Here is a 144,179-nt window from a genome sequence, read left to right on the forward strand (position 1 = left end):
CCTGCTAGAAATGAGACTCGGTATCTTCCCTAGTGCGCACGACACGTATTGCATATATAAATCATTTCATCCTGACTTCCAACATGAATAAGCTTATCCAAAGAACCTCTTTGATCTACTCCAGTCCATTTGGTTAAAGTTTTATCACAACGTGGCTACATGTCCGAGACAACAATTAATGCGAATCTCCTTTCCTGGCGATAATGGCTCTACCCGTGATGTGCGGTGTGATCCTATAGCGGTAATTGGAAAGGTCTGATTGCCCTGGTCACGAAACAGACCGACAATTCACTGCGATGTTCAAATCCCCTTGCCATTCTGACCACGATGGTAATCGTCTCCAAAGGCTATCATTTAGACACAACGGTTAATGGTAGGAAAATAGCACTACAGTGAATCCAGTGTCCTGAGGAGAAAGGTCGAGCTGCAGCTCATTTAACATAAAAATTAGTATTCACTCACAGGAACCAATTCGCTGACAATATTAAGGTCGACCTTGCTTTGCCGTTAGGTCCATATCGGCATGCTCGTCACGGCGACAATCATTTTAAGCCTGGACTGTATCATGAAGATCTTAATTGAAGCTGCTCTGAACAAGGAGGGAACTACAGAGATTCCGTGATCTACTGCTCTTCCCTTGTTGACACTGAGGTCCAGCTAGGATTAGCTGTCCTGTGAAAAAAAACCACTCATCCCTTTTCAGTTTTATCTTTGTAAATGTTTGTGTTGCATTGAAGACCTTGATGCATTTGAACATTTTTTTGTATTGGCAGACGAATGCCACTAAAGGAATGAAAAGTTTCATGAAAAAAAATAATGTTACGTGTGATTTAATGGATTTCTTTCAATATCGATTCCTTGGAAATGTTTCACTGGCGTCGTGGAACGGTGCACAAGGATCAGGTTTCATGACGCGATTTTAGTGCTAAGGCAGGGGCGGTCGGGTAGCCTTGTGGTTAAAGCGTTCGCTCGTCACGCCGAAGACCCGGGTTCGATTCCCGACATGGGTACAATGTGTGAAGCCCATTTCTGGTGTCCCCCGCCGTGATATTGCTGGAATATTTCTAAAAGCGGCGTAAAATCAAACTCACTCACTCACTCACTAGTGCTAAGACTGTACCGTAGATAATGGCGTTGAAATTGTGAAGAAGATGGATGAGTGAATCGGTTTGACACACAAGAGTATTTCATATGTATACTGAGACGACTTGTGGGCTTAAAATGACGGTTTTGTGTTGCAATGTTGCTTCGTGAGGCTGCACCACCATATTGGCGAGTGAGTAAGTTTGGTTTCACACCGTCTCGAACAGTGACTCAGACGTCTCTTGACGTTTCAGCTCAGTAAGAGAGGAAAGTCCAAAGGGACACAGGTCAATGCTGATAGTAAGTAAATATTGTTTTACGCCGATATTTATTGGTATTCCGGCAATATCCCGGCTGAGGACACCACAAATGGGTTTCACACTGTACCCCTGTGGGGAAACCGTACCCGAGCCTTGAGCGCGAAAGGTGAACGCTCAACCACGAGGCTAACCCACCGTCCCAATGGTGATCGACCATGGATCAGAAGCGGCAACCAACAATCAGCTTAGCCTAGCATGGCCTTAGATCACCGGGTTTAACAGAGGCTCAGATGTCATACTGTTACGCTCCTTGGTGTCTCCTTGGTAACTTGGTTTATGACCAATTGCTTCATACCAGGGCACATAAAGTTCACTCGTCTCGTCCATAGAATCGGGCCTGTATCACACCAAATCAAAGATGCTTTATTCTGAACGCAGACACTCTCCAGATCTCGTGATTGATAAGTGTTTTATACCGTTTTTAAGCAATATTTCAGCCAAATCACGGCGGTTCTCAAAATGAATAATGTGGGCGTTCTTTTCCAAACGCACGGTACACAAGGCATGGATCAGGGAATATATAATTAAACGTTGATCGATGATCATTATTAAAAAGAAAGTCAATTTGAAATTTAAAAATGTTTATTATATGTCGTTTTAACAAGATGCAATGTACCTCGTTTGGCCCACACACTTGATAGTTGACTGATAATGATATCAAACACACGCATGCGCAATGCTATTAGCTCACCTGAATACGGCGTGTGCAGTTTGGAAGATCATAAAAATATTTTCTTGGTAGAAAATTCATTTGATTGTCTCAAAAACAAAAACACCACCAGTGTCATTATGAGACTGTCCATTCGAAACAGCGTGACTAGAACTGTTTGATATTATTTTAATCAGGTGAGTTACAGCGGGTCTCAAAGAATTGACTTTCAAGGATATTGCACTTTTTGGCATATAATTGGAAATAATTTAATGAAAACGGTAATGAAATTTACAAATCTTTTGTACATAGTAAAACATATTAAATAAACTATATTAAATGCATAAATTACAAACCATAATGTTTAAACAACGACAAGATACTCGCTACCTACTGTAGATCATATGTTCAATTAATTTAACCAAACTTTGTATCACAGCCGATTGCTGAAAGGTCTTCTCGAGTTGCATAGCAGTGCTAACTAATGACAATAAACAAATAAATAACAACAAAGCAGTAACGTTGGCGAGTTCATGCATAGTTGTGTAGAGATGGAAGGCACTTATATGGAGGTTCATTTTCAGGCAGTCCGGTCTTTCCTCGCCAAATGGCAAGCGTCCAACAGCACTAGCGATAAATAGCTATATCGGTATAGATGATGGAGATAACGCTATATTCAGAAGGGTAATTATGTTGGTAAGCATATGTCAAAAATGGTTCATATCCAGGCGAACCATACGAGAGATGTTTCCCAAGAACATGCGTGCCAGTTTATGAATTCGAACATTATTTCTGATTGTATCTGAACATTTGTCGGAACCCAAATGACCCATTAATATCGATCGAAACATTAGATTTACAAGAAACACGTATGTCTATTACGGGTTCGCCTACCTCCAAGGAATTTAACCTGGTCAGTTATAATGTTAGGACGTTGAACCTTCGAGGTCTTTGGTACGATTCTACACAACATTTGCAGAGGGGAAGGAAACAGAACACACAGTGACGCATATTTGACCGCTGGGAACGGAAGACTTTGTCACGAGCGCCATGAATCAACCTTGAACTGTTAACCGCAGTTGCAAGTTTTTATCATAGTTGCTTAAGTTTGCATAGTCCAAAACGCCAATCATAACATTTCAAGGTAATTTACTTTTACGTTATTCGTTTTATCATTTCCCACGAAACCAATATTTACATTTGAACTTTTTTAAATCCATAATATCAATGGTTTCGTGCCAACAGGTTCTGAAAAACATCATAACCAATTATCTAAATGTATATCAAACCCATTTCCATTGGTGCCAAAACGGTATCCACAATCAAATCAGCAGAATTCTCAACAGCAACACAAGTGTGTTCACAAAGATCCCTGCTTTTGAGGACAAGTTAGTTTGTGTTATGTTCTTGCATAAATATTGCAGGTATGATTTTGTTTTATATCAGCAACAAATAATACAATAAGCCCCCACAGTTCAAGGTTGTCGATCGGCGGCTATAACTTGTCAATGTTATTTAGTAGGTAACACGTATTTCGGGACAAATCAGAAAAAACGACAGCAATGTTGTATGTCATTTAAGCAATAAACTAGTAAATGAATGAAGCAAATGTCGATGTGCTACATATTAGGCAGCTATGAAAAAATAATGCAAAATGTACACGATAAGAGAAATATAAAGAATGTAAACTGCTGAATAAATTAGTAAAAAACAAAGATATTGCATCTATAACAGCCTTAGATGTTTAACATTCAAAGGGAATTTAGTAAGTATATATAACATACTCTATAGAAAACAATGGGATCAATATTCGGGCAGAGATACAATGGGTGATTGAAACAGGAAATGAAATGAAGTTATTTCAAGGCCAATAAAAAAAACATTGCACGTGCATGTTCAGGAGAAAATCACATCAAAATTTGGAATTAAATGAAAATAATTACAATGAAAAAATGGAAATTCAACCACTCTTACCATAAAAGCGTCTCAATACTCGTTATCAGCATTTCCAAATTCATATCAAAACGAAAAAGTGTTTACAATGATACTTGTTGTTGACAATATAGTTGACGATTTTACAAATCAACAATTTTGTATACACAAACGTTTATAGTTTCAAAACATGAATGGCAGCAGTGAAGAGTGATAATCTTGTACATATCACAAACCAAGTTCTTGAAAATCGATCTAGATAACATGTATACATGCTGATGCTTTGTTCAGCACAATCTTGTACTTACATTCTAATGAACATACTGAATGACATCAGACACAGATATTTACTGTCTACGGCAATAACAGGGTAGAATGACTAGTTTCCAAGTAAACGGAATTTTGGAAATCCACAATGTTATGAGACTCTGTTATGAGAATGGTGACTGATTGAAACACGCATAATCGTGTATGAACACAAATCACTATCTAACTATTGGGCCACAACTACCGAGGCTAATTGATCTAGTCTCCATTATCCGAGATCTTGCAAAAATATGTTAAATTTATATAGTAATACTCAGTGCTTGTATATGTATGTACACAGCACCAAGTTCAGCTTAGCTGAAAAGTGAAAACTCTGAACACAAACCAACGACCATGTCCCATTGCAAGAAAACACTAAAAGTCGAGTCCAAAATCTTCAATCACATTTTCTGACCACTCTAAACTTCTTATGCCATCAGACCGAACCGCGAGTACACAAGTTCATCCGAACCAGGGTTCGAACTCCTGTAGGTGGGAATGAACGGACGCTGCAAGTCTATGATATTACAAAGCATTGTAATTAGCAGATGTTACAAAAATAGTGTACAGAAGATTTAGTGTGTAACAGTTACAATGTGTGAAGATTCTGGCCCGACCAAGGACTAACCAAACACTATAGGCAATAGCAGTCATTACAGTGTTTCGGAATGGTACTGTCACGGAAGAGATCTGACGTCTCAAATATCGCATGGTTAGTAGTATTCGTCAATTATTGTGTTCATAACACTCTCTGGTATCTACAAGGGCAATGTGCTGTCATTCATGATTTGTATATTCAATAAAAAACTCAACATAGTTAACAAAACGAAAAACGCAAATCTTTAAGAAAGTTAATAATAAAGCTGCAATATATGACAAAACTAGTTTTGTAACGTATGTACGAAAATATAAACTCAATCTATAGCACAAGTAGTGCATTGCTACTAAACGGAAATAAATAGCAAATAAGATATATGTTCAAACAAAGCGAACCACGCCCAATGAAATCTACATTTGTATAAACTAGCCATAGACCACAACATACCAATTCATTTGGCGTCAGAGTCTGGGTGACGATTGAATGAGGACTAACTAATTTTCTTCATGTAAAACACATAGCTACTAGAAATGAATCAATGCTACGTTAAACGGAAGAACAAAAAGCGAATTCAAACGTCTACACATGCTTAGTAATTTATATTGCCTCAGATGTATCTATGTCACAGTATTGCTGAAATATGTGACTTAATATGTTAGCTGTCTCAGTCACTCGATGTTTTGTATACTTATATAAACAAACCAAAAAAACAAATATGAATACCTTTACCAATTACCAATTTGAGGGTATATTTATATTCTCTTTACACAAGTCATGGTTGGTCAAGATGTTCAACGCATTGCATATTGCCGTGCAGAGTTACGCCCCTTAGCTCCCTGGGGATACGAATCTTACATTCGCTTTGATTCTATGCTAGGATACTTATCGCTTGTGCGATGTATTTTGTGCCACCAAAGTTGTAAACGTCCAGGACGTGACTCATCTTGGGTTCATGTAAAACTGAAACGCCTTTCTTATACTGAAATGATGTTCAAAGCAGCTTGAACTCCAATCACTCATTAATTTTACAAAACATCCGACGGACAAGTATTGATTTGTTGTGGTCATAAATATATTAAATATACTGCTACATACAAGTCAGTATAGGATAGTTCCATACTAAGTGAGCAGAAGTTGGTGAGGTAACAACTATCACAACCCTCTCATCGGCAAAAGCCGGGCTCATTTGGATATCGACACAACCAGAATTTAACCCGTTACTTCCCGTAACAGCCAATCAGAGCAATTCTTTGTAACCATAGCAACCAACAACAATAGATCACATACGGGGATATCACAATCTGAAAATACGAACGAAACATATTTTTTCGAGCAAATTAATGATATGCATCTATAAAACTGTATATCATTTTGTATATATGATAGCAATGCTACTGAGAGGTTCTTACAAAAAAAACCACGAAAATTTGTTTATTACTGAATACTCCACACTCCCTTTTTAATGAAGGATTACTCCTTTTCGTAACAACTTTGATTAAGGTAAATACTATTACAAAATATTCGTTTCTTTAGAAAACCAAGTTAACAACATTACATTCGTTAGTACGTCATTCATCACGTAAAGTCTGCACTGAATATAGTTAAGAATACTTTAGATTTAATAAAATAAAATGATATTTTCTTATTCTATCACATATACAGTACGTATGTGAACCGAATCACAATAAAATGTCCTTAATGAAATTCAGACTAACATATCGACCCGACTACATTATTAAGTCTGTCGCGAGTACAAACGCATTGAAAATCACGAATGAGAGCACATTTCCCTAAACTACATGGCTTCAGCCGAAACTATGGTCAGAGGACTACAGCCGATCTTACATGGTCACCTAGCGCTAAAAATGCGCTAAAGCCAGTCTGAAAGCCTTCCATGGACTACATCGTCCAACAATCATCGGTCGTCCATCGTCCATCGGAGGCGCCATGACCTGGTCATGTTGGCCATCTAATACGCGCACGGGCAGCAGACCATCGTGTCTTGGCACTGTTGAGTACACAAGGTGCTAATGCAATATATCCGTCGGTTTTGGCGCTTACACATCTTCCCCTTCCATATCATGGCCATTTCCGGTAGTATTACGAATCTGTATAGACTTTTTGCTTCTGTACATGTCCCAAAGTCCAGAAACGATTTCCGCTACAACAATATCACTCGAGTTTTTGCCTATGAGGCGAAGTGTAAAAACACCGTCATGTCGAAGGTATTCGATAGTGAATCTGTTAGCTAGCTTTTTATCAGGACCTGTTCCTAATCGGTCCATGATTTTTAAAAACTTTTTCACATACTGCATCCGTGACGTTGGAAACACCATATGCCACAGCCAAGAGACAAAACTGTAACAAGTAAGTATTGATACAAACACCAACCAAAACCACATGAAGATGTAGATTTTCTCATTAAATAAGTTGATAGGCAGCACACATTGGACGGAGTGACGATGGATATTCTGCATCTGTCTAATGTCAAAGTCACACATTGTCACTCGTGGAAATCGGTGCGATGCCGTCCACTCATCACCAACGATGAGGTCCTGAAGAACCTGGAATCCATAAATATTATATTCTGTGGACAAGAATTCATTCAGCATGAACAACTGACCAATTGCGTTGGATATGTACATCACCTTCATGAACAGGTACACAGCTACCAGATAGTTCCCGTACCGCTTACCACAAAGAAGAGACAGCTTAGCCGACAGGATGTGTCTCAGTTGTACACAACACGTATGCCTACTCTCCCTCTGGTTGTCCAAACACCTGTCAATATGCCTCACCACGTATTTTATAGTCCTTATTCTGATCTCCGGACTCTCATACTGGGCGTCACTGGCCAGACCTACAATCCTGTCAACGTTGATGCCAGACTGACCATTGAGGAGTCTCCATATAATACATGGGATGTAGAACATGAGTGCTTGGATGAGGAGCACAACTGGTACCCACTGGTAGTAGGTGAGCTCTTTTTCTGTTCGCTTGTGATGCTCAACTGGGATGACTTCATTCATGGGGATGTAATATGTATTGGAGATCCAGCAGATGTTGTTCGCGTAGTCGACATGTGCCCCTGTGAACTGGGCCGGACACCAGCACCTGATTGGGTCGCCTACGTACTGTCGAGCACTGACGACCACTGTGAAGATTATGAGTATTCCTGTTGTATATAGATGGTTCACGCGGTCAATCAGATCGTCATCATTGCGAACTTTTACGTTGGCAACTCGTCCTACAGACCCAATAATACTGTCCATCCTGTAACAAAGATGAGAATACGTTAAAATATTGTGTCATTTATATAGTAATAGCCATCACAGTATTTGCATCAAACACATCATAAATGCATACTGCATATTAAGACCACACATAGCTTAAGTCAGTTACATTTATTTAGAACAAATATGAAGACTTACGATGACACATATCTGTATATGTGTCACATCGTATTACACGCATTTACATATTTATACACTGTACTCGACATGGTATGTAAGCGCGTGCGTATCGTCTTGTAGGATGGGTACACGGTACGTGTTTTCGTAGTTTGACGTCAAATGGACATACTCTGGCATGCGTCCAGTCAGGAGAATGAAACTTGACATAACTCAACTCGACGTCGTTTGTGATTGTATCGAATCCAAAATTATCAGCACCGTCATTCCACTCGTTGCCTTTGACAACGTGTGTTCGGGTCAACAATAAGGTACCAAACATCTGGAATTCATTCTCGGTAGGAAATATTGACAGTGTTTTCCCGTGTGGTAAATAATCTTGGGGTTATATACGGGGAGGCAAAACAGTTTCGCGGGCAGGTGTTTAGTCTATGATTTAGTTTCATATATACAGGTCACTAAATAGGTCAGATATCTATTTTAACCTTTGGCGTATGCTTGCGGTTATGAGATATTTCCATACATTCTTTTCCAGACCATGGTGTTGTTACGGTTTCTGAGTTCCTATAACGTTCGGACCACATGATTTGTTTAAGGAAGCTTAAAACATCTTTTTTATTGACGAATTCACCTTTGAAGATTGTTCAATCAAAAATAAATGCAGCAAAACATGTATTAAGGACGCGAGATACTCGTAGCGGCAAATCCACTTTGGAATAACATGACAAACACAACGCAATCAAGACAAAGGTAATTGCATTAAAGAGTCCCACGGTTCATATATAACTTATTTTACCAAACATTTCCATATTTCTGAAGATTTTAAAGCAATGAGTAATGTCGTTCGGTAACAATCGGACAAAACAAACCGAGTTTCTCTACAGTTACTACGTGAGTTTCAGAGAAACACTGATCGATTGTGACAGTTATTGGATAGAGCATTCGCTCCAAACCGACAATCACAGGCGAGAATCATTGACTAACTCAGTTGTTTGGAGCGCTCTGAGCTAAAATAATAACGAACTAAGACAAGTCAGATAGGGTTATCTAGCAAACAGGTGCTCCACGTAGCAGAGACCTATGCAGAGTCCTCGGGGTGTTCAAATACCATCTTCTGAGGTCCCGTGCGAGGAGAAAGATCATGCCTTATGCCCTTTGCTATTGTAAATGTATAGGGTGTTTGGAGCTTCACGTGGCAGGTACAAATAGCATTATTGCTTTCATATGGTAACTGACATTAGGTTGGGTGATAAAGAGAACCACTACATAAAATACTTCTTTAAGGACGAAACGTGTGAAAATCGTAACAGAGGGATGATAAGGGAATGAGAAGAATGATATATGAATATCGAACAAGTAATAATTCGAATGAAACACGTTCGGGGGAAGTTATCGAGAACCTGAACACTTCACATGTTGTAGAACCCACACCAGGTAAACAAAAGCCAATTGAAACGACTCTGATAATTTCAAAATTGTGGTGTGTTTATGTATAAAACACGAGACCGTATCTTACTCTAAAGACAAATCTCGATAAGGCGCTTATACCTTCGAGGTGTTTTTACCGGAGGCGAAACTTTAGAACACGCGTGAAAACTATTTCCCAAGCTGGAGAACATCCTCATGGAGTCGGTCGACGGTAGCTGAAGGCTTTCTATTGCGAGGTATGAAGTAACGAGGAGGATCCCCATGCATGTCCAGACCAAGAGGTTTAGCGAGGAGATGACTCATCGCCACGGGAGTGGAGCATGGCGCAATCCGCGATAACAAACGGAATATTACTAATACGTTTCCTATAATACACGTGAGGGGCCTGGTCAATGGATAACGTAGGTGTAATGAATGGAGCAACTGGGATAGGGTGTGTGGCATCATCGTTGGTACACCATACAAGGAAGGTATGATGAGTGATTAATACGCATAAACTATGCAAGCTAAGTAACAACAGTTGGGCGTGTTCTACGAATTTAGGAAACATTTTCCGAGCGTATGAACTGAGGTTAAATATTGAGTAAACAAATCATATCATTGTTAACGATTCACTAACATGCTATGATTTAAATGAATTACTATCAACAATAAACAAGAAACAAAATCCTTTTATGATAAATAAATAATATACCATGCATCTAGTAGATTAAGTCAAAACAATACAGAATACCATGAACGTTAAAACAGAAACAACAAATACAAAAGTAGGAACGAGAAAAAGAAGGAACAGCAAACGATGTGTGTGTTGACACTTACCCTTTACAAAGAAAAGCTGATGCGAAACTTTGTATTCCCAAAATCATGATTCAATTTAAAGCATCCTATACACAACAAAAGTTCTCATCCAGAAACTATCGGTTAAAGTTACCTCGTGCCGCAATCCGTTTCTTAATATTTCAAAATCCACCAAGTTTACATACAGCCCCATAGCTAGGCTCTCACACAAGGCAATATGGACGCGGGGAGATGCTAGAGTGCGAAACTGCGGAATGTAAAAAACGGATCCGAAACTGTGGCTTCATGCTGAGTAATATGTTCCGTATTAATTGTAGTGCTTTCTTTATATTCACCCACGTGTGGAAAGTGAAATATTGAGACTGATCTGACTCACGGTTTGAAGGACTGAACGCGAGATAAGGGAAGGGATTTATGCTCATCGCTCGCTGATAAAGAAGCCACTCAAATGCCACATAGTTATTTCAATACACGCTGATTCGGTGTATGTATGAGTAGAGCTTTTTCTGCCTTTTTCGATCAGTAAAGAAAGGCGCGCAAAAGATCATGATTGATAAAGCTTGTTATCACATTGTTCGCGATTCAATGGCGTTAACTCAACAGCACAGTCACGCATTAAAACGTCAATATTTTGAAATCAGCATAAAGGATTGCTCACGGCTGTGACTGTGCCAGGAGCTCAGAGGGAGGCGTTCGCTAACATTTCATGTACATCACCCAACGTTTCTGCAACCATCGATGCAGTGCATGGAAACGTCAACATAAGGTTCGCGTTATTTCCATACGTGGATGCCACAACATCTCATTACAACCACGGATTCCTCAAACACAACAGGGGATTTTGTATCCATTATATCCAACGCTTTCTTGCAGGGGCCACAATGGTAACAAGGCACTGAGCACTAAGGATTTCAGTTCAACAGTGCTTAAATGTAACGACACACGGACAGATGGTTATCGTGAAGTCACGTGATGAAGTGAAGCATGCAGACAGAGATGGGGGAATGGGGGAGGGGGTATAGGGGAAGAGACAGAGTATCAGGATAGGTCAGTACCAGGATAGGTCAGTACCAGGATAGGTCAGCATGCCAGACTAATGGATGTGTCATAGGAGAGGTGGGCTTGGAGTTTGCAGGCAAATGCATGTCTGTGTATGCATGCATGCAATGTTTAAAACGTGCTGGTATGTCAAATAACTGTTGTCAGTTTACATCCCTGTTCCTTTGATAGATTATTTACAGGCCTCTGTCATATACCTGGAATATTTTTGCGGCGTCAAACAATATCCACTCAATCATTTGGGTATACTGTAGTAATATCGGGTGTTCTATAAAGTACGTCTTGAGTGGTACATCTCTGGTCATGAGAATATAGAACTTTGTTGCTTCGTTTTAACGTTAAACAAACATAATTCCTGTCCTATTCAACACAGAATCAGGGGCGGTGGGAGAGCCAAGTGACTAAAGCGTTCGCTCGTCACGCCGAAGACCCGTGTTCGATTCCCCACAATGTTTGAAGCCCATTTTCACCGTTCCTCTGCCGTGATATTGCTGGAATATTGCTAAAACAGGCGTAAAACCATACTCACTTAACACTGGATAAACGTTTTCTCTTTTTTGTTCAATACAGTTATAATCTGCCTGAATTTGAAATTTCGTACTTGAGTTTTAAGAATATTTTTTACAAGATGTTTTTATGTATATCTATCCAAACGGAACTTGCAAGGTGAGACATTATTACCACATCACAAACTAATCTTACCGCATATTTGCTATCATTCGTCAGTGATCTATTTACGAATACCGATATCTCCTTTCAAGCAGTCTTTTACGAAACGTCACAATATCTCATCTCATGTGAAACCGACTCTTCCAAAACGCGTATATTTAAAGACAACATCCTTTGCCTGGTCCAAAGAAAACTAAGATTGTTCTCTTGGGACACCACAAAACAACCAAGAACATTAGGCACTAAACAAGGACCGCCATTTAATGTCCTAATTACGTCCTATCTGAACGTTGCACGTGCAACGACTGCAATAAAGCAATGCAAATAAATTACAAAACACGAATCGAGGGGACAGGACAGTTGAATATATTCCCAAGGAATTGATTTTATGACAAAGGACTGTTGTGCATCGCTTGCATCCTTGGGGTTACCGTGTTAGAAACACCGAATAGAAGTATTAATAATGTAGTGCAATGAGCATTCACTTGCTGAATGGTATTTGGCGCATTAAAAACGCACTTATTATTACAAACTAAGAGTTTATATAATTGGGGTGTTAAGGTGACCTTATATTTCTATTGTATTGCCTTTTGTTTGTATACTGGTGCCGTATTGTCTGCCGGTCGTACTATGACTTTGTGATCGAAACTGTGCCGTAAAAATAGGATATTGGTCGAGAGAACAAAAGATGTATCGAGACGATGGAGAGACATGCCAATTATAAATTAAACGGCATATCAATCATTTATTCTCGTCATCAAAATGGATTTAAGTGAAAAACATTATGAAAATGCGAAAAAGTAATCCCCACCCAGAAATATTCTCATATTTATTGATGCGAACGTGATGATATTTGGAATGGCATATTGATATTGACACAAACCTGGCATGTTATTAAAAAAAAGAATTATGTCGGTGAACCTGACATTATCGTAATTAAGGTAAGCCAGGACAATAGTGTTATCAATTACTTACACGTTTTTTTTTGTTGGAATAGACGTATTCCACAATTATACCAATGATGAGCCTGGTCACTGGCGATTGACACCTTTCCAATCATATCAATTTCAAAGCCCTTGGTTATTGATAATGCAATGACATTAATAATACAACTATAATAGTAGTATGGCATTATTCACGCGTCATTTAACTGACCTAACAACGACAATACCACAGTCTTAATGAGTATCGATGGGTTCTCTTGATTAACCAGGGCCACGGAGACCCAATGGTCTTAGGCGGAGCAACTCGCTGACAGGAGTTGCGTCCCTTTGCCATGTCAAGACCCCTGGTTTCGAAGATTCGTCTCGATGGCGACCCCTTGACTGTTATACCCATGGGTTTCACTGAAGTGTCCTTTGCCTACGACCTGTGACACCATGGACTTTCCGCCCAATGTAAGCTGACACGACCTAACACCGATTTAGTTTAGTGGATAGTGTCTGCCCCGAGAGGCGAAGGTCGGTGTTTAGATCCCCTGGCCACGTCATACAAAAGGACGTTTACATCTGGTACTTAATGTCACCCTGTCTGTCTCTTGTCATTAAGGAGATAAAACAAGGACTGAGTGGGGTATCAAAGATAAACTGCAGTATGGTATCTCATCTGGCTGACACTGTCAAACCGGCATAAGTCCGGACAGAAGAAGAAGCCACACAAACGCACTCACACACGCACCCGGCACGTCAATATATATGCAATAGTCTTGAAGGCGCGACGTTAACTCATTTCGCATCAACTGCCCGCACGCTTTAAAAACTGTTCAAATTATACCCCTCACTCACTTTCAAACACTAACAAATCAACCCTCAGTGACGTGAGGTGAAGGTGAAGTGAAATGGGGTTTCACGTCGCGTCCAAGATTATTGCACTTATATAGCGACGTGCATGTACGTGTGCGTGTTTGTGTAGCTGCTTGTACTAGTCCGGACTGATGCCGATTTATAGTTGCTAGCTCAGTGAGATAGCATGCCGCAGTTTAACATGAATACCCCACTCAGACACAGTATACTGACTCCGAGCCGACCAGTCCTTGTTTTAACCCCTTAATGCCGAGCGCCAGACAGGATAACAACAAGTACCATCTTTTAACGTCTTTTGGTATGACGCGGTCGGGGATCGAACCCCGGACCTTCCGCTCTCCGGGGGGACGGTCTACTACTAGACCACGGAGGCGGTCCCCTCAGTGACGCATCCACTCAGTTATAATACAACAGTGACACTGAGTAGGGTCAACTGGCGGATTAACTGCAGTCAATAAAGCTCACGGATCGGCCTCAAGGTAAAGGAGATGTAAACATGCCGTCATACAACAGAGCAAGCACAGAAAGGATTGCAACAAGTTGTTAATTTGACATCAATGACGGGGCAATGATCATAATCGTAAACTCAGGCCGATAACGTCATGTGCAGAGGACAATCAGATTTCTGCTTCAATAATCTTGTTCGTAATTAGGGTCAATTATTCATCCTGTTTTTGAACGAATCGACGTGATTATTTGCTTGTGCTTGACTTCTCTACAACGCTATGCGTAATGCAGGTAATAAATAACAAAGCCATTTGTCAAATTGTCAGCGTATCAATCTATATCCTATTAAGCACTTGAATGTACACTTGCTATGGTGCTATTTACATATGAAAAGCAAGATAATTAACATATAAGACGTCATTGGGGAACGAAACGAACACCAACGTTTGTTATTGCATGAAGAGTGTATTTCAGACTATTGGAATGGCATGGAGGTAACCTGACGCCCTTGATGTTTATAATACGGAAATGTATAAAAACGCAAAGACTAAAAAGGTGTCATTGTCGCATACATTAGTATTGGAAAATGATTACTAAGTTTAATAATATCGATATGGTGGGATCTCGTGTAAAAATGTATACTGGAATACGAAACCTAATTAGGGTTACCAATATACGAGTATACTAAAAAATCATTTTGTGATTTAAAATTATGAACAGTCATATCATGAGAAAGTGAAATGTGACGTGATTGTGACGTGAACAGGTAGTCATAGATGTATCCATAAATGTACATCTTGTGCCAGTTATTATGTAATACAAAACTTCCGAAGCAATACATCTACAATCTATACACAGTGTTGCGAGCTCAGACAGGTCAAATGACAAGTTGTAGAAAAAAAGCGGAGATATTACCTATGGATGGAGACTTGCAAGCCATGGAGAAAGACCCAGGGTATGCGAACATGCGATTATGGCGGCAAACACATATACTTCCAGCACCTACACAGATGACGTTGAACAAAACTCCACTGAAGATACTTTTTTCCAAACGGTTAAGTACTTCTTAGCTGCTACCATCGTTACCCCCGACCCCTCGGGCCCATTACGCACCCCCCTCCACCCTCGGACTTTGGGGTGTGTGGAGTGTGTGTACTGGCTCATTCGTACATTTGCATATGGGAAACAATAAGCCCGATGCCACTATACTTCGGATATCGGACAGCCGCCTGCTTCGCCAGATACCTAACGGCGGTCGCCTAGCAACCAGAATTGGGGATCCAGATTTAGCAAAGAGTTCATTCCAGGCAGATGTTTTTTTCGGGGTAGGAAGACTTACACTGTATATCCCAGCGCGCTGCATGTCGGTCTTAGTAAGCGCTATACGGTGCATGCTGGTGCCGAAACGCAACGTCTCTTGGGTGAGACATTTTTTCCCATTCCATGACGTCATTCGTAAACAACACTACGTAGGAAGTTAGACCATATCACTGACACACCCAACACCGGGGAAACACTGGAACCGTTGTCCCAGTAAATAAACACAAACACTTGGCTTATATTTCAGATAATCTCAACATGTGATAAAATCGCTCTTCAACGTGTTGACCACATCGCCCAGGCCACGCTGATAACGACGGTCGACGCCACCTTATAAGGTGAAAACCACGCAAGCGAAAAGAGTGATAAGGACAGATGCCGAGATGAATGAGATCCATATCCACAAGGAAATCTGTGGAGGCGGCAAAGCACTTTAATTACTGACCAATATCTAGGGTCGCATTAGAAACAGAAAATGAAAATGTATCACGCGATCATATAGGAAATGACTCAACACCCACCCTCTCACTCTCACTTCAAAATTCACAAGACGTATGTTCGAAAACGACGAAAGTGATTGATACAATTGACCTGACTGTTATATGATTAATTCATGACTCAGTTAAACGATTTCAGCCTTTGGAGAAAAGGGAATATGTGGATAGGGATCTGCACCTCCTGTGCAATATTGCAGCTATACATATATATCATTCACCTTGTGAACCCACTATAATCGAACCAGATAATAATAAATAACGAGAGACCATACTACCAACCGAGCTACCCCATGCCATGGTAACTTACAAAGCGATTAAATATCATTCTATCAATTTCGATGTATTCATTTTCGCAGTAAATATTAAATTTTGAATTTCATTTAAATTAAATATGGTATCATTATATTGCATACAAATAATAAAAATATCCATATTTGAGGCGAGGAAAATAATTCTTTTCACTCTTTTTGGAACTTCCGATGGATTGGTTTGGTAAGAGCTGGTGGGTGCGTGCACACATCACATACTGGCACCGGTTCGTTTTCCCACTTATGCCAACAATTTGGAATATGCTTCCCGGCATATGCTGTATAGTTCCTGACAGACCCATTGCTGAAACTGACATAATTCTGCATTTCTTCAGACCCCTGGGCAACCCGTGCCTAATACGATCTTCTCCTCGCCAACCCCCCCCCCCCCCCCCCCCCCCACACACACACACACCCCACACCCCTCAACACACACACACACACACACACACCACCACCTCAGCCTCGACCCTTCATACACACACTCCAAAATACACCATACATTACGACCTGTCACAAGGCCAGCTGAATCTATTCTTCAAGTCTCAGCATGATTGAGCATCTTCCTCAAGGAACACATCAGAGACCTTTGCCAAGCGATGCATTAAGTCCAGTCAGAAAACAGTTTAACCCCAGTTACAAATGTCTATCTGTCCTGATCCCCAACACGCGACCCTCTCTACAACCAGGCACCCCTACATGTTCACGCCCAACACAATAGCACACCGGAGCCATCATACAATGGGATGTAATGTCCACGTCAAAAGGTTAGGTAAATACACAACGCTGGTAACTTATTCAGCTTACGAAGACCCGTCTACCTAACGCTGAACATATGCCATCTTCACGATCTCAAGCCCAGTGGTTGTTGTGATTACTGGATTCTGTTTCCCTAGAAACTAGTTAAAACGGCATCTAGGGCCTCTGGTGCACATCTGCGTATGCGATGGTAGCACCTGTCTTGTGGCTATTAATGTGTTTATGTGATAAAATTTTGGTAAAAACAGCAGTTACGTCAACAGTGAATTTATTTAGTTTATATATCTTTCACTGAAAATGTTTCGGCGAAGGGTGTTGTCAGTGCAAGACCAGTAAACATGGTTAAATTGTTTTGTGAAAGCAGCAATCAGTTAAAGATCATGATGAGAAAATGGTTTGGGGAGATACAATCTTACCGTTTACGAGTTAGTAATTAGCTTTCGGTGCCACGTGGTGACTGTGTCAGAAAGGTAAGAGATATTCAAAAGACGTTGATATTTGTATGATGAGTACATACAGTCACTGTGAAAACACCGTTTTTCAATAAGTGTTAGCGATACCACAAGGTTCCAAGGTGTACGTGGACGGATATGTCTACATCACAATCATACAATTTGCTGATAAAATGTTTCGACCAGAGAATGGTAATAGGATACAACTGCTCAAATAATTATTCAACCACGAAGTTGGAAATTATAGAATCTGATTTGTTAGTCAGGTTTCAAATCTCAATAGCATGCCTCTGATTCAGGGAAGCACACACCATGAAACCTCTTTTACACGAGGTCCAAGGAATCATTTAGATGTTCGAGACAAGCAGAGTCCTGATATTAACGATAGTGCCGAAAGAGTTTCTGCTAGTCCTGCACCATGACCGAGGAATATATTTATTTTATGAAAAAAATATATCTAGAAACGCATACAAAAGTAAGTCTAGCCCGCTCAAGCTAGCTCTGTTCCACATCAGCATAGGGAATTTTTATTTTATTTTTAGAGTCAAGAGGGATATTGTGTAAAATAAGAATTAAGAGACTAAATGTTAGTCTAAGTTTCTGCGGGAACATAACGTTACATCGCCTTGAACGATATGTCGAGTTAGTGGTCTTGTTCGCGTTGACGAGGATCAGTTGTTTTCACCAGAAAGTACTATTTTCACCAACCCAGGCTGTAGAGGCTGCAAATAACTGGTATATTGCTGATCATTCTTTACCACTTCGACTCAGGAATAACTTTTCAAACACCTGGTGCTATCAGTATCTTGACAGTGTTATCCCAAATCTTCAAGAATGGGTTTATTAGTCTGTGTTACACAGTAGTACTAAGTCAACTTTGACAAATATGACGTCGTTGATCTAATTCTTACAAGAGCATTCTCCTCACGGGGCCTAGTGACATAGTTTAGTTATGCATCTTTTCCGGGAGGCATCCCCCCCCCCCCCCGTGAGTTGACGCTCAACGGATTGCGGAAATCCGATCACCTCCTCCCAATAGGTAATAACCGTTAATTGAACACCTGTCAAAAGCCAGCCGTTTATCTGACCACTCCACCTGGTGGAAGAATCCGGTCTATTACCGCTACCACCAATACGATAATGGCATTATCTGTTAAAGAAAGTAGATTATTCCCAATTGGGGCGGGTTTTAGACAGGTAACAGCCCGCATTGTGAATAGCAAAAGATGATGACCGAAGCAGATGACTGCACGAAGTTGATGAGGGTTCCCGTTACTGTGTATCAATTTGGATGATCTGAACGACAAAGCAGCAAGTTCAACCTTCCTGTTCCACAAAGCCGACGAACACGTGCACACATCATGAATTGTCTGCTCTTACAGCAGAAACGTTGCCTCTTATCAGATGATACTCAAAGTAATGTGACGTCTTAATGTACTGAAATGTCAGGATAATGAATACTCAGATTATACGATACGGTTCTGGAGATATGATACCGGACATATGATACCCAGGGAGGTGTGCGGAACAAGGCCAATGGTATGATCCTTGATCAAGGGATTTAAAGGTTTGTTCGTGCACATATAATCGGTCACCACATTGTTTTGGCTGAGTTCGCAGAACAAATACGTTATCCGTGACAATTACATTGACAAATGAACCATCACGAATCCAAAACTCATTTAAATATGTTCGGGACAAAGATCTGTACAGGTCAGCAAACACTGGCATGTCAATCGATTAAATGCCACCCTCTTTTCGCCTTACAAGAGCATATTTTACATTGATTTACCGTTAGCGATTTTCTGCATTGCGCCCTTCACTGCAGCTTGATTATCGAACCCTAGAATTATCCAGATTTCTGTTTTCTCCCATTACTGTATCAATATCAATAACCATGACAGTCCATTTAAAAAACAAACACACATTGACAATAGACTGAGGTTCATGCGTCGTGTCACTAATTCAAAATGACACCTAATCGCGTTTGTATACTACATGAAATTGCTCAGTAACAAAAATCGGACGTGGAGCTATTACGATGTATTACCAGTGATCCCAAAAATATCACTATACCAATGGGAGATTAAATCTAGGTCCAAGGCAATACAAAACAGACACACCGGTACAAGCTTTCCACGGGCGGCCAATTTCCCATTAGACAGAATTATCAGGTTATTGTTGAAACTCGTCGTTGTGACAGAGTAACAATCCACCTTCAACATCTGCGGCATCCGTTATCTGGCTGCTGCGGTTGAGAAGAAATCTATCAAAATTAGCGGGAAACAATATCCTCCCATGGCGCGCCAGATCGTGACTGTTGGAGCTACGTCCCAAGAGACTATATTGTGTTACGTATTTCTGGTTTATCAATCTCTACTCGCTCTTGTAATATTGTGGTCCACGGTAGGCCAGTGCTATGTAAGGATAACGTATAAGCAGGAGTGCGAGGAGAAGCTGAGAGCTGTGCAGAATGTTAACAGTGTTCCCGGACTTGCATCTGTAAAGCAGGCATATAACCTGTATATCTAAATACATCAATACCCGATAACCTGAGCAGGGTGTTAGTTTCTGAGAAACGGCATGCGCACATGTGTTTTGCTGGAGAATTATTGCATTAACAAAACACTGTATCTAATGAAATGGACTAATAGTGTAGAACATGTGTGTGTGTACACATGTATACATTACTTTGTTCAATACAGGGTTAAGATGGGTGCGTTACCAGAGTATCACACTTAAAAGCTATGTGCTATCAATTAAGTGGTGAGGTGAGGTGAAATGGGGTTTAACGCCGCGTCCGAGATTATTACACTTATATATCGACGTGCATGTACGTGTGTGTGTTTGTGTGGCTGCTTGTACTAGTCCGGACTGATGCCGATTTATTGTGCTAGCTCACTGAGATAGCATGCCGCAGTTTAACATGAATATCCCACTCAGACACAGTATACTGTCTCCGAGCCGACAAGTCCTTGTTTTAGCCCCTTAATACCGAACGCCAGACAGGGTAACAACAAGTACCATATTTTACTATCAATTAAGAAAGACGCTGAACAAGTAAAAACAGTTGTAATGTATCTATGGCGTTCGTTATAATACTGGAACGGTTGAAATCAGCTCATACTAAAGTGATGATTTGACAGTTTGTTATGTCAGTTTAGTCTCTCGTACAAATGAAATATATTTCAAAGTTTCGACCGCCTCCGTGGCCTAGTGGTAGAGCATCCGCCGGAGAGCGGAAGGTGGGGAGATGAAGCTTGTTGTTACCCTGTCTGGCACTCGGCATTAAGGTGCTAAAACAAGGACTGGACGGCTCGGAGTCAGTATATTGTGTCTGAATGGGGAAACTGCAGCATGCTATCTCAATGGGCTAGCATTATGCAATCGGCATTAGTCCGGACTAGTACAGGCAACCAAACGCACACGTTCATGCACGTCGCTATATGAGTGCAACAATTTTGAACGCGACGTTAAACCTCATTTCACCTCAATTCACCTCAAAGTTGCAATGTTTTTATGACTGCTTTCTACGCAAAATGTCGCTTGAATGAAGGTAAAAGATTTAATTGAATAAACATGGGATACGTCATACTTGTAAGTGTGATGTTGTACTGGGAGTTATCTGTAACCTTATATCACTGGTGGAATGAAAAATGTTCATATATTTCAATTGTTAAAAACGTCACTATAACGTCATTCGACTAAAATACTAGTATGACGTCACAACGCAAATGAGACTTGTTGCCAGGATGCTGTTTGGTCGGGCAATTGCTGAAGGTTCAACGGTTTGTTATTTTTCATGACTGAAGCTGAATAAAAGATGAATATTTGGTTAAACTGGAAAGACAAATTGTTCATCCCATGCCCCAATAAGACTTATATATTTCCAGTTGACAGGATGAACTAAATATTCTCTTCATCCTAAATTTCAAACTAAGAAACATTATTCTACCGCGCATTGCGAGAGAATCAAACACCTGAAGCCGTTGTGAAAGACTAGTGTATGAGTGAGTGAGTTGGGTTTAACGCCGCTTTTAACAGTATCCCAGTTATATACCGGCGTGTCAGCTTAATGTGGGAGGAAAGCCCGGAGATGCAGACGTTGATCTCTTGTGTTAAACCACGGAGTTGGTTGGTGTGTTGCCTTACACCGCACTCAGCAATATTCCATCTGTAGACGGCAGTCATTAAATAATCGAGTCTGCACCATATAATCCAGTGATTGATATCATGAGCATCGATCCACGCAATTGGGATCGATGACATGCTTCAAGCATGTCAACGATCCTGACCACCCGATCCCGTTAGTCGCCTCTTACGACAAGCATAGTCGCCTTTTTACGGCACGCATGGGTTGCTGAAGACCTATTCTTCCCCGAATCTTCACTGGTGGAAACCGAGGAGGGTTTGGGTATGGTGCTGACAAACCAAGAAACATAACCTCCTGAGGTGAATAAAGAGGGAAAAGAAAAAAACAAGAAACATAATCGTGGCAAAGCGGGATTCGAACCTACATTCATAGGTTTCTGGCGTGTCAAAGGAACGTAACTACTCTAACCCGTGCCCCCGACTAATGTATGAAACACTGGTAAATTGGTGCTGAAGTAACATTTAGCTGCAGCGGGATCAAATGTTTCTTAGATCAACATGGACTAAAGTCACTGGTATTTTCTATAGGTACTAATGTTATAAAATGACGTCTGCGTGGAATTTCATAACGTTATACAGATCTCTGATTGTCAAAGAGCTCGGTACAAATAATCAGAATGAAATCAATACTGACTTCTCTTCAGGATGATTAAATCACATTAGTTCACCGAAATAACCAAAGTGTTTCGTGACGAAGTCGTATTAATCCTATTGTGTTGCAGATAGATTAGGTTCAGGAACCCGTAGTTTGGCGATTATGCGACACTCGGTGCTGATGAAACAAGACCGATGGGTTATTTTACTTAAGGGCAATAATAAGTTACAAGGCAAAAACACGCATTTAAGAAGACCAGAGAACTGTAGTGCGAATCTGTCTTTTGATACATACATTTATCGTCGGATATTTTGACCTTTTTCATCTTGATATTTGAACATTTGGGTGAGATTCTCTGTTTAACTCAGAAATCACACAACACCACATTTGCATAACCTTTGTCGTGTGATTTATAGAGCGGATTAAAAATACTCCATGTAGCTGTTGGTTTTAAAAACAAATGTTTGTATATATTGTCACAGCTGCGCAGGGCGGTGGAGGTCGCCGAGTCGTCCGGGTTTGATACCCCAGTCGGGTACAATGTGTGAAGCCCATTTTAGTGTCCCCCGCCTTAATATTGTGGGAATATTGAAGCGGCTTAACATCATACTCATTCACTCACTCACTTGGTGCCCCCGCCGTGATATGTCTGGGATAATGCTAAAATCGGCGTAAACTTACACACTCACCGCGTAATGTACGATGTATTGACCACAAATCGTTTCAGGAAGATATACAAGCGGGTTATATCTCACTTCATCAAACACGACAACCATTCACCCGGTCATCAGCATAACTCACTCTGATGCATTTATTACCAACATGCTACGTTCGCACAGACTCGAGATAACTAGCCTGTCAGCTAAATAGCCTCAAAGCAGCATCGCGCGCATAGTTCTACTTCCGCTTCTGCATCGTATGGTGCGAGAAAGTAATTTCCTGCCATAAGATAGATGCCTTTATGCTCCTGTTTCAGAACACACTGGAACTCGATCTTGTTGAGAGAGTATTGTACATATCGCATGATGCGTTCATGGTTCAGGACGCAAATGGCATGTGGAGAATTTGGATTAAGCAGCGCGGATTGTTGTTCCTAACAAACGAGGGATGGTACCATTTCCCTTAGGCATTGAGATCAGTTTGGAAACGACAGTGAGATTATGTCTGCCTTGATCGAAAAAACACCATTAACTCAGCAACACACCTCGAATTTGAATTAATTCATCAACGGTAGTTGATAGCCCGTTGCTAAAAGCAAGAGGTGTCGATATGTGTTCAGAATCCCGCTGTCTTGTTGTGTGAATGTGACTTATTTAGTGTTGACTTAATCTTTCATATCATATCATATCATATCATATCATATCATATCATATTCCTTATATCTCATATATCATATTTTATCATATTACTCATATAATTTTTCTTTGTATCGGAATTCGTTACCGACTGAATATCACAACATATTTTTAAGGTGAAACATGCGCTTGGATTTTATGTATACACCTAGAAAAAGGTAAAGCACGATATTTTCTATACTTTCATATATCATGTATGTTTAGAAAATAACTTCGTATCACATTGATATAATTTTGACAACTGTCCAAGATACCACGATACCTCCTGGGTAGTTGGTACAAGAACGCTATATATTCCTGCAGGTAGTCGCAAATACGTAGTAATATCATAAGATGCACAGAAGCATGCGCAGATGAAGCAACTGAAAGGTAACCAGGAAACCATTGCCAAGAAGCGGTAACAAAATATGTCATTAGTAATCGATTTCTGTTTCTGTATTTCAATGATTATGTCACATTGTCAAAACATGGTTTCTCATAATTATAGGGGCGGTCGGGTAGCCTGGTGGTTAAAGCGTTCGCTCTTCACGCCGAAAACCCGGGTTCGATTCCCGACATGGGTACATTGTGTGAAGCCTATTTCTGGTGTCCCCCGCCGTGATGTAGCTGGAATATTGCTAAAAACGGCGTAAAACCATACTCACTCACTCATAATTATAAAAAAAAATATATTATTAATTTATTTATAAAAAACATTTCCCACACTTTAACACGTACGATGCACGCCATAAGGGTCAGAAGGCAATTGTAGCTATGAATCAATGCAACTACAAGACACATGTTTATTAAACAATCACAGAAACTTCCTCGGGGTAATCTGGCTATCACTAACAGTCTTACCCTTCAAGGTTATCCGAACTTATAAATTAGGGCGAGTCAATGTATGTCGGCATTGAGTATTTTATATGACTTTGATATACGAGACGCAATGAAAGCAATCTTATGAGTTTCAAGATTCTAGTACCAGCAACGCCTTTCAAGATATGTGCAATGAAATGTGTACTTGTGCAGCTAACGACTCATAACCTTCTGAGTAGTTATATCGGCACTTATTAGAAACCCTTTTCTGTGAATCTGAGAGCAATGGCTCTCTGATGCAGACATTAAAATAGATTGTTTAATGATGCTACATGTATGATGACACTTGCAGAATATTGTGAATGGATATATTTACAGGGATTACCGAGACTTGCAATTTGATAGCTTTACCTGCATTGTCAAATAGTCCAATAGGATTTAATCAAGTAGCTAGAAGTGATTTAACTAGGGAAGTTAAATCCCTGGAGATTCCACAGTAGTTCTTTTAAACTCCTCCGAAGCAGAGGGGGTGATCGGTAAATAAATCATATCTCGAAGCCTTCTATCCGCGTTTCCATATCCAATTACGAGATATATACGTGCATAAAACGCTATTCATTTCTGGGAAATTGTATTTGCACTAACTAGCTTCTACGTAACAGCAGTTAAAAACTTGCAGCTTGTAATTTGCTCTGCACTTAATGAAACGGGTTTCTTCGGCTCCACAATTTAAAGTAGCTATACCAGAAACCATTAATTTGGACGGGAAGGTCTGCGCTGGTCTTCTGTGTGGCTACGGTATTCATTATCTGTACAGTATGAACGATGGGTTACTTAACTTTCAATGAGATCTGGCAGGTTAGAAACGGAACGGATTTAACATGGAAGAATGACGTTAGGTGACAGGCATTGTAATGCAACCTTATTATAGACGTCATACGAGGGTCTTTCTTGATGGACAGTTAGTAATTATTTATGAAGGCACAACCAGGAAGGCATGTTGAATGGTTTCGCGAATATATTTGCTGCGTAGATGTCAAGCATACAACAGCAATGGAATGCCGACCCTTTCAATATAATATGCCGTATTCGTTTCAACTTTATTCTTGAATTCTATAACACTGGATATCTATTATTGTTGGACTGTCACATCATCGGGAAATGTATTGCTTTTACTTGTTGCTACTGTCACTGGACAGGTTTTAGTCTTACCATTAAAACTGACTGCTGAATAGTGCTCGGAATGTTTAGGGGAGCATTCTGCTCGTACCCACTCCAGGGCCTGCAAATTTATTCATGTTGTTCGAACACCAAACTGAATCTATTAACCCATATGTTGCAGTGTAAAACAAGTTTATCACTTAATGCAAAATCATGTTATACAAATAGACTGTCTCATATTCACAAATGACACTAGTTTAGACTAAGTTTGAAAATAGGCTCCAGACAGTCGAGCTCTGTATCCTTTAGTGTAAGTCATCTGATTGTGTATTTCGGAGTTAGATGAATTATAGATTGCCGTGTGGAGGTCGCCAACCAATATGTCCTCTATATCTCCTGTGAAGGATCACGAATTGAGGTGAGGTGAGATGAAATGGGGTTTATTGTCGCGTCAAAGATTGTTGCACATGTATGTCGACGTGCCTGCGCGTGTGTCTGTGTACGTGTGTATGTCGCGTAGTCTGTTGGTATGACGCGACCGGGGATCGAACCTTCCGTTCTCCAAACTGATGCTCTGCCCCTAAACCACGGAGGCGGTCGTTTACGAAATGAAGAATGACCATTTCGAGAATCAGTGAAAAGTAAGATCGTTGTGTCTGTTCTGTTCAAACTACACGCTTCTGCAATAACAAGACACGCACAATTATCCTGCGAGTCATATACACTTAACGTATGCTGAGTGTAAATGCTATTACTATTTGGCTGAAATTAAAGATACCGAATGAGTAGTTCTACATATTGACTTTTTTCCGAATAATTAACTCTGTATTTTGGAAACTTTTGAACTCGTTTACAACGAATATTGTTGATCAAAGTAGAGGCCATTTGCGATGTTTCAACGCCTCGCGTCACTTCATAAGCGAATCAACATGCTCCCTCAAGAGATTCCAGCTCATTAATTTCTAGCCTATCTATGAGGCACGCAAGCATGGCCAATGGGAGTTGACCTTGGGTCAGATTTACCGAAAATCTGATGAGGTTGCAGTACATGGGATAGATTGCCCAGTTGCCCAAACCACAGTACCATGTTCTGATCCAAATCACCAATCTCTAGGGGGAGTATTGAGAGATCAGATTTTGTGGTCATGAGATTGGAGGAACAGTATTTTCCTATAAGTTGATTACTTGACAGAGCTTATAGTTGGTAAAGAGACAACGTGAGAGGGATCGGATCGAGTAATGACCTCGTTACCACAACTAATTGATAGACTCACATTGAAGTGGACACCAAATGCTAAGCCTTGCCGTTTCCCAAAGACATTGTACCAACTTACTGCTTGGAGTGGACTTGCAAGTGTGCCTCAGCATTGATCGTTTACAGGGAAATAGTCGTGGAATAAAAAGACAGGTTTTAGCGGATATAATCAGTTAAGTAAACATTGTACTTCCAGGTACGTGCCTTTATCTGTGTTTACTGAATGGCTTCAAATAGAAATGTTATGAATATAAGGACTTAAGTCGTTGTGTTTACATCAGAAGGTAACAGTTTCTTTGTCTCGTAAGAACTTGAAGTCTCGTCTTGAACGAGAGTTTGTGCCTGAAACGCAATGAATGGTAATGTAACTCCATTTAGACATATGGCCGTAAAGTAAAACAATCAGATAATTGTTTGCAATTACTTAAGGGGTGAGCAGAAAACAAACACAGGACTATTCTTTTTACCTGATTGAGTGTCTGTATACAGCACAAGATCGGAAAAAAAACTTGATAAAACCTACAGTGAATTCAGAATTGATAACTGAAGAATATTTATTAAAAAAATATAGATGAGTATGTACATCCTTGAGGATAAAAACCGGAAATACAACGAACACCCAAACGAGGCTCTAGTCTAGCACCTAATCACCTTAACGCAGAAACTCGGGAAATAACGTCAAATCACGCGTGATTTACTCTCGAGGGCATATTAGACTTATCAGACATGTGGCCACATGGTTCCGAGGTTAATGAAGGCTAAAGCCGGAATGAAGGTCTTCTAGCCAGACTGAATCTTTTCTAGTTTACTTCCAACTCTTTACGAGTTAGTAGTTAATTAAGCAGAAACGCAGTCACAACGAGACAAGGTAAAAGTTCAGAAACAGTGTTTGTGTGGTGTTGTCCACAGCAGGAGTTCATTTCAATGATGTTTTTGTAATAATTCATAGTTTAAGTACTAAACTGATAAAGAACTCAAGAAAAAGTGAGTAATTACATCAAAAAGTGTGACTTGCATATGACATAGTTGAAATTATACAATGGGTTCTGTTAAGCAGACCTTTCTTACGATTATGAAGGAGGATTTGTCGTGTGTATTTACACACTTTAAAAATGTCGTTGTAATCTGGTCTATTAAACGTATAGTGTTTTTATTGTATATGACCATGAAACCACTTTTAATTTTCCATTCAAAATGAGGTGGTGAGGTGAGGTGAAATGGGGTTTAACGTCGCGTCCAAGATTATTGCAAATATATAGCGACGTGCATGCACGTGTATGTGTGCGTGTGGCTGCTTGTACTAGTCTGGACTGATGCCGATTTATAATGCTAGCTCACTGAGATACCATACACATGAATACCCCATTCAGACACAGTATACTGACACCGAGCCGACCAGTCCTTGTTTTAGCCCCTTAATGCCGAGCGCCAGACAGGGTAACAACAAGTACCATCTTTTAACGTCTTTTGGTATGACGCGGTTGGGGATCGAACCCCGTGCGGACGCTCTACCATTAGACCACGGAGGCGGTCCCATTCAAAATGACTTGGGAGTAGTGTGTTCACATATGTATGAATACAATACTTATTGTTTGATCTGTATCTAATACTGCACAATTGGCGAGGCAATTCGCTGAGCCGAGTTGCGATCCTTAAACGTGTCAGAAAACTGTCATCCAGATTCGCCTTGATTTTGTTTATGGTTTAAACAACACACTACCCGTGCTCGTTGGTTTGTCTAAAGCGGTCTAACACTCCAACGTCAGGCTCACGATACCGTTATAAGCACCGTTAAACCAAACTCACTCACACTGCACAGTTAACGTTTCTTGGTGCAGCATTGAAGGAATCAACACTCGAACAACACGTCAGTATACAGCTGATATATGCAATCAAAATACAGTTTCTTCACAGTTCCCTTCAGAATAACTGTTGCAGTTTCATTGAAGCCATTTTGTTACACAAATGTTCTCTATATTGGTATCTGCAAGAAGACGCCGAAAGAATCGACTCATATTAAGTTATCCAGCTCAGAACAGCTGGGGCATGTTCTTTTTGTTTGAATATCTAATTCCCACTGTACATGTGGCGGCATCAACGAAGAGTGAGTGGGTATAGTTTTACGCCGCTTTTAGCAATATTCACGCAATTCCTCAGGGAACACCAGAAATGGGCTTTACACATTGTCGGGAATCGAACCCGGGTCTTCGGCGTCACGAGAGAACGCTTAAACCACTAGGCTACCCGACTGACCCGCATCAACGAAGAAGGTGATTGCTCATGTATCAACAGCCACACTAAATAACACCCGTACTCGTGGGTTTTACCGAAGTGGTAAGCCTCAGAGACCTGCACCACGTCGGGCTTTCCTCCCTTATTAAGCTTCCACGCCGTGATATAACTGGAATACTGTTCAAAGCGACATTGAACCCAGTTCACTCACTCATTACAATCAACATATAATCAGTTTTTGTCCCCGTGTTTCCATTTCCCTTACATCATTTGTGAGCACTGCACGATCTTATTACTACCACGATCAACTTGACGAAATGTCAGCACGGTCGGGGGTAGTTATTGTGCTGTTGCTTTATCATCAAACAATATCAAAGGAAGTGTTTTACTGTAATGGTTTTAGAACCAGTTCCAGTAAGAACATCTGTGTTTGCATGGGATTGATAACACTAGTTAAAACGACCGTTGGCGCCCCTATACAGCAATACAGTACCAATGATGCTTGAGATGTCTTTGAAAACGCCTCTATATAATGACAGCAAATCAATACGCGCAAGATCTAACGAGGCGAGACGAACTTGTCACGGGCCCTATGTTAAGATGTGAAGATGAGTTACGTCACACACACAGACACAGGGGGCAATTGAAATGACTTTTGTGTCAGGAAACATGGAGATTATTGCTTTTTCTGATGTGTAAAGAAACCAACTATTTAACTTTTATGTTCCACAAATGACGTCCAGGTGCAGAACGGAACTCTTTTCCGAATAGGATGGCAATGAATGAAAAGAAGGACGACATTTATATTTAGGAGAAGTGACATTAAAGGGTTTCGTTTGATCACGTTTGAATAATGAACATGTGTACACTACTGCAAATACAGTGTATTGATTATAATAGGGAAAGACGGAAGAGTAACAAAAGAGCGAGTTACTGCCTCGGGATATTGTGTTGGTCTGGAGAGTGATATTGTACTGTAGCCACTCTAAGGCTCATCTCAAACTTCATCGTGGTTACAAATCTACCCGGTGTTAACAGCAGTTATAAGTATAAGGTATAAGTTTACACTACAAGGCCTATTAATTATGTTCCTTTTGTCTTAAACGTTAGTTGACTGAAGTTATAGAACATTATGTACGCATCTAAAGAAATGATTATGGTATTAATGTATCCATTAGAAATATGTGCGGATACCTTAAAAGATGTCTTTTATTGAATAGTGATACGTACATGGTTTGTTATGTACTAGTATTCCTGTTAAATGTATTGATACGAAGTGTATGAGTAATGAACGGAGTACGGTGTGTATCCATCATTTGACTAATGGGTCCATGGAAGAACAGTTTTATGACAAAACCTATAAGAAATCTCGATTACTCGATCACTAGCAAGTGTTTATGAATAACTATCAAATAGTGATGATACCAGGTGTTGACAAAAATGTGAGCATAACCTGCCCCTTCGGTAGCACCCGAACAAACACATGCTAAGCCAAGGCAAATTTTCACCCGAACAAACACGGGAACGGGAAGTCAAAATGAAGAAGTATTGCGTTTTGGTCACTGATGTGCCAGTTGTGTAAATGTCCACCACATGTCTACCATAAAACATTTTGAAAGTTTTACTGGGGACCTGATTGTTGTAACTCTTCAAAAGTCGTATGACGCTCTTTGAATTATTCGTAGAAAGAGCATTTTGAATTGTTACTGTAGACACCAAAGGCCTGAGCTGTTAATATTGTTCCATATAAAGAGAAAGTTGAAGTCATCCCTCTTGTCACAAGATAGACACAATTATTTTGGATAACAACTTCTTTAATACTGTAAAGCAACGGTATAAGGATCTATACCGAAACGTCGCCTTTTACAGTATTAAAGAAGTTGTTATCCATAAAAATTGTGTCTATCTTGTCATCCGTCAACTTCTAAGTAATGCCTATCAAACAATTTATCCCTCTTGTCAGACGGTCTTGTGGAAGTCATGTCATTTATACAATGTCATTCGAACAATGAAACATGACTGTCATTGAATATGAGCTTCGTTATCCGTATCGATCGTTGAAAGTGTATGAGTCCAGCGATGATGTGCGTTATAATCTATACTATGTAGTTTTTACAATATGATCTTAAATGTTACCTCTATCTACTACCACTGCCCCTGCAGTGTCATGGATAGCGCAGTGGTTGTCCCTTTTGTCCATGTCAGACGTTTTAAAAGAGTACTTGCCGTTATCCGGCCTAGCGCTTAGCATTAAGAGGATAAAACAAGGACAGGTCGGCTCGGAGTTAGCAACATGTCTGAGTTTGGTATACATGTTTAACTGCGACGTGGTATCTCAGGGGGCTTGCACTATCAACCTACTATTATAGATCAGGACCAGTACAAGCAGCCACACATACCACACGCACATGCACGTCGCTATGTAAGTAAAATATTCTCAAACGCGACGTTAACCTCCGTTTTCACCTCTACCTACAATGACTTACCTGTACTGTGAAGTACTTAAATCGTTGTTAATGGAACCATTCATTCTCTTATAACGAACCACAGAAACATAGAAAGGTACCAACTTGTAACAGCGAATCCAAATTGACTTATTGAGTTTTAATTGATTACCATTTATGAAAGGTATTCTGAAGAAACATGTTTTATTTATCATCATATTTATAGGGATGGGTTATTTCTAGTCATCAGTGTAACGTTCACGTTTGAAATGATATCATGTTACAAATCCCAGATTTAGGTCTTTAAATTATTTATATATGAAACCACATTGGCGTCAGTTCTTTTCAAATTCCACGGAAAAAACTAAACATTAATGTCAGTTTCGGAGGTTATCTAAAATATTTATACAGCCTCTAGAAACACGGAGCCACTTGACATATATAAAAAAGAATTTCATCACATTCGTATTTTGAAAACGTCAGAGATATTTAAATGGGTTGCCAATGAAATGTCAATTATAGCGGTTGAATGTAAAATTACAATAACAATATCGTTACTTTTGAACTTAAGAGATTTTGTAGTTAAATCAATTCTAATGCTATTAAAATGGTTTAATTTGGAAATTCGTGAAATGTAGTTTTTGTAAAACTTACCAGTTATACGTCATCCATCATTCGCGTCTTCAGCGTTATTCTACTTCTTCACTTTAACCAAAGGGATAAAACACATTGTTTATCCATTTGTTCTTTCATAGCAATTGCTTGTTCACATGCATTTAAGAAACTTTAATATGTATACACATGCGCTTGATTAGCCTGTGTCTTCAAGTGGGATCACCTCATCTCTAGGCTACCACATTGTATTCTAGTATATAAGAGTCTGCGTTTCCTCTCAGAAGATCAAACGGGATGTTTGTAAACTTTTATATCATCTTTGGACTTAAGTCCCAAAGGACACACAGATTTCATTCTGAAGTAATTTCCTTCGGCTTTTTAAAGTTCTTTTTTCTTCGCCAAATGAAACCTGTAACCTATCAAAGTCCATCCATACTCTTGTAATCTGTCTGATAATAGTTTTGTTTACATGCAATTCGCATTAACTCCAAGGTTGGATAATTTCTTCATTTATAACCTAGTGCTCCTCCCAAGAGCCTGTTTACACGGTGAGGCCAGGACCCTGTACTCTCGACCACCCCCCACCCCCTCCCGGCCGATGCACTTGAGTCAAACAGGCAGGCACGCGAGTTTGTAGTTGTTCAACGTCTGAAAATTTACAGGAATGTAACTTGAGGCGCACGAACATCGAGGCGCGAGGCATTTGGGCCATTTCACAGAGGATGTTATGATCTAAATATAGCAGGGGGTATTGACGTCATCAACAACTAAACCAAGGGGGTCTGGGGTTTCTATCCTGTAAACTTGGTCTGGCGCCTACCATCAGAAACAATGAAAAAAAGTGTACGTTTTCCTCAGAATATATGATCTCTTTTTCTTTTCAACAACAATGATCAGACTTATCAAAAGGAAGTTGACTCTTACAGGTTAACTCGTGATAATGGAATTTCAATATGGTATGTAAGTATGAAAAAATAAACAATACGGCGTTCTAAAAGGGATACATCTTGTATCTTGTATTAGGTAGCTCGCTTCTCGCATTGTCATCGCACGTGTCATGCTGAGTCGAACAGGTATAAATCAATACCTACCACCAAATCTGAGAAGTCCAGACCATTTTGAATTCTTTTCCGTAATACTTGGAACCAGCTCCAAAAGAAGTCAAAATTGGCACAAACTCCAACTTAAGATAATACACGAAGTCCATCCCATATTCCACGTAAAGGAGACACTACGGGCGTCCGTAGACAAGACACCAATGGACACTGACAATGGCCGTTCGATCGCTGTCACGTTAACGCAGGCTGGACACGGCCAGAGTTCTAGAATCGCCACTGAAAAATCAAAGCTCGGAAGGTTTCGTCGATTTACCGCCTCAGCTGCGCGGAGTGATACGGCAAGGCGCAGGTCTTCGACTCTTGGCCTGAGAGGGGGAGCGGGGAGGAGGAATATGGAAGGGAGGGAGTTGTGGCGATGGAGGGAATGTGGGCAGCGTTGGAAGAGAGGAGGGGACTGACTAAATCCAAGTCTCGATCGATCGATTTGACAGTCGCATCACGATCTCTGCCCATCACAATTTACTCTCGCGAAACGAACACAAGATCTTTATCAGCTATTAGCTCAATTTGATCTGGTTTGCAGAGCGTTGTGTTTGAAAACAGTTTCTGTTTGACAACGGTATTGGCACAAAAGTCTTTGTAAACTCCATCACATAAATCCTCAGTTCAACATCCACTTTGTGATGGAAGCATACAATATTTGAGCACACGTTGGACATATGGTCATGGAGCGCTGTCATCAATTGCCTTTGAAATGGCAATATAGATTACAATTAAATGACTATACAAGATAAGAATCTCCATCGCCTCAAGGCTTACTTATAGATAAGCTGATATCTTTTTGAGAATACTTTCCTCACTAAATAAGTTTAAAGATTCTGACGCAATGATCTGAACAGTATGGAACAATTTAGACAAACAATTCTGGAAATTCTTCATGAATAAAAGCATGGTTAAAGCTCGGAAATTAGTGTTCCGGGACAACGTCGTCCTATACAAAATCCGTTCTTTTCCATAGAACTTCTTGTAGCATTCAGGAAGTGTGTGTTTTTGGGAGGACGGCATTACGATCTTCAAATGATATTCTCAACATTAACGTACTGAGTATTAGTAAATGCAGAGAACTAAAGTCATGACACATTCACGAGAGGATTTTTCAACAGAAGTTTTACTTTGATACGTTATGGTTAGTTATACGAAAAGACTTTCCGTGTAACTATAAAACTTAATATGTATACGAAGGATCATAAAATACACGGTTAAGAGTGAGTGAGTGAGTGTGGTTTTACGCCGCTTTTAGCAATATTCCAGTCATATCACTGCGGGGGATATGAGAAATGGGCTTCACCCATTGTACCCATGTGGGGAATAGAACCCGGATCTTCAGCGTGACGAGCGAACGCTTCAACAACTAGGCTACCTCCTCGCCCCACACGGTTAAGAAGTGAATGAGTTGATATTAATTACTCAAAGCCGCATCAGCAGTTTTGCAGCTGTCTGTGTCGAGACAGTGAGAAGAGTAACAAAGGTGAGTAAAAATGAAATATTATTATTTCTTGAACTTTTAATACAGTAGTAATTAAATAGTTTAAAAGATTATATTTGTTACCTTAGAATAATTTTGAATAGATGCAACAATTATTTTCTCACATATATGCAGAAAGATAATTCATAAGGATAATTAATTTAATTGGTCACAACATGCCTCGCAAAATGTCTGAGAACATATCAACATTTAATAACAATAGAGTATGCCAACACTGGGGACCCCCTGTTGTACACGTACGATGTAAGAGACCCACACATTTCTGGCAAACACGTTACACAAGAGATGAAAGCTTAATTCATATGGCACATGCTAACATGGGGATCTTTCACTAAAACTGCCCATGAGAGTTTTATTACTTCGAGTAATTATAACGAATGCAGGATAAAGAACGTGGCTAGTTTCAGGTACCCGACGATTTTTAAACATGTCCGTTGTAAAGGCTTATGCTGTGTATATGGAGGGTTAAATAATTACTTTAAAGGACGTCATCTCCTCGTGCACTTTCAGAAGCATAGGGTAGATGGTAGCCTGAGAACCGCTGTTTATAAGAGATTTTTTTAATTGTTTATTTTTTTAAAAAATCTAGTCTGTTCGTTATCTCTAATTCGCATGTCACAAGAAACTAAAGTTGTCCCAACTTTTCCATTTGATTTCATTCATATTCAAAAAGACGAATGTCCATCCATGGAGGAGGATGTTCCTTAATTAGAGGCTGTTACCACTTTAATCGTGTTTCAGTTATATCACGGCGTGTCAGCTTTATGTGGGAGGAAAGGGAAGCAGATCAGAGACGTTTACCACTTTGGTCCACTCAATAAAATCTAATATTAAACATCAACGCCAGAGAATAACCAGTCTCGATTATCCTACGAAACAGCTTTCATTAGGGGTAAAAGGCAGACTACCTGTGAAACTTATATGAATGGATTGCTGAACACAGTAATGACACACAGGTAGGGTGGTGACAGACAAATTCATTTTAAAATTAATTAAAAAAATTCAATCACACATTTCTCGGATTCTGAAACACAGTTAAGGGAGGTAATTCTGCCCTGCCCACCAAACCAAGAACCATGCTCAGATTGGAACCTACTACCAGCAAATCCTGGCAGCTACTGAACACAACTCTTAGACCACGGGTCAGAAACGTGCTCCATTGTGTTCCACCTCCCATCATAGAAGTTGCGGAGCACTGTGAATTTGGATTTTAGTGATGAATAGAACCCGCCACAAAGGACAACCAATCATTCATTGCTTAAAGATATCCAAATTATCTAACTGCAGCGTTTCAGATTGCCAGTGTCCCCATTCAGAGCATTGTGAATCTCCATTTCTGAGCCATTTGGGCCCAATAGCCCTATATCTCTGAGACATGGCACATCCTTTTCATAAGGAACCTTTCACGTGGGTATTCAAAGTTTGCAATAAATCTGAATTAGTTTACAATATCGGGTTTCTGGTCGCATGTGTCTCATCAGATCATAACAACCTGATTATCAGCTTGTCCAAAGAGAAAGGAACAATCAGTTTGAAATGCCAAACAAATACAAATGACAAAAGATTCCCAGTTGATATGTCTCTAATATTATATACCTAAGTGGGAATTTAATCTAATGCTAGCAAAACGACAAAAAGGTATACATTTTTAGAATCTGACAGTGAAATTTTGTTTCTCATGTGAGCCTCAAACTTCATTACGAAATAGTGAACACAAATTCATCTTAACATTAAGAGAAACACAAAACATTCTTTTTTAATAATCAGTTTCTTGACACCTTATATTCCTTCACCTTCTCAAGACACGACACATAAACATAACAGTACAGATCGATGTTAGTTACCTAAACTACGATACGTCCCTAACATATGAAAAGCGCAATAATCAAATCATATATATCCTCATGAGATATAATCCATTGTAAGACCAAAGTTACATTGTAATCTGTTGTCATAGCAACCAGATGTAACACGAGCTGCTTCCTTTAGACCAATTAACGTTTATGAAACAACGCCGTCCTAACCGACAATAATGCTCTGTTTTTTTAATTTATATGTATAAGGACTATATTCTGTTCTTACGCAACGAGAGAAAGCTCATAAAAAAACACCACAGTATGAAGGCAAAAACAAGTCAATGTGATCATGCTTTGTATCATCAGTCCTGGAGACAATACATGATAATCAATCTCTGGCAGATCCAATTTACGTAAAATAAAAAATTGAACAAGTGGTTGAAGCCTAAACATTTAAACTCAATTTTAAGCTTTTAAATATCATAGATTCACTATTTGGCAAGCATGTTTATTACAACAAAGTGAAAGATGGATGTTTTATGAACATTTGGTTCGATGAAGTTTGTCTGCATTATGATTATACTTCTAAACATGAAGCATGGTCGAGGAGTCTTTGTGCGAACGCTCTTAAATGCCATTAAATTTTAAAATAATTTACTTCAAAGAGTAAACAGAGTGAGTTATGATCAGCTTAACTCCCCTTAGATTAAGGTGGTGTGGTAGGAAGAGGGAGGATGTTGTCATTAAGTGGGGAATGTGCCATCATTAACAGCCTCATCTTCTGTCGCTCTCTGAAATTGATTTTTGTTAAAAAATGTTTCAGACTTGCAACAAATCGATATTCTTTGACCTCCATTTATCAAAACGTGCGATGGTGATACATTTGCAAGTCAGATTGAAAATTTGGAAATAAGAACGTGGCTTGTGCTTGGCGTATGAATTCAAATTCTTATACGATGATATTATTGTTTAACATTTAGTGCCAGGGAAATGATTTAGTTTGTAAAGAGCCCTCGTGGGCTTTGAAATCCTTTTGAATCAAGCTTTTGAAGGAGTATTTCATTTAGCATTCATACGAACGTTCGTAAGAAGGACTGGGTAAAATTGATCCAAAATTATATTATTGGAATGAGGTTGGAAGATAACATTTGCTTCCTGTTGAACATTTTGTTCCTTTTTCCAAAATTATGATTCCTCATAACTGTTAGACAACAGTATGTATGATATTGGAAAATCGATAATTATCAACATTAAAGGCGACATCCAGTCACAAGAGCTTAACACAAAAGACGGGACACCAGCAAATTTATGTATCCATGCTCAAGGATTTGACCTCACGGCGAATCACGTCTCAGTCAAGGGAGGTAATTCCTTTTAAGAATCGTCCAGTACATTTAAATTCTGTCAGATCAATGTGGGGGACAAGACAAGTTTCAGATATATAGTTGAGATATATTGTAAAGTTGTATAAACTGAATACGTATGTCGAAACATATACGTACATCGGTATAACATTAGCTTGAACCTATGTACAAATAATTTCAGAAGACCGACAAAAACTGTCGGGAGGACCGACAGAAGTCTGACGGAGGACTCTAGCAAATGTTGTCCGTTTCAGGGAATCAAGGTACAATCTATATCCGACTTCGCAGAGTATTCGCACCGAAGCGACAAGGTTCACCACAACACTCATTTCTAAATCTATCACAGGTTTATTAATATGCATTTAAATCCATAGCAGTGCGTCGAAAACGGCCGTACAACTAAAGACAAACGCCAGATACTTGCAAATATCTTCCAGCTTTTGACAGCTGATCATACTTGGTTTGCATTGCAATCAATCAAAATGGCCCTTGACCTGTCTCCCCGCCAGTTAGTATAATCAAGATGTTGTCTTTGTCGTCACAGGGTCATAAATCATAACGAGAGACAACATACATTATCCTCGAGTCAAACAGGGATGCTAACATGATGCTAATATCACAGTCTGTCAACAGCATATCTGCAAATTAAAACCTGCAGAAGATTAAATGAAATCTACTTTGGCAGTTTACAACCAGAACTGAGTGAGTGAGTTTGGTTTAAGGCCGCTTTCAACAGTATTCGAGTCACACCAATGCGTGTCAGCTTATTGTAGGAGGAAATCCCGTGAAGTGATTAGATCTTAAACGTTTACCACTTTGTTGAAACCCACGAGCACGGGTATGATGCTTACAAACATCATAATCAGGATTCGAACCGCCGATCCTAAGTTTCTGGTACGTCCAAGGGATACAACTCTGCACAGCGACTTGCGTTGCTTTATACGACTGGTCTCTCTGAGAAAATACATACTGCAGAGCTGTTTCTAGAATATTTACACTTTCAATTATTCATCACTTACAGGTGTAGGCAATCTGCTCGTTCCATCATTATACTTGGCAAAATGGACGAAATGTTGCCTTTCAAACATGTTTGGATCAAGAGGAGCCATCATAAAATAGAACTCATTGGCGGTTAGGTAATGACATTTTGATACTATTATATTTTATGTTTTCTCAATGCAGTGTTCAACTACAGACTATCTTCAGGCTGTGTAGAACGCATAACATAAAATATTTCCCCATATATTTTTTCTGTCAGAATGAGGCTAAATATACGTTACAATTCAGAAACGTGTTATATTCATCATCTTAGATTAAAAGTAGATTCTATTTCAACTTATGACGTAAAAAGCAAATTATGCAGCTTGTTTCTTCTGATGAAAGAATTCGCGAACTAAGTTACGATAAAAATAATGTCGAAGTCTTTTCCTTGACGTCCGTGACTACTTGAGAGGAAATAAGGTAAGACAGAGGTTAATTATCCAATGTTTATGTCCGAATGCATGCATGCTCCTTGTTTACAACCGCAGGTGTCAGCACACTGCAGTAGATAACTTCACACACACACGCACGCTGTAGGGAGTAGGTGACCCCTTTTCTCAACTCGCTACACATGTCCAACACGTGCTGAATGTCAACAGAATAAAACCATCCATTCATGCTTCGTGGATTGACAGACTTCCGGGTTTGCAAAAATCGCCCAGAAAAAGGCCAAAACCTTGCAGAGCCAAAATGTGATGATAAATAACATCATGGTATAGCCAGAGATATCAGAACCTGACTTGGGTTTACAAGAATGGTTGAACCATCTACAATAACAACACCAATCTGATCATCAAGTTATGGACCTTAAAATTTTTAAATTATATGAATACGTAACAAAAGCTTCTTTGTCATCAACAACACATAGCGATGTATTTCATGTTTCAGTATAGTAAAATATTCTCGACCACGCCCGGTAATAAACTACTTTCTGAAGCCTGATTATGAAACAGACCATTGGTGTTTAAAGATAATTAATTCAAAGGTTGCTGTGGAGCTTACTACTTTTACAAATCATAAAGCTTTGTCGAGAGTGGAGTGCTTCTCAGTACAAACGTACGAATGTACAGCATTTATATACCAAGCTTCTTTGATCGTTCGACTCCGGGAGTGGCCCAGATGCCTAATGGTGAAGTGTGTGATGATTTAGAACATTTTTATGCCCGGGATTCCATCGCGCCGTGGGCAGCTCGTGACCCTGATGTTGTTTTCCAGCATTATCGGGGCTTTTCGTCTCGATGTAATATAATTCTCGCTTAAAACCAATTTTGAGGTAAACCGAGACATGAAAGTGAACCTTCCTAATATGTATTTAACATACTCTATGGTATTCCCTTTTTCCGACATAGTTCATACATCTATGCTTGTTATGAAACATAACATCATCGAAATCATTTTCATTTAAAAGGATGTAAAAGTGGCCATCTTACTTTTACGTTCCTCTTCAGAACAAATTCTGTTTAAAGATTCCTTTGATTTCATTATCAAAATCTGGTTTGTAGCATGATGCAATGTCTTGACAATTTACGATGAAAACATAACATGGTATCCATTCTGTCAAAGTATTATCGGGGAATCGATAAGGGCGTGGCTTAAGGCTACATCTCAATTGGGAATTCTTCACGACTGTTATACAAATACCCAAGAGCTAGAAATTGAGATGGGATACGACTTAGAAATGTGATTTTGCACCGTGGAGAATTTCGCCAGTCTCAACAACTGACCCACCTGCTCGAAACAATCAGAGAGCAGATGAAGATTCTGACTGCTGAGGTAAACGATGGCTTGACCGTTGGCATTGGCGTTATCGGACGGGAACTGACCGTTTTACTGTTCAGCGAAACTGACGTTAAGTATGGAGCCCTTTCAAGATAAGCAGCCATTATTGAAAGTAGTTCCTGCTCATCAGAAACATACAAATCAAACGAAAAACTCTTTCTCTTCCTCTCGTGCAACACATGCATTACAAATCTCCATCCTGTGGCTTTCATCTCCCATGAATTGATCTTTTCCTCTAAAACTGGCCAATTGGAGCCAGATTTAAGAAAAATCGCTACACAGCGACACCAAACCCTAAATTATCTTCAAGTGAAAACTTGCCCGGTCTATGTTTATCTCGTCCAGGGGATCGGTCACGTGGTCATTGCACACATCTGTACCTGTGATATTGTTGTAAATAATGACAGCCTGCATTATTATAACGATGATGGTAACAAGGATGCCTGCATGGTTTAGATGAGGCTGAAGAGGGACCAATGGCCATGTTTCCGTTTAAAAATGAAGCAAAACACCTGGCACCAAACAAGTGCTTCTTGTTATTTTGATAAAAAAGCAACATCTCACAGCATATCTGACAGTACCATTAATAACATACAGGTAAACGGAAGCTGTTTTAGAGAATGGTGTAAATAGGTTTGACATAGTGTATATGAGATGACCGTAATTGACACCAGTGACCGACGGACGGTATCGGGAATAAAAGCGCGGGCGTTTCAACCAGCCAATAGGGACAGGCCTTTAAGGTGACAAGACTCGGTACTCACGGCGAGGGACCCCCTCCACTGTCATGTGCCGACGGCGTTGACGAGTGTGACGTCAAATGAATTGTATGCTCCAAACGTTCCCCAATCTCAGACCCTCTCCGTAGACTAGCCCTTGACGATGGCGCTGCTCCAGTTGCCGATGATGCTGCTATTTCGCCAAAAAATCTGACCATGGACGGCATGGTGGCTCCGTTGTGACAACCTTAGTATGGTCGAGGTGGGTCGAGCGCCCGCCCGCCCTCCTACTGGGCATCCGTCCCAAGCCTCACACCCGACTCAACCACGGTTCTAAAATAACTACTTGGACCAAAGCACAGATAGAGCGAGTGAACACTGCAGAGTAAAAATACAGTGGCTGAAAGCCTAACCGCTGGTCCACGGATCGAGGTCGCCCGATTCAAGTTCCATTCTCACTCCCAGCGTAGTCACCGTATTGTTTGTCGCTCCCTTGTCTCATAGTCATCTTAAGGAACCCTCTTTCCACCTGAAGCAACGGTAGCCTCTCCGTATATCCCCATCTTGCAGATTCCCATAGTGGCGCTGTATGGGAACCAGGATGCTGCTTACAGTGCAAGTACTATCCACAGACACGGCTACAGGGAGGGAGTGAGAGAGATGGGGAGAGAGTAACACGGGCAGGCCTCAAGCCACAGAGTTAAGGGAGGGAGAGAGGAGGAGGTGTTTATTGAATGTATCATCAGAGTCAGAGAAAGGGTTAACATTTCGTTCGGCTTTCACAACCTCGTGACAGTCAGAAAGATGGACGCACGTGCAGGCATTTAGCTCGAGACTCGCACACAGCACGTGATAGGACAGACAGTGATTGAAGCCCGAGGTCGATATTTTGTCACCAGAGACAGTCTGTCGGCTCAGTGCAGGAGCAATGCAAGTGTGGCCGTGCCATGCTTTCCTGAACGGGTTATTTCTGCCTTTGGTTGCATAATGCAAAGAACATTTTCCTGTCATGTCGATCTCTTAAATGATATGAATCGTGGTGTGGTGTAGTCCATGTGTCAATGAGGAATTGATAGGTGTCAGACACCTGTTTGATGTCATTTGAACAGCTCTCACACCACGCAATAATTATTACGAATAAGCATTCACACAAAGTGCATTGGCACCACATCTATATGTACCATTGCTGTAAGACCGAAAATTGGAATCACGCAAACAGGATGGACATAGAATCACTTGCTTTTGTGGAGTTCAAAAGCTCCATAAAGCAGGAAGAAATCATACAACATAATGTATATTTGATAATATACATCACGGAATAGATATGCAATCACATTCAGCAGAAAGTAGCTATGACATATTCGTTATTCCACGCATGCGCACATGCTGAACTGGAACTCGCTGTCTCCTCGTTGCATGTTATTAGTGAACCCTGGTCTTGCATCAGCACGGGCTTTCAAATTTAAGCTCAAATTAAAAAGATTCATTCTCTAGGGGGTTGGATTTTTTTTCGCCATTACTCTCCGCGATGATTCATGCAAAAACCCGTTTGGAGTTAATGAGGTTATTTCAACGCAAATATTAACCCTTTAACCCAAACCTCCTTGCACTCAGTATTTACTAAAATATCACCATCGCCACAGTGCCGTCGTCAGCGGTGTTACTTTGAATCAGCATTGTTTGATTGATGGCAAAAGATACCAAGGTGGCCTTGGTAACGTCAGAGAAGTGTGCCGATGCGTTATGAACTCGACAAGGAAATTATTGTTAATTAGTGCAAATACTTTAAGCATCATAAAGATACTAGTACACTTGATCGTTGTCTCGCCCGTAAAGCTAACGTTTTATCTTAGTCAGGAATAACTATGGAACATTATTATCTATAATAATTATCAATAATTACAAATATGAAATAATAATCCACCTACACATGCCTAGACTAGACATAACAGGCAGACCAAATCAAATAAAATACAGCAGACTACGGTTATAACGAACTCGAGAGGACCACTAATTTTAGTTCGTAATAACCGTAGTTCGTTATAAGCATACATACAGCATACATACAATAAATGGTCGGGACTAAAAAGTAAGTTCGTTATATCCGTCAGTTCGTTATATGCGTGTTCGTTATAAACGTAGTTTACTGTAATATATAGGTATTCTGTCAACGAATCAATGTGCTTTCAAATTGCATAAGCCCTTCCTGGGAAGTACACACCTCGACTGTTTGGCTTTACAAATATTGTCATTCACATCCTACCGGGTACCCATTATGTTGGTGGGATAGGATTAACTTGTATAAGAGCCCTTTATCTACATTCAGTGAAACTGCGTTTTTTAAGTATCGGGGATCACCGGGCGAATATCGAGTTATCCATACTTCGACACAAAACCAAGCGCCGACGTAAGACAGTGAGGATAAAAATTCTTTCTGTACCATGATGCTACATCTTAAGCTATGTCTCGAGTTAAAGGAGTTCGAGATAATGAAAGTTCACCGTATTCAGTGTTCGGAGTTGTTACGATGGTTGTCTCGAACCGCCTTCCCAATTCGACATAATGGCAGACAATTGTAATTCAAGCTATAGAGAATTGTATGTGTTTTTGATCCCTCTGTGTGGGCGTTTGAAGTTATTCCTGCCGAATCGGCGACTGCGTTTTCTTGCAGTAAACTAACTGCTGAACTGACAGCCGTAACAGTAAAGAATGATTATTAGGTCTTGAACTTGACAAAGAATAATCATAATCTATGTGCAGGTGTTAGCTTACACATCGACGCATCAACGGTTCAGAATGAACAATGGATAGACAGCAACGAGAATACAATCTGGAGTTGAGTTACATAAAGACCCAAAAACATGTTAACACTATTTTCTGTTTCTTTTAAAAGCTTAAGAGTGCTGACTAAGTAAAAATATCTACCCGTTGTTTAACGATTGATTTGCTTTGTCGCCGCTGTCGGTTATATTTTAGCTGAATCTCGACAGCATGGAAACATTAGGTCTGGACCAGGCAAACCATTGGTTGAAAAGATGACCTACATTGTACCTCCTACTCCTTTGGGTGAGGTGAAAGGCATTCAACCAGGTCACATTTCAGTCTGTTTTAACAACAAGCAAGTGTGACCTATTCTCACCCGGAATCAATGATGTTAAACGTTATCAAATATTCTTGACAAAACGAAAACCAAAGAGGTCTGAATATGTTCAATATGAAATGTATAGGTCAATTATCATTTAAACTTAAACATAAATTTTAAACTTGAAACTTGAGTGCTCCTTTAACGTATACTTTTTTCCACTTATAAAAACAGGGTCTGTAAGTTTGTCTGTGCGCCTGTGCTGCATCAATAACAAAACAATTATTTTCTCATCACGATATTTAAAACAGCGAGTGCCAATATGTATTTTAAACTCCATATCGCAAATCGAAATCACTGTCAGAAACCTTACGTCTGTTGTGTTATTAATACGAATCACTTTCTTAAGAAGGAAGGACAAAAACACTGATCCCATCCATTTGATTGAAGAACAATGAATCTGAAATCGTTTTATCGTGTCTGATTTTTTATCTTAAAGATTTCCTGGCGCAATGATTGGCATTTTGAATCACTCGAGCGGACGCAGGCCTGTGGACGTAGATCATATCAATTATAGCAACTGTATTGACGTAGTTATACGTTCATCAAGAGAGAAAAAACATTATTTATTTTCCGTTTTCTTGGCGATTGTTTTTGCTATTTCTTTTCAAAGCTAACATCCCGGACAACTCTGCACAGCGAATAACAGAGTAGGCCACCCATGCCCCATTTACCATGATGAAGATTTCGATGTTTACACTGATAAAGACAATCTCAGTTGATAGTAAGTACTATTTATGAGCCCCTATTTGATATCACATACATACCTATAAAGTATACATGTTTTACGATGCTAAAGTATGCATGTTTCACGATGCTATATACATATATCACTAGACATCTTTACACGTTTATTCCAATATAATGCGTCTTTCCTACATACGAGAGTACGGGTGACCCAGTTGTCTAAGGCGTCGTGATTAGCTGTGCAGAGTTGCGTCCCTTAGACACGACAGAAACCTATGATTGTGGGTTCGAATCCCGGTTCGCCCCGATTATGTTTCTAGGTTTGTTAGCACCATACCCATGCTCGTGGGTTTCACTGAAGTGGTAAACATCTGAGACCTGCATCACTTCGGGCTCTCCTCCAACATTAAGCTGACACGCCGTGATATAACTGGAATACTGTTAATAACGACGTTAAACCCAACTCACTCACTCACACACTGCATACGAATGCAATCCATTGTGAATGAAATACATTTTTAAAAATACATTAAAAATAATAAACATACAATGTGTAGTTTCCACTAAGTATGCACTTTGAGTGAACGAATAAAGATCAAAACAGCTGTCAAAATAATATGGAAGGACCATTGAAAAACAGGGATGACACCAGGTGTTCGCGAGAAGGGTAATGTAACGGCCAAGATGATTGTGAGAATGCAGATAGAGGGTCAAACTAGACGATATAAGTTAATGTCGTGCCACATGATCTGGATAAAGGCATCAAGTCACTGGTGATTAACCAATACTCCATCTTTACCATCTGAAGACCGCGACAGGCTTAGAACTGTCCTATCTGCTATTTAGATCACCATCAAGCAGAAAGCATTAGCGGTATGCAGTCGAATTCATAGACTGCCCTTTCACATCTACGTTGTGTTATGTTCCTCCGACCATAAAATTAGTTCCGTCGTTCGGGTCTGGCGTTAATCTGGTGGCGTTAATTTGGCGGAATGTCGGCCAAGACTTCGCTGACCGCTCTCGGTCATCACTGCAGAGGATAATATAGAGCTGATACCATCGCGACTTCAAACCACTGGGGTCAGACATTACCACGTTGAATTTGCTTATTGTTTAATAGGGCGCCATTTGCATGAATATATTTTGCCTAATTGATTGATGTTGTGCGTCGACCCTTTTATGGTGTTAGTTTTATTATATGGAAATGTGCTGGTGCCGCTACTTCTAACCTTACAATCATTGTAAGATATTGTGTTTGTGTGTGTAGGAAAGATACAAGCTAATCATTGTTAAACTTTCTAATATATAATGAAACTCTCTTCATTAAGTAGTTCACGTTTCGTTGGGCCTTATAAGGGTCAGCTGTGTGAAGCCAATACTTAAATGATGTCAATAAGGCCTTGCTTATCCTTTTCAAGTGCAAAATAAACCTGCTTTATGTTATATCATGAGAAGTGAGTGAGTGGGTAGAATTGGACGCCATGTTACGCTCAGTTCCAGTAATATGACGAACATGGACAACACATACAAATGGACTTCACACATATTTTAGGGAATCGCTTTAACCCATCAGCATGGGTTTCGTGTTACATACCTAGACAGATATTCGTGGCGAATTTCGGATTCGAACACAAGATAATCGGTTTCTGACCATGGCCAACCTAACAAAACCCCAAACTCTGCACAGCGAATTGCGGCGCGTTAGACGACTTCATCCTCTTTCCCTTACACACACCATTCTACAGTAGTGAGTTCGTAGTGGTTATAATATTTGCCTTGAAGTACATTTCAGTTTTGTGACAAGACGTCAAATTAATGTAAGTCGAAAGCCCAAAGTGACACAGATCGCTTTTGTGAAACCCACGGATATTGTACTGAAACATCGAGCATCACATTCGACTCGCATCTTGAACTCGAACCATGCTAACCAAGCAATTACTGGGGCTGTTAAAGGATGTAACTCTGCTCAATGCAGTGTGGTGCTTAAACCTCCGGGACCTACACGTTCCCACTAATAGATAGACGGAAAGTGGACACACTTGGTCTTGTCCCCCGGGAATTGTATCCTAGGACAAAGTAATCCAGTGTTGAATGTCCTTGGACATCCAATGCGGTAATGTGCTACTGTAAGAACTGCAACCTTCATGTAATCAGTACCCAACGCAAGGGACCCGAGTGTAGCTCTTTGCGATGCATGGTTAGTAATCACTCAAATTTGAAGGTACATGTAAGTCCGTTCGATGTTCTAGAAGTGCGAGTATTTAGAATCAGTTCAAAGTTGTCCTCTATGTGAAACGGTGGCCTAACAGTCGGCATAGAAATTAAAATGAAACCAGTGTAAGGACAACAGAAAATATGGGTAACCGCTAGAAATGGTATTGAAAAATGTCCAGAAAGGTATTGGAACTCACACTTATGACACGTCGTACTAAACAAACCGGTTTACTTCGTTTGATGTTGGGCTTCACGTCGAGAGGGTGCGATGGTGAATGTGGCAAATTTTATGTGTCTAGGCTACCCTCTTCATAACCATCATCCTGACTTCATATATATCACCAGCCACCATTAATGTAGTGACAGGCCACTACGTCCAAATATTGCCCTAGCCTCTATGCATCAGAGTCACTGGTTACCACAGATCATATACCTATATCACACGAGTTGCTAGGGTTTTTCGTACAAGTTAACAACGTGACTCGAAATAGTCGTCCTAATATATTAATTAATAACGAAATATACTTCCTACCGCACCATTAATAATTTTACAATGTCTGGGATACGTCATGAAAAGTCATGGCAAGGCAAATTAAAAAATATAACACACTAAGTCAATTTCTACAAAGTATTTCAACCTTTTCAATGACGCAATATGATCAACAAAGCGCGTTCACCCAAACACGTTACAGAAATATAAGGGCTTTAACGCACCCCACAGTGTCCATGTTGATGAAATAGAACACGTTGTATGCTGACATCTTCATGTCTAACAAATTTAATCTTTTTTAAAGCATTTACCACCGTTCTAAAACATACCAATAAAAACGCAAAACTATCACCACGAGCAGGAAAATGATCATGGCTATGCTATTTTAGTCCTTAAAGGTTTGAAGCTTAGCACGGTACTTTTCAAGAGATAAGTTTTAATTTGTCGTTAATTATACAACGTGCACCTGCAGCCGAATAGAAAGGGCTTCTCTTGCTCGTATTGGTCGTGACTCACGCTCTGTAGTGGTTAGATTTGGCTGGAGATACTCGCAGTGATCCCGTGGTTTCTTTTGAGAGAACTTGTTTATACGTAATGGCAGCTCACAGAACGGAATGCTTGTGTGAGATTGTGCTGGGAGTATATCGGTACGTTTCAATCTGTCTGCAGGAGAAGATTTAATGGGCTTTTGTATATTTTGGACGATTTCTGACTTGTGGCAAGAACCGTGTTTGAAATAAGGAATCAGGAAGCATCGTATGTCTGATATATATTTCTATTTCATAACAGATTTGAAATTTCATAATATTTAAAAGGAGCTTAAAGTTGACTATATTTTTGTTGAACTGATCTGAAATCATTTTGCTGTATATCATTTTCATGAAAGTCTAGGTATGTCCTCGCTGAGTGGAAGGCGGAAAGATTAATCCTGGTCCAGAATCTATTATTTACATACATATCATGGGTTATTTTGATGCATGTTGAAAATGTTTGACAGTAGCGTAAAACAACATTCATTCCAGGTATGTTAAACTGGGGCGTGTATGGGGGAAGTAAAGGTTTACCTGATTAATAAGTTAATGGTCTCCAGGATTATCGATTAAAACGCGTGTTTTTGTTAAAATCACAATCGGTTGTCATGTGACATTTAAGAACGCTCATCTAATATGCATGTCATCATTACAACGTGATGCGTAATCAATTGTTTTGTTAAATTCCAGTTCTCCAGACGCCTGATATAGGTCTTATGACTAAGCAAGAAATGAATACTTATTATATCATGGACCCATTGATTCCTTAGCTGACTAATTCAATATTTCTAGGCTCTTAAAATGTATATATCGTGAATAACAATTTTGGGAGTAAAAGGCAAATGAATATTATTTTAATGGATCACTCAAAATCAGTGATGACACCAGGTGTTCGCGAAAAAACTCTCCCTTTAGTCCACTCAACGACCATGTCCTTTATCTTTGAATAAACTTATGTATAACTTTCTGTTTATCACATGAACCACTTTCAGTAACAGTAAACAATACGTCGTGTAGGGCATAAAAAGGGAGAACAGTACGTCATCTTGGCAGAGATGTTAGACAAAAAAGCTCAGTACGTCATGTGGGCTACGTCATATGGATCAAGGAAACAGAAACAGTAACTATTGTGACCCCTGGATCAGAAAACTATACGTCATACGTCATGTTGATCACGAACACAGTACGTAAGGTTTGATAATACGTCTTTAGGGACGAGGCACAAGAAGGTCCCCTGACACAACAATCAATACATCCTCCGAAACAAGACGCATTCTGTTCCTTTTACTGTGGTGTTTCCTAATTATTATGAATACTGTCAGTTTCGTCAAAAACAACTATGTCGCAAACTCTGAACTTGACCATTTGACGTCCACCGTGCATGTATTTCATCCGAGCATTATTACTGTGAGTTATTTGGGTACATTTCGATCATTGCTCCATGACACTTTAAACGCCTCTCAGTTCGCTGACAACGCACAAAATGAATGTTAGCTTAACTCAGAGCAAAGCTTTTAACGTGTATTTCTTATAAGCAATAAAGCTGTTAATTCTGCTGTTCTTTGAGAAAGCTTTGCCTGAAGCAGATATGTGTCTTGTAAAAAAAACTCGGCAAAGAAAATCACAATATGATGTTACAAGGTGATATTTTGAGTTTTATCCTCACAACAAACAGACGATCAATATTGATCACATCCTTTATAATCACGTTTCTTTAGCCAAGTGTTATACAACCTATTATTAATTAGTGCTCTCCGTCAAGGCTGGACACTGAGGTATATACATATAAAGGATAATTTACTTAGCATTAACAGCCGTATGCAAACCCACGGAGAGGATTATGAGTTAAAAGGTTTCAATCTGTACAAAGTCTCCTTCTTAGCATTTGTGTATTTGAGATCTCCACTTTAAAAGCTACAGGATCGTTATGTTTATCATTGATGTGTGTCTTGCGAAGAAATGAAACCTTAAGCTTTCTCCAGCTTGCTACTCTTCTCAGGGTCCGACCATTTGATATTCTGGAGGAGGGGTGATTTTGCATGGAGACCAAATATTTGTGAGCTACCATAGCAAAACTATATTTGTTTTAATTAAAACAATAAGCCTGAGTATTTGTTTCAAAAACACCTCTTGCATCAATGTATCTTTTTTGTGGCAGACAATAGTTTTTCAATAAAGTCCCGCCACCCTCAACCCCCAGAATAGCAAGTGATCAGTTCCACAGTACAGATATACCCTGCACAGCTTAGCATCAGATAATACCACAGGAACATAATTGATCTACTAGTTGTATGGCAGATGCACCTTTGTTTAAATCACGTAAACTCTCGCGCCACGAGAATCACAAATATATCCGTGCTGGATCAATAGTGCATTATTTGCACGCGCTAGTCACCCATTCCCACATAAAATATGCGTCGCGAAGCATTTGCTGGTTCAAAGTTTCTCATTGTAATCAATAAACTTCTTTAGAAGACTTGAATGTCGTCGTCTTGCTGTGACGTCACAACAAAGGAGGTGTCACAAACAGGAGATATTGGGTTTCTCTCGTGAGGTATTGCAGAAATTGTGTTTCTATTGCTACACCACAGATAGTTTTGGCATTCATAGTGCTGGCTGAGGGCATATGGGACAGTAGATTTATACCACTGGCCCACTGAGAATGGTGCTTTCGTGAGATTTGAAGGTAGAGATTGTATAACCATGGGCCTTGGAGCAACAACTATTATATAGTAACTATTATACATTAAATAGACTTACGACAGTCCTAACTACGACCGCTTTTGAAACGTGGCCTTACTTGTTTACCTCTCTGAAATAATAACCCTGAAATCTAGATATCTAAACATCTGAAATAAATATAAATTACTCGATTCAAATTCGACATAACATATTGTTATATACTGTGGTAAATGTCATTAACAAAAGTATTATGTTTAAAAGCACAGGGAACTAAGAGCACACACAGACACGCAAGGGACTATTTTCTCTATAAGAACCCTCTACTGACATTCTGAGTTGTTTCAAAGTAAGTAATAGATGTTTTCTACAAAAAAAAACGTTTTAATGTAGCTTCATTTAGACTTAATCCCTTTTCATTTAGAAATGTGTTATAAAAAATACCCCATTGCCGTTTCACTTATGTCTTAAAGAAACTGCGCGACAGATAACCCAACGGAACTATTTTTACTGACCTCATATAGTGACCCCAACTGTTGCTCTTCCATGCCATCCTGCACAAACGTTAGCCACTGCATGTAGTTTGCAGACACGGTAATGGCAGCTTCTTTGGACAGAATGTAACCCCAGCCAGTCTTAGGTCGAAATTCTATCTTCTATGGACAACCAGTTACATTAACTAGTCTACTCGACCTTGCGCCAGACATAGGCCAACTGGACCCCACCTTCAAACGTAACTCACACAGGCGTGCTATCAAGCTCGCGGCTACTTAAAGAAACCCCTGGCCACTTAAACTTGACATAAAGATCCAGATTGACCTACGCCTTCCAAGGGACTATGTTCTCACTTATGGATTATATTGGTAAATGAAATTGCAACTATGGAAGCCATTTGTAAGTTAGGATCTGTCATCATCCTAGACAAATGTTAACGTTAATTTGGGAGGTTAAAACATTGTATCAATCAAGATAAATGAACTTGTATTGGGAAACACGGACCAAGCTTGTGCTTGCTAACGAAACAATTTCCGGGAGGAATGTGGGTAAAGAGGTTTTTTTGGCAAGGGTCCTAGACAAAGCACACCCACCGTGCCCACTTACATGTACATATGGCTGGGCCAAGACAACGTGTTTTAAGACTATTAGAAAAACAGAGGAAGTCGATCATTTTGGTGTGAACTTGAATGAGCCTGGACATCTTACTGATAGACTAGCATTTGCAGTTCAAAAACTCTCAGCCATGATATGCTTTTGATCCGGCGTCATGGTGTCGCAGCGTCATCCTCGACGTATATTTTATAAAAGGATATTATGTCCAAAATTCCTGTTTCATCGCCCGTCCCCAAATTTTATCTTGAACGTAATTCTTCATTGACTGTTTTGATTGCTTACTATGATAAATTCAGAATAGTGTTCTGGCGAATTCCTAGTTTCTTTTGAATTCAAGAAAATCATATTGGTTATCAAAATAATGATATTCATAAAAAATAAAATCATTTCAACCGATAAATATCTTTAAACAAAATAGTGGAAAAAGCAATATTATTCATTATAGTAAAAATTGTCTTCAGTATTTATGAGCTCTTTGAAAAAGGTCAATGAATAATTGTTTGTCCTCGGAATAAGAAGAGGAAGTAAAACAGATAAATTCATGTCTCAGATTTCTTTTCTCATCGTCAGAGATAAACCCGAATACTCTCTGACAGCTGCGTTTCAGGAGAAACGCGTAGATAATAGCAATGAAAGAATTAGGGCGCATTAATGCCGATAGTCGATTTGCAAAATTGGTTATTGTGGTATTAAGTAGCCACGGAAGTAATATCTAAAGAACAAACAGTCACGAAGATTACAAAGGCGGTAGGCAAAGACGACTTAATGAAAGCCATGCACAGTCTTCTTGGACAGAATAGACGTTAATGCAAAGCAATAGTTCGATTGAAGTCTCTCCTGACTTGAACACAACAGAAAATGTCAGAGCAAAACGATGCAATTTGTATACATATGCAACTACTTTGATATTGCAGACATGAACATAGTGTGCATTTCACCTATTGAGAGTGAGTGAGTGAGTGAGTCCGGTTTTATGACCCTTTAACCACAAGGCCAGTTCACCGACATTTCACCCATGAAATATGATATGTTCTAGATGTGTTTGCTATCTTTAACTGTCGATTCAAAAGAAAAACAATATGGGTATAAACGAATTCAGTTTACAGCATAACCAAAGATTTTGACTGGGCAAATATGCTTCTCATCGTTTGATAGTCTAGGGATAATCTGATATTTATGCCATTCAAGAACTATAACCTTTTCGCGGAGACCTGGTATCATCGGTATTTGGTAATGATTCATAACACCATATTTATGATATAGTCGGACTCGAACAATGGAGTTGTATCAAGATTGTGGTCAGTTTTGTCGCTTGTATTAATATCATTAAGATTACTTATGCAAGGAACCATTTAACAAGGCGACCTATCTTGTCCCTGTATTAAAGCTAACATCACTTACGTGACATAAAAAAGTGTCAGTTCTTAAGATGAGAGATGCATGTAATATGAACCGTGTTTTATTGATAAAAATGAAGATATTATTTAAAAAGGGAAAATCAAAATATATCCAAACAGAAGCTCCCCACGGATACTTTGACGCTTTATGTATTTGGAATCCATTAGACGTTCTAGCACAGATAAATTGGCCAAGCTGGTGTCTGCCAGCTGCGCAAAACTGCAAACTTCAATAACGTCATTGGTCCTGATTCGTTGTGCGTCGGGTTACCCTAAGATATGTGGTCAGTTTAGTGTCCAGTGTCCAGCTGGCCATAATAGGTTTGCAACAGTCGCGGATCTGATATTGCCACCACGGGCAACTGGGGAATTATTTCAACCAGATCCTTGTAATACACCAGAAGCGTATCAGGCAATCAAGGCTGCATGACTGTTTCGTGAACTGATATCAGGTGTAAGAAGAGTGGAATTAGTTTGCTCGCATTATTAGAAACGTATGAAAACAACATGTTGAACTTTGTTTCTGCGGCTCTGTATAGGACAGCCAAATTCTGTCGTAATGTAAGTCACTACACGTACCATTTCATCTCTTGACAGCTGTACACTCGTATGTTGTCAGTAACAATACTCCTGGTGGAGAATAGGTCTTCAGCAACAAAAGGTTGCCGCAAGAGTCGACCATGCTTGCCGTAAGAGGCGACTAACTGGATCGGGTGGTCAAGCGAGCTGACTTAATTATCGTATCCTAATTGCGGAGGACAATGCTCACAGTGTCAATCATTGGATTGTGTGGTCCAGACTCGATGATTAACAGACGACTCTCAAATTGCTGAAATGTTGCTGAGTGCGGCGTTAAACAACAAACAAACAGAAACAATACATTCATCTCCTCATCTGCTTATGCAAACGGGTCGTCCATGTTGACGCTGTCTGTCTCTTGTATATGTGGCACACTACAGTATATCCGTTCAAAGTATCCTAACTAAAACAATCGTTATCAATAGTAATAATGATCTCTCTTAATAATAATGATGGAAATATGTTGCTCCCTTGTCGTGAAAGATGAAGCCATCAATATCAGCTTAAGTGACATGTACAAATATTTTCCATTGGTTGTATTTACTTAAGATATCGATACTAACAGTTTTATGTATCTGTTTTGTCTTGTTTCATCCCCGCATAGAAGAACGGTCACACCCATTTCATGTTTATGTCAACGATGATCCGATGCTTAACTGTGTCATCGTGGTTTTGTGTCCCTGGGCACTTCTCGGATGTGGCGTTGCTGATGGTTACAGAAACAAGGGTGTGTTTTCTTTGAGACGTACCTCGCATTAACGTCAATCTAAGTAATGCATTTCAGAGATTTAAGGAAATATATAAACAGACATCCAGTGGTAAGTTCGATGGTCTCATGTGACGTGCATTAAGATTAATATGGGCCAGCCTCAGTCCTGTATTGCTTTAAGAGTTCCAAACGAATCTTAATTCTAAAACTCCATTAGCAATAGGGTTATACATTAATGAATAAAAAGAAGTAGATGGCTAGAAACACGAACATTGATTGACAGAGAGGTTTTCTACGTAATATAATAAGATGCTTTATCGATTCTATCATTTGTAAACAAGTGAATTAAAAATTAATTACCCGCTGTCTCCTTTACAATTTCAGATTCACATTCAAGCATCATTAACGTGTATTTTTGCAACGAGGTGAAGAAACAATACCAAAAGAATTGAAGGTTTGAAAGTAATGATTATTTTTTAGTTTGTTGACTGTTTGAGGTTATCGATTATATGTCTGAAGTCATAATGTACAGGAACGGTTTATTTAAATTAGCGCCATGAGAATTTGTTGAATCCTATAACTTCAACAATGCACACGAACGGGATTGATTACCGACAAGCGTGTTTACCAATAGCATAGGCGACCCATGAACATTTTCTTCATGGATCGTGGCTGTAACACAGTCATTAGGTTCCAGGAATGCACCGAATGGCGTACTCATTATATTCTAAAATAGAACCAAGAACATTTATCTCTGCAGTTATTTTTGCAAACTTGGATTTGTACGATTATAAACGACCACGCGTTGTACTGTGGATCCAGTGATATTTATATTGGTATCAGTAAGGTATAAAACGTATTGAGCTTCCTTATCGAACTTGTCTCCTACATGTAGAAATCTTTTGTTCAGTTTAATCATGTCATGTCATTAGTCGTTACAATATCGGCTGTGTTGTTGTCACCATGGCAACAAAATTAATAATGTTTGGGTTTGGCTTATTGTCGTATAGATAACCTCACAGAGCGACTTAAGGCATTCGATAGTTGGCATCAGATACAACACTAAAGAGACATTATATTTAGTTACAGTTTATTATTATTGTAAGCAAGACGACGTAAGTTTAATCAGCTTGTTAGATAAGAAGGTGTAAGTAATGTAATAAGAAATCTGAGCATCAAACACTTTAGAAGAAGATGATTAAAGGATTCCAATGGACTACCCAATCAAGACAGAAGCTACATACACAAACAATTCCATAGACGAAGTATTGGGACGCCAATGGGACTGATTCTACACATTTAATTAATTCCTATTAATTTCTTTGATAGCCAGACTTAACAAATCTAGTGCACAACGACATGCAAAGATTGTATAAGGAACTATTTGATAACTTGACATCAATCAAAGCTAAGATGTTACAGCATCAAAAAACTTCTGTAACTAAGCTGAAGCCTAAGGTCATATATACTGTCTGCACTACCCACATTGAAAGACTATATCATTAAGATGAAAGGATGTGCTTAACGAAAGGTCTTTTATATGTAGACAACTTAAAATGAGCTAACCTGACCAGTGGTCCCAGACCCGAAGACTCCAAATCCATGTCCATATAATGAGGGTTGTGACTTCTGTCATTACCACCGTCCAAAAAATGCACCATTGCAATCTCCACCCCAGAACGTCTTCGTCCTTTCGCCATGACCAGTGACCATCGGTCAGCACGTCAAACACATGGTCTTGATGAAGGCTGGACCTAACTGTTGCGATAAGAACGTTTAGCAGGTGCTGGCGTTTCGCTGACGATATGAGGCTGGCTGAAGCTGTAGCCAGTGGTGTCAAAATCGATCATAGGAATTGAAGCTTGTGTATTGATGATAGCAGATGTTCCTCAGCGTTGGAAATCACTATCGACACTGTCCACGTCCCGGTTTCTCAAGCGAATGAGTTAAACGACTAAGTCTCTGCCTCTTTACAAAGAGCCACATGAACCTATTAACGGACGTAGAACACTACCGCCAAGTCACATAGCCCATATATACTATTGACCTTTAAGCAAACGAATACTTCTTGATTAATCAATAAACTTTGAGATCAAGGCGATTCCTGATCGAGGAAAAATGCCATTTGTTTGCTAGTATATGTAAAAGGAGCGTGTTCCCAAATCTGTTTGGAGTTCCTGTGCCATATTCATTATTCGTCCAGCCAGCACTTCACCGTCTGTGTGATAGGTTGTTGACTATTTATTAACAGTCCTTGGGACAGTGAGGGGTTAATGCATGGACGGGATCCGACCTGACCCCGGATGGCTAGGGTCCGGACTGGGAGTTTTTCATTACGGTGGATGATGAGGCTGACAGACTTACTGTGGTTTGATTAAATTTCAGTGAAAGCGAGACTCATCTGGTGGAAGATAACGGTGTGGGCCTGTCACCATGGAGAAATATGACAAACAACGGTGCATCTCTTGGGGAAAGATGTAGAAAGAGATAAGGAACCTTGAATAGTGGTGCAAGAACGAGGCACAGTTGATCCTGAAATTGTTTGCTTCAACGTGCTGATTGAAGTGGTTGCAGAAGAATGACAGGGATCTATGTCATGGTTTTTTGTGGGTGGGAAATCCAAAGTGTTCTTTATTTAATTAACGTATGATCCAATGCAGTGTCATACGTATGGATGGGTTGGTGTTAGACTGCTAACAACGTCGTGATTGACTTGGGCAGTATTTCACGTCACAGAAAGCAATCACAACCTTCATCACAACGATCTGTTCATGATCAAATCTGTACCAGCCAAACCAGTGACTGACCACGCCATTGTGTACGACGACACAAAGACCCTGACAACTTGATATCGATTGTGTATATTCTTACAAACATGAGGTACTGGACGCATATATTGACCCGGAATCCCCGAAAGGCCACATTGTGGGCGTGGAAATTGCAATGGTGGTTTGAATGGCCAAAGTCACAACCCTTGATAATTTAAGTTGGCAATGTTTTCACTGTGTACAGTATAGCAGAATAAGCTTATTTCACAGTTCACAAATGCAATATAATGATATTTGAAGAGAAACTTGATCTGTGGACCACGTAGACATATGAAGAACCAAAATGACCCATGACAGAAACTACATCGAATTGCGAGTGGACGCTAATATGTATGCTTTTAGACAGTTTACTCTTTGCGACTATAAAATGTACACATATAATTTGGAGAGAAAGGCGCTAACAGTACAACTGTGGAAACGGCTACGTTTTAGACAGTAAAGCGTTTAAACGTTGTTGAGTCACTGCGGGTAAGTTAGTAGGATGTAAAAAGTATTTTTCCATGATATCACGGCCAGTCAGCTTAAAGTGGTGATGATGGTTATAGAAGCTTAACTCTTTTGTAAAAGAGGAGGATATAAGACGCCATTAACGACGGAGCCCAACTATGTTTAATTTTAGGATGAAACACGACATGCAACTACATCGTTAACAACAGGTCATGTTCTGATGACCTATACCAACATCGTTAACTAAGTAAACTTTCGTGTTCCTGTTATCTACAGAATCATCGTTGCCAACAGTTCATTTTCCCGTGACCTATACCTACATCGTTAACAACAGTTCATGTTCCTGTGACCCGCAACTACATCGTTAACAACTGTTCATGTTCCTGTAACCTATACCCACAACGTTAACAAGTTGCTGTTCATTTTCATGTGACCTGCAACTACATCGTTAACAACTGTTCATGTTCCTGTAACCTATACCTACAACGTTAGCAACTGTTAATTTTCTCGTGACCTGTAACCACATCGTTAACAACAGCTCATAAACAATTCGGACCTGTAACACTATCTTTACAAACATGTTGACGGAGTTATATCACGCATAATGTCAATTCGCTCAAGAAATGTGTTCTCGAATACAATCAATACCTCGTTTAAGCAACATCGCAACTCCTATAACATGAAACATATGATGCTACCTGATCACCTTATTCCCATAACAGAAATTCATTTCAGTCAAAGAAGTAATAACAAAGAGCATGGATCCAGTGAGCCAGGCTTAGATTCGTATTCCCAACATACTTGTATATATGTGTGGTTCGTACGATAAAACACAGATATTAATAATTACCCATCCCCATAGACGGCATATGTACACCTACCATAAGGTGACTACTCACATTATATCCTTACAGACGTATTCCCACTTCTATAATAAATGTGAACACTATCACATTCTAAACAGTCATCATAACAAAGACATTACAGATGTGTGTTTGTTATGACAAAGCAATTAGACCTTCACAATATATCACTGATCAAGCAGTTGAAAGCAGATTATAGTAAAAGTGTTATGTGTCATTTTGACGTGTGTCGCAATGAGTGTCATTATTAGTGTATTTCCCGAGGAGGCCAAGGGAAATATAGTTATTCTATCGGGGATTTCGCACAGCAGGAGGATTCATATGTGTCTGTTGCAGACTATTCATTATGTACACTTTTAAATTAGTTGTTCTGTACTGTTCTCAAAATTGGAAGCTTTTTTTGAGGAGGTGACAGTGTCGATATGACGCCACCAATAGTAACGCTATCATTATAAATTACGTCAACAAAGGTTACTGTCTATTTATCCTTACAAATTGAGTTAAACAGGTTAAATATTATTTCACCCATGCAGCTATGTGCATGCACTTGTGTGTGTGTGTGGTTCCTTATACTGGTCCGGCTAACGCCTGTTTTATGGTTTGGGCCCACTGAGCTAACATCCTGAAGTTTAACATAGATACCCCTCTCAGACACAGCATACTGAATCCGAGCCAACCAGTCCTCCTTTTATCCACTTTCCGAGCAATAGCCACGGAAACAACAAGCACAAAGTACAACAAATACAACGCGGATTGTGATCAAACGAGCACCCTTCCGCTCTACTGGCAGAATCTCTATCGGCTGGACCGCTCAGCAATTGTGACAACAATACACCAACAATGCTCTTGAAATAATCTTACAAAATTGTTGCATATGAACGTTTATTAACACAAACATATAACTGTAGGTTCGAATCCCTGACTCGCGCAATTACGTCTTTTGGTTTGCAGCAACATGCCCGTGCTTACGTTGTTAGCGGAAATGATAAATGTCCTACACTATTTGTGGTTTTGATACCACTCGAATACTGTTCAAACTTACTAAAGCACATGCATATTAACATGTAAAATAAATCACCATTCCTTCACGTTTAAAGCCATGACAACAGAAAACCGCGTATTGTACACTCAATGAAAACGTTTGCTACTTCCGATAATAAAAACTGTTTGAATCAGAGTATTAACGGATACAATTCCAGATCCAATTTCACAGTGCGCCAGCTGTTCGATCTGCTTTTCTTAATTACGTGATCAATTATTAAACGAAACAAGACACCCTGCATACTGTTTAATGTCCTATGTATTGAATCCAACTATCAACATCTAAGATATCTCTAAAGTCAACAACCTTTCCCATACATCAATACACAAATAAAGACGTAACATGAACGTATCGTCTTATACTGTGGCTGTACTGATATGTTCGACGCGGGTTTCCTGATGGCAGGGCTATACATAGCGTGGCATATATCCTATTTCAAAGATGCTGTTTATAAAGTAACTGTGTCCATGTATCTAGTCTGAATCAGTTAAGGATAGAAACATAAAATATTTTCAGAATCAAATTTTTATTCATTTTTATGGGGTTTTATTCTGAATTGAAAACCGAATGGTAACAGATATGGCACATTGATTGCTGGACGTTAAGCTCAAGAATAAATGATCGACTAAGACAAGATCAATTAGACCGGTATCGATTTTATGGAAGGTCACCGTGTTCTCCAATGAAGCCCTTATGCTTTACTTTCTTTGATTAATTACATTCTCTGGCTATTGTCTTGATCGAAACACAGCGTCAAATCCTTCTTTGTCAAAACGTCCATGCACGTTTGCGTATGAAGCTGCAGTTTTATGGTTTCTGCAATATCAAAGGTATCTTAATATTCAGTCAGCATTCGCACTCAACTGCGGAAGCAACATGTACACAGTTTTGTTTATGAAAATAACCTGCAATTCTAAGACACAACCAGTAATGACGGATGTGGTTCCTTTGGATTCTTGTATATGTCATGACCTTATAACAGACACTGTTGGCGAATGGTTTCGTTTTGCAGAAAACACAAACACCATCAACATGACCCGCGTTGCCATGACGGAACCAGGAGGGACGAATGTGGTTTCTTGAGAGTCTTGTTTTTGTCATAAATGACCGTACAATAATCATGGCGTAGCCTAGTGGTTAAAGTGTTGGATGACAAAGAGGACCCGGCTTCAACCTCCTCCAAGGGTGCAATGTACGAAGCCCACTTCTGGTGTCCCATCGACGTGCAATAGCTGGAAACTTGCTAGAGGTGGCGTAAAACACAGTTCATTCACAACTACTACTATGAATGAATCGTTTTAAGACCACCACTTCAAGTTCGGCATAATCACGGAAACCATTCTAAAAACAGCAATTTTCAGAAATTCATTTGTTTTTAGTAGATATAATTAGCATGCCTTTTCTACTTTGCAAACGCATTTTTGTTACAGAACCACAAACATCACATTCAGCACGGTATTCGCTCGTGAAAACTACAAAAACACACAAGAAGCAGCTCTATAAGAATGATACTTTTTGCGTTTTATAGGTGTCCTTTTACATCGTTCAAAGGTCCTTGGTTTCCTGAGAAGGCTGTTATACTTCAAGGGTGTGCTTCTTTTGGACATCTGATGTCGCACGTCATTCCACGCTGTTATCTAACCATCTTAAATACTACACTGTGTACTATCAAAGCTACAGCTGTGGCATCGAATATTGATATTAGACTCCAGCCCTTACTCAAGTACCATTTCTTGTCTCTCAGATGGAGAACTGAAGGGTGGGATCAGTGCGCGAGACGTAGATTGAAAGACCACGTCTAATCTGTTATATGATCTGTAAATAATTCTTCTGAGTTTGACAGCTTCAGCTGTGTAAGCTGGTATCAGCTATGTCTTTGTCGGTAAGCCCCTTCTGAGTATTGGGTCAGAACAGGTTCCAATGATGTCCTACCTAGCGTATAAGCCAACAGTGAATTGGAACCAGGTGGAATCGTTCCTTTTGCTTGTAGTCGCTGGAGTGCCTGGCCCAGATTGACTGTTTAAGCAACATTGACACACTCACTCATCACACGACACATAATGACTGACCCAGTGGGAAGTCCTGGTTTAAAGCTGGTCCCGATTAACCTATGCTTGTCGTAACGACTGCAGACTACTAAATGGATCGGGTGGACAGGGCGGGTGACTTCATTCCGTGTCACCACACCTCGACGGCGTGAGACCTTAAATATTACATACCGTGAAGATCCAGGGAAGAATAGGTCTTCAACAACCCATGCTTGCCGTAAAAGGCGACTATGCTTGTCGTAAGAGGCGACTAACGGCATCGGGTGGTCAGGCTCGCTGACTTGGTTGATGCATGTCATCGATCCCAATTGAGTGGATCGATTCTCATGACATCAAACACTAGATTGTCTGGTCCAGATTCGATTCTTTACAGACCGCCGTCATATAGCTCGAATAATGCTGAGTGCGGCGTTAAACGACAAAGAAAACAACAACAAATCAGTCACTGGTTTCTCTGCTCCGAACTCGATTATACACCTGGGACACAATACAAGTGAACCAACAAACAAATATAATGACTGCAGAAGCGCTTCATAACGTACAATAAATATTTCAATGAAACCAAACACATAGGCACCAGCACATCTACCCGAATCCGGTAGCTTATAATACCACACTCAACACTATAACGAGTGTGTTCGTGAGTTGGGTTTTACGTCGCTTTTGACAATATTCCAGCAGTGTGACGTGCTAACGCTGTAACACCTAGCTTACCGCGCCCTCAACACTAAAGCGTTCATACATAAGACATTAAAAGTGACAATATTATTAAGCATGCAACACCAAGAGTAGTTGCCGCTTTGAACAATATTTCAGGTACAACGTATCAGCTTCATATGGGAGGAAAACCCAAAGTGACGCCTTGCCATGTCATGAAACCCAAGAGACTAGTATTCTGCTGACATAGTTTTACGTAGAAACATTATCAGGGCGATTCTAGGTTTCGAACCCAAGAAATTTGTTTTTTACGCCTAAAGAAGGCAACACTGATCAGCAAATTGCGACCTTGGCCACTCGTGCCAACTAAATCATTCATAAATTGCAAGACATGCCTTATTAACAGATATGACCGATAACCTATTATCAAAACAAAATTCATTGTTAAACAAAGAAAGCTACTAATAACCCGTCCATATATGCAGGGTGTTGGGGTAATAATCTTGCATGGCATTGATCCTGAGCATCACCTCTTTGAATATAAGCATCGGTGAATTCTAAAAGACAACACATCGCCCTTCGAAGAGAGTTTCACCGTCCCAATACATCTTTTCCAAACCCCATCAGATAAAATACGTCACCTGCTCCTACGTATACTGACCCATTTAAAAGCAAATGTGCGCCGGTCATTGACATGAATAAGTTATGTGCACCACTTCACTTCAGACAATCGAGGCCAATGCGACAGTTGTACTGCCTTGGCGAACCCCCCTACCTGATGACTACGCAAATGGTTCCTTCCTTGTCATGATGTATTTGAACTACACACACACACAGAGTCTAAACAATCAGACTGACCATCAAAATCGATTGAAAGGTATTCCATTAATTAATTATGCTTGTCATAGCATATTAAAATTGTTTAAAACCATACTATACCACCAAGCGGAATGGTCTGGATTAACGAGTGTATAGTGTAAGAAATAATAAGTATGTGTGGATAATGGGAAATCTAGGCTACAGGGAGGTTGATTTGAGTTCAACCTGTTTAAGGGGATAATGTCATAAACATGTTACTTCCCTATTGCCCCGATGGGGATTCCGGGTTAAAATTGGTCGACCAAATGGATCGGGCGGTCAGGCTTCAGTGACTTGGTTGATTGGGTGTCAACATACTCAGACGGCGTGGATCTTTGCTCACAATATCAATCACTGGATTGTCTGGTCCAGACTCTATTATTTTAATTCGCGGTCATACTGCTGTAACATTGTTGAATGCGGCGTTAAACAACAAACAAAAACAAATCCGGATTGCAGGGTTTCCGGGCTGACGGGGGTGCACTGTACGTGAGAGGCGATACGCATAAGCAAGACACAAGAACTGCCAGATGACTCCGGGGATGGTTATGTAAATAACTACTTGAATAATAACGATGAGACAGAACACAGTCTCCCGGGCGAGGAAGCAACGCTGTTTGTTTTAATTAGTGTCATTGAACCATGTCACGTGACACTGAGTTGTCAAATCAATTATGCATGGTATTTAATCAGGATTCTGTATCAGGTTGTCTTCTGATGTAGACGAATGTTTATTAATAAGGAGTTTTTTAGTTGTGAATATCACGAACCAGTTACTAATGCACGGTATGCATTAACATGGTCAATGATGTTAACTCGTTTCCCAACAAGTAATTAAGAAACGAAAATCATACTCTCTAAATATAATGATCTTGTTGATATTTGCATGAATCCTACCAGATGCCAGATTTGGATCGGGGTCAAAGTCGCTGTTTTAATGTTCACAAATACCAGTTGAAGGGAGATAAATCTGTTTATATTTATTGAACGAATCGCTCGTAAACGTCTTACGTTAGTAAAACTATCCACAACAAGAAACACAACAGGCGAACCGGTTTCAATGTTCTGTCAACGATCGACAACGAAATACATTTGTAAATGGCTTTTTATCAATGATGAAAGTATTTCAGTATGTGTACCGATAGAATATCGTTCATAATTAATTTAGACTGTTGACAAAACTACGTTCAATCCAGTCAAAGGGCAACATGGGGTAAACTAGACTAACATCTAGTCTCTGACATGAACATATTTTACATGTTACAGAAAAAAAACAGTTGATAAATTATAGTTATAAAATATATTAAAAAGGAGACCAGAGACTTTCTTCATTTAATATACTGAGTAATCTAGACTTGCCAAACATTATAGACTTGCATGGGTTGTATTGGATATATTTGTTTCAGGGTCTGTATGACAGATTTGCACTTACAGGGCGATCAATATGATACTATGTGTACATTACACATGCTTCACGTACAATACATGTATATCCTGACACGGAGAACTCGTGACAGTGTTCGCTTTCTGTCAGGGGCAAGATGGAAACGAGCAGAGGAAGACATTATAACACGCTCTTATTCAAGTGAACATAAACTGCCGAGCAAGAAAACTATACACCCATGTTTGATGATGGCTAAATTTGAAACAAACAAGAAATGTTTTTTCGATGGTGATGTATGTGATACAGGTATCACAGTTGTCTTTTTGGATTTCATGTTTGTAGGTGAGGTGAGATGAAATGGGGTTTAACTGCGCGTCATTGCACTTATATAGCGACGCGCGCGGGCGTGCGTGTATGCGTGCGTATGTGTCTGTGCGCGTGCGTGCGTGTGTGCGTGACCATTCCTTGTTTTAGTCCCTTAACTGCCGAGCGCCAGACAGGGTAACAAGGTCTGTTGGTATGACTGACGCGGACGCTCTACCATAATACCACGGAGGCGGTCCTGATGTGTTCGGCGAATTGTGTTCGGCGACAGTTTTCAGCCTGGTAACGGTTTGACAACTTCTGAATTTATTTGTTCAAATTTCATTTTCAAGTGTATACTTTCTCTTGCCCAGCAGTTTATATCACACAACATTGTCCGGATGCATCGCATACACTTTGTATTTGGCTAATAATATATCCCGCAAAAAGCATTTTTCTACCTTCATTTCTAAGGTCTAAGGAAGTCATTTTTTGCTATAAATTATGTCAAAGTCATTAAGAATGATTCAGGGGCTGTGCGGAAGTTTGGGGTGGTAGTGGTTTAAGCATTCTCTCGTCACGCCGAAGACCCGGGTTCGATTCCCCACATGGGTACAATGTATGAAGCCTATTTCTGGTGTCCCCCTCCCTGATATTGCTGAAATATTGCTAAAAGCGGCTTAAAACCATACTCATTCACTTACCAATTATGATTCACATTCGATTAAGGTCAGTGGATAAAGAGAGGGTGTGTGAGAGAATACGTGAAATGTAGGCATTTCTGAAACATTTTACGTCCGCTTTGTTCATTAGCGGCAACTCTGTACAGTGTATAGTATACTTGATCCATTCATCTCATCGATATCCAGTAAGCTTATTACTTGATAACGGGGCACAATGCCACGCATTACCAAATCAATGACAATAAAACTGAACAGGTATACAACAACATCGATCATCCTTTTAACTGAATACATTACTTGCTCCATCAAGTTAAACACAATAGGCCTTTTGACGAGGCATGACTTGTGGATTGATTGTTAAGTAAAATTCAGTAGAATATAATACATCTGACAGAATGGAATGACGTGTCTATACATAGCTATAATGAGCCCTTTTAAAACCAAAATCCTGTGTAATATGGTCATGAGAACAGTCAGGCCATATAAGATGTTCATTATTTTGAAATTTGGATATTTCTGAAAGATTATTGTTTACGAAAGGTTGATATTACTAAACTTAAACATCATTGTAGAATGGATACGTAATGGATAGATTTCTTTTTCGTTTTTTCACTGTTTTTAATTTTGCTAACATTAACGGTAAATGTGAGATTACGAGAACAATATTTTGTTGGTTGGTTTGTTGCTTAACGCCGCATTCAACAATAGTCAGTAAATAATCGAGTCTGGACCAGACAGTCTAATGATTGACATCATGAACATCGATCTGTACAGTTGGGATACGATGCCATGCATCAACCAAGCCCGAGAGCCTAGCCGCCCGATCCCGTTAGTGGCTGCTTACGACAAGCATGGGTTGTTGAAGATCAATTCTAACCCGGATGTTCACGGGTCTACAAGAACAGGAACATGTGACAATGCAGGCTAAATCGGTCATGGAATATTTTATATTACGTTATGGTGGTATACTAAGAACTTAACAGAACATTAAAGGAGAAAGAAGTTGCCCTGACACCTGTCACCAATAAAGACGTGCTTATTCATAAAACGTTTCACGTTGTCAAATTTATAGATTCACTGTACGTACGAAAACATCTTATGCAGTTATGCATGTCTGATCGTACGCAAGGGATTGCCTCCGTGGTCAAGTGGTACACCGTCCGCGTCACACCAACATACGTTAAACGATGGTGCTTGTTGTTACTCTGCCTGGCCCTCGGCATTAAGGGGCTAAAACAAGGACTGGTCGGCTCGGAGTAAATATAGTGTCTGTGTAGGGTATTTATGTTCAACTGCGGCATGGTGTCTCAGTGGGCAAGCACTATAAAACCAGCATTATCGTGGGTTAGTACAAGCAGCCACACACACGCGTGCATGCACGTCGCCATAATAATCTTGAACGCGACGTCAAACCCCATTTCACCTCACCTCGTATACGCTTACATGCACTACACGACGATCAAGATAAGCCGTGTACATACACTAACACAAGCATCGCATGAGCTGTTGTATGACGTTTCTGTTTAGTTAAAAGTAATTAGCCAGTATTATCGCCACGGTGTGCTTCAGTCTGGTAGAGATAAGGAAACGCTTTAGGTTCAAGGGAACGTTATCGGAGCTGAACCATCTTTGACAGTTGGTAACCTTTGCTCCACTGGCGTCATAGAATTACACCCTCATTAAATTTTATTCAGAAATGGACCAATCCAGAATACCCATCCAGAATAATTTATACATTTTTGCTTCATAATATTTAGAATGTTATTCCAAAATGCGGGTTGTTGGTAGCGATGGAAAAATCTACCATTGGTCGTGAAATAAATGAACACTTAAGCTCTATGGAATCATACGTTAGTATAATTATTGGTGATCTCTTTCCTCGATGACAGGTCTCTTAATCTTCTATATTTGTGAAGGATGGTTGGTTGGTTGGTTGTTTAACGCCGCACTCAGCATTATTCCAGCTATATGACGGCGGTCTGTAAATAATCGAGTCTGGACCAGACAATCCAGTGATTAATATCATGAGCATCGATCCACGCAATTGGGATTTATGACATGCATCAACCAAGTCAACAAGCCGATCCGGTTAGTCGCCTCTTACGACAAGCACAGTCGCCTTTTACAGCAAGCAGGGGTTACTGAAGACCTGTTCCACCCCGGATCTTCACGGGCCATTTATGAAGGGATATGGGCGGTCAATCAAGTCACTTAAATATAATTAATGACATATGCTGACGTCATTGCGATGTTATGAAAAACGTATCAGGTACATGTTTATTGATGTCTATGCTGGTTTGGTTTCATCTTTCAACAGACGTAGCGGTTGTGACCTCGAAATACAAAATCGCGTGTGACAGGTCACAGGTCGCCCAGTCGTCTCAGATGCAGCAATGCGCTATACGGGTTGCGTCCCTTAGACGTGCCCGAACCCTGTGATAGTGGGTCAGCTCTGATTATGTTTCCAGCTTTTCCAGCATCACACCCAACTCGTGGATTTCGGTGGTTCACCTCTAAGACTGCATCTTATGTCTTCCTCCCACATTATGTTGATTGTTTGTTGTTTAACGCCGCACTCAGCAATATTCCAGCTATCACACATTATGAAAACTGGTCACAACTGTACATCTCACTACTGAGCCTGCCAATCCTTTTTGGTACGCGGGTTCGGGATTGGAGTACGTGTTCGAAATGTTTTCCTTTGAAGAGTGAATTCTGAGATTGCAACTGTAAGTAATGAGAGTAGTTGACTGTAATTATTAAACACAAACATTGTTTTGTTTTGTTATTTAAAGTTGACTGCCTGGCAAAAGAAAGTAAACAAAGTAAGCTATCAAATACATCACCGTCTTGTAAACATTTATTGTTTGTTTCATTTTAAGCGACATTCAAATATGGATGTTTACTTTATTCGCCCGGCATTTTAGTTGAAGAGTTTAAAAGATGACTTGTTGGATTATATTTTACTAGCACTTCATTGACTAAGTTGCACGTCCCTTGCACGTAATAGTGACGTGAGATGGGAAAACGTTTACATACATCACTGAATAGTATATGCTTGTGTCAATACTCTACAGTAGCGACAAAATATAAATAAATACCCAGCAACTGATCACTGGTGAGTAGCATATTTTAACCGTCTCAGAAGAAGTAGAGTAAGAATAATAGCATCAGCAACAGTGAGTAGCCTAGTGGTTTAAACGTTCGCTCGTCACGCCGAAGACCCGGGTTCGATTCCCGACATGGGTACAATGTGTGAAGCCCATTTCTGGTGTCCCCCGCCGTGATATTGCTGGAATATTGCTAAAAGCGGTGTAAAACCATACTCACTCACTCACTCACTCAAAATCCTGGATTTAGTGATAGTAGAGAGCTTGATGTTTGATTTACATCACAGCGTGTCAGCTTGATGTGTGGGGAAAACCTGAAGTCATGCAGGTCTTAAACTTTTACCACTTTTGGTGAAACCCATGAGCACACATGAAAATTGAAATTGACCATACAATCACAAACGTTAGAAGGCTAAAATCAATCTCCTCAATGCTGTGAACGCAAGCTTCAAAACACTACGACATCCGTATCAAATAAATCACCACTGAAGGACCATGTCTTGTTTGTTCCATGTTTAGCCATCAATGCATCCTTTCTTTTCCGCGTTAGTTCAGTTTTATTTCTTTGGAATCGATTTATGTATATGAGACTCTATATAGCCATTGTTGTAACAGGTTTATTCGAGCACTGTGCTATGCCAAGAATTTCAATTTTTCATTCAGTTTGGGCTAATCATTCCCAGAGCGTATCACTGAGTTCAGAACGTAATATTGAGTGAGTTGTTAAACACCGCGGTGGGTAGTTTGTCAATATCTCATTCTGTTATCTTAATGTGGGCGTAAAACAAGAGCATATCTTAATGTGGGCGTAAAACAAGAGCATGAGCCCCGAATTAATGAGGAGCCTGACCATCCTGACTGTTCCAGGATCACCCAAAACCTCTTTGGAATAGGCCCATTCACAGCCTCGGACGTATCCAGTCCAACAGACCTGATCTTGTCCTTTTTGATAAATCCAATGAAATCATTTATATCATTGAATTTTCTGTCCGCTTTGACACTAATGTGATTGACAAGATTGAGGAAAAACATGGCAAATATGCGGACCTCGTTTTCGAAATGTCACGCTTGCATCCCAAGTACCAAGTTATCCGACTCCCCATTGTTCCCGGTGCTTTAGTTTTGGTACCTCCCAATCTGTTGACTGATATGGGGAGAGTACCCGCGTTTGCTACCAGGAATACAGCCCTTCTGACAATCTGGGTAATGCAGAAGGATGCAGTGTTGGGGAGTCTTCACATTCTCCGAAAGGTTCTTGGTGGGTTTGACTAGGCAGCGCCTCCTGGGAGAAATCCCATTCGCAGTCTGGGCTGCGTGTAGAGGGGGCAAGGACCCTGAGCTGATGATGAGCCTAACCAGCCTGACTGTGCCGGGATCACCCAAACCTCTTCGTTAAAAACAAATGCCACCTGATATTTTCTGATATTATATATTTGCAATATGTAACCAACTGGTATTATGTTCTTCAATACACCAAATCAGAACTACATGTGTCGAGAGGCTCTCTAATTAAACTGAACTTATGGCCTATTTGCAAAACATATAATGAATAGCTCTGATAGTCATCAATCATGAAAACAGTTCGTGTTAAATGCAATATTTCTAACACGGAGGGTTGTGAGGGTTTTCGCTAGTGGTGCCACGAACGCTTATCTCCCTTTGATTGAAAGCGCAGGGCCTTTATCTAATTTTGAAGTCCTGTGTTATACAGGTAATCAATGCGAGTTTTCGAGTCTGCAACCTGTTACGCACATGTGCCCATTATTCTCGGCTGACGTCAGTTGAATTGATATTGAGGAAGGGACACGTACTGTTGTATCAGAGAATATGTCATGTAACAGCTTGTATGCAATGTCGCGGGCAGTCAGATGTTCAGTGTGTTTGTGTGCGTGCGTGTGTGTGTGTGTGTGTGTGTGTGTGTGTGAGAGAGAGAGAGAGAGAGAGAGAGAGAGAGAGAGAGAGAGAGAGAGAGATACAGAGATACGTACATAGGCAGAGGTAGACACAGAATGGTTGGCACACACAGGTAGACACAGAGAGACAGACATAGGTTGACACAGACAGGCAGACACAGAGAGACAGACATAGGTTGACACAGACAGGCAGACACAAAAAGGACGACACATAGATTGACACAGACAGCCAGACACAGAGAGGACGACACACAGGTTGACACAGGGAGGTGGACAGAGAGAGGTAGATACGGAGAGGGTGACACGGAGAGGTTGACACAGACAAGTAGACACAGACAGATAGCCACAGAGAGGTAGGCAGAGGGGGTTGACACAGAGAGGGATCAGATAGGTAGTTACATTGAGGTAGACACAGAGGTGGGCATAGAGAGGTTGATACGGGGCGGTTGACACAAACAGGCAGATATAGAGAGGTGCACATAGAGGGGTTGACTCAGAGAGATTGACACAGAAAGGTAGACACAGAGAGGTTGGCATAGACAGGTAGATACAAAGAGAGGTTGGCAGAGATGTAGACACAGAGAGGTTGACAAAGAGAGGTCCGCAGAGACAGGTAGACACAGACTGGTTGACACAGAGAGGTTGGCAGAGACAGGTAGACACAGAGAGGATGACAAAGAGAGGAAGACACAGAGAGGATGACACATAGAGGATGACACAGAGAGAGGTAGACACATAGAGGATGACAGAGAGATGTAGACAAAGAGAGGAAGACACAAAGAAGATGACACAGAGACAGGTAGACACAGAGAGGATGACAGAGAGGTAGACACAGAGAGGATGACAAAGAGATGTAGACATAGAGAGGCAGACACAGGGAGTCAGACACAGAGAGGTTGACTCAGAGAGGGAGACACAGTGGCAAAGAGGCAGAGATGTTGACACAGAGAGGTTAACACATACAGGTAGACACAGAGAGATTGACAAAGAGAATTCGACACAGAGAGGCAGATACAGACAGGTTGACACAGAGAGGTTGGCATGGACAGGTAGACACATACAGGATGACACAGAGATGTAGACACAGAGAGGATGACGCAGAGATGTAGACATAGAGAGGCAGAGGGAGTCAGACACAGAGAGGTTGACTCAGAGAAGGAGACACAGAGAGGATGACAAAGAGAGGGAGACACAGAGAGGATGACACAGAGACAGGTAGACACAGAGAGGTAGACACAGAGAGGATGACACAGAGATGTAGACATAGAGAGGCAGACACAGGGAGTCAGACACAGAGAGGTTGACTCAGAGAGGGAGACACAGAGAGGATGACAGAGAGAGGTAGACACAGAGAGGATGACAAAGAGAGGAGGACACAGAGAAGATGACAAAGAGAGGATGACACAGAGACAGGTAGACACAGAGAGGATTACAGAGAGAGGTAGACACAGAGAGGATGACAAAGAGAGGAAGACGCAGAGAGGAAGACACAGAGAGGATGACACAGAGACAGGTAGACACAGAGAGGATGACAGAGAGAGGTAGACACAGAGAGGATGACAAAGAGATGTAGACATAGAGAGGCAGACACAGGGAGTCAGACACAGAGAGGTTGACTCAGAGAGGGAGACACAGTGGCAAAGAGGCAGAGATGTTGACACAGAGAGGTTAACACATACAGGTAGACACAGAGAGATTGACAAAGAGAATTCGACACAGAGAGGCAGATACAGACAGGTTGACACAGAGAGGTTGGCATGGACAGGTAGACACATACAGGATGACACAGAGATGTAGACACAGAGAGGATGACGCAGAGATGTAGACATAGAGAGGCAGAGGGAGTCAGACACAGAGAGGTTGACTCAGAGAAGGAGACACAGAGAGGATGACAAAGAGAGGGAGACACAGAGAGGATGACACAGAGACAGGTAGACACAGAGAGGTAGACACAGAGAGGATGACACAGAGATGTAGACATAGAGAGGCAGACACAGGGAGTCAGACACAGAGAGGTTGACTCAGAGAGGGAGACACAGAGAGGATGACAGAGAGAGGTAGACACAGAGAGGATGACAAAGAGAGGAGGACACAGAGAAGATGACAAAGAGAGGATGACACAGAGACAGGTAGACACAGAGAGGATTACAGAGAGAGGTAGACACAGAGAGGATGACAAAGAGAGGAAGACGCAGAGAGGAAGACACAGAGAGGATGACACAGAGACAGGTAGACACAGAGAGGATGACAGGGAGAGGTAGACACAGAGAGGATGACAAAGAGATGTAGACATAGAGAGGCAGACACAGGGAGTCAGACACAGAGAGGTTGACTCAGAGAGGGAGACACAGTGGCAAAGAGGCAGAGATGTTGACACAGAGAGGTTAACACATACAGGTAGACACAGAGAGATTGACAAAGAGAATTCGACACAGAGAGGCAGATACAGACAGGTTGACACAGAGAGGTTGGCATGGACAGGTAGACACATACAGGATGACACAGAGATGTAGACACAGAAAGGCAGACACTGGGAGTCAGACACAGGGAGGTAGACACAGATGGGTTGACACAGAGATGTTAACACATACAAGTAGACACAGAGACAGTTGACAAGGAGAATTTGTCACACAGAGGTAGCCACAGAAAGGCAGACACAGGGAGTCAGACACAGGGAGTCAGACACAGAGAGGTAGACACAGAGAGGTAGATACATAGAGGTAGACAAATAGAGGTAGATACGGAGAGGTAGATGCAAAAAATGGCATAAAAGCAGACAGGTTGACACAGAGAGGTTGGCATAGACAGGTAGACACAGAGAGGCAGACACAGGGAGCCAGACACAGAGACGCATATACAGAGAGATAGCTACAGAGAGGTAGACACATATAGGTAGACACAGACAGGTTGACACAGCGGTAGACAGAGAGAGGAAGATACAAAGACGCATAGAGGCATAGAGGCAGATAGGCAGGGATGTTGACAAAGAGACAAAGATATAGAGAGGGTGACACAGACATTGACACAGAGAGAGAGAGACACCGACTGAGACAGAGAGAAATATACAAAGGCTGACACAGATAGAGGGGCGGGGATGAACACAGAGAGGTTGACAAAGAGATAGCTGAAGACAGAAAGGAGATAGTAGAGAGATGGAGAAAGAGAGAAGGACTAAGAGATACAGAGATAGACAGAGAGAGTGTGAAATATAGAGAAAGAGTGATAAAAAAAGTAAAGAGAGAAGAGTTGAGTGAAAGCAGACACAGAAAGTTTTCCATAGTCATAAAATAAGAATAACCATTCTAGATTATGCGCCAAAAAAGAATCCATTTGGCGTAAAGGGGATATGTCTGTTAAAACTAAATGAATGTACCACCAAAAACAAGCCATGAGAGATGTCTGCTAAACCAGTGTCCGTTGTTAGGTTCCGACTATAGCATAAGAATGTGTTCATAAATCACTATCAAATAGTGATGATACCAGGGGTTCGCGTGAGCACATCCTGCCCCAATGAATCCTGTCCCACTGAATACACATCCTAACCCATACTGAGAGACAAACGCCAGGTACATACACTGAATACACATTATGATCCATATTGAGAGACAAACGCCAGGTACATACACTGAATACACATCATAACCCACACTGAGAGACAAACTATTGGTACATACACTGAATACACATTATGACCCATACTGAGAGACAAACGCCAGGTACATACACTGAATACACATCATAACCCACACTGAGAGACAAACTATTGGTACATACACTGTATACACATTATAACCCATACTGAGAGACAAACGCCAGGTACATACACTAAATACAGATTATAACCAATACTGAGAGACAAACTATTGGTACATACACTGAATACACATTATGACCCATACTGAGAGACAAACGCTAGGTACATACACTGAATACACATTATGACCCATATTGAGAGACAAACTATTGGTACATACACTGAATACACATTATAACCCACACTGAGAGACAAACGCCAGGTACATACACTGAATACACATCATAACCCATACTGAGAGACAAACTATTGGTACATACACTGAATACACATTATGACCCATACTGAGAGACAAACTATTGGTACATACACTGAATACACATTATAACCCATACTGAGAGACAAACGCCAGGTACATACACTGAATACACAGTATGATTCACACTGAGAGACAAACGCCAGGTACATACACTGGATACACATTATAACCCACACTGAGAGACAAAAGCTAGGTACATACACTGAATACACACAATAAACCATACTGAGAGACAAACTATTGGTACATACACTGAATACACATTATGACTCATATTGAGAGACAAACGCCAGGTACATACACTGAATACACATTATGATCCATATTGAGAGACAAACGCCAGGTACATACACTGGATACACATCCTAACCCACACTGATAGACAAACGCGAGGTACATACACTGAATACACATTATAATCCATAATGAGAGACAAACGCCAGGTACATACACTGAATACACATCCTAACCCACACTGAGAGACAAACGCGAGGTACATACACTGAATACACATTATAACCCATACTGAGAGACAAACGCGAGGTACATACACTGAATACACATTATAACCCATTATGAGAGACAAACGCCAAGTACATACACTGAATACACATCCTAACCCACACTGATAGACAAACGCGAGGTACATACACTGAATACACATTATAACCCATACTGAGAGACAAACGCCAAGTATACACACTGAATTTTTTATGACCCATACTGAGAAACAAACGCTATTGCAAATACGCCCTAATACTGCACTGGGAACAAGCTATTGTGCACAAACACACGTTAATTATGTATGAGGAGAGACAAAGTTTAGTACATGCTCGCCCTAACACTGACATAGAGTCAAAACTTTAACACATGTATACGCCTGTATGCCATCCAATGAGACAAACACTTCGTATGTTCAATGCAAATACGCTATAGAAAACTAGGCGATAAGCTTGGAAAGTAAACATAAGTATACCCATGCCTGAGCGCATGTAAACAAGTGCATGTATACACTTATACCATCCATGTGTTGCCAACCACGTTAACACAGCACAAATATACATTTAACCAATTCTGAGAGACAGCTGTAAAATGCATACACTGAGAGACAACGTATTTGTAAATTCCTACCCATAATGTGGGACAAAGCCTTTGAAAACATAAATATCATAACACAAAACAACACTTTGAACACAGCTATTGTCCATCATGGTTTAAATACTAGATTTTGACACACGTACTAGAATAGAACGCCTAACATCAATACGATACAAGCGACAAACGCGTCCCAAAATCAAACATCTCTCTTAAAAGCAGTCCAATGTACGATTCATACAATATCCGAAACCACATTTTCGCAATATCAGACAATCTAAACGTCCTGGTCTTACAAACACCATCTGAGCTTGAAGTTGCCTTCTTTGCGGGTCCTGTGGCAGTATGCTCCTGTGAGTCTATGCATACACACTTCATAAATTGTGTGCATGACTGCACATGACTGTGACTGTCAGTGTACATAACAATGAGCTAGGCATTACTGTGATGTGTCCAATGTGTTCAGAACAATGTATAAGTACATGCATATATATATACGTGTTTCTCTGTTTGAGTCATGGGCATACAATACGTTGTCGTTACATTTGAGTAAGAAACTGAGAGAACCATCGAATGAACCGGTGCGAGAGGGTAATCCGTTTCTTGTGAATCCAAAAGAGGTATAAGAAATTATCGGCGGTAACTAAGGCTTATTCCAGCTTCCGTAACCCATGAATTCTTCAGATGCTGCACTCACACGTTGGAAACACAACACATGGGTTATTTTCGACACTTTCCTTACATGGTATTACCTAGTGAAATGTCAAAACTTCGAACAATGTAATATTGCATGTGTACAAAAGGTTACATGGATCTTGAGGTTATCAAGTCGAAAGGTATGTGAAAGTAATTTGTAAAAATCCAGAGGAGTAAGGGAAGTACTTACATAAACACCATCCTGCTGGTTTAACGGTAAATCCGAGTGTTTTCCCATTCAGTAATCCCTGAGATGTCGTAAAGCCGGTTCCACTTATTGTATCCCAACACTCCAGATAGAGTAAAAGGCGATGTACTTATTGCAGTATACTTCTCTATGATCTGTAGGATTTATTATCAACTACAGACGACGATATCTCTAACATCCATTAAGATTCCTTTTCGTTGTGCAGATTTGTATCAGCGTGACATTAGTTGCACCCTCTAGTCACCTTGATATGATAGAGTTTGTTTCATCTGCACCACCGAGAATCCTTTGGAAGAAGAATACTTAGAATATCCATTCAGAAACACACTCGTTTCAAAACATTGGACGCCGTCTTTCGAAGAATTAAGCCTCATGCATCCCCACTTGTTACACATTTCCACATGTTGACAATATGGGCTCCATGTATCGATAGGTGAATCCACGTGGTAGTAAATCACATCGATATATCGCGCAAGATATATAGTATATCAGGCTTCTGCCGGTTGCTGGAATGAGAACAGTTGTCAGAAGTGTCATTCCCTGAAGTCCGTCCATTCAATTAAGCCTAGGACAGCCGTTTAGCCACTGGTGTTAGTAGTCTCATAAAGGCACCGAAAAAATTATCGATCAATTCAAAATAGTCCGCGGTCACAGAAAGCGATATTGTTAATGTTTCACGAAATAGTGGTTCAATACGCAATCCTCGTAAATTATTCTGCCTGCGATGCGAACCATTTTACGCAACGGTTTCCTGCACCAAGTGACATATTCACATTTTGGAGCAGCTAGTGAATACTCAGTCTTGTATTCACTCGTATCAAGTGCAAGCGAATACGCTCGACAAATGTAAAAGTCGATGTCAAGTCATCAGAGTCCATATCCTATAGGACCCTTGCAGCAGATGGTAAGGTAACACCTTTTCAAATTCCGACGCATCAGTTTGACTTCACTGCTCCAGGCCTTTGCTCTCATAAATAGACGACTGCAGAGGCCAAAATACTAAAACTCGGGTTAACGTTATTTATATGAGATCCATGGTTAGGGCATACATTATTAAATCAGTGTACAGGTGATGTGCGTTCTATCTTATTACGTGGTGGTATGCAACAATCCTTTGAGACTTAATGATTATGTCAGTTTTTGCAATGTTGTAGAATAGTTCACGTGATTCACTCGCATCCATTGATGACGCGATGGAGGCGCTTATTGGTGAAGGTTTTGGAATATGACATCAGTGTTTGAGTTAATAATATAGAATGCTTTGCGATGAAGTGAATAAAACTGAAATAGCACCTTCAGTATCATCTGCATGAGATCACACATTTGTAATAAAATATTGAACTAGGCGCTGCAACAAACACACGCATATGGTCCGCGAGCTTCAAATATATCAATAATATCACACTGCATTTCCACTTCATATATGTATCCGTACGGCCATCATATTACAACGTTCCTGTAGTGGTGATATGCGCGTGGCCACAGTTATGTCAATGTTCACTGTAGAGGCATGGAGCTCCTTGCTTGGACTTCAGATAGCATAAATAGCTCCATCAACGCTGTTTTTGCTCGTTGAATTGTAGCCTTTCTCAATAGCTGGATAAACGTTAGTACAGCTGACCGATGAAAGAATTAACACATCAATACAGATCTCAGTGCCATGTCCTTAGAACTTGTCGATAATAACAACACACACATATACACGCAGTTCTTAAGTGATCTGCTATCAACACTGAACCCGATTTCAGAAGGCGGCCGTTAAGATGACCAATCCTCGCTATCACTGATTATGTTATCCAGAGAGTACATCCCACTGTTTGCACCGAGTAACTGTCCGTACTGAGAAGAAGACAGTTATAGCCGCTCTTGGTCGTATAGTCCAATTAATCCAGTCCAGGACACCAAGCATCTCCAGACGGGGCCTCAGACGCGCATCTGTTACTGTTTCGAAACTAAGGAAATCTGCACAGTAGTGTGCATCGCATGCGGCTGTGTCTACAGAGGCGCCCGTATCGGTTTTCAAGACACTATCGTTTTACAGAGTTCTGCGATCTTCATCATCTGACGACAGGTCTGGAAGGCATCCCCTTGATGTATCAGGGCATTGGCATAATGTTGATGATGGGGGAGAAATAGGCCACACCTGTATCTACTTTGCTTAATGCTTCAAGCAGCCGTATGTGAATAATAATATCATAGCTTCCATAACCTTGTTATAATGTTGTAATGTTGTTATAACATCGGTGGTTGATTATTTGTGATGTAGAATCTATTAGAGGTAGTGCATTATTGGGATGTTGAATAATCACGATATTCATATTAATTCGATGTTAGTTCGGCTTTGTGAATACACTGGACACGTTTGATGTGGGACAGAGACGTGTATATGCTTTTTTGTGAACACCCGGTGTCATGGTTGTCACCTCCATTTTGCCTTTTACGTCTAAGACAGTGGAGACTGATTTGTCTCTTGCGTTATGGTTTGATATGTAATATGTCTTGCGACAACGATAGAAGGTTGTGTGGTGTTATATTGTGGTGTGTTGTAGCATCTACTAGGAGTAGGTTATGATTGATATATAGAGTTAAGACTACTATTCAAAAGTAACGACATATATGACACCTTGTGCATATGATGGTGAGGTAAAATGGGGTTTTACGTTACGTTCATTAGGCGACGTGAACGCACGTGTGTGTGTGTGTGTGTGTGTGTGTGTGCTGGATTGTCGCACTTATGTAGCGACGTGCTAGCCCACTATGATACCATGCCGAATACCCCATTCAGTATACTGTCTCCGAACCGAGCACTCCTCGTTTTAGCCCTTTAATGCCGAGCGCCAGGCAGGGTAACAACAAGTACCATCTTTTAAAGTTTTTTGGTATCACGCAGCCGGGGATCGAAACACCGACCTTCCGATCTCCAGGTAGACGCTCTACCAGGCGGTGTGCATATGATGGAACACTATTGATAGTTACATTTGTTAACTTTATCGTTGTAATAATGCATGTTGTTATAACGTGAGCGGTTTGTTTATCTGTGTTGTGTTGTTGAATATAAACGAACTATTTATTATAATGGGATGACATGAATGCAAATTCGACAACGCACATGTTTGAACACTTTACCGGTAAATGCATGCTGGATTGTTTTTTGTTATTTCTACTAAACAGTTGTACATCACAAAAACATTAAAAACGTTATTATGGTAACAATTGAGTTAAACGAAGCGTTTGATAAAAACTAGCGCATCTAAAGCAGCACAACGCAAAAGCCCTTTATGTAATTTTGCTCACAACGACGGCCAGGGCGTGCCCATTAAATGCGTCGCACGCTGGGAATCGAGACACAAAAAGGGCATCTAAATAAGTAATTCACCGCTTCCAGAGTTATATCCGATTACAATTCCATATTGTCCATGTGCTAAAATTAGGTAGGTTATTGCACCACAGCGTCGGTGAGCAATAGGAGGCACTGGGGCTTTTGTTCACACGTGATTGCTACAACACATGGTGAGCGGCACGGATGTTGATCTGTGCAACACGTGATGTAATATAAGTACATAATGTAATATTAGAACATGGCCAGGGAAGATTTGATTGCTCGTATTGAATATTTTGCATTTCCTTGCGCTCTGTGGCACATCGAGTAATTATTGTCTATTACTTTATTAGTTAGTTATTAATTATCAATTATTTAGTTTGGTCATTATTTCATCGATATGCATTGTGTCTTAATGCTCCGTTAGAATCCCTGTGAATGATAGTATATTATGTAACATCCAAGTGACCATGTTTGTTGATAGTTTCAGGGATTACAGTTTGCCGGTGTGATATTTAGGTTGTAGTATCTAATTTTTAAAAAAAAGTAAGGAATGCGTTGTAATGAGACATATTAAACAAAAAATTTCAACGCCAGAGAATAATCTTGATTTTTTGCCCAAACAGATTCCATTAGGAGTGAAAGGCAAATGAAAGCGGAAAAATATGTGAATGGATCACTGAAAAACAGCGATGACACCAGGTGTTCGCGAAAAGGACAAACATGTCCTGTCCGACCTATCCGACATCAAACATGTATTCCTTGACAGTAAACGTTAACTTATATATTGTATTTAAATTTAATAAGCCCCCAGTCTTTGAAGTATTTGTATAAATTTAAAACGGTCGTGGTTCCCTTCAGAATACAAGGACATTTTGTCGATCAAACGCAGATATATCGAGGCATCTGTAAATCGAGAAAAGCGAAGAATCCACATAAGACCTTTATACCGAGTTGTATTCTGATGGTAACCTTAAAACACAATCGTCTGAAAAGATATATCGAGTAACTGCCGAGTTCGGGATAACGACGTTTTACTGTAGTTTCACTTCGCACATATCCCCAAGTAACACATCTCTGTCCCTCCCTCCTGATTCATAGGAACAAGTCATACATCCGATGTTGAGGAAGTTCACCACTTCCTCGGCAACCCTCGGGCACATTTCCTCACCCTGCCGAATCCTGGTCCCCCAACCTCCTGATACCTCACTCCTGCCCCACACATGGCACACATCGGAGCACGTACATACACGGGGAAAGTTCATGCCGGCGTCCCCCAACATCACCACGTGAAGACCACTCGACCGTGACATGGCGCTCCAGGGTTCTCAAAATGGCAGTCGGGTTGAACTCATTGCTGTAAATGATACCTCAAGACCGTGTTTGCAGACATCCGTACACCAGGATTGAACTTGTGGACAGGTTTTTTGCCATTATGGTGTAATACCGTGTGTAACAGTACTAAAACATGTTTTAGGGTTTACTAAAACATGTGCATTGTTTGTATAACAGAGATGGATGTTTTGCTAAGCGGCATAGAATATGCACTGCATGCCGCTCGAGTCACATGCATTGTGAAATAAGTCTTCATTGGTTCTTCAGAAATATAAGCGAAAGTACTTCCTAAGACAATCTGGATGTAAAAGCTGCATACGACTACACTACAAATACGTACATATTTATGGCCAGAATATCTCAAGACACTGACAATTAATATGTTTATGTCCGTTATCTTTACGGTACGTGAAATGTTGTTGAACGCTGACCAGTTAGAAACAGTACGTCCTCTTATGATCTCACTGTCAATCCCCGATATAACTTCGGATAGAACAAACCCGAGGTGACCAAAACTAGTTTGGTAGATCTCTTTTTGCCTTTCTTCCACACCATGCTGACACGCCTTAATTAAAACAAATTAAATCTTGTTCAAAGCGGTGTTAAACCCCAAACACTTACTCATTTACTGATGACATTCTACTGGGCTGACCTAGTCGACCCCAAAGGTGAGGGCAAAAACAATGAAACAGTGCCCCTCATAGTACTTTACGGATCACAGGAAGGTTTACTTTGTATGATATCACATAACACGCATGCGTAACATAGCGGGATCGTAATTAGCCAATCCAGCCTCGTGATTCCGGAACTAATGATGTCAAATGCCTTATGCGTGACGGTGCAGATTCCTAAGTGCGGCTATATGGAAAGAATAAACAGGTGACGCATCTTCAACCGCACGGATATCATGTAGCGGAGGGTTTGCAGTAACATCAACCTTGTGCCCTTTACACTTATTATTCTTTAAGTATACACAATTGATATCTATCCTGGCCATAAAAATGTTTTGGCTAAAAACATATCAAACAGGGAATAAATAACCATCTTATGGCAGGACATGCTTATCCTTTTCGCGAACGCCTGGGTTCATCATTGGTTTTTGGAGATCCATTCATGTACTTTCACCACTGTTTTGCCAATGGAATCTGTTTCTGCGGATAATCGAGACTGGTTCTTTTCCGGAGTTGACGTTTTTAATCCACGTAAATGCGGATGTTGTTTTTACCCGGACATCGTAACGACCTTCCATGAAACTGCATAGTGTGGAGGTGTTTAGATATGTGGGAATGTACTGATCCAAGGCCAAAATACCGCATACTTTGAAATAACCAAAGCTGCACTAAAAACGCTTAGGAAAAGAGTTCGAGCGTAAGGGCGTATATCAAAGCAAAGGTAACACATGTGGTTCTAGATGATTAATAGAAAACATGATATAAAGCAAGATATTCATCATTTATGACCTATTAACTTCAAAAGAAGTGGATTAATCATGCAATAAACATACTATAAATCGTCACCGTCAGATAGAAATACAAGCATTTTTCATCGTTTAATGAGGTTTGGGTTTATAATTCATAACTGAAAGAAATGAACCTTTACAATTCAAGAGATCAGAGGTGTTCTACTCTATTTAAAAATATAGACTCCTTTCAAAATAACCACGCTAATAACACTTTAAAACGAAGTTTCTTCATCAAAACACCACGTTTGGGTAGCATCTGCCACCGTTCCTTACAATAGTGTAGCCCCAGCGTATGAGGAGCAACGTTAGATGGAGGTGTATCATAATGGTAATCATGTCTCTCCACCCACGCCCCGCACACCCTTGCGTGTGGGGATTTTGCAAGACATTATCAGTGGTATTGAAACCATCTGACATCGCTATCACAGGGTTACCGAGTGTGTACTTAGGGGAAGGGTGTGAACAGCGTCTCCATCCTCTCTGATCATTCATAAAGCATGGTCCACGATGTGACAAGGGAGAACCACCCGTGCTATATATCAGAATTGGAGGATGGAACGATACATTGTACAATGAACATATATAAATATTGATAATAATATCATGCATATTGGAGCGTGTGCGCGCGCGTGTGTGTGTGTGTGTGTGTGTGTTTGTGTGTGTGTTTGTGTGTGTGTTTGTTTGTTTGTTTGCGTGTGTATGTGCACCTTAATAAAATATAAAAAGAAAATAAGATAACATATTTCAACTGCATGAGTACTGAATAAATTATCAATAAGTGGAAATCTACACGATCGTAAAAAGAGCCACCAATATTCTGTTTTGAAAAAAGGTTCTGCTAATGGACATATAATATATAAAACATATATTATTATCATTATTATGGCTTCATAATGATGAGTAGAATGATTAAATGATAAAGGTCATATCGTAACAGCTGTATATCTCTCTAACAGTGCATCCATCCACTTCATTCTCTAATTTCACTGTTTCTCCTCTTCTCTATCTCTATATATCTACCTTCCCACACCGCGCCTTCCTTTACCATGGTCTATCCCCGGTACGAGCTTATAACCTTTCTCTCGTACTATGTTTATATACCCGTTGCTTCGAATCGAATACTCTCTCTCTCTCTCTCTCTCCCTCTCTCTCTCTCTCTCTCTCTCTCTCTCTCTCTCTCACTCCATCTCTCTCCCTCTCTCTTTCACTCTCTCTCCCCTCTCTCTCACTCTCTCTTTCCCTCTCTCCCTCTCTCTCCCCCTCTCTTTCACTCTCTCTCCCTCTCTCTCCCTCCCTATCTCTTCCTCACTCCCTTCCCTTTCTCTCTCTCCCTTTCTCTCCCCTATCTCTTCCCTCTCTCTCTCACACACTCTCATTGACTACATACATTACATTGATAACACGGGTTCTTCTTCATCAAGACAACACTGCATCTGCCCCAGTGCACCACCTGTCTCCCCTAACTGATGGTCCATGCGAGGTAGGGTTATCTCAATTTGATAGCGAACCTGAAATAGCCACTCGATCAGGTCGATACACAGTGCATCTTGTTGATTACTGTCATACGTGACATGAACACGTGGTGCCACTGCTCGTCGACATTAAAATACCCTATGTGGAATAGGGTATATCGACATTGTTATTTGACTGGCGTAGAAAACCTGGCTTTGACATTAGGAACTGTCAATGAACGGGACATTGCGTGTGTAGCCCCAACTCTCATTAATGCCTACTTTTGGACGTCATCGGTTTGCCTTTTCCTCGAATACTAAAGGGAATCCTGGGCATATCCGGTGTGTAAGACGAAGTTTGGGTGCTTCGAGATAAACGATCAAGAAGATCATGGAAAATGTAGACTATAGCGCTACCTCGATATGATGTTTCATCATGCAAGATACGGTTTGCCGACTGAATGCTAAAGGCATCAATGTGTTCGTGTGATATATAAATATGTAATATGGTACAATGTGATATCCTCAAGATGTACAACAGTTAAGTTAGCGGTAATAATATGATTTTTCGACATGTAGAGTGCTAAGTACGTAATGAAGGTATCAATATGATCATTCGGCATGTAGAGTGTGAAGGCAGCGATGTGCTCGAGGGGAGTTTCAAAGTGATCATGTAACCTGCAGAGTGAATACTACATTATGTAGGTATCAATAGGATTATCTGAGATATAATTTGCTTCAGAATGATGTAGGTGCCAGTATGATCACATGTGATGCATGTTGGTATACTAATTAATTCATCAATGTGGTCACGTATGATGCACTTTGAGATATGAGTGTCAACATGAAAGTTTTAGATTCAGTTTGAATCAGTTTGCGCTCATTTATTTTCATGACAGAAAGTGTTTGGCTCCTTTAGTTATTATCATCATCAAATTAGTACTACTGGGAGAAGTTCCATTTGCAGTCTGGGCTTCGTGTAGAGGGGGCAAGGACCCTGAGCTGATGATGAGCCTAACAAGCCTGACTGTGCCATGATCACCCAAACCCTCCTTGCTGCATTATTTTATTTTTAATCTGTTCATTATAATAGTGGTAGTAATAATAATAATAGTAGTTGTGGTAGTGGTGGTTGTGGTGATAGTAGTAGTAGTAGTAGTAGTAGTAGTAGAAGTAGTAGTAGAAGTTGAAGTAGTAGCAGTAGTAGTAGTAGCAGCAGCAACAGCAACAGCAACAGCAACAGTAGTAACAGTGGAAATAGTATTAGGAGTACATAGAGTGCCAGAAAAACATGTAAAACAAATAAAACATAATTTGTGAGCAATCATCTATGCTCAGTTTGGTACAAATTGTTTGGCTTCCATCGCGACAAGGTGTTTCAGTAATGCCTGATCATAGACATCTCATGGTATCAGACATGTATGTTCGGGGTTGTGCGGTTATAAAGGATGACAAAGCTTGCTAGTAGCTGGAACTGCCTGACAAGTTGACATTTTATGCTTGTAATACGCTCGCTCTAGATTTAATGACCTCCAGATAACACGTCAGTAAAACATGTCTCATTCAGATAACATGCTTGTTCAACACCTGGAACGCAGCATCATTCTGACTCTGCAAAATTGTTTTCATATATAGTACATATTTTGTTTCGGTACTCATAAAATTAATGAGAATATTACGTATTCTGATATGTATAAACTATTTAATTTACATATAGAACACACACACATTTTAGACAGAATACGTTTCAACGAGTCTCTTATTTTGTGATATGCAGAATATATAGAGCGGAATAGAAACGCTGCTCTTTTGCTTGAGCGTATGATGACAATTAACACAATCAAATGGCTTCAGGCTCATGTGATGGTAACAACTGTCATACATGAAACCTAAAAAACCTAATTGATTTTTTTATGCACAACCAATTTCACAAAATGCTGCATGTGATCTCATGTCCACACAAAATGTATTTACTCACATTGTTCACAATATCGATTGGAACGTTCAGTATGCAATACAGTATACGAACTCCTGTGTCTGCTGGTGTATCATGTACATCATACATCGATTGTTGGGATCAGGCAGTAGGTACATGTCTACCTGTCCCTACGTTCGCTACGAAAGTGTGTGAATAAGAGTGTTGAAAAACTTGTTGGAAATTTAATTCATACAGTAGCCATATCACTACGTCAAGTTGTAAAATAAATATTGGGAGTATGTTATAGTCATCGATGTATCATTTGCACACGCCACGTGGCCTCGCTGTCATACATTAAATATGTTGATACACAATACGATATGTACAATATGTAATGTCAGCTCATTACCAAACCTATGAACAAACACTTATTGTTCGTGATGGGCGATAACACTGCTTTACCATCCGTAAAACACATATTTCAAATATTGTTCAATTAAGAAACATTGAATACAACAGTGTCAATACCCAATTAAATATGTGTCGTAACTATGGAAGAATTTCCCCTGTTATAGAAGCTGAGACTATAGAACTGAGGAACAAAACTATATCCAAAGGACGTTACCTGAGTTGCTACATTATGAAGCGTATCAGAACTTTCTTATGTATGTTTCATCTTTTTCAAAATCTGATTTTTAAGAAAACAAAACAAAACATTTTACTCTGAAACGGAGATCCAGTTGTCAGAATGGTAGAACGATAGTAATGATTGACAACTGCTACTTCGACAAGAGACATTCTTGTTCAGATGAACGAAAATACAATGAGTGATAGAAGAAAGTCGTTTACCTGAAAAGAAGTCTATGCATCACAAATTGGAGGGAGTGACACACACTGACAGATTCCGCCATTTTCATATGTCATGTGATTTCTGAATGTAATTTAACTTGGTTAAAATGAATGCACCACTTTAAACATTGTTACAAACAAAGTTTGGGTTGGGTAAATATGTCAAGCACCAAACTCATATTCAATTCCTCCTTCGAAAACAATAGGAGAAACCCTAATAACCAGTTCATTTCAGAACTAATTATGTTACCGACATACCAATGTGGATAAACGAAGAGCCTGTTAACAGCCCTGATTGAGCATTATATATGAGGTTATAAAAGAGAGAACATTTGTATCTGATTATGTTATGCACATTTGCGAAAATTTGACGATGATTTTACTGCTGATGAACAACTGTTTTTGAACGTTCTGTGAACCATAACAGGCTTTGATTTTGGTATAAAAAGATCTATAGTTTCATTTCTGTAGCACAACAAATGCATTATCATTACACATTTTGATGATATGAGTGACGTCTTTGTACGATGTAAATATTGTTCATGCATAGCTTCGTATTAAACTGGAATAATTACGACAGCGTGATAATTTTGTTTACAGAAGACTATATGCAGAAAGCAGAGATATATTGATACAGGACACAAAGAATACTTTCATTCTGGATAAGATAAAAACATTGCAACTCGTGTTTCTATATTTTGGAGGCATAAGGGATACTTCAAAGTTCAATGTTGATACCTCATACAGCTTAGAGCCAAATTGATCAGGTACTCCAGAACGAGAGAACTCTCTGGTCGACACATTCAAAGCAGTTTATGATGTACATGAAGGGTGTGTATTTAGGATAGATTCAGGCTATTTCAAATTACATGTTTATTCAATTTACACGCTTAACTGGAGATTTTACCATTGTAATATCGATATTTCAGATAATAGAAACACCTGTATATCGACACTATTGTTTGAATAAATATCTGCTATTCATTATAAGAAACTAGGAAGAATTTGACATTTTCTTACGAATATTTGATGTTGCCATAAATGGGTTTTTTTACAAAAAAATCTTTTCGTTCATGGTCATGAAGAGGTATGACAGAGATGGTAATAACATGCATATGAAAGACGAAATATATGTACAAAGTCTGAATGCACTACAACGTATTGCAGATGAAGAGTGTCCCCAGAAAACTACAACATAAAGTCGGAAATGAACTCTCGAGTGTGGAATGTGTAGCTATACAGGAGTGTGCATGATATAGACAACACAAAATACATGTAACGGTACAATAGACACGTTCAGGGCTCACCAAACATGACGTCCGGGACTGTGGTAAGAAAAGGAATTGCAAGTAAATACAAGTCCTAAGTTAATAATAAGGATAACATTCATTTGGTTGTAGGCAGTGTAATTGAAGGGAACTATGCAAGGGTGTGCATATAAATACAATTCTAGTTGCATTATTCTATTGAAGATTTATTGATTATCCTCCATCTTGATTTGTGCACATGTTACCACATATGCCCCAAACAGGGATACTTTTTTCCGTATGTTTAAATAAGGAATTTAATCTATGTAACGAGGTACAATTGTGAAATTGTATTCGATATTTGCACAGGAAGTCACATTTTACCAACAGTTGGTTAAACGACAATTTACATAAACGTAATGACATCGGAATACTGGTATTGTAAATGCAGAAATGTACAGGATAACCTATTTAACAGCCGCTTGTTTTGATTAATGAATGAAAAATTGTTATCACCATGAGACGTGAATTAGCAAGTAACAGCCAAGCGTTAGTTCTTTTCATAGTGTAGATAGGAATCAAAAGGTTATCACATAAGCAATTTGACGTAAACCATGATGCGAACAGAAATTATTCTGACTGAGTCTGATAAATGATCAATTTGCAAGCAGAGCTATTTTCACAACGAACATGCTAGCTACCGCTAGGTATATCCATGTTTGTAGTAATATTTGGTTGTATACTCACCCCATCACTGAAGTACTAGATCAAACGTAGACGGAGTGTAACGGGAAAGATTCAAAGCTAATTGGATAGATCCATGAATGTACAGACTTTCGCTCCGATTGTTGCCAAGCCTGTATTCAGTAATTTAAGTGTAATTGAGAAGACAAGTTGCAACACACAACTATGTGTGAAACAGCTGTTGCACATCAATTCCAACGTCGGGCATGATCAAACAAAGGGAGATAACTGTCAAATTCGGATAGTGATTTATTTCTACAACAAATGAGGACAAAATATTGATAGGGACTACAGCGTGAAATTATATTCCGGTGGTGATATTGGTACACTTTCATCTTTTCTGGAGCCCATAAATCCCTGTCTGGTGACATAAAATGCTATACAGTAGCAGGACATATTATTGATAAAGTGACACAGATACGAATAAGTTTTGCTACATATACAAAGGATATTGTAAATAAAAACAATCCTACGGTATGAATAGTTGTTAGCTACCGACGCAGAAACCAATGATACGTATGACAACACCTGGATGAATGTCTATCGACACCAATGTATGCATTTTCAGTACATGTGATAACTATTTGTCTGACTTGTGTTACCTAAGTGAAATAATTATATGAAGCCAGAGACATTATATACGGGATTTGTCAGCACCATTGACGTGTTCGTGGGTTTCACCAAAGTGGTAACACTTATAACTTTCCTATCACATTAAGCTGACGCGCTGTGATATAATGGGAATACTGTTAAACGTGTCGTTAAACCCAACAAATTCACTCAGCCAATGTATAATGACACGCATTGTTCATTACGGGATTGCGAAAAAACAAACTTCAAGCAGAGTATCCTAAGGAGCCAAACGTCAGAACGCTTTCCGGAATGGAATCCCTTTTGAGAACGTAATTAAACAAATCATAATGTAGCACTTCCATTCATTCTATAAAAAACATTAAGACAAAGGTGATTGTGTACATGAAACATGCAGTAACACGTATCACTCACTGTATATATAATCTGAAAATGACAATACTCAAACCACTAAAGGTCAGCTGACATTGAGTTAGCTCGTCACGCCGACGTCCAGGGTTAGATTCTCCACATAGGTACAAAGTGTGAAGACCATGTCTGGTGTTCCCCGCCGTGATATTGCTGTTAGTATCAAATCATACTCACTCACTCTTTGGAGATATTATGTCTTGCCCTTACTTTCAGTTTTAATAATTGACAGCTGTTGTACATGATAGTTGATTTGTAACACAATAATGTGCGGGTTGATATTATGTCAGCGATCGTACGTTGTCCTTGGAGGAGTAGAAATGACGTTAAGCAGTCGAAGGGTTTGAACCTGTACAAGGGTTGTATGTTGTACCTAAATACCTTTGAATTTATATTCGTGCATTTGATATCCTCTATGGTCAGGCATTTATTAGATATATAAGATAACACCAAATAATTGCATTTGCTGGCAGCATCTATCATACTCACTCGCTCTTTGGAGATATTATGTCTTGCCCTTACTTTCAGATCTAATAATTGACAGCTGTTGTACATGATAGTTGATTTGTAAAACAATAATGTGCGGGTTCAACAGTTCAGTACGACTACTTTTCAAAAGCATATACTTCTGATGTACATATAGATAAAAATTGTATATCTGGGTGCAGTAGAGTGAGTGAGTGAGTGAGTTTGGTTTAACGCCACTTGTAACAGTATTCCAGTTATATCGCGGCGTGTCAGCTTAATGTGGGAGGATAGCCCGACGTGATGCAGGTCTCATACGTTTACCACTTCGGTGAAACCCTAGAGCACGGGTATGGTGCTGACAAACCTAGAAACATAATCGGGGCGAACCGGGATTCGAAGCCACAATCATAGGTTTCTGGCGTGCCCAAGGGACGCAGCTCTGCACAGCGAATCGCGGCGCCTTAGACGACTGGGCCACCCGTGCCCCGGGTGCAGTAGACCTTATGCACATTGGAAATAATGACTTTGCTTATGGTAAATATCTTTGTGACCACGTATATATTATATATACTTTTAATCTATTTTAATAGATGCACAATCGATGATGCAATATTATGGATTTTTTTGTAGTAGCTTTTTCATTCTTTAAAATCTTGTAATATATATGCAAAATTAATAAACAGCCATTACGTTTTAAACAATTGTACATTCAAAATGAAATACATATCAATAATAATCTCAACATATTCAAATTCGTTTAAACTTAAACTAACCACATAATATAAAACTAAATAAGTAGAACTATAAATATAATAACAAGTATTCAGTAGTTATACTCGATAATACGTTTAACAACAAAGTAGGAATTTAAAGTTACCTGATTCAGTTATATGTAGATTGCAAATGAAAGGCATGGGCCTAAGGAAATCCGAGGTTTTACATCCAGAAGGAGAAGTCCTGTATATTGTTATGCTGACAATAATTATATGACAGCAGACACACCATTATTTATGGCACAATAAGTAAACATTCACTGTGACATACAATGAAAGAACACATACCGGTACTAGTTCAGTTAGGATTGATGACAACGAGACACGTGTTGAATGCTGGTGTGCAACAAATACTATAATGAAGAAAATTTGACAACATCCTGTCATTGATTCCACAATGATAAATGTTCCACAATGAAAAAGACCTACCTTAACCAAAGCACATAAGATAGTTGAAGTCCACGATCATACTATTTGCAAGGACAGAACATTACTTCCCATCCTTCAGTAGGTGTGTCACAGGATACTTCTAATGGTTAGGCAATGAGTGCATGTGGGAGTGAGGATGGTCTCTACTCACTACGTTAATCTGCAACGTCTAAGCTCAACGTTTTCCAATAGGAAACCCATGGCAGATGTTTCGTATAGATTCTTATATGTACTGAGCAAACAAACCTCGGCGAAATATTGCTGAAGACAAGCAGATGTATTTCTCTTGACGATAAGACAATGAGAATGTGCTTGTTTGGAAATGCCACTGCCTTCACAGTAAGAATCCAAATATTATGAGGTGTGATAATATGGGTTACATCTCCATCATGTTCACAGAGGTCTGAATGCTAGCATAATATTAGCATATTATGATAGGTATCATGAATGATGCTACATATACCTTTTAGAACGTGAATTCGTTAATACCATGATGACATTGAACTACAGAGTAGTGGGTCTGTCTCTATGATTAAAACACTATATATGTGATATATGATACTGTTACACATTATCGGGTTTCCAAATAGTTCTTTAGCCTGTATACTTGTTTTTTCTTTAACGCCCACGATATGACTGCGCCCTTTAAAAAGTAGAGTATGGACCAGACAATCCAGTGATTGATGTTATAAGTGAAGACATGTAATAAACGTAGCTATTCACAAATTCACGATCGCGACATGTCATTGTGAAGTTATATTCAAACGTATATAGAATTATTATATGAAATAAAAAAGCAACACTTTATCAAAATTATTCTAATCTATCTTATAGGAACGAATATATTTAACATATGACAGAATAATATCCATTCCTGAAATAGGCTGGTTATATGTACGTTGTTGCCTTAAGCTTTGACAAATGCTTCCTTGTCGCTATGTTCACTGTTTACGGATGTGTACGTACTTATGACTTACACCGCCTTTTGTGCACATTCTTGTACTTGTACATAAGGTTGCATAAAAGGGGTTTAAAAAGGTACGATGTGTGGAATCAAACATTGATCTTCGGCGCCACGAACGATCCTTCAGCCATTAAGCGATCCAAACTCCGAAGACCTTATTGTAAATGAAATCAGTAGGATCTTTATGTTCCGGAGCAGCTAAAACAGTCCACTGGTCAAATAAACTATTTAATTTGTTAGTTAATATTATGTCAGCGATCGTATGTTGACGTTAAGCAGTTGAAGCGTTTGAAAATGTACAAATCCTACCCTGATTTATTCAAAGGTTGTATGTTGCACCTAAATACCTTTGCATTTATATTCGTGCATTTGATATCCTCTATAGTCAGGCATTTATTACATATGAAAGATAACACCAATTGCATTTGATGCATAGTGACATATTTCATCTTGGTATTCCAACCTCTTTCAAGTTTGTGGAAACAAATAAATACCTTCAAGGTGACTAATAATTATTATGATTCGCCTTATATTATACTTGTATATAAAGCTTTTAAGATGCGGAAAGAAATATAAATAATATTGCATATTGACTATAATCTTCAAGAAGGCATACTGCCGTGAATCTATACATCATTGTTAAATATTGCAAACATACACCTGAGTATCCTTATAAAGAACCGCAATGCTTTTATTGTAAGTGTCTTGGCAAGTGATAAATTATTGTAGGTATAATCCAACCGAAACTGTACACCTGTTGCATAATAAAATATGTGCACAAAGGCAGTAGACAAGCGTCCTTCAAACATTATATTGATCTCAATATATGGGCATGTACCTATAGTTATCACCATCGATGTCAATTTAGTGCAGTTGACATGATCTATACTGGTAGTTGTATGTCATTGTTCGTTGACTGCTATTTCATTTGAGCATGGCTTTCAGTTATAAGGTAGAGGGAATATGAACTGGCCACAACCGATTGTACCATTTGGATATGTCTATATACAGTGTATGTGTTATATATTCCAGTTTATTCAATGTCTGTGTTATATATTCAAGTTACAAAACATGGCTACTAATAGAGGGACTGTCTTGAACGATATCTTGACCATGTAGTGGGTGGGGATTGGGTATGATGGTGGGGGTGTAACAGAGACACTGAGGGAGTTGGGGTTAACGCCGCATTCTTTGATGTACATACGAAATGTTGACTTAGCATACAGACAATATAGGCTTCAAATGATTTGTCTGCAAATTGGTCCTAGCCAAGTTACACTTTAAGGTTATTTGCATATGCAACTGAATGAATGGTTGGTAAACAATCAACAAGCGGTGATCACAGATCACATAGGTTGATAGCTCTGCGAACTATTTCTGACATATACAAGTATATATTTCTGTTTTAACTTATATCCTTTAAGACGTTGTTGCACATGTCTGATTTAAATGTTACTGTGACGACCAAAACAAACACACCTGTATATTGCACCAACCATGACTGACTCCCGCTGACCCCCTGGTGTCAGTAGGGCACGTGCAGTACATATGTAAAACACGTGCAGCCCGTACACAGACGAGGTGTTACTCTCGCGAGATCTCATATAGCTATATTCATCTCAACAATATGGTATATACTAGTTTTACTGTGCTGCAAAGCCGCTGTTTTATCCTGTGTTCTTTCCATTCGATTTATAAGCATGTTAAGTACAAAAAAGAACGCAAAACTTGAACTGCAGGTAACAATTTGGATCTTTTCCCATGTAAATTGCAAACCTTCTTGACATTTCTGTAACATTTATTTCTTTTTAAACAGGGACTTTGGAACTAAGATTGAAATATACTAATAGTTCTTCAATAAACTGTAACAATGTGTAGTAACATATCTACATAAAGTATTGTTATATATCTTATTCTAATTAATAGATCAATAAGATTATATATTCATGCGTAATGCGACACAAAACAAGCATAACATAGATATATATATATATTAGCCGTTATGAGTTGTAGGTGTCAAATATGGCATAAAATTGCCACCGCAATTTGAGCTGAAACAAAAAGAGTTATAGAAAAAAACGATATATGATGAGTGAGCAATATTTTGTCTACTTACATCTTGACGGCTTTTTGTTGGCAGGTATTTCTACCTGGACGTCTCTATCGGTGGGACTTCTCTTTCTAACACATGTAGGTAAACTTCATAAGCAATTAAACCAACAGATCGATGGCGACACACTCTAAGAAATGTGGACGGTAGATCACGAGTACAGAATTCAATATCCCAGGAATGCGTTTATTTGTAAACACACCGTCGTATGCAAAATCATCACCAGTATGAACGATACACATTTGGTGCAGTATACATAGGAAATCGAATATTGAAATTTCACTAATCACAAATAATTCACCATTAATCACACAATATCTGACAAAAGATATCCTACATATATCTCACGGGTAAGTCTCGAGTTCAGTCTTCAACATCCAATAAAAGAATTGAAACCATAAATGTCACATGATAAGTCCATCTCCCTCAATGTGAACCACAACCACTGCTTCTACTGCATCAATCGCTAACATCATCCACTAGCTCTCAACCTTGCCACCTTGAGGCAACAAATAAGTCTTAAACTTAAGCGATCCAACCTAGATCACAGGTAGAGCACTACCAATGCCTGTCTGTGTCACAATCTGGAGGATATAATCTCTAATCACCGATAACATTCCCAATTCACGGCAAGCCTTATATACAGTTTGGTGATCCGCCAAATTGTATATGGTTAATTCTTGTCATATTGCTAATAACGACCTCGCTCCACCTTCATATGCCTTACCCCCTCATAATGCTAGCTTGGTAATTAACTGCACCTTTCAGTATGGTATAATGGGACCCTAAGGTAACTGGCTGCTGGTACTTGTGATTAAGTGTTCACACAGGAAGACAATTTTAAACGTCTTAGATGGTGAACTTAAATCACTTCTTTTGCCGGTCTTGTAGAGATTTTGAGGATGGAGAGGATGTGTGCCAAGTGTGTCTTATGTTTGAAGCGCCCCTCATTTAAATAAAATAAGCTTGAATCAACGTCGAAACACTTCAGAAGTGCATGTACTTGTTTGTTTTGCAACATAAGGACTTTACACTTTTAATCAACCTTCTCTTTGTTCAATAAGGAGTAAGCGAATCACTTCAAACTGAATCATCCAAAAAACATTGTTTGCAATGCTAGGATGGTGGAATACATATTCTCAGATACTATTTCGTGCATTGTGTTCAGATATGACAGTATCATCGTTGATTCACATATTGGTGCAATACTTTATCACAGGCAAAAGTAACTTGTAGCATGTTCTTATAAGCTAAAATACCCCTCCTCTAAATGCAGCCCTTTTTCTTTCTTATTAAAGGTGTACTTGTGTCTGAATTCAAATTGATCCAATCTCCCTGAGAAATAAAATTGCTGACATTAAGTACTGTTTAATCACACTCAAATTTTATTATTCTGCATATAGATTTGTGCATCCATATCATCATAATTATTACTCATTTTAAGCTACGAATACATGTCATGGTCACATGTTACATGTTACATGTTTACATTTGTTTTGTTATGTTTTATGCATATTGCATCATGATACAATGTAATTAATGTAGTAAGCATGTCAACATCGCCAGTTTATATCATATATCCCATGTTTCCAATGTTATCAGATGAATGAAATTTGCACATGTTCTTCTATATATAATATACCATGTCAGCTTTCATTTGATGACATCAGATGGTTGCCACCTAATAAGGATGTCATCAAGAGAGGTGCAGGTGCATGACTCAGTGCATCTGGTAACGATTAACATTCTTCAATCAAATAACGAGGCACTGAGGACCCTTTAGACCTCTATCAGATGTTTGTCACCGTGTAATGTGTAGCAAGGGGGATAGAATGTTCTTAATATGCACCCCTTCTCCCCTAGAATCCAGTTTCCTGGGATTATCAATACGAAAGTGAATACCCACATGCCGTGTAAACTCACTTTATATCAAGTAAAGGTGAGGTGAGGTGAGATTGGGTTTAACGTCGCGTCCAAGACTTATATAGCGACGTGCATGTACGTGTATGTGTTTGTGTGACCGATGCCGATTTATAGTGCTAGCTCACTGAGATACCATGCTGCAGTTTAACATGAATACCCCACTCAGACACAGACTCCGAGCCGACCAGTCCTTGTATTAGCCCCTTAATGCCGAGCGCCAGACAGGGTAACAACAAGTACCATCTTTTAACGTCTTTTGGTATGACGCGGCCGGGAATCGAACCCCGGACCTTCCCCTCTCCGGGCGGACGCTCTACCACTAGACCACGGAGGCGGTCATATCAAGTAAAGGTTACGATGTTGTATGATTACTTTTGTAAAAGAGTTATAAATGAGATCGGTTATGGTTTAATATTAACAGTATGCCTTCTGTTTGTTGAGACATTATCCCTGTGCATAAACATGTACCTTTTATACTAATGCTAATGATGATAATGAAATTATATTTTCACAGGTGAAATCAGATATATACATGTTTATCACTTATCACTTTAATTATCATGCAATGTTACTTCAGTTTCTATTTTAGTGGATAACGAAACGTTATTTCACCCAATCTTTCAAATATCAGACTCAATTTATCAACTATCAGACTCAATCTTTCAAATATCATTCCCTGGGAATTAAGGGTTAGTACTCGACCATAAAATCTTTGCTCGTCGTAGGAGGCAATTTGATCGTGTGGTCGGACTGGGTGACATCGTACCCAGACGGCGTTGACTGTTCCTTACAATATCACGCACGCACGCACGCACGCAAGCACGCAAGCACGCACGCTTTAACAATAATGGTGATTATTGTAGTGTCACATTTGTATTCATATAAATATGTACGTACAGTTAATATAATTGCATTTGTAGCCACCAACTTTTCATTGCATGAGAGCCATACAGACATCAAATAAGTGAGTGAGCTGGGATCAACGCCGTTTTGAATAGTCTATGAGCTATACAATGTGTCATGTCAGTTAATGTGGGGTGAAAACCCAAAGTGAGTTAGTTCTTTACCACTTTAATGCAATCTGCATGCACGGATACCAACAATCATAATTAAGGCGCACCTGGGATTTGACCCCACGATCATAGGAACCAGACACGCCCAAGGGACGTAACTCTGCAACATCATTTGCGGCTCGTGCACCCGGATTTATGATATTTTACATGTATGCCTATATATGATACAGATCAACGTAATTAGTTGAATTTATTATGCTTCTATATGATTATTATGTGTATGCATTTAGGGTATTCAGAGCGATGGGATAGCCTAGAGATGAAAGCCTTCGCCTGTCATGCAGAAGGTCCGGGTTCGACACTGCACATCGACACACTATCCAGTGTTCCCAGCGGGGATAGTGCTTGAAGAGTGCTGGAAGCGGCGTAAAACCATTCTCACTCACTCACTTAGAGTATTCATGTTCATTTCGTATAACACTGGGTTTTCTTCCAACGTCAAGCCGAAATGTGATATCAGTGAAGTACATTCAAAGCATCCTTTAAACCAAAACTCACTCATTACATTATCCCTCCCACTCAATGTATGCTATGTATAATGTATGTATAAATAATAAAGCTACTTTTGGGACCTGTTCTTAGCACACACTGTAAATTACGTATACATTAGCAAACAAAACTCATTCAGTATTTTGTTATATTCTGCATTAGCTTCTTGTGGAGTACCTGTAAATTAGGTGGGATAATTTAACATGTTCTGTCGTCAGTGTATAAGTATACTGATAAACCAAACAACAACTGTATCAGTTCAAGACTCCGAGAGCGTGTTTGCAATTTTTTTATCCATCTGGCAAATGGCTATATGGTGTAAACGACAAAGCCAGGAAAGCACTGTATACTGAGAGAAATAGTTCTTGTGGTGTTATTCATCTCTAACTCAAGCCATGTGACGCTTCAGGATGTGACACACCATGCTCGCGGATTCCGGGTTTCTTTAGCCAAACATAATACTGAAAAAACGTGATACCTCAGAGGAATTTGCATCTATTAATGTCACTCAGCACTGTCACCAATGTCTGTTGTTGTTTCAACCTCAGATAAACATACCGTTCTTGTTACCAGAGCATAGTTTGGATCGTCTGAAGACGTATCAGATAGATAGCGAGATTTGTATGCTGTTAAATCCATTATGACACAAGTGAAGCTTTCTCGTAAAAAATCAAGTTAATTTTATGCAGAAACACCAATTAAGTTCTCCTTAGAAAAGCCTTAGTACTTTTCGATGACCATAACGGCAGTGTTTATACCAAAAGATTGTTTTATCAAAGATATGTTCTTATTTTCAAAGCTGGCAACGGACATCCAGGGCGTTATAAGCTCTGCGAGCGTAGCTGTGAGCAGCATCAATGTAAAATGAATAATGTAAATGCTTTAGAAGATGCAAAGATTCACAGTTATAGAAACCTGATCCTGCACTGCATGGGTGCTTGCGTATACATTGTGCCGACACTAGGTCGGAACCCAATAAGCGTTTTAACAGATCCATCAAACAAAAAATAGCAGTTTCGTTCCATGCTTGTGCTCTTTAGTTGACGTACATTTACTGTTCTTTTGGTGCTCTAACATCGAGATATACAGTTCTAGGGCTTTTCTTCCTTAATTTCAGTAGCTTTGGCATTTCTATCTGCACCTTATTCGAAGGTTTTTACTCGCACATGACAGAGATGGGCTAAGTTTAGTAGACTGTTAGTGGATGTTATTTCAAAAAGTCATTCAGGTAAGTTGCGAAACACAAAAAATCGTTATGTAACAATTTTATTCAAAGGTTTCTTGAAATAGTTAACAAATTATCAAAACAATTGGCATTCTGAATATCTTTGATAAACCGTTATTCGTGTGCAATTTTATTCCGAAGTATATACTGAAACTGAAGAAGATGCAATGCAGTGGTAATTGTCGTGCGGAATATGACAGTTATGATATCAAAGAGTCCTGTTACTGTCTTTGATGACTACACATAACATCACTTTAACACCGTGATCTCGACACATTACGTCCAAATATACTTCTTTATATTGTTGTTGAAGTGTCAGACATTTATAGCAACGCATTGATGCAAGATACGTATATGATAAGAAGCGTTATCAAAATACGTTCGAATTCCAGCGGTTTCATGTCTAAAATTAATCACTTTATAATCTGTATACGTGTTTGAGTCATTCATAGTGTATACTTGCTGGCATGTTGTCAGTCCACATATTTGGACAGATTAGAATGAGCAATTAGATTTTGATTACTCATCTTGAACAGAATGTTACAGAGTAAGACATTCTGTAATGAATCTTGCTGCTGTATATAGTCAGGCTCTTATTGAATGAAATACTGAGGGATATACAGGTACTTCAAAGAGAAGTGGCATACATGACTGGCATGAAAAATGATATATGTTTAACATCTGTTGCATGAATTATTACCGTTCACCAATAAGTTCTGTCAGATGAAGACTGAAATATTGCCTCACAAAGATGACGCGAATGGTTTCAATGAATATGAACATATGTGTATATAAAATCAATAGAAAATGTGATAAAACCTTATTGCTTTAAAATTATTATTGAAAGGTAAAGCTCTATTAGTAAGCAGAACACTATTAATCAATCATACAATCGAAATACAATCACATGAAGTGAAACAGAGAGAGAGTTATCTAGAGAGAGAAAGTGAGAGAGAGAGAGAGAGAGAGAGGGAGAGAGAGGGGAGAGAGAGCGAGAGAGAGAGAAAGTGAGAGAGAGAAGAAGAGAGAGAGAGAAAGTGAGAGAGAGAAGAAGAGAGAGAAAGGGAGAGGGAGAGGGAGAGGGAGAGAGAGAGAGAGTATTCGAGCTGGAGTGCCAATCTACATATTTCAGAGATAGTACGGTTTTAATTTGGAGGAAAACCCAAAGCGGTTCATTGATACTCATTTACTATTTAGTTGAAAATGTGTGATGCTGAAAAACAAGGATTTGAATCCACGAGAGCACACACTTGCACACACTAATATGTACACAACGCTGCATACAAGGTATACATTTTCGACATAGCACGCGGATCACCATTGACAGCTGTAGTCACAGTGGCCAACGTGTACAAAGAAACCTTTAAAAATCACCATTGAAAACGTTTCTTGTAATGGGTGGCATGACGTCGACACATGACACTTTTAACATCAGATAATTCAAGAGGGGAATTACTTTCTAAACTTCATAAACATAATACATACATAATACTTTCATATTTTAGAAAGACTATTCCAACGTGCGTGCAATGTCTACTTACTCAAAGATCAACGTCATCATCAAGGCAGTATGTCACGAACATCATTTAGTGTATGATCAGTTTGTGTACATAGACCATGCAGATAGGCCAGATACGGTTTGTTTGTTTGTTTGTTGTTTAACGCCACACTCAGTCGCATTCCAACTGTATGACGGCAGTCTGTAAACAATAGAGACTTGACCAGACAATCCAGTGATTGACATCATAAGCATCGGTCTACGCAAATGGAATACGATGACATGCAATCAACAGAGTCGGCAAGCCTGACACCCGATCCTATGGTCACCAAGCAAGGGTTGCTGAATATCAATTCTAATCCGGATCTTCACACTGTGGGCAGATACTGAGAGTGGTTGATACTATCTCAGCACACAAGCAGATGTTCACGGTTTAGAGGTAATTAAACATGTTGTATAAATCAAAACCACAAGAAATCAATACGACGAACATGTGTTCAAAACCGGCTGACATGTCGCCATAAAATAAATTGGAAATGTAAAATGACATTTTGATGGTTTATTCTATCAATGCAACCTGCACGTTTTGTTTAGTCGAGTATCAAGCTACAAGTAGGACTGTTATGGACGACTTTTATTTACATTTTCTTTTTATTATTTAACTGATTCCACGTCAACAAAATCTTTTTACACAACGCTGCGGTAAGCCTTTTACCTGAACATATTGTCATATGGACACTCGGTTCCAAAAGCGTGGAATTGTTTAACAAGTCTTTTGTACTGAGGATCAATAGGTCTGCTACAGATAATATTTTTAAAGCGTGGTATATTGTGTCTTAATTATTTGAATAAACTACATGTACGTACAAAACATACGTTGACTGAACACATATATTCTTTGTGAAACCTTACATATACTACTTAACTTTTGACAGGAATACTTGTTACTCATAGCTTAGAATAATTGCCAAACGACTAATATTCAATATTACCTGGAACGAAATTTCATATTAATTCAATGTACACCATTCAATAATGTGATGTCATCTACTTTTGTAACAGTATTGAATTAATCAATACCCGGATCAAATGCTGATGTAGATTTGGTTCTGTTAATGTGTTCTGAGATGAGTTATCTACGTGTTCATTATACTTGTATACTCTCGTTGGGGCTAGAATGAACGCTAATCCGTCTGTTTGGAGCCAGCTCCAAAGTGGTGTGGAATCTCACCCTTGAGAAGAGAGCATTTACTGTTAACGAATGCACCTACCCGCTTCCCTAAGCGATGCTTCATATCCCGGTCAACCTGTCCCGCCTGTGTCACGATGACCTCTGACCTTCGTACTCCTCAGGAAGTCATGGTAATATCCACACTAAGCTCCTCCTTGTCAGGTAATTATCTGCAGATACACATGATTCCAACATAAGTCACACATAACCTTAAAGAAATGAGAGCATGCATATGCTTAAGTCAAGCACATAATAAACTGCTGGGCAAAAGAAAGTATACACTTAAACAATGGATTCGACATAACAATTACAAAAGTTATCAAGACCTTAACAGCTTGGAAACAGTCGCCAAAACGATGCAAACGGAAGGTCCAAAACACATACCTGTATCAAATGCATCACGAGTCGAAAAGACATTTCTTGTTTGTTTCATTTCTAGCCACCGTCAAACATTCTTGTGCCTGACAGTTTACTAAACATTAATGAAAACCTTTCAACGAAGTCAACAAATACAGAAGAAATAATAGGATTTACCATGTGTTGAAGAGCACATTGCCGTTATTTGTATTACGATTACGATTTGATAATATAATCAAACTATCCAGCGGTCTATATTGTCGTTATGTGAAGACAGTACATTATACTAGTTCGTGTCCAATGAGGGATTATTAGATAGACACGCTCTGCCTAGCTGAAGTGCATGAAAGGCTTCAAAGGAAAGATCGTATTGTATGTTCAATGTATTCATTTTAAATAGCCTAGCGACACAAGTCAATTCACGATATTAGTATGTGATAATTACAAATATGTCTGTTTCATTATGTGACACCAACTGTGTTAGAAAGTCAAATGAATGTAACTATTGATCGCAACTTCCATCATATATATGATTAAATAAATAAATGTATAACGTTAAATCATTGATACTCATTTACTATTTAGTTGAAAATGTGTGATGCTGAAAAACAAGGATTTGAATCCACGAGAGCACACACTTGCACACACTAATATGTACACAACGCTGCATACAAGGTATACATTTTCGACATAGCACGCGGATCACCATTGACAGCTGTAGTCACAGTGGCCAACGTGTACAAAGAAACCTTTAAAAATCACCATTGAAAACGTTTCTTGTAATGGGTGGCATGACGTCGACACATGACACTTTTAACATCAGATAATTCAAGAGGGGAATTACTTTCTAAACTTCATAAACATAATACATACATAATACTTTCATATTTTAGAAAGACTATTCCAACGTGCGTGCAATGTCTACTTACTCAAAGATCAACGTCATCATCAAGGCAGTATGTCACGAACATCATTTAGTGTATGATCAGTTTGTGTACATAGACCATGCAGATAGGCCAGATACGGTTTGTTTGTTTGTTTGTTGTTTAACGCCACACTCAGTCGCATTCCAACTGTATGACGGCAGTCTGTAAACAATAGAGACTTGACCAGACAATCCAGTGATTGACATCATAAGCATCGGTCTACGCAAATGGAATACGATGACATGCAATCAACAGAGTCGGCAAGCCTGACACCCGATCCTATGGTCACCAAGCAAGGGTTGCTGAATATCAATTCTAATCCGGATCTTCACACTGTGGGCAGATACTGAGAGTGGTTGATACTATCTCAGCACACAAGCAGATGTTCACGGTTTAGAGGTAATTAAACATGTTGTATAAATCAAAACCACAAGAAATCAATACGACGAACATGTGTTCAAAACCGGCTGACATGTCGCCATAAAATAAATTGGAAATGTAAAATGACATTTTGATGGTTTATTCTATCAATGCAACCTGCACGTTTTGTTTAGTCGAGTATCAAGCTACAAGTAGGACTGTTATGGACGACTTTTATTTACATTTTCTTTTTATTATTTAACTGATTCCACGTCAACAAAATCTTTTTACACAACGCTGCGGTAAGCCTTTTACCTGAACATATTGTCATATGGACACTCGGTTCCAAAAGCGTGGAATTGTTTAACAAGTCTTTTGTACTGAGGATCAATAGGTCTGCTACAGATAATATTTTTAAAGCGTGGTATATTGTGTCTTAATTATTTGAATAAACTACATGTACGTACAAAACATACGTTGACTGAACACATATATTCTTTGTGAAACCTTACATATACTACTTAACTTTTGACAGGAATACTTGTTACTCATAGCTTAGAATAATTGCCAAACGACTAATATTCAATATTACCTGGAACGAAATTTCATATTAATTCAATGTACACCATTCAATAATGTGATGTCATCTACTTTTGTAACAGTATTGAATTAATCAATACCCGGATCAAATGCTGATGTAGATTTGGTTCTGTTAATGTGTTCTGAGATGAGTTATCTACGTGTTCATTATACTTGTATACTCTCGTTGGGGCTAGAATGAACGCTAATCCGTCTGTTTGGAGCCAGCTCCAAAGTGGTGTGGAATCTCACCCTTGAGAAGAGAGCATTTACTGTTAACGAATGCACCTACCCGCTTCCCTAAGCGATGCTTCATATCCCGGTCAACCTGTCCCGCCTGTGTCACGATGACCTCTGACCTTCGTACTCCTCAGGAAGTCATGGTAATATCCACACTAAGCTCCTCCTTGTCAGGTAATTATCTGCAGATACACATGATTCCAACATAAGTCACACATAACCTTAAAGAAATGAGAGCATGCATATGCTTAAGTCAAGCACATAATAAACTGCTGGGCAAAAGAAAGTATACACTTAAACAATGGATTCGACATAACAATTACAAAAGTTATCAAGACCTTAACAGCTTGGAAACAGTCGCCAAAACGATGCAAACGGAAGGTCCAAAACACATACCTGTATCAAATGCATCACGAGTCGAAAAGACATTTCTTGTTTGTTTCATTTCTAGCCACCGTCAAACATTCTTGTGCCTGACAGTTTACTAAACATTAATGAAAACCTTTCAACGAAGTCAACAAATACAGAAGAAATAATAGGATTTACCATGTGTTGAAGAGCACATTGCCGTTATTTGTATTACGATTACGATTTGATAATATAATCAAACTATCCAGCGGTCTATATTGTCGTTATGTGAAGACAGTACATTATACTAGTTCGTGTCCAATGAGGGATTATTAGATAGACACGCTCTGCCTAGCTGAAGTGCATGAAAGGCTTCAAAGGAAAGATCGTATTGTATGTTCAATGTATTCATTTTAAATAGCCTAGCGACACAAGTCAATTCACGATATTAGTATGTGATAATTACAAATATGTCTGTTTCATTATGTGACACCAACTGTGTTAGAAAGTCAAATGAATGTAACTATTGATCGCAACTTCCATCATATATATGATTAAATAAATAAATGTATAACGTTAAATCACTAAATACTACGACCCTGGTTTATACAGTGGTATATATGTGTGTCAAACTATGGCGCATATTTGAAACGTCACACGCGTGGATTTGACAAGACTTCATAACAGCAGCTCAGTGGTTTGTTTAGGTTTATATGAATAAACTTATTAAAATTGTGTTATAAAATTTACTCATGTGGCGCCATATGTGGTGAGGCGATGACTGTTTTGAAATAACAGCGAAGCCATGACGCTCCCATTTGGCTGCACATCTGTCACCAATATCCAGTGGTGAAGGTCACTCTGCTGTTGCTGGTATTAGTTATGTTTAACCTGACTTTATAATGAATGTCATCTATACAAGATCGAATAGTACTATATGTGAAGTTGTAAGTTGTGCATGTTTGGACCTAATTATTTTTGTTTGATATGTGCATGTTTTATTGCACCATACACAATATAAATTGTCAACGCAAGAGACTAACCAGGCTAGATTAACCACTGAAACATATTCCATTTGGCAAAATGGCTGTAAAGATTATATGATATGGACCACTGAAAATCAGTGATGACACCAGGATTTCGCGAAACGGCGGCTTGTAAACAAACCAGACAATCAAGTGGTCTGTAAACCACAAATTCCAGTGACACGATAGTAAAGAAACATAATCTATCATAACTGCATAACAATTACTGCTACGTTCAAAATACATGTACTTTATATAAAGAAAAAAACATGTAGACAGGTACCTTGCATGCCACATTGCCATACAAGCTCAACTGATCGTCATTTAGAATGTCACCATTCCCTTTACACGTTCCCTTATTTTTTCCCATCAGCATATAAATGACCCTGTTAACAAAGATATGAATTGCATCCATAGTTTTAGATGTCGTCGATAGAATGAAATAAAATTGCACTACAAACTACAAACCTCCGTGGCTCGTCCTGCGACTTAAATATTACATACAGTATGTATTTATGAACATATGTCACGATAGTACCATTAATCAGTCGAACGGGATTAATTATCCGCATATATTTCCAATAGACGTAGTTAGGCGTCACATTAGCAGCAGCTGTAATATCGCATCTCTCGCTGGCCAGCGCGGATTGGAACACAGAGAATGCTTCAATGTGTGAATAACATAAAATAAGGACCAAATCGATGTGGTCTTTACACAGATGGACAGAAATGACAATACGGCACATTCCCTTGTTATTGTCGGGTTGCACAGATCGGATGTAATTGAACAGACGACGCAGGCAGGTTGGTAGGTAGGTAGGTATATATATAGACAGAGAGAGAGAGAGAGAGAGAGAGAGAGAGAGAGAGAGAGATAGAGAGAGAGAGAGAGAGAAAGAGAGAGATAGATTTAATAGCCGTTCTGCAGTAGCGATTCTGAATTCCAGCTTATACCCTCATGTTCAAAATTGAAAAATGAGTACCACATGTCAACCTAAGTATGCACATTGTCCTCCATGAACAGTGATATGTAGACAAATATTTCTCAGGAAGATTCGCATTGCAACGGACACTGTTATTGTACTGCGTGTATTATTTGTGTTATCTGCTTCCACAAGTCAGACACTTCTCTTACGAAGACGATTCAATGCGGAAACATCTAACCACTATTACATGACCATAGAGTCTTAAAAATGTGAAGACCAGAATCAGATGAACGTTTATTCTACACCCATGTGCAATTGGTATCGACTTTTCGTTTTACAAAAGATGGATAATTCTGAAGTCAGTATGAAAATAACACGGCACGTATTCTCGAAATGACTGGTAGATGATATACCTGCAAGACGGAGTGTGTATTGTTTAGATAAATGGGCAGTACAAAGAAGGCATATTTAAGGTTTACAATACAATTTATCCGCACTTTTACATTCCACGAACAGATGTATATCCGCATAACAAAACATTCATGGTTTGAGATTTTGACAATCTGTTATGACAAACACATGAAAACCCACAGCTGGTATGTAATATATGAAAGCTAATAAATCATTCAAAATTCCCACGGCAATGAAAGGACATCATCAATGCATCTGATCTACCTTAACTGCTGTTGATGATGGTCATACAAAACGCCAAGATTCCGTGTATACTGAACAGGAAGTTCTGTCTTGACTTAACCCTGCAGACTTTGAATATGTGACAGATGTATCACCATCGCCACACAACACTGTGTCTGTTCATCAAACAATTGAAATAAAATATCTGGACATCTGGTTCCCGTTCTCCTTTGATCAATGAATATAAACGTGGATATAATTTAATCACTGCTTTCTTCAGTTATATTTCCATATAAAGTGAGCTGGAAAAGGGTTAACGTTGCGTTCGCTCATATACCGAAGTGTATTCGCGTGCATGTGTCATTGCTTGTACAAAGTGGGATTTATGTTGCTTTGTTAATGCTGGCTCACTGAAATATATACAATGTGTGAAGCCCATTTGTGTCCCCCGCCGTAATATTGCTGGAATATTGCTTAAAGCGGCTTAAATCATACATGTACACACTCACTCGCTATAATGCAAGCCCACTGAATACCATACCACAGTTTAACAGTGATTCTTCACTTAGCCACATTATACATACTCCTAACTGGCCAGTGATTGTTGGATTCCTGCAATGAAGAGCGCCAGGTAGGTTACCAACAATTACCATCTTGCAAGGTCTTGTGAGGGTATGAGACTAGGGCCCACTTGCACAAAGCAATCTTAGTGCAAAGATAATCGTGACGCCCATACTTTAACATAGGCTTACAATAGTCTTAGCGCTAAGATCGCTTTGTGCAAATGGGCCAAGGAGATCGAACTATCGACCTTCCGCTCTTCGTTCAGATGCTCTATCCACTACACTACGGAGACGGTATATGTCCATATAAAAAGAGGACTCTCCTTAAATCTTATCAAGCTTTAATTTTATACAAGAAAATACAATTTTGTTTACCAAAAAGACGAAATCTATTATCTAATGAGATGTTAAGTGACTGTTCCACAGCATTAGTTATGTGACTATTGTTTCAATTACTACCTCTTCAGCTTTGCATTATATGATCAGGCTCTGGACAATCAGTTCGGACACTTATCACAATGGGAATGATGTCATTTGTAAATATTTCCAATACATACATGTACACGGACGTTTCGGATATATGAAAATATAGTTGAAGTGGTGCTTGATCTATTTCCAGGTGTATATATTCGACTTTTCTGTGCAACAACACGAATCTGGAGGATCAGTGTGTTAACACGTGGCACATGCAAATCGAAGGCCAATGAATACAACCTCTTATAATCCATGTATTTCGTGTGGAGGATCAATTGTATGGATCTGATAAACGTCATTTGTCGAGGTATCACTTACATATATCTATAACATGGTAATTTAAGGTACCATATCGATCAACGTAACGCTTGGGAAATATTTTGTTTTAATTTGATGCAGATGTTCAGGGTCAAAATGAAACTCAATAGAGGCAATCGTCCATTTTCAGGGTATAATCATTTTTGTCATACATGAATACGAATTCATGGTCCACCTTTCATTGCCACGGAATACCAAAATAATGTTAATCTCGAAGTTAAGGAGTCATGTAATCCCGATTTTGAGAATCAACGCATTTCAACCTGATATCTGCACCATACGTCTATTGTGAATCGTGAAATCGCCTTGAATGTGTCGCTTTGTGACATAAATAATAAGGCGCAATCCATCTGACGTTTTGACCTTTTGGCATTGGCGTTTTGGAAACGGTAATACTTCCAAACCATCGTTGCTGGCGTATGCTTGTTGAATCATACTAGAGGTTAAGTGGTTTGCCCTCCCGCAATTCGTTGTGCAGTGTTGTCTTCCGTTAATTGCTGGACAATCAACTGATGGTGAGTTCGAATCCAAGAGTGGTCCTGATTATGATTTCTGGTCTATCACCATCATCATCAAAGTGCTGAAGGTTACTTCAGGATTTCCTCTAAATTTCAGTTGATACATTTATATACTGAAATACCGTTCCAAAAGACGTTGAAATACTCACTCCAGTAGCACACGCTGACCTTGAGAACGTACAGCGTAACCCTGACCATGGTGTAAAAAACACAGGACCAGCTACTGCCACTGTAATGCTTATTTATTCAGCAGACAAACCACATGCTCCTGGTATGACCTTTTCGCGCAGATCACGCTGTATGTTGTCAATATTTCTATCAAAGAATGATACAATTATGAAACAATTTACCCCGGGAAACAAACGATAAATCATTCTAAGCTGGTAGCCTTTCTCACGATGCGTTACAGAAGGCCTTGATCTAAGTGCCGTTGTTCAAAAGTCAATACAATGATGGACATACGACAAGGGGCAGCGTAATTGATTATAAACGTTTCTCTGAGACTTGAGATTGTCAAGATTTTAATTTCAATTTCTTGGATTTGATCATGATGAGTACAGTTCCATTTTGTAAATAAAAGCGACAAAAGCCATTCCATATACACAGGATATCTCCATTGTACTATTTTACATTTCTCACAAGCATGTGTTTATGAATTACACCAAAACAATCATGAGACCAAGTGTTCGTGAAAAGTTGAGTGTATCCTGCCCCACCATTGGCACACGTCACAAACACATGCATAGGCAAGTTAATAGTTAATAATAAGCGAACTAAAACCGTACTCACATAATCATTTCTATACCATATGCTTCGAAGCATGGATTACCAAAATCCCTCTGTATTAAATGGCTGTGTGTATCTTTGGTTGAAGGACGTCCGTATAGTGTGTAGTATTGTCAATGTTCACAAGTATTGATGTGCATCTTCATCCTTAGCAAAGTGCCTGCACCGCTACTTAACTGTATACATCATATTTCACCTAAAAAAACAACGGGAACATATGGTACAAGTTAAAATAGGGAATTGCCGGAACTGTAGCACTAAGGGGATTGCTCGGCATTAAGGGGAAGACAAAGTTTAGCAGCTACAATCACACGCACACACATTACTAACGCTACTACTACTACTACTACTACTACTGTAGCTACTGTAATTACTGCTACTACTACCACTATTGCTACTAGTGCTACTATTACTTCTACTGACATACATTACTACCCCTACTACTACTACTAGTACTACTACTACTCCGAATACTGCTACTGCTACTACTGCCACAGCTACTACCGCTACGACTACTCCTACAACAGCTAGTACTACTACGACTGTTGCTACTGCTACTTCTACCACTGCTACTATTGCTGCTATTCTGCTACTCCATCTACTGCTAATAATGCTACTGGTACGTCTACCACTGCTACAACTGCTACGAATGCTCCTACTGCTACGACTACAACTTCGTCTACTGTTACTGCTACTACTGCCACTGCTACAACTGTTACCACTTCTCCTACTGCTGGTATTTCTGGTACTGCTACTCCTGCTGTTACTGCTACTTCTGCTACTGTCACGACTACTCCCGCTGGTGCTACTACTGCTACTCCTACTACTGCTGCTATCACTGGTACTCCTTATATTGGCACTACTACTACTACTACTACTACTACTACTACTACTACTACTACTACTACTACCACTACTACTACTACTACTACTGCCGCTGCTATTCCTACTACTGCTACTTACTGCAACTACCACTGCTACTCTTACTACTGCTCCTACTGTATTTCTACACTGCTTCTCCTAGACCTACGACTGCCACAGCTACTCCTGCTACTTCTCCTACTTCTGCTACTACTGCTTCTGCTGCTTCTGCTTCTGCTTCTGCTATTACTGCTACTACTACTGTTACTGTGCAAATCGCCACTTTGAACAGTATTTCTCTTGTACAACGTCAGGAGAGCTTCATGTTGGCGAAAACTTCGACTTGACGCAGGTTGTAGACGTGTACCACGTTGGTTAATACAAAAAGCTAAAGGGAGTTGCATCTCTGCGTATCAGTATAAATGCCAGGAGTCCAAGAATAATGAGACCGCCTCCGTGGTCTAGTGGTAGAGCGTCCGCCTGGAGAGCGGAAGGTCCGGGGTTCGGTCTCCGGCCGCGTCATACAAAAACACGTTAAAAGATGGTCCTTGTTGTTACCCTGTCTGGCGCTCGGCATTAAGGGGGTAAAACAAGACTGGTCAGCTCGGAGTCAGTATACTGTGTCTGAGTGGGGTATTCGTGTTAAACTGCGGCATGGTATCTCATTCAGCTATAAATCGGCATCAGTCCGGACTAGTACAAGCAGCCACACCAACACACACACACACACACACACACACACACACACACACACACACACACATGCACGTCGCTATATGAGTGCAATAATCTTGGACGCGACGTTAAACCCCATTTCACCTCACCTCACCTCACCCAAGAATAATGATCAATCGACTCAACATTCGGATCCTGGCACGGATAAGAGATGCAACTCTGTACATGACTACCAAACTGTGGCAGTTGGGACATTTGTATACCAAGTTGAAAACAACTGCATGAGTTCCTATTATGCTGCCTTAGTTTCAGTGTTCTACGTGACTCATGATCACACATGCCAGATATTATGTATGCAGGCAAACGAAACTATCAATTGCATACAACAGTGTTATGCATGAGTTCTCAATGAACTAGCAGCAGATACGATATGCGTCTCGTCTGATAAATAACATTATAGTTTATACATTCAATTTAGCAAAGTGAATAATGACTCATCTGATGAGTGTATCTATTCAGTTGATCACTGGGTTTGTCTTATTCTCATGGTGGCTTGATAAAAAACAATAAAGCAAATAAGACGTACACAATACAAGCGACAAAAACATTTCAATAATTATGAGAAGTCACTACTAAAAGCAGAGTTGTACGATTCCGTCTACGTCATAAGCATGTGTTATAAAACATTATCAAATAGTGATGAGACCGGATGTTCCTTAAAAAGGTGAGCGTATCCTGACCCACTGCTGGCATCCGTCACAAACACATGCAAGGGCAAGTCAATTGCTCACCCGAAAAATCACGGTAAATTCAGATTCGAACGTTTGGGTCTGTCTTTACTTTAGGGGAATGAGTGCTTTGATACTTCTGTTATCAACATGTTCATGACGTGGTAGGGCGGGAGTATGGTATGGTTAGTGGCCAAGTTGTTAAACGTTGAAGTCATCCCTCTTGTCATAAGGGGCGGTCGGGTAGCCTTATGGTTTGAGCATTCGCTCGTCACACCGAAGGCCCGAGTTCTATACCCCACATGGGTATAATGTATGAAGCCCATAATGTATGAAGCCCCCTCATATCGCAAACAGCTTATAATCACACTCACTCAAACACGGCTGGAGGACATCGGGTATTGGTTAAACACACTGTACCAATGTGAAAAAGCGAATCCGAGTTCTTGTTTGAACCACTAGGCTACCTTATATTCCTAGAAGAGTTAGTAAGTGGACGACCATTTGATGTTTTGGGGGGCCTGGAATTTTTCGAAAAAAATAAATTGTCTCCGAAAATTTTTGAAAAATATTTTTAAACTGAAATTGAAATTGAAAGAAATTACCTTCCACAAAAGTACACTGTTGCAAGGTGTTTTTCTTTTTTTAAAAATGAGGCTCATAGTTTTATAAATATTTTTATCTGGTTTTGTAGCTTCAGGTAAATATCTAATCTCGATACAAAATTCCCCAGCACCCAACCCCGACACCCACAAGGAATAGTATGAAGTGGTCGGTCCATAAATAACGACACTGGAGATACTCGTGGCGACATACCTTAGAGAAGCGGATTAGGTAAATGTAATTGGCAATGATCGTATTCCACTGCGAATTCTCAGAATAATCAAAGCCTAAATGTACGCTACATTATGCACATATATGTACCACAACAGCAACCAAGTACAACACTACAACACTCAAGTGCGAACTCTCAATACGTAGCACCGTACCAATACAGCAATGGCACACTTGTAGTTATTCAGTAACCAAGCGTACATTTGTTGTCCATCACTGCAGCATGGCAAACATATAAGATGAGATTAGTGCTCGGGAAACTACTCCCCCGAGTATCCGACTACACTTCACCTTTGTGTGCCCCCAATCCTGCCAAATAGTCCTCTCTATCATTCAATGTCCGTGCACACGCGCTAGTCATCGCCGATGGAGTACAGGCAGATTCTAGAAACACAGGTGGGAGGATCGGACTGGTTTGACAATCTTAGGAATGTCATTGCCTTCCAGAAATGCATATATATGGAAGTTCATGCTTATGATTTGTAATTTTATAACTGTTCTTTCAATTCTATTAAATGTTTCATCGACGATAGAGAATAAATATACTTTCTCTATAATGTACTTATATTACAACTCGTCAAATATTATGAGTGAGTGGGTATGGTTTTACGCCGCTTTTAGCAATATTCCAGCAATATCACGGCTGGGGACACCGGAAAATGGGCTTCACACATTGTACCAATGTGGGGAATCGAACCCGGGTCTTCGGCGTGACGAGCCAAAGCTTTAACCACTAGGCTACCCGACCGCCCTTTCAAATATTATGAACGATGGTTTTCTACTATATATCATGACCACATTAGTATCATTCTGAATACCAGTGAGGACACCGGCAGCCACTCATATGTTTAATAGTACATGTCCACATGCCATAACTGTTCTTATAGATACTCAGGATTAAAATTAGTTGTCCTCGAGCCTGTGTGAAATGAGAGTCACAGCGGTCCTCACTCACGAAACAGGGAGGAGGTTCTGGATGATCATATGCCATGACCGCATTATTATCACTGCATCCTGTTGATAGTCAGTGAAACATGACCCTGCAGTCACCCACATGCATTAATGCACCCGATGACCATATAACTAATGTACTGTCACTGTCATAAATAAAGAATAGCGTAACATATTGCTACAGCATAAAATTAAACACACGACCCAATATTGTACATCATACCGTAATCTGTAATTGTGTGAGTTAATATTTAATGTCGCGCCATCATTATTTCTGCCATCTAGCGATCTAAACTGCGATGGTTCACTTAAATCGATCAATAAGATGTGCCTATTTAAAGCATAGTATTACCATAAACGGTTGTGTCAAGTACCTCATCTAGCAAATACTGTAAGTGGAACACGTGTACATATATGTTTGTTACGAGAATGATGGAACATACTGAATCTGGTACTGCAAGACAGTATTTTCAACTTGAACGGATTCCCGATAGAAAGGTTCAAATGGAGGACGGCATCTTAGACATCAAGAGACTAATCTATTTTTCAATTGTCTTGGTATATTGCAACTGAGCCATCAGTCATGTGCTTGACGTGTATGCAATCAATCATTATCATTCTTGCAGACAGTCATTCCCAGAGACAGGCCGGACAAGGGAAGAGGAACAGAAACGACGATTAACACAAGCTTCACCACAGTTAATGCCCCATATGTTTATACGCCGTATACCAATGTGATAAATATGTCCAGAAACAACGCTGCAAAATGTTTGAAACCTGAGTCAGTTCATTTCAACAATGACACATGTGTTCTGTCATATTTGCCATAAACTAAAAAATCCATACTAAAAGCAAAATTATTTCAATATTGAATGCATGATAAAATATTATCTTACATGTTCCATGTGCATTGTTTGCCTTAAAGTTCTTAACTCATTTAAATATGTGTATGTATATGGTTGGTGCATAAATTAGTTTATTGTATGGATGATGTCCGGCTAATAATGATGTTGTTAGGTAATGTTATTAACTTATTGATTTTGAGTGCAATAGGAGATTACTGTGGCAACATTCTACATTAATTTTAATATTGGAAGAAATGTAGTGACGTTTAAATACTTATTTGTATTTTCACAAACTTTAATGTTTCCATATTATGAACCGTGTTTTTCACTTTTCACATTTATTGATATCTTTGTGAATGTGTACGACTTAACGATATTGAGGTTCGTGGTACCCGTTAGTATGTATATTATTATAAATTAACATTGCAACATCTTTCACTTTTACCGTCGTGAGAAATAACACAAATCAATATTAGTTCTGGTCGAAGACTAAGCAAAACTTAGGATTCTAAACTAATAATTACCCCAAAAATATGTACTCGTGCCAGATATTCAGCTTGGCTCCGTCTCAACGTGTCACATGTTGTCGCAGCGCACATTGAGGCGAGAACCAGCGAAAGGTTAAACTGACACTTATATTGTCCATTCATAAAACATTCGTTTGGAAACAGTGTGCATAGATAACTTAACTGTTGATAAAAATCACATATTTTTAGATATGTTTATGACCATACATATATTTTGTATAGCCTCCACAATAACACAGAGGCCACTATCTGGCACACAGTGACTGATTTATGATAATGATATTGAGATAAATGATCAATTTTCATAACCATACAAAGCAAAGAACGAGTCATCATATCATTGAATAACATGATAATAAAAAAAGATACAGTACTTGTCAGCAATAACAATACACATAACTAAAATGCTTAAATAAAACATTAGCTCACCAGTAAGTCCATCTACATCCCAATACAATGAAAGCGATCTTTTACACATGGTTCTGTAAGGTACGTCCATATGACCATCCACATACACCGGCCATCTGACCATTTGAACACATCGCGTTTCTACGAGCTCTGAAACACAACTGTGGAACGAACCGCTATCTCGGAGTGCTGTTCTAGTGAGCATTCATCTCTGCTGTAGTCGTTATCAGTTCCACTGATTGAACACCTGGCAGGGTCCTACCGACACCTCCCAGTGTTTACAAACAATACATATCTGTGTAGCGTGGTGCGTTTTGAAGCTTGGATAGAGCTGTTAGTTAATTTGGTGTACACATGGTATTGGACGGAACCAACCCGCCATGTACTTCCTCTTTCTCATTGAAACAAAAACAGACAATATAAGAAGCCATGTCACAAACTATGTGAAGTGTATGTTTAAAAAATATATAACGGTTATCATTGTTCCACGAGTGATCCGTCTAAAACCTGCATCACTTCGGGCTTTCCTCCCACATTAAGCTGACACGCCGCGATATGACTGGAATACTGTTAAAAGCGGCGTTAAACCGAATTCACTCACTCACTCCACGAGTGATCATTTCATTAAATTTGTATTATATTTAATCAAACATCATGTTATTATAGGTTGCTATTTTTGGGTCCTTAACATTTCTCTATTAATAATAAGGGCACATATTTTATACAGTTTCATCATAAGCCTATATACCACACAATACGACAATTGGTATGTAGAGAAATTTAACAAATCAATTTAAACAAGATTCAAATGCTTCCCAATGTATAGAGGTAGCACAAAGGTCATTCGAATACCAAGTTGTTCGTCTTCTAAATTTACTATGTGATTTACTCTAGTCTAGCCTCAACTTCTTACTCCAATTACATATACACAGTGACTCAATTTCCCTCAAGGCAAATATAACAATGCTTGACCTAAAATTAGTCCTTTGCGCCAGACAGTTCAGACTCGTCCTTCTCTCTGGATTGTTGTAGAAATGAGTTGCTCAGGAAACGAGTGGACTTTTAAGATAAACCGTGAAAAGCTCTTTAGTGATAGTTGGTATAATGACAGAGAAGAGTGTGTAGTTTTCCAGTTCTAAACGAGGGCTATTTAAGACGTCGGTGACCACGGTACATTCGTACCAATGTCTCGGAGCAGAATGGGAGATTTCATGAGCGAGTTGGGTTTGATGCCGTTTCAAACAGCATTTCATTCATATGGTAACGAAGGACGTGACCATTCACAGATTGAGAAATGTGTGGAGAAACTTGCGCATGGTGTCATATCGCTTGAGAGTGAGTTTGTTGGGTTTAACGCCGCTTTTAACAGTATTCCAGTTATATCACGGCGTGTCAGCTTGATGTGGGAGGAAAGCCCGAAGTGATGCAGGCCTCAGACGTTTACCACTTCGGTGAAACCCACGAGCACAGGTATGGTGCTGATAAACCTAGAAACAGGGCGAACCGGGATTCGAAGCCACAATCATAGGTTTCTGGCGTGCCCAAGGGACGCAACTCTGCACAGCGAATCGCGGCGCCTTAGACGACTGAGCCACCCGTGTTTTAAACAGATCGAATTTGTCAAGCTGTGCAGCATGTGTTCCCCTTCTACTTACATGATTGTAATACAATATCAAATGTCATCACAACTTTGGTTCATATTGTGGTGAACGACCCCTTACTTGAATGTCATAAACTTCAAAACGTCAATACCAGATAATAACCAGTCTCTAATATCCAATGAATTATATTCCATAGGACATAAAGGACAAAGCAGTGGAAAGTTTATGAATGGATCCATGATGTTCGCGAAAAGGGTAAGTTTGTCCTACTGTAGTGCTAGCACCACCATTCACACAAAGAATCAATGAAAGTGGGTAAGTTGATGTGAAAACTCTTAAAGGTCATGGGAAGGGATAGCCACACGCATCATGTTGACGAGCGAGGTGTCATTCCAGGAATGACTTAACCAGATCTTTAATGGTGAAACCATGCTTTAAAAGCTTAGTTCTAAGTCAAATGTATGTTAGTTCAAATTCTTTCAGACGACAGAATTTACCAATCCCTTTGGCTATATCAGTGCCATATAAACATTCACATTCATATATTTGTCACGTGGAGAAAATGTCCAACCACGCCACAAATTCCAAGACACATTCTTAATAAATCAATGTGATAAAATCTATATGTTCAGTCGCCGTCTACATCACAATCCACATGTGTCGTTGATGTTCGGTAAACGAGACGTATTCCCAACGGACCACAAGAACAATCGTTTCTGTACGGAACAAGCCATTCATTGTCTTGAATCTCCTGAAAGGATTACCGCCGGAAAGTACAATGAGGGCTCTGTGAGTTTGTCTTTAAGATGGGGCATTAAACACGTGCAAATAATGACTTTGTCTGAGAAAGTCGTAATACTGATACCAGACCACTGGTGGACGGAAATGTCCAGACATATTAAGACCTGTATGCAGGTCTACATGTATATCTGCATTTAACATATGCGGACTATTGCCAATGAGCGTGATTATGTGTGCATTTTCGAATATACAATATTGGTAATAATCCTGAGAAAATTTAGAAATCATATAAATCTTAAATATTAAAGACAGTTTAAACAAATTGATCTTGAGATTGAAGAGGCATGTTCCTGTGGAACGTTCATTGAAGTTTGTATCTAAGGCATACATGGTTAGACATATTAATACAACATGGCACGGTTAAGATACATATACAATATATGTTCTAACTGACCTTTCAAAATGAGCTTAACACCGCTTTATCAATATTTCAGTTGTATCACTGTGTATCATAACAAAGTCCTAAGGGCCTTATATAACAAATTATCGTTGCATATACTATTACTTCTACCTACGTCGGTGGGGCGGTCGGGTAGTCCAGTGGTTAAAGCGTTCGCTCGTCACGTCGAAGACCCGGGTTCGATTCCCAAAATGGGTACTATGTGTGAAGCCCATTTCTGGTATCCCCCGCTGTGATATTGCAGGAACATAGTTAAGCGCAGTGTAAAACCATACTCAGTCTACCTACTTCAATATGCCTGCAAACAGTCGGTGTGTCATAAACAGTATACCAGCGCAATTGTGTTCAAACTATGTCATCACGTTTTTCTCAGCCACGCGTTTATATGCAAAATGACGCCTTTAGCACCGTTGTCTTCAGACAGGAAGTAAGTCTTGTCAGTGCTATCTAATTAAAATCGTCAAAACCCTGACCATGTTCATAACACATCATCGCCAAAAGAGAGTCGAATGTACATTCATGAATCACTATCAAATAGGGATCATATCAGGTGTTCGCTAAAAGGTGAGCGTATCCTGCCCAAACATAGGCACTTACCACAAACACATGCAAAGGCAAGTCATTTGTTCACCTGAAAAAATCACCGGAACATGTGGTACAAGTCAAAATATGGAACTGCATCGAACATCATTTTGTGATGTGATGCGTCAAATTTGGAAATGTCCTTCACATGTCTATCATAAAACTGTTTGAAAGCTTCACTGAGGCCTTGCCTGTTGTAACCATCGACGAAACAGCTTATCACCAAGAGTTTTATGACGCTCATTGAAATCTTGGTAGAAAGGGCATGCTCGATTGTACCTAAAAAGTTGTGAAATGTAGACAGCAACGGCTGGAGTTGCTGAAATATTGGACGACATAAAAGAAAGTTGACGATTCGAAAGTTGAGTCATCCCTTTCGCCATACAGTATTGTGGAGAGTGTTCATTCAATCTAAGTCTTAATGCACAGATCTTAATATGAAACAGATGAGGCGGAAAACATTCGACATATAAAACGTTCTCTCTACCTGATAAGTTGTCGTCCTTCATAATGCCTCCACGTGTTGCCAATACGCTTCTCGCTGTGTCCCTGTCACGAAGTCTCGATTAAATAAATGACTACACCAGGCATACATCTTATGCATGCATATTTGATGATCAATTAATGTTTGCATTAATCCCGAGGGTGTAACATTGATTATCATGTGGATGGTGAACAGCAGTATTCTTAGGAGATTCATACACACTTAATTATAGACAAAGAACAAGTTTGCCTCCGTGAGTTTTTCCAGGTACCGTGTTACTACAAGACATTACCAGAAAACATTTCAACATATCTTCTGCACGTCTTCTCATACCTAATTGCCGCCGGGGAGAGGTACAACAGCATACGTTTCTTCCACACTTCAGTTTCAAGAGTCACTTAGGTGCAACACACAACACCCTCGAAAGTACTGGCAGTTGTCCATAGTTTATCTTCTACATGGTTTTGAAGATTGTATCATCCTAAATGATGCAGCGTTACCCGTCATCCGCCAGTCCACCCTTTGATGACGTCAGACGTCACCATGTACCTCACACCTCGGATCTTAAATTTGGCAAACAGGGATGCAAACTGACTTTGTTTGTGCGTTCAACACCGCTTGATTGTAACGATAAGAATACACTCGGTTTTAGTTTATGGTTAGTGCACATATACCATGAAAAATGCAGCTTCAACTGTTAATATTTTCTTCAAAAGAAACAAAATAACGCCCACTCTTCGGAATGTTAACGTTATCTTGATTTCAACATCCGTCTACATTGATGATGTCCCTGTATGTTTTATGTATATATGTTGCAAGAGGTAGGATTTATTATTCATCTTCACTATTTCCGTCAGATAGCACAAGTGTTTGTTGATGCTATGGAGTAATATCAGGTTTGTTTTCTAAACGATTCTGTAAATATTTATAAAGGTACACATTTCAAGTATATATTATTGTTCATAACGAACGACTACATGTATACAAACGGGATATTTTAGCACATCGAGGAGCGGAGCGGTAGGGTAGCCATTTATTGAAGCGTTAGTTCATGGCGCTGAAAACCGGAGTTCGATTCCCTACACGTGTTCAATGCATGCTAGCTGACTATATATAAACTATATAACTAAAATATAGGCAAGTTCATAATAGAAGGAGTGGTTTTGAAAAGGAGGATGTTTGCATTCATTTCCCATGGACAGAGTTAAATATTGTGTAGCTTAAAAATACAAGCGTCCCCTCGTTCTGTCGCAGCCCGGGTTTTCTTTCCATCTTGGATACCATATGAGAGAAAACAACTCGGTATGTATGACTTGTTTGAGTAAAAACAAACTGTACTCTCCCGAACAACATCAGTTGACATGCACCAAAATGATTCGTCCTTACATGAGGAACCACGAGTGAAAGTGTTGCCTTGAACGACAATTATTGCTACAGCATCCTGCACTCCGTGGCCCTGGCGTGCTACCCTGTTGAACAAAGTGCCCCATCTGTGCATTGCAATACCCTTGTACAGTACCATTCTTCATTCACTGAATCCAATAGTAAAATGTGTGTAATATAAATCGCTAAATGATTCCACTTTCTCTACAACAGACGCGCGATACATTTACCATGGAACATGCAGTCCAAGATAAACATGCCGTGTGTATTCATCCTCAACACCCAAATGGAACTTTGTACCCCAACATACAGAGATGTAGTCACGGGCTCGAGCAACATACACTTTCACTTGTGCGCTGTCCATACCCACACTGCTTCCTTAACCAGCATCGTTACAGGCTCACGGTGCAAAGATGTCAGCGTAGCAGTTACCTTGGCGTCTGGGTTAAGTAGGAAAACAGGAAAGCGGTACCATGTACATGTTTTGTGTATTCTCGACTTGAAGGAGGCCACGGTTCAAATCGCTAATCGGCTTGTTAACAGACCACTGTTATCCTGCAGTAGTAGTATTGATGATCTAGGATGTCGTCTGTTCCAAAACTGCCAACACGATACTTATAAAGTTTGCAACCCTCGTTAGTAATTAAATAGCAATACGAAACGAGCGTATAGTTAAACAAGCAGCCCTTAGCCTCCAGTAGTATACATTGCCTTGATCAACGTCACCCCTGAAACATGTCGTATATCAATATTGACATATTTAATTCTCCATAGCTACAGTATAGAAAATCATATTTACTAATTCATATGTTTATAGACTGTTGGGCGGTTTCCATATCCACATTGCCTAATTCGCTTATAAATATTTTATTTCATTATCTGGCAATATGAAACTGCCGGCTAGTTTTTAATCAAGTCATCTTCAGTGTCTCTTCTAATTCTTCTTAAATAGGGACATGTTAATATTTCATTCTTAATATATTTCAGTATGTTAGTTTCTACAGTAAATTATTGAAACTTTCTACTTTAGCATGAAACCATGGTATCCTGAAAAAAGTATTGGTTTCCTAATCAAAGAAAGCAATTATATTATTAACTTACAATAACGGTTATCTGCAACAGCGTGCGTCTTAAATAACATGCCAATCATCATGTAGGTATTCGGCACCACTGTCATGTAAAGTACCGCTTGACTGGTGTTTGTACTCAAGACCCTGTAATAAAATTTGGAAAAAACTACACCATATTTCAACATATTTCAGTTTGACTTTTAGACACTATTGTAATTAAGTACAGCAGTCTAGGAATTTCATCATACTGGTTCAATACAGAGTCTAAATATTGACACTAACAAGGGCTTTATTAACAAAACTTGAAAGGAATTTCCATCCCGCTGTGAACTCACTTTGTCATATGGTTAGTACTCTCTTAAATTATCTTCTTCAGGACGAAAACTACTGTGCAGGAATCGGTCTAGCTGTTCTATGGCACAAATAGCAGAGGTATCAATTATGTAATTAAAGACCTGTTACAACCCACTGCACGCCAAAAGAGAATGATGTGATAAAATACAAGCATCTTTGGTGCCTATCTTATCTTAATTGGAAATGCTGGCATCAGTCAAGAAGTGCTCAGCGATGATTTTGAAAGTGAAATCAGCTTTGCTGTTATAAAAGAATCTTTAAAGCGCAGCTGTGAGATAAAGAATTGATGCTTCATATGTGTACATATCTGAGGAAGCAAAACAAGTCCCTTTTGGAAAAGAAGATCAATGATTAGTTAATTGGTGTTTTAACGTGTAGAAAAAGTATAACAGATATGTCATATGATAAATTATTATGTGAGTTTAAGTACAATGGTGTGCTTTTGAAAGTCAACAATTTGTTTACATGTCATCTCGTCATATGACGCCATATCATACATTTGGGATGGACAGATGCTTTGTATTGGAAATAAAACTAAACAGATACGTCAATATATAATCAAGTATGTCATTTCCTGGCAAAATTAATTGTCTAAATAGTATGTTCCCTTTGATGTAAGTGCCACAATTATGTAGTAAAACGGGAAGAGATCAACAGGCACTTAATCGTGTTAACCTTTATGGTGTTCATTTGAAAGGAAACTTAAAACATGGTTGTTATGTGGTTAATTGCGACTAAATCACCTGCTTAATGTCTTGATTAGTGTTTGATACCTTTAAAAAATATGTCAGTCATGTGAGTTCTCTTTATAAACGTTATATAAACGAAACCCTTCTTGGATCCTTTGATCCATAGGAAATTGTTGAACACAGTTGGTGGCAAGGATGAAATAAAGTAGAAAGAATATAAATACCTACTACATCATAAGAAAAGTAAGTTTTCAATTAAGCATAGTGCAGGGCGTTTAATCCTTGTGGATTTACATCATTTCTGATACATCTCAAAGCCTCCCCGAGAACGTCTTTTCATCAAAGGTAGCAGAACCGTTTCATAGGCAATGGTGTGAAACCAAACAATTACAAGTCACCATCCCATGCCAAGAAAGAAACTATACATCTAAAATAGTATCAAACAGCACATGATATTCTGGATGCAGAATAGGGTCCATCGTGTAGCTTGTTATTTGGAGGGAAAACAATTGTGGACCGCCAGTGTGTATTCGTACCCTCCCATCTGCTGTTACTGTCGGATGCCTTAAGCCACCGGCGTCATAACATACATTTCTTCTCTACTAAACACTCTTCACTTGTTTATGATGCTTTTCAACAGAGAAGAGTTCCCTGCTGATTGAATACGGAAGAGCAGATGAAATAATGACTGCTCCCTTGCATGTGTTTATGCCTTATGCCCTTGGCGAAGGCAGTGTGAATTGGAGGGGCGGTATGTTTTTCTGCTGCAGAACAGTTGGATTGTCAACCAACGACAATAGGTGTGTGCCAATAGTAGATAGGTTTTTCCATGTTTTTGTAAACTGTCAGTTTTGAAATAGACCTTTCTGTTTATTCAATTGCCTATGCAACGAAAGTAAATATGTTCATTACCGAAGAAACAATATCTCAGTCGAATATAGCTCTAGTCCTTATCTGCATTTACACAGGGCATATAGCGTTGCGTACTTAAATGTTTGTAAACATATACCTGCATAAACTATTTGTTATAAAACAAACCATGGTTAAGTAGTTTAACTTATATCTTTCTTTGACATCCATTCGCTTTTCAAAATATAATTAGCTGTATTACCTGTCATGACTATAAATCCAAACTTAAAAAATATAAATAAATACTATCTATAATCAAAACAAACTTGAAGTAAATAGGAACATACATAGCATACTACATCGGCCTCCACTTTCCATTCCTCTGGCATTTAAGCAAGAAACCCCAATCAAAATTGCTCAGAAAACATGTAGAGAAGGTAGTTAGAAATCTGAGCGGCGCTAGTATTTACCTTTCAACACCGAAAGCAAGGAAGTGCTTCAGGAAGTCTGACTTTTCACAAAAAGCTCTCGGCAGCGCCCCCAGACGGGAGGGCTGTACATCAGTTGCCATTTGGCACTTGTACCAGACAGAGTTGGGTTGTTACAGAAGTCAGAGTAGCGTTCGCCAGGTGTCCGTGTTAATCCTATTTCAGCCGAAATGCTGGTGTTGTCTGCAGCATGTGTATGCATGTTCGTGCCCGTAATAGTGCACCAATTGGCTAATTTGCTAATAAGTGAATGAGTGACCTGAGATTTAACGCCTCTTTGACTACATTTCTGTTATTTTGTGGACTTAATATTGGAAAAATGTTTTTTTTTACCGATCAACATGTAGCTTGGTCCTTATGATGGTGTCCATGTAGCGATATAACACATGTATCAAGGGTTATAAGAGAGGCACTTCAGGGATTCCAACCCTTAAGCTGGTACGATGTGTTTAATATAAATGTCATTAAAAGTGGCGATGAAGTCAACTTATTCAAACTATCAGACCCTGGAAAAACTTTTGTGATTTTAGAATACTAAATGTGTTTATCAACATCTGACGATTGATTCCAAAACGAATAGTTGCAGTACGACAGCAATCAAATTCATATAGAGACCATGGCGCATGGTCGATACGACTGGTACATCATAGAATGCTCACCAAACACCTGGTGTCATGTTTATAATCGTATTGCTATATACGTAAGTTAGTATATTTAGCTTTTGGTGTACATTGTTCGTGTGAGTACGGATTTTTCCATTCTACGCCCTATCAAATTAAATAATAGAGATGAGCATGAGCATGAGCATGCTTCCGAATGCTTTAGAGGTACGCATATGCAATAACAACTCCACGGGTTAAAAAGAAAATGTGCACGTTTCATACTCAATGATCCCACAGGCAAGTGACTGATTATTAGTTTTGTGTAAATATCAAGTACACACGAATAGAAGATAAAATCACCAAGTGTCAGAAATTAAAAATCATTGTGCAAAAAGCGTTTACTGGCAACATTCGGGTATGCCAGTCTATCCAATCAGCAAATATATGCACTGGTGTTCTACAAGGATCTTTTTTGGCCCTTCTTATTTCTAGCATGTGTACATGATATCTCTGATGACGTACATGTACGTCGCCTTATTCGATGTTTGTCATCGTCAAAAATAGTGGTATGTCGCTTACAAATATAAATAGATTCCAGATGAGATATACCTATTTGCAAGTAACTTTCGGGGTAACAATTAGTGCAATCCAACCTCTTCAGTTACACATAGAAGACCTGTCGGTGCGGACCGTGTGCTTTGTCAAACATTTAAAAATTAAAACATATACACCAGGAGGCAAATGATTGTCACACTGTTTGCAGGGTACGACAAGCAGTGCAAAGCAACATATCAGCTGATGATGGTAATTATTTCAAAGATGTGCTGGTATTCACATCAACAGTTGTGTGCTCGATGAAGATGGTACTTCGACGTGTGGTTCTGAGCCTTACAAGGACGGACTGGGTTGATGGAGTTGGCTGCTAATAAATTTTCAACATAATGTCCTCCGATTTCCAAATACTATTTCCAACGATGCGTGTGTTACTGGTTCTCAGTGGTGTAGAGGGCTTCCTACTGGTAGTTTATAAAGTCTTCTACAGCAGAAATGACGTCGTCATCATTTACATAAATGCTTACAAGAGAATCCCTGCTTCAGGTTTTTGAAGGAGTGGTAATCTGACGATGCAAAATCGTTTAAATACGGAGGAGGATGTTCAATAAATTCAAAGCCACAGTCATACATTGAAGCCATCTCAGACATCAAAGACATGGTGCACAGATACATTTTCCTCGTACAACAAACACTTTAAGTGTGTCTTGCAGGACGTGTAGTCTTGATATTCTCAGGCAGTTGCCTAATCATAAGCATATTAGCATGATATTGGCCATAAATGGTCTGACTTCTTGAGATATTCCTTTGGAATACGAAATACGAAGCCATCACCATTCCTGCTGATGAAACAGACTTTGCCTTCGTCGCAGAAGGAGACGTCAGATATATCCACTGCTTTAATTGTTTTTGAGTCTCTGACTGAAAGTGTGGAAACCAAGACCCATGCGTGCTTACAAATCGCTTCACAAACTGAGTCTGCTTTAAGCAACGTCAGGCAGCGTAAGAGCAAGAAACAGTTATAAAAGAATTTTGGTAGGACGCGGTCAGGGATCGAACATCAACCTATCCACTACACGACGGACGTGGTCGAATCAGTATGAGTAACATTGCTTGTTGCATATCTAACTACCATATCTATCTAATAAAAAGTAGAATGTGAACATGACGCGATGCAATTCTGACATGAACATGTCAATGATGATTGTTGTAAACTATATCATTGTGTTGGTGAAGTCAAAAAGAAACTCAATAAGTATACCTTCAAAGTAGTTTTCCATCGTAATATATTACGTTTTACGAAATATTAATTACCTGTTAACAGGTAATATATACAGATGACACAGGACTTCACTAAGGGGTAGGGTATATACAGAATAACTCTCTGTGTTTGTACTAATCTACATATCTACAATACGTCTGAAGCATCACAATTGATTATGCAGAGTTGCGTTCCTTAGATGTGGTTGCATCAAATGATCGTCGGCTGGAGTCGAAGATTTATCTTTATAATGACCTCAGTTTAACAGCGCCATAACATTGATTGTGGATTTGAAAGTGTCCAACGTCTACGACCTGCATAAAATTTGTTTTTTCTCTGTCACTAAGCTGCCGTGCCGTGACATATATGCTATACTTTTCAAAACAGCCTTAAACCCAACTTTCTAATACTCGATATGACTTCTATTAAAGCTCACTGTCTTTGTAGGTCAGTTTATGCAATTATTGTAATCACGTATGACAGATGTCATATAGTCCATTCATATACATTCCCTGCTATTTTGACTTTTACGCCAAATGGAATGGAACAGAATGGTTTTATATTAACATATATCAGGAATACTCATTCTGCCATAGAAAATGAAATTGACCTTATGCGCATTTTGACTGTAACTTAATCATCATGAGAATGATACATCAAAATACATTCGTATCAGTTTAATTTTCTATCAATCAGAATGTGCATAAATATTTATCACTTGAGTCATTCGTGAAAATATTCATATACATTGTCTCCAGCAACGTATACTTGTCGGACCGAGGTGGTGTCATTGTTGTTCATGATGTCAATCACTGGTTGTCCTGAAATCCTATGCTTTGACCTTTACATTGGGTTTTCACATCTCCATGGTACAACCCACAAGCATTTAATCAATGCAAATTGCGTGAATGGCGGGGGTTAACGGGAGAGCAGGACGTTGTCGCGAACACCTGTCGTCATCAATGATTTTCAGTGATCCATTCATATAATTTTCACCACGTTTTTGTCATTAAGTTCCCTTTAGTACTTTTTCAGCAGATACTCGATACAGATTACTCTATAGCGTTGGTGTTTTGAATTTGTAAATGTATATTCAGATATACCTAATTATTTGTCCAAATAGCCATAAATGAAGAACGGTGTTTCGAATTTTTTCCATATTAAACTGGTATTGCATTATGCATGTATCTTATTTTATTGTTGTTTATGTATATTTATATTTCAAGATAGGTATGGTAGTATTATTTAATTTAGTAAACTTGTTTTGTTGCACATACACATCCCTATACACTAACATCACACCTCAATGCATATACTAATGAGCATGTGGTTGGCTGAGACCACATAAGCAATGCATAAGTCCGCTTGACTTCAAAATCAGCGTTTTCAGAAAGGGTAACAATGCGCTTGTACCAAATAGTACCGTGCGAAATAATTGCCGGATGTGCGTGTTAGTTACGCCGCATACTGGCCGCTTGGTGTAAAATTATGAATATTTATTGCACGTACTTGTGGCCATACTCCAGTGTCCTCGTATTATATAGTTTCACAAAAAACAATTTTCTGGTGATTAAGGAACAATCTAGCTTGAATGTCATGGCATACACACAAAGATACAGGTTTACTAACACTCCTGAGATTCAATTGGCGTGAAATGGCTCTATCTTTCACATCCAATGTGAGCAGACCTGTTAATGCGATACTGACACACTGATCAAAATACATGTATATGTAAACCCATAACAGCACATACATGTCGTCACATAGAATGTATCTGACTTGTATCGTCCAGGGCCCCTTTCCACAAAGCGATCATAGCACTAAGACCATCTTAACTCCCGTATTTTAACATTGACGACATGGTTGAGAGGAATCCAATCTAAAATCTACTTAAACATGAAAGTTTCAAGCGGTATATTGCGGTCATTGAGATCAACGTATGAAGTATTCATTTATGAACTTACATTCAATTCAATATTATTACAGTAAATACGCTGATCAAGGCAGTTTGTTGTCATTCTTCATGTTGTGTCTACCTAAACGTTGTTTATAAACAACAAACATGATTTCATCAAATGGAACCTGTATAATCAGAGAGTTGAGAAGAACTTTAAACAAATAAAATGTGCTTCAAACCTGTCTGATAAGGCGACTTTCCTGCGGGAGGTACCTTTTTAACAGGCGCACAGTGCTACTGTCCAAATAAACAGCTTGCCATCAGTCGAGTCAATTGCTCCTAGATATTTCTTTCTACCCTCTAAAGATCTACTTTTTGGGTATATCGCGCCTTCATGCCAGAGTAGTGTAGAAATTAAATACCAAAACCTTAGATGTTTTCATGCTTGTAACCATGTAAACTGGCAGTTATATGTACTTGAAATAGACGATTTAAATAATATGTGTAAACTATTAACCTCACATGTTGCTTAATGTATCAGTCAAAAGAACAATGGAATTCAACAATTTAAAAATGCAATGAAACTAAATCCGCAAGCTTCTAATATAAATGCTTATACATAATTTATATCCCATACTTCATATTAATTATTGGTTGAGTGCATTCAGAGGGACATACCACTTTTCGAATAAGGGCAATTTATAAGTGCTTATATATTATATTCAAGAAAGGAACAAGTATGCAATTAAATGTTCGGGTCAATTGTTAGAAATATATTCATTTTTTACGAATATCTACAATTCTTATCATATTGTATATATTGGATCAAAGTCTAAAATATAACATACAATGAAACGCATATACAAATACCTTGCAGAATTAGTCATTGCTTGGATATGTTTTCATGTCTTATGTACAACAGAGTTCAGTATTACATCATCATGTCAATATACTCATATTTCATTTCACCTTAAGAGCATCCCTAAATTTGCTGTGCGTCTCTTCTTCTTGTGTTCAGTTGCAGTCTAGACCCCCACATGCGATAAATGTAAGAGGGTGTTCTGCAAGAAAGACAAATACAATGTGTGTTCTTGCATATGTATGTACGCCCCTGGATCCCACAAGATTCATGTTGATGTATATATATGTGGACTTATCAGCGAGATACATATTTTTCTTTTTTCAGACTATGTGTCACACTGACATTTGCACACCTGAAAGCACACCCTTTGCTTCAAAGCTGTTTTCCATGTAATGCACTTGATATCGACAACCTTGTCTGGGGTAAACTGCTTAGAATCGTATGGTAACCATAGGTGTACCCTAAGTACCATATCACAGAGAAACGTTTCATCTTGTATCGGTGCCTGGAATCAGCTGATGCTATAACAGTCGTAAGAGAATTTTAATGCGAACATGCGGATACCGTTAACAGAGGCTCGACCTTATAGAGCATGGTCTTTGATGGGGAATATATATTTTGTAAGCTCTTACCATGTCCCTCCATCGGATGACCCTTATATCACCACCACGCAGACAAGATCTTAAAGAGAAAAGTAACAAGCTGTCTGAATATGTAACGTCAAAGTTTTCCACCGCTTAGTCCAAATAAACGTCATCATTTACTATCACTTAAATTGCATACACGCTTAATTTGGCACAGACGCGAAGAAACACATGGTCGTGTTTGCTGTTGCTGGGGGCATGTTTTGTTGTAATAACATAGGATGAAAAAGAAAATCATGTAATTTTGGCTCTTATCTTCCTGTAGGTGTTGTATCTGTCATCGTGTTTGTTGGTATTAATTTTCTTCCCCCACAACCCCCATTGATACATATATAATTTGTCTCTTGGAGGGCATTGTTATTGCTGAACGTTACTTCTGAGAAGTTCTAAAGTCCACGAAAAGAATGTTTGTTCTAACATGTAATGATAATGTCTTACGCGGAATACGATATTACCATTCTGCATAATATGTACGTGCTAATATATTTCTCTATGAGAGTATGATATCTAATATCATAGTCCCAAAAGTTGAACTTAGTGTTAAAGTGTGTTATTGCTCTTCTCAATGTCATTTTCTTCATACAGCTCATGTATCCCTTGTCATCATTACTATGAATGCTAATGTGCTCATTTGCTCTTGTCATGTGTCGATTTAAGTCAGTCAAACATTAAATGTAGTCAACAATAAATAGTTGATGTACAGCCAGCATGGCAGCTGATAGATTTGGTCAAACATCTGGTATACGAAATGTTTTTTTTCTTTCTTCACAATGATAACATGTGCGTTATAGCATGCTTCCGGGTTTGGGAACCTCACACGTGGTATGCGCAGTTGGATGCATGGTATGCGTGAGTCACTGGTACCACATGTAGACATGCATTATGACAGAAAACGAAATACCTTGCCCTAATGATGCTACATTTAACACAGTTTTGCGAAGGGTGATATTTTCCCTTCAGTATGGAACATTCTCAGAAGGTCTGCTGGCATGATATATGTATGGTGGTCCCCGATCTCGACAATTCCAGACCTACTGCGTGCAGTAACACGGCGAATGAAGCAAAAGAACACATCAGGTCAACTAAGAAGTACTGTCCTTAAATGTATTATTTCTCTTTTATTTGGGATGCAATTTCTTTCCTTAACGAATTGTACGTTAGGTGAAATAGAACTAGGTATTCTGTTTTGATCCGTGATTACACTTGTCAACAACAACATAATGCCATTTTGTGTATATTATAACTTATTTTGACAGAAATAGTTTTGTGTTTGGAATATAGCCTCAGCTAATTTATTTTTGAAACCAAGTAACCTGATTAGGTTTGCTTGAACACAACATTGGTTTTCCATTAGACATTGTGTGGAAAACCACAGGTTAAGGTAAGATATCAATAAAACATTAATTTAAGAAAGTCTGTAGTTGACGTCCATTTCTTACGTTCATATACATTTCATATACCTTAAAGTTTGGCATTGTGTTACTGATTGCTTCACGTTTACACTCCCCTGTGTCTTAATGGAGAATTGCAGATATGAATGGAAGTGCTTCAATTTGTTTGATTTAATTACGTTGTTAGATGGGATTGGATCCTGGAAATCTTTCTGACTTTTCACTCAGGGTTTCCTGGCTTCAAGTTTGTTTTTTTCTCATCCCGTAATAAAACATACGTGCTATAATGCATTGCGGTATGGCTACCACATAAATGAAATTTGAAGTTTGAGCAATGTTTATGAAAACATCTTCGATAAAGTTGTTTCCCGCATACTGCTAACTAGACGGATCCAATGTATTATGACGTCATAGCAGTACAACGTCACGCAATGTCGTTCGAACAACTGTAAAAGTTCAGGTAGAGAGAGTGCGACGAGAGATTACTGCTAATGCCTTCGGTTCCAAATGAAATTTTCTGTTATCAAATACTCAATAATGCCCGCAAATCTAAAAAAACAACAACCTTGATGTTTATCTCCTATTGGGGCTGGTATAATAGCAAAACTAGGGTATGAGTCATACGAACCGACAACTGTTATTTACGTGACAAAAACTTGCCTTGGTACAGTTAATAGATAATTTCGCATAAAACGCAGTTCTTTAATGGACAATCCAGAGCTTCTTTTTCTTTTTGTGGTGAAAGAAGCAATTGATACTGCTCTCGCACCTCGTTATGTTGGTGAGACATATGAACGAAATTCAGTCTTGTAGATATTAACGCATCAAAGAGAAACCTACTTGTATTGCTTAGTTGGTCACCTGGCGTTGTCAATATCATGTTCATATCAAGAGAAAAACGTGTATATATTATGTATATAGTAAGAGGGCAGCATATACACAATCTTTCTTATATCGTGCCCCGTCATTCAGGGGTAATAAAGTGGTGTTTCACATTTTGGGTATCTTATATCAGGTAGTGTCTATGCCTGGAAAGTCATGCTATTATTAGAAAAATAAAACTACATTGAAATACTAGTATATGGTTTCGTTCGTCATCGTCAAACAAATCGTGTTTTCTTTTGCTGCTCACCGAGTGTGCAGCATTCACTGGACTATTTTATGGCAAGTTACATTTTCTGTAGTTTATAGATGAAATAACATGCACTATCTGGTCATTTGATTATTGAACTATAATTGGTATCTGTTGTCAGTCCATTATCGCACATTGACTTGTGATCGAGCAATTATCAGGTCCACTCAAAGTGAAATTTTTCTCCCAAACACATATACAGGAATACAAAAATGTAATGGTACATGAACCAGATATTCCTCACTGGCACAATTCAAGGATACAATGATGTCCATACGTAACTTAGAATGTATATGCTCAAAGGTCCATATGTAAACTTAACATCAATTAACATCGGGGGATATGTACTGAACTGCTTGGTTCAAAATATGTAAGCTGTCCTGGACTTGGATTCATGAATAAAAGATATTTGTAGTATCTGTTTTGAAGCAGCGATTGCCATTTTGGTACCGGTGGAACAGAACGAGAGACTTGGCATGATGATATACTCGTGTTTAACACAGGCGCCCATACGCCACTAACACGTAATGTATTGCTCTGTACATTAACAGAAAACGTTATCTTGTCTACTCGTTACTTCTACGCCCTGACGTAATGCACCTTTCTTCTCTCATTTGCTATATATGTTTGATGACAAAGAGCAACCAGAACAGTCGAATTGCAAAACAAATTTACACAAATGTGGTTCGAATTGAATTGTAAAGATGAAAGCACATTGGAGAGCTGTGTGTGGTCGAGGGTGTTGCTTCAGTGCTGGCAGACTAATCATTCTTCACAAAAAGCCAGGGTAGAAGGTTCCTGTGTACAATGGAAGATGATGCAATGTTGTGGATCAGAGGACCATACAGGATAATGGAGGTTGGGACAATTTGTTACAGGTTTGACGGCATGAAGGAAAAACAAAGAGAGAATAGTATCAGACCTATGTGTGGTGATATATAGTTATTACCTGCAATAAACCGACTTGGGTGTATCCATAGCTGATTGTACTAAGCAATGTGTTACCGTGTAATGCAGGAGCCATCACGAAAGTACTTTTACACTGCAGCGATTTAGAAAACCTTCCGAAAGCATGTAAGAAGAGTAGGGCTTAGTTGGTTGATATCTATTATTGTCTTCAAGATATGAATACATCATGCATACTTTACAAGTTCGTATAGTGAGGAGTATTAAATGATCAAGCAGTAAATGGTTAAGAATCAATGTTTCCCAAAGCTATTTTACGGTTCCCACAAGTTAGGCAAATATATAAGTCTTGTCAAAGTTGCTGTCAAACTTGGTATGACTTGGTGACAGGAAAAGTACATTACTGATATATCAACCACTCACCATATATTTGTTAATATTCATAGGCGCAGTCCTGCTATTTAATATAATTATTGAATAATCATGAATAATTGTAAGGGAAGTTCAATCAAAACATTCTTTAAGTTCATTTCAAGGAATATTTTACAAATACAAACGCTGATACTAATGTATATGAACAGTTAATCTAACTGGTAAAAGAATCCTTTAATAACGATCGCTGGTACAAACTTGGGCTGATGACTACTAAACAAAAGCGACAAAACCCTTCCCATAATCATAAGAAATCTAAAAGCAATGTCGATTTACGATTCGGACGATATCATGAACAATGTTAATGAATCATATGCAAATGGTGACGATATCAGGTGTTTGCGAAGGTGTGAGCGTGCCCGTCCCCACCGATGACACGGGTCACAAACACTACACATGATAGAAGTCAAAATATAGGGATTTCATCGCATATCATCTTGATCTGATGATCAAATTTGAAAATGTTCTTCTTGTCTACCATGCAATATTTAAATGCTTTACTTAGGTCTCGAATGTTGTAACCCTGATAAAACAACTTTTGAGCAAGAGAAGTATGACGCTCTTTGAGATCTTGTACCTCAATAGATGCGATATGTAGACTGGAGCTGCAGTAATATTGCTCGAGTTATCCCTCTTGTCACACAGTATTGTGCATAGTGTTTTTCACGTACTGACTTGGTGGGCAGCATCACATATTGACAACACATAATGCACAAAGTTGAAAGAAGCGAGTAGAATGTTTCTTGTAGGCTTGTTTAATTAATGGCCATATTCTTCCCAGATTTCCAATTTCATTTTGGCAGAAATATTGCCCATGTGATTCCTCAATTCACATTATGTATAGGACATTTATGTTTGTCACCTTCGTATTTAGAATGTGCACAATATCAAGGCCTATGCTAACTCCTTTATCAGGTGAAAAATACTAAAATTGGGCAAACGATCCATGATAATTCTATTTAAGGTGTGTATCACCAATAAATGCCTCTAAAACCTATTCCCAAAATTATACTTATTTTATCATCCTCGTCATAGCAATTAACCTTTTTTACTTACAATTAGAAAAAAGTGCATTGGAATAGTAGGACACCTGGTATCATCACTAACTCGTATGAATATATAAAAGATTGTGGTGTTCGTACGATGCGTAACATCTTTCATATTGTTACGTTCAATGGAAACTGAAACTCGGTTGAACATATTTCCAAGTGTATTTCCCTTCGAATTCATTTTCACGTGGCGATATCCGTTAAGGTTCTATCGTCTATCAAACAACGCTGTATTGAATACGACTAATATTTCTTTGATGTTACATATTCGTCTTCAATTTGAGTTAGTCGCCATTTGTTTGATTAAGTAACAAGTTCTTCATGAGGATTTTTTTATTGAAACATCAGTACAAATCACCCTCTTCAATAATTCTTTCTTCTTTTTACGAAACGCATTCGTCCGTTTACAGATCACAACAAACATTCACTATGGGTTTCTATTTACTTTCCGATAAACTGCCACGCAATAACAGTGTTTTCGCACAATTAGTTTTCTTTGGTGAACTCTCTTTGCCAGATTATTCATTACCTCTTATATGAAAGGTAGCTCCGTTTCCAGTACATCTTAACATTAATCAGGTTCAAATTATTAGATTAAATCTAAATAGTGGGCAAAAAGTATTTTTCTATTTGCTAGAAGAAGATAAATCTCATTTAAGAACGTCTTTTGCTCTTCCCGTTTATTTATAGCAACAACATGTACATTCTACAGAGGCATTTATACCAGGTGCGTTTGTTTTTTTATCAGACTTAACTTCCAGAGAAATAAAACTCACTGAAGAAGGTAGGTGCATTTCATTTACCGACATCCCAAGAGTGAAAACATCGTTTAGGAAGTAAAATAAAACAAGGTCATTATAACGTAGACAGATTATCTAAAAGAAGTCATTGAAGGTACACCTGAGGCTGCTAAAACAATAAGTAATCATTCTCATCGTTCTCATCCATCACACTCGGACATGAGGTAGTTTAGAAACCACAATGTAATCACCTTCTAATGCACCTTCTTTGATGAAAGAAATGTGTCAGTCTTTCACTTTGTTATGGTCTGTGTGCAAGTTAGTATCCTTCTGATTACAGCAAATTAACAAAGAGGAAGAGGAATCCCATACTTCTTTGATCCATTTACTTTGGGTGTCATGACAAATAGTTGACGTTATTCCGAGTATGCTATTAATTTCTAATGTTATCTTATGTTTCGAATGTTAATATATAGTAAGAGCATGACGTCACTGGTAACACGGAGTGGTGGTGGTGACAGGGGATCAGGGCGTTAATTTGTTTGTGTTTAGTTGTGAAGAAACATGGGGGATACTCATGAATGTGTCTGTATTTCAGTAATATAGAGATATTTATTTATGTCACAGAGGCTCCCATGTTATTGGTAAGAGGGAAGGTTCAAACCCCATGACAACCCCTGCCTCGACCCGCACCCACATCCCCGATCCCAAACCAATGATCCGCCAATGAAGTGTGGATTAGTTGGAATGTTGGGAATTACAAGGGGTATCCTATCGTATCCAATCAACATCGCCATGGATACGACAGCAATTATTCAGTTTTTCATGATATCACATATACATAACAAATGATAGGGTATCAAATGATAATAAGAAACGGGGGCTTGAATGTTAATACACAGTTTCTTTGTGTTTGCCTTGTATATGTAGTGGTCCGGTTAGTAAGCACGACTGCGCATTGAAACTAAATAATTCAGAAATACATAAATGTGTATGGAGGTGTTCCATGACATTGTTTTTAAAAAAAGATCCCAACATTGAAAAGCTTGTTTGCCTAGTTTCGGTTGTTTTGATCTATGGCTCAATCGTAACAATTATTGATATAAAACCCGTTATTTGTTACGTTTTACTATTCATATACTGTAACTACAATTGATCACATTGCATTCTGAAAACTGTATTTTGTCTGTTGCTGACAGATCTTTGAATGATGCATGACTCCCCGTCTCGCTTAATAGTTCAGATATTACAGACATGACGTAAAATGATAATTCATATACTCACTCACTCTACTAAAAAGATATATCTTCTCAGTATTTGCTTCTTCGTGTTTCAAGAAGGATGTACAACAAATTCCAAACTGTATTAAAATCATAAATCTGTCAGTGTCTATCACAAAATATCAGGTCATTTAGATAAAGTGTGTCCCAAAACAGTAACAGTTTATCATCTGTCCTGGGACATGGGGAGAAACCTTGTCTTGGGGAATCTTTATACGTTCTCAACATCCTAATCATAATTACAATCTTAAAAGTGATAGTGACGATCATTTTACATCAAATATAATTGATAGCGAGGATAGCATTCCCTCGTCACCTCCCAAAAGCGAATAAATAACCACTTGCCATGAGAAATCTGATAAGTTCGCGAAATAGACCGTCTTCTGTTTATCGGCCAGTCCATAAGCGGAGGGCAATCTGGATCTTACACCAATATATGTACGTCTATAAAGAGAAATCTTGATTGATAAAATGCACATTTGGCGATTTGGTTATAAGACATAATCAGACATAATCTAGAAACAATTGAATGACAAGGGCGCTGTTTTGAATCATGTGCCGAGTGGTAACAAGATTCTACAAACGTCGAATTCACCGCGTCTATTGTTTAACCAGTGACTGTATGGTAACAGAAGGGGTCATGCTATTATATGTCTTTGAAAGGGTGCTGAAGATGTTCAATCGTTCAATGGACTCTGCCTTTAGCAGATATTTCTAATGTTTATGGAAAGAGTTGTATCGCTTTTCTTAACCTAAAGGTGCATGACAGTATCTAGAATTTCACTTCATACATTAATATGCACCACAAACCTCCCATAGCCCGACACCTTGCCATACGAACGAGCGTGAAACCCTATGTCATCTGCAAGATAGCCCCTACCCCATTTAATCTTTTGATAGATACTAACCATATCTCATTCCAAGGGTTTAATATTATTTTTAATTCACCACATGGCAAACACCGTTTGGTCACAAATCACCGGAATAAACTGCAATCTTGCAGAAATTTTAATCGGGTTACTTGGGGTTATCGTTAAGTTCTCTGCATCTTATCACGATGCAAGTGCTTGAACATGTGCAAGCCTCCGCGCGCTAGTCCAGTACACTTTTCAAAGACATGGATCTTGTACATGTATCTAGAATTCCACTGATTTAATCTTACGGAAAACTATTTGACCTCATGGAAATATCTTATATATGTTTGTAGTTTGCCATTAAATTGCTGGTGGATATGACTGTGTAAAACGGTTTTATGATATCATTACATAGTCTGACTCATGATGCCACCTTAAACATTTAGTACCAGCAAGACGGACACAAATGTGAACTGGTCAAGTTATGTATCATTCTTCATGCTAAATCAACTTTTTAGAACAACATTGGTATACCATGCTATGTGAAACTTATTGTTATTGCGTAATGTTTGCTTTTAATCAAAGAATTTCGAATCATTTTCCAGTAACATCTGTAGAATGGAGCAAATACAAATATACAGTCGGCCATGTTAACTGTTGAAGTGGTGTTATTACCATCAATTCTTATAGCAATACAGTTTGCAAATAAGTGAGTGAGTGAGATGGGTTTAAACGTCGCTTTGAACAGTATTCCAGTTGTATCACGGCCTGAAGCAGGTGGCATACCCCTACCACTTGAAACCGACGGGGACTGGTATGGTTCTGACAATCCTGGAAACATAATCGGAGCGAAAAACAGAGATTTGAACCCACATTCATAGGTTTCTGGTGTGCCCAAGGGAGGCAACTCCGCGAGTTGAGGCCCTTAGACGACTTTGCAAATAAGACTGGCAGTATAAAACAAACATGTGAAATGGCTCATAAACTGCATTCAATATATTCATTGACATCTGCATTCTATATTTCCAACGAAAAGAAACTCAAGGTTCATTTTCTCCAAGTATAATGTATCAATTTTGTCAGATACATACATAACGTGAGGTGAGGGTAAATGGGGTTTAACGTCGCTTCCAAGATTATTGCAATTATATAGCGACGTGCATGAACGGGTGCGTGTGGCTGCTTGTACGAGTCCGGAGTAATGCCGTGTTCATAGCGCTAGACCAATGAGATACCATGCCGTAGTTTAACATGAATACCCCACTCAGACACAAGATACTGACTCCGAGACGACTAGACCTTGTTTTAGCCCCTGAATGCCGAGCGCCAGACAGGGTTCCAACAAGTATCATCTTTTTACGTCTCTGGTATGACGCGGCCGGGGATCGAACCCCGAACCTTCCGCTCTCCGGGCCATGGAGGCGATCAGATACATGCATGAAAGACATAAAAAATGAAAAGGCACCACGTAATTGCATTTTACCTTATGTGTCATTTTCAGATTTCTATCAACACGATTCTCCACGGATTATAATATCCTGAAAGAGGACGACTGCGTCTCGGTGGAATTTAATTCAGATGTTTTATGTCATTTGTAGTCGTGGCATGTCTAAACTCCAGTACTGTTTCTGTCCATGCATAAATGCATTGAGTCACCTGTTAAGAGGGGCGTTAGGGTCGCCTTGTGGTTAAAGCGTTCGCACGTCACGCCGAAGACCCGGGTTCGATTCCCGACATGGGTACAAAGTGTAAAGCCCATTCCTGGTGTCCCCTGCCGTTATATTGATGGAATATTGCTAAAACCGGCGTAAAACCATACCCACTCACCTGTCAAGACGATAAATGATTTAATGGCTTTAGTGGAGTGGCCTCAACACACACAAATCTTCTCTAATGATGGTTTAATTATGAGTCTTGCAGCAATTACGTTCGAAAGAACATTAAAAAGTGAAAACACGTATTATTGTTGCAAAATACATGCTTTACATCGAGTCAAAAGAACTCATGGTTATGTGATATTAAAATTCCCATAAAGAACTGCATTGTACGTCAAAGGGTTGATAACGAGATACAGCATAGTGGGAATTGAATTGGAATCGTTTTATCAACTCAACGTTTTTCAGGTACGCTGTAAAGCTTATCACATAGCATGTGCGTGTGTGCAGGAACTGATCTTCGGCGTATCGGATTCCAACGTTTAAGTTTATTATTACCCTATTCGCGATTTTGTAATGTCTTTTGTCGAGCTAAGTTTTGTTTGTACTTATAGCCTATCAAGTCTTTGCACAAAACCACAGTGAATGATACGCAATGCAATTATATGCTTTCTGTTGATTCTTTCTGCTTTCTGGTCCGCCGCAAGGGCACTTTCTGTATCTTTTGTCTTATGCTAATTTGGGATGTCAAGAAGAAATGTAGCGAGCAATATTCACTTGGAAAAACGCACCGCAGCTTCTTATATTACGATATTCTCACTTATTCTGGAAATATTTACATATGGCATTGATCTCACTGCGATTTCAACAACCCGGAGAGCGGAAGGTCCGGGGTTCGATCCCCGGCCGCGTCATACCAAAAGACGTTAAAAGATGGTACTTGTTGTTACCCTGTCTGGCGCTCGGCATTCAGGGGCTAAAACAAGGACTGGTCGGTTCTGTGTCTGAGTGGGGTATTCATGTTAAACTGCGGCATGGTATCTAAGTGAGCTAGCACTATAAATCGACATCAGTCCGGACTAGTACAAGCAGCCACACACACACGTGCATGCACGTCGCTATATAAGTGCAATAATCTTGAACGCGACGTTAAACCCAATTTCACCTCACCTCAGCTCACCTCACTGCGATTTCACTCAGATTCTGTACGCATATATATGAACTATTAAAACCATGTTTTCGGAATAACTAAGTCAATATACGATGTTTTGTTAACTTGAGTTCGTTAACCCACTCGTAACGATAAAGCAAAAAAAAAAACCATTCCTAAAGACGTTTTTCTGTCATAAGCAATAGTCTAACAAGACGATGCAAGCAACACGTGCATTATAACGTTACAAATAAATCTTTGTTTGACAATGATGACGTCATTTTTTTCCAGCTCTATCTGTAGAACCCGCCTATCTACTCACAGATTTGTAGATGCATGTTCGGCACACACGTGTTTCTCTGCATGTAATGCATACTTCCGTCATCAAAAGCTTCAAGTCACGTTTGACGCCAAGTACTGCTCAGAACTGACGTTGCAATTTATCTGCTTCAAGTAAACATGCATGTATCCTTTCATGTGTAGTTTTGCCAATGCCTTCAAGAGTGCACCAATAGCATTTCCAAAGAATACACCTTCCAGTGTATCAAAGAGACAACCCATACTTCGAAAATATCATCATACTCAAAATGCGGTGAAAGGAATGCGTGTGACCTTCACGCACACGATACGCTCACATGCTCGTTGATTTCACCAAAGTGGAAACGTCTAACTGAGTTGGTGAGTTTGGTTTCACGCCGCTTTTAGCAATATTCCACCAATATCACGGCGGGAGACAGCAGAAATGGGCTTCACACATTGTACCATGTCGGAAATCGAAACCGGGTCTTCGGTGGGACGAACGAACGCTTTAACCACAAGGCTACCCGATCGCCTGGAAACGTCTAAGACCTATATCACTGTAGGCTTTACTCCTACATCAAATGCCTTGATATGAATGAACTGTCCAAAGTGGCTTAAAATCAAACCCACTCACTTACCGGTTTCCCAGACATCTTCATGACTGCTATTTTACAAAGTTTCCCTGTGTAAGTCCCAACAAACTAATTGCCTCTGATATTTTTTTATGCTACTGCATACATGTTAGAGGAATACATGTTAGAGGTTTGATATGAGTGCCATATGTTTTCATATTGACGTGCTTATGTCCCTGTTGGTATCACAGCGCAACAGCATGAAATTGCACACCTACGCTGAATTCATTAGTCACAGGTGACTGTAACAATAGGTGAACCAGTGGGACGTTGCTAGGCGTAAACCAACTACATTTCTGTCTGGTGTTTATTGCTTTATGGTTGCGCTGGCTTTATCACATAGGACAGTTACCCTGCATGATAGTTTCGCCCAGAACGTGTATCTCAGTGTGACACTGTCAGTGCAGTACCAACGAGTGTTGTGTTACAGAGCACAAGGCGGTCATGTATTTACTTTGACGCCAACATGACGACCTCCAGGAGGTCTTACCACCCACATACAGCCGTACCTCAGCATACTTAAACATACGTTAGCTTTATGGTATTGTCCTTGTTGTTCGTTAATAACATAAGCAGGGGTAATGAGCTGATTTACGCTGACAGGGTGCAATCGTTATCTTGTAATGAATGCGGAACAAAAGACTCAGAAAGTGGGAATAAAAGATAACAACTCCGCATGTTCCATCCGATTGTATACAGCATTTAATATACCATATAACACTCGTATATTACTCGGTCTTAAGCAATGTTGTCACAAACACGGGAATTAGGTTTTTGTGTTGATGACAGATGACATTCTCAGCAGAAACACCTTGGTCAGAAGAACATCCATACAAAGCTTCATAAGCGGTTGAACAACCTCTATTGCCAGTCTAGCAGGCTATGTTTGGCCAACATGAACGCGAGTGTCCTGTAAGAATGGGACAAGATACTTGGTGGTTGTTGTGATTTAATGTCATGTCCATTCTGCCGGTTTATCCGTCTGGCATAATAAAATCAGAAATCCACCTGAAACACGTGCCTAGAGATATTTAGTTTGGTTGGACCCGACATAATGCAAAACACCAACTGATAATGATGGTTTAATTATCTGTTTCTCAAATGAACATGTATGTCCACCATTTATATCCCTTGTAAGCCCGTTGGAATCTCTTTCGGAGTATATCCGACTCATTATTCTCTTGAACTGTCGTGTTGCCTGTAATATGCGTGAAAAGATTATAGATATGCAGTGAATGGTAACAATACATGAAAAAAT

The 144,179-nt window shown here is 39.3% G+C and overlaps 1 protein-coding gene across 17 annotated transcripts; it reads right to left on the minus strand.

The window, feature by feature from the left end:
- Positions 1–1,967: 1,967 nt before the first annotated feature.
- LOC139465674 (innexin unc-9-like) lies at positions 1,968–103,165 on the minus strand. Of its 17 annotated transcripts, XM_071247435.1 has the most exons (3): positions 89,821–89,927; positions 89,134–89,151; positions 1,968–8,161 (listed from the first exon to the last, which is right to left on the minus strand). In XM_071247435.1, the coding sequence occupies exons 1-3, from the start codon at positions 89,823–89,825 to the stop codon at positions 6,946–6,948; spliced, it is 1,239 nt and encodes a 412-aa protein (XP_071103536.1). In that variant the 5' UTR covers positions 89,826–89,927; the 3' UTR covers positions 1,968–6,945. The 17 variants fall into 17 exon arrangements, with proteins under 17 accessions (XP_071103536.1, XP_071103541.1, XP_071103539.1 ...); XM_071247440.1 differs by lacking the exons at positions 89,134–89,151; positions 89,821–89,927 and adding an exon at positions 103,040–103,165; XM_071247438.1 differs by lacking the exons at positions 89,134–89,151; positions 89,821–89,927 and adding an exon at positions 95,567–95,628.
- Positions 103,166–144,179: the final 41,014 nt, after the last annotated feature.

Source organism: Haliotis cracherodii, unplaced genomic scaffold (assembly GCF_022045235.1).
Source record: "Haliotis cracherodii isolate W230 unplaced genomic scaffold, xgHalCrac1.p SCAF_18, whole genome shotgun sequence".
NCBI lineage: Eukaryota > Metazoa > Mollusca > Gastropoda > Lepetellida > Haliotidae > Haliotis > Haliotis cracherodii.

Excerpts from the sequence above, each read along its gene's own strand:
- LOC139465674 (XM_071247430.1), bottom strand. The coding sequence starts at position 41,974 with ATGCCGTCCATGGTCAGATTTTTTGGCGAAATAGCAGCATCATCGGCA. Across the intron at positions 8,162-41,792 it reads AGTGGAGGGGGTCCCTCGCC|GATGGACAGTATTATTGGGT; the intron begins GTGAGTACCGAG and ends TCTTTGTTACAG.